Here is a 107,199-nt window from a genome sequence, read left to right on the forward strand (position 1 = left end):
ACCACAGAGCACACTGCCTTTTTTTTTCTTATATATTGTGCCTACATGACCACGTGGTAATAACCAAACTATTCTGAAGCAACATTTGCACTGTTTTGTGTTTTTTGTATCTCACACTCTAATAAACATTTATCGTAAGAGCATCCCTTATCTATGATGGAGCGTTTGATCAGAAGAAAATATAAAGCTGGTTTTAGATTAAAAGTAATTGAAGTGGCAAAAGAAATTGGTAACTGCGCTGCTGCAACAAAATTCGATGTGTCTGAGAAACTGGTGCAAGATTGCAGGAAGAAAGATTTTATGATCGATTTTTATACTTGAGTATATATGGTGGTCATGTTGAATTTCCAAAAGACAGCTATATTTGCTGTACCAATTGTTACAAATACTACTATAGCAAAATGCCATTTATTAAAATTTGCTTAATGGTAAGTCCATCTATTTTGATTCTGTCATACATTTGCAATCCTCTGTTCACTGGAAATTCCTTACATCCAACTTTTTTGTACATCTTATGGTCTTTGTTCATTGGACATTCTAGCCCTTTCATCCCTCATTCTTTATGCTTCTTGTTGCCTTACATCATCAGATATTCCAGCCTTGTTGTGGACTGGACAACGTGACATACAGAAGTATGCGTGACAGTTTACTGTTTTACGCTGGCCAGTTGCCTTTGTTCAGTGGATATTTTCGTTCTCTTGTGGATGCCAAACAATGTTGCACCTGGGCATAGACACTGGATGGACTCGCTTTATATATATACTGTGTGCTGCCAAACATACCCAGACTGAGACATTCAGAGTCGCCAGTTATGCAAGCTCCACGCGCCCAATGACAAGGTCACGATATGAACATGGACTCCTGGAGCTGTCCAGAGTACACTCTAAGGGGCTGAATCAGAAACCATATTGTTTAAACTGGATTCCTCATCCAGGTATCCACATTCCTTACTAAAGCTTGAAATTATCATCCTGAAGAATTTTTGGAGAATATTTGTCAACCTTATTGCATTTTGAAACTTAGATTTTCCCATTAAAAAGATTATATCTTTCAGGAGATTTCTAGAAGGAATGTGGGGGTGTGTAACTTGTTAGAGAATGTATCTGTAAGTAGAATCTTGGTGTAAGCACTAATAAACATGCTATGCTCCAGACGTGTCAAGTAACATAGCAGATCTTGAATACCTAATCATAAACTACTTTGCCTTGAAGTCATTTGATTTGATGCACATTGAAGTTGAGTTTTCTTCATTAAATCCAGCATTTGTATTGGCATAATTTACCCAAAACGTTTTGGTTGTCTTTGCCTCCTAAAAGAGAAAAATATATATGTGAATATATTATACAGTAACTTTCAATAATTTGGCATGTGTCTGGTAAATCATGAATAAGCTAACCTATACAAGGAATAAATGCTGTTCCTCAACATTTTAACAGCAACTGTAAAACTAAATATTTTAAAGAGGATAACTACTTAAAGGCTTTATTAAAAAAAAAAAAAAGAATTTTTACAAAACATGATGAATGTAAATAAACTGTTTACATTTTTAAAATAAAAAGATGCAATGATAAATAATCCAAAAGCAGAAAATCATGAGGTAGCTGGCAAAGCCTGAATATAAAATACTTTGCATAGGTCCATATGGCACATGTCTTAAATAACTAAAAACAATAAAAAATACATATGAATTTAGAATATCATCGTAGAAATGACTGTAACAATCTATCAATTTATATTTAAAAGGCAAGACAACCACAATATATGGTATTATGTACCGGCAAAATAAATGAACCCACAATCTCCGAAAAACATAACGGTTTGGTGGGTTGCTCTCTTAGTAATGACATAAGGCTTGCTGACAGTCTTTTTATAGCCAAAGTGACTGTGGCCAAGGCAGTGCAAAGGATTAAAATTGCAAAATGAATAAGGAGTTTTGCTGAGATTTAATGGTCAGGTCTTGGCTAATCTGGTGATAAAACTTGTTAAGAGAAAAGCAAAGATAATCATGTTATGTGTTGTGGAAGAAACAAGAATACCAACCAGAACTGGATAAGTCCTGCATATGTCTTCCATTGTTAAGGGTACAGCAGGATTACACGATGATAAACTGGTTATAATGGAGATGTCATTACCAATAAAAACAAAAACAGAAAAAAAATCACCATATATATAATAATCATATCACATGAATAGAGTACACTGCAAAGCAAAATTCAAGAATAACTACACAGTTGCAATTTACTTTTACTAGGAGGCATGAAATCTGGGAAAATCGTATATATAAACAAAGGCAATATAAAATAGTTCACACTCATAAAAATCCAAGGGTATGAATATGGATGCTCTGCTGCAGGACTGCGCCATTGTTGAACAATGTGCTATATTGAGATTTCTTTGAGTAGAGGGAGTGAAAACTGCCGAAATTCACTGCTTCATTATTAATATCCATCATCTAACCCACTACATCCCAACCACAGGGACACAAGGCAGGAAACAAACTCCGGGCAGGGCGCCAGCCCACTGCAGGGCGAGCACACACACACCACACACCAAGCACACACTAGGGACAATTTAGAATCGGCAATGCACCTAACCTGCATGTCTTTGGACTGTGGGAGGAAACTGGAGTACCCAGAGGAAACCCATGGGGAGAACATGCAAACTTCAGGCAGGGTGGACCCAGGAAATGAACCAGGGTCTCCTAACTGCAAGGTGGCAGTGCTACCCACTGTGCCACCGAGCTGCCCCAATTATTAATATGCCTTCATTTATAAAAATGTTTCAGTATTCTGCTGCTGTTGCTGAATTAAGCTCACTAATCTCAACACACTTTCTATCAGCTTCCCTTGGCAGCAGTGATGACTTAAAAATTTGAGAAACAAATGCTGCAATTGAGATTTCTTCAGTGTGACATTAACACCTGGCTGTGGCAGATAGGTGGTCATTTCCAGTGGGTGGGACAGAACTGCGTGCCTGCTTGGGGTGGATCCCGAGCCGTTTCATTGTGTGGTGGGTGCAGCAACGTTCTGTACCAATGCATGCTCCCCAACCTGACCTGACTTGGCCCAATTCATCTTATCCTAGAAAACAGCAATATGTGCACTCGGTGCTCCAGGGAAAGTACGGCACAGGTGATTTTGGAGTTATTAACTCAACTGTATTATCCCATGTAGGCAAATTGATTTGGTTTGTTCATCAGCAATGAGCTCAAGATATAGTATTTAAATATAAAAAGATAAAGAAGGAAATGTTAAATATAAATACATGCATATACTAAAAAAAACTTCATGTCATTCTACACAGTGGTGCTCATGAATCTGCCTTGTCAGTGATGAATGTACTGTACATTCCAGTTACCTGTTCTCATTAAATAGACTAACTGCTGAGGGTACAAATAATCTCTTATATCTGGAAGGTTTTATTCGACATTGTAAGGATCTGTTTAGTGCCACAGAGCTGAAATTAAATTTGCAGTGTAGTAGGCGTGTGGGAGCATTGAGGATTTGACGGAGATATACAAGAGCATTTTGAACTAGCATGATAACGTGCCAAACAGAAGGACACTTAGAAACGCTTAACAGAAAATCATTCTGTAGCTGTTCAAAGCAGTACATCATATTATAATACTTAGAAATCAATATGAATGTTTCATTTAAGCAATGACTACTTGCAAAATGTTTTTCAAAGAATCACAATTTTTCTGCACACTCTTATCTAAACGCACCTTTTTGAGGGGACTGTTTCTTTGGAACTGTCACATTTTAAGATTGTATTCCTATTAGGCGTGACATCTTCAGTACTGTCTTGGGGCGACAGCATGCTGAAAGTCTCATTTCCAGAATGATCCCTCCTGAATTTTGAAAGTTTACTTTCTACTGGTGAAAAACATGGGATCTAAAACCAAAAAACCAATAAAAGTGCTAATGGTAAATGTTGGAATATACAGTGTAAGCAAGAAAAAAAAAATTAAAGTGATTTAAGATTCAACTATGGAAAATAGGTTCAAGTGGCTATTTTATTTACATTTGGGCATTTAACCTCATCTTAAAAATCATCTGAATAATATTTTCTACCTCCGGAATTCTACTATTTTTGATTGTTAAAAAAATTTCAAAAGCTTAGCATTGTTAATCTTTGGGGGGAAATAAATTGAGATAGACCCCTTTAGCCAGGGTTTATTACTAACAGCATATGCAAAAGTCAGTGAATGGGAGCTGAGAACCAAAACAGTCTTGCAATCAAAGTCTAAGGCAGCAGAAGACAAAAAAAAAATCAAATTTAGGCAACATCAGTATCAGCCATCAGTGTGAACACGCTACCAGTTTACTACTTGGTATAAAAGTGGAGAATCATAGATTTATGTTAGTGCAGTGAGCTAAAAGTCTTAGTAATTAAGATTCTAACCAGAGGAAGGAACAACAAGTGAAGGCATGAGTTGTTTAAATTTAATTTTGTAAACAGAGAATCCCCTTTAGGCAGTTCCTACAATTAGTTTTCATTTAAAACAGTACTTTTAAACGAAAACAATCTCTGTCCACACAAGCATTTTCATATCATTTACGAAAGTATCTCTGACTCCCACTAAAATGACCAAAATACATATGATGTACCTGTTTGCCTGCACAGGGCATGGACACATCAGCGGAAACAGAAAAAGGAAGTGTTCTCCATGCTAGACACTCACTTGTAGCTTGTGTTTAACACACAGAGAACAGCAATGGTGCATACGAAAAACCATAAAAAAGGAATGGAATTATGCACGAGTGTAAGGTGAGCAAAGCAGCTGCAAAAATGCAATGAAAAGCTTCCAGTCAGGGAAGGGTCAGATACAAAGTACAAACCAATCAGAACACGATTAGAATCTGTGTTTTCAAACGTTTTCATTTTCACCAATCCACACTGCAACATTGAGCCAGCGTATTCAGACATATACGGCTCTGGAGAGCGTCTTCAAAAATCTCTGCTTTTAGGGGTTAAAAATGCAGGGGTAGTGTGGACAAAGGCGAAAAAAAAATAATGTCTGCTTTTTTAAAAGAAAACGTAGTAGTGTGGATGTACTATGTGGATGTACGTTTTAGACTACTTCATGATCACTGATTATGAATATGCCATTTTTGATCTTTTACTATCAATCTAGCTCTCTATGGACTTCCAACAGAGGGGGAAACAATGACAAATTTCTATTACAATTGAGAAGTACATGTTTTAATATTTCAAATATGTGGTGAAACTATTTTTGTTTACTATTTACTTGATTACCTGATAAAGTTATCCATTACATTTATTATGAACACCCTTTATGAATCAATTAATTAATAACAAATGTACATTTATTTGCATTCGTCTTCAATAAGGAATGCATAATATCTAGTAATTTGTGATGGAGAATGGAGGTTGTATTGAAAAGAGACCATCTTTCTGTGATTGTAATTTCATCCATTTGCCAGTTACCATGTATATCATGTCAGTCCTAGGACACAAACACCCATGTGCCATGAAATTAAAGGGAGGGATGTTCCAAGGGTAGAAAAAAAAGAAAGGCTAGGTCAAGTGTGATAAGAGGTCCGTGGCGAAGTGTGATTTTAAATAAATAATCGGGTCCCGGGGTGTGTAGGCTCCAAACGGGTGTGGGTGTGCACATGCAGGCACTTACTCTAAAGCTGATTGGGGAGCTTGTCTGATTGTGTGTTCATGTTAAAATGCAAGTGGATCAGTCAGGCGCCTAATTCACATCTCGAAGTAGGCAGCGGACCACACGTGTACCCAATCAGGCCACATACAAAAACAACAAAAAAGAACAAGAGGATTAAAGAGTAGAGAGAGGACAGAGGATACAGAAAAAGAGAGAGGCAAGGGGGCGAGGAGCCCATGTTGTCTGGAAAGCAGGCAGCTGGTCAGGATTATGCCCTTAGGGAGTGAGCAGCAGAGATGTGCTCGAGTGAGGGGCTGGTAAAGGAGCACTCCTTAGAGCAACAGAAAAGAGCAGGAGCAGCCCTGTAGTGCAGCATCTCCCAGGTGATGCCAACTGATTAGCTAAGGGAGATGTGCATGGGGTTAGGAGGAGAGTCCTACCAGTGCTGACGGTCTGGCAGTAGGACCCCAAACTCAGGATAAATGGATGACTGCAACTGTCGGCAACTATCTCCTCATGCTGCAAGACCCTGATGGGATAAGCTGAGGAGATGCAAGATTTTACAGAGAGACATTGGAGCTTGTGGTTGTTTTTAAAGAAAGAACCTGCCGATGATTTTAACCTCATCTTTATTGGGTATATTTATTGAATATTTTAACCTCCACTTTTGGCTTGTTATTTTAAGGACTATTTATTTATTGTGAAGACTTTGAAAACTTTGGTTTGGATTTTAAATAAAAACACCGAGCACTTTTGCACCAACCCCTTGCTGAATGTGTGTGTCTTCATTTGCCCAATTCATCTCGGTTCATAACTATCAAAGGTTACAAGTTCAAGAGGCTCCCGGTAGCAACTGGGGAGCATAGAGCCAACCATAGGATAATCACATCAGAAAACTGAAGATTTAGAAATGACTATACAGTACGCAAATTTATGAAACTCTAAAAAAATGCTGAGATTGTAATCTTTTAAATACCTGTAGTTTAGTCTGTGGAAAAGGTATAAAACACAGACGCTTTAGAACTACAAAAAGACATCTACAACACTAATGAGAATCTGTTTTTTGTTTTTTTTTTTTGCTAAGGGTATGTGTGATTTGGAAACACATACCTACACATAAACACATGCTTATATACAAACACATGCTCATACATATTCTCATTAGTGCAGTGATACTATTTTTGTTGTTCTGAAGCATCTTTAATATTTTTTTTCACAGACTAAGCTACAAGTACTTTATACACACACACACACACAAAATATACATAGTACACAAGCACATGCGTCCATAATTCAGAATAACAATGTCCTTAAATGTTAATGACATTTGTATTAGTATATAAAAATAATCACTGAGAAAAGCTTCACAGAAAAAAAAAACCAAAACTACGAACCAGACTTCTCACGCTGCACTCATCTTCAAAGGATGTAAACTGGCCATTTCTGTCCAGTAGTCTGTGCAAGTTAACAGCAAACACAGAAAAGCAAATTAAGAGGAAATACTATTTACCCCTCACTGAAACTAAAGAGTAGCTATTTATGAAAACAGTAAATATGCTTTTCTGAAAATGAATAGTTTCAATGACATTTCTAACAATGAAAATCAGAATTATTTTTAAGATATACAAAACAATATTACACAAAGCTATTTCGCCTAAAATAAACTAAGATGTTATATAACACTTTTTGACAATCAAAAAACAAAATTATGCAAGCAAGTATCATCATTACATCTCATTTCAAAAAAAGCTGAAAGATTATCAGGCATCTTATTTCAAGTGTAGCTCCTTTGTACAGTTGTTAATTAAAATGTGAGAAAATAAGATGAAATAACTAAATTATCAGTTATGAACTGAAGGCAGTACAGTGGTACAGCATATAGCTTTACTGCCTCATAACACTTGGGTCCAGGTGTTTGTATTGACTTTCTCTTGGGATTCTTGTTTGCTCCCATAGATCACAAACACTGCTAAACTGAACTGCATGAATTAGAATGGATGTACTGTATGCATGACTGCACACTGTGACATTTCATCTGTGGTATCTTCCTGCCTGGAACCCAATACTGTGGTCTCCTGTGACAGTTTAGTGGATAAAGCACAGTCACAGAATGGATGGATTGAAGAAAGTAATTGCAATTGATACAATGGTTCTACTAATGAAATGCAGCTACAGTTTCAACATCCAAAAATTGTTTCTAAACTTTTTTTGATGTGGAATTAACTTTCCTTGTTAATTTGTCTAATGTAATAACTAGATACAGAGTAATTATAATAGTTATTATTATTATTATTATTAATAATAATAATAAAAGAATAAGAATAATAAGAATTATTAGTAATTATAATAGTTATTAATCATAATAACTATTCATGGTGGCTCTAAAATTCGTACTGACTCCTACTCTGTCTTCTGTTTCTTTTTCCGGTTTCTTTGTGGTGGCGGCCTGCGCCACCACCACCTACTCAAAGCATCATGATGCTCCAACAATGATGGATGGATCAAAAGCCAGAAGTCTACGTTACCATCATCATCAAGTCCTTCCGTGAGAACCCTAAATACAAAAAGGACTGTTTCATTTATATTAGGTAGAATGGGGACTGGGCAGTCTAATGGTCTGGAATCCCTACAGATTTTATTTTTTTCTCCAGCCGTCTGGAGTTTTTTTTTGTTTTTTCTGTCCACCCTGGCCATTGGACCTTACTCTTATTCTATTTTAATTAATGTTGACTTATTTTATTTTTCTTACTGTGTCTTTTATTTTTCTATTCTTCATTATGTAAAGCACTTTGAGCTACTTTTTGTATGAAAATAAGATATATAAATAAATGTTGTTGTTGTTGTAATTATTATGGCACACAATCCCAACATTCTTTTCTATTGTTATTATTGTTTTTTTAATGATGTACCTTCCTATTCAAGTTTTTATCCAACATTCCGAAGACATGTATAAGGTAAACTGGTGACTCTTAATTGGTCCAGTATGGGTATGTGCATGTGTGTGTCTTGCAATGAACTGGCGCCCTGTTCAGACTTGATGTGTAATTTACGCCTGAAGGGTAGGCTCCAGCTCCCATAACACTAAAATTAATTTAGCAGTTTCAGAAATGGATGAATATATGGATGAACTTGTTTATTCCTGTTCAGAGTCACAGAGTAATCCAGAGCTAGATCCAGATCTTGAGTAAAAACAGTATATAATTCTTATTTATGATACAAAGGATAGGGACAGGTAAAACTGGTCAGGTAAAACTGGTACAGCTGTAAAATAATTGAAAATACTTCCATTATTTTAAAAAAAGTTCTTATAATGCAACATTTGATTGATTTTACTGTTCATGCTCTATACAAACACATTAATTTCATTTTCTTCCAATCCAGTCTGTGAGAACGGTACTTTAAACACTATCTAAAGAATAACAAAAAACTCCAGTGTGAATACCTACATGTGCTGTACCTACATAACTTTCACAGATGGTACTGACATTAAACCTAGTGCTGCTGGGAGACACTCGGTGACTCCCTACATTCAAGCAGACAAGCAGGCTTAAAAGTGGGTATATGAATAAAGGTTACCTTTTGGATGATGCCATATTGGTAAAAGAAACATTGTACATATGGTGCAGTTTCCTTTGACTTTCTTCTCGCTCAGTAGATGTACAAGTATGTAATGATTTAGAAACCAAACCCTACAGGTTTAAAAAAAGAAGAGTTATTTTCCTTAAAGCAATGTGCATGATACTCAACCTTTTATCTAAGTAAAATTGAAAATATTAGGCTCCTGGTTACTGACATCAATCCATTCTACTCCTGAATATAACATGAACTCCTTACCTTGATTGGCACTATTTTGTATTTGAAGTCCAACTAATAACTTGCACTTCAGCCTCATTCTTCTCTAAACTGGAACCTCCATCTGTCTGGCTATATAGCATCCACCATATACGACTTTTTGCTTTGCACCTAACTCTGATATCACGGCATATATTTCAGTATGAATATTATCATATATTCAACATGTACACTATATTGAATAAAAGGACCATAATTGTAGAAATAATATAACATTTTCAAATTTATTTCAATAATTTATTAAAGAAACTATTTAATACCTAAAGACATACGTTAACCTGGTTTGTTTGAGACCAATATTAAGAGTTTACATGACATTTTATAAACCAGGTTTCTGTGAATAACTGGATTATTAAAATGCATATAAAAACACTAATTGTAGACTACCTCACATAACCCACAAATGAAAGAAGCAACAAAATCTGTTGTCTTTATCTCCCTCATATTCTCTGTTCTAACCTGCTGCTACTACCAAGAAGATCAGCTGGTTCCAGACATTGTAATTTACTCACACTGATGATACATATAATGTAATCTGCTACTTTATTACCTTGAATTTAGGATGACCTTTTTTACATTGTTGCATCTCTGAAATCAGGTCCTGTTTACATTATATAGGGGTTTGGCATTAACGTAAAAATTATACACTATAATCTATGATATCCTAGCATTCCACTTGCTCCTCACAGACTCAATAGTTTTACACTAATATATGTGAGGGCAATATTAAATATGAGCATCTAAAGTCAAGACGATTTACTGTTTCAGAGTTGATATTACTTTTATTTATTGTGGAAGACTACCTACTTCTAAACCTAAAAATAATAATGAAGCACAGGCGACTATTAATCCATCTGATCAGCTTATTCAATTAGGGTTGCGGGAATCCGGCTGCTGTTTTCCTCTGCAACATTGGCTTGGATAGGCCCTTGCCACTATGGCCCTAAACTGGATTAAGCAGATTGGATAATAGATGGATTGAAAAAATAATGCACAGATTGTAAGCAATCAGACTTAAACAGTGTAAACTGAGAATATCTACTGACATGTCAAATAAATAAGGACTTGATTCCAAGAACTCTAGGAACTAATTCTCTGAACTTAATTTTTGTCATTTTAAAGTATGCTGTGCACTGTTCAATATATGTAAACAGAATACAAAAAAAAAGTATTTGGATTTAATTTGAATGCATAGTACAATATGCTTGAATCCTAGCTTGTTAGAAAAGTAAAGGCGATGCTTGCCACTTTGTCACACCTGCATGTCACAGCTGGGTGCAATGACTCTGTAGGATGAGACAGAACTACAAAGGCAGTGAGTACAAAGTCAAGGAGGTTGGTCTAATGTGCAAGTGGTATTAACATGTAATTTATTACTTTCATATCTTCATTGCTACCATTTTATTGTCTTATCTGCTAATAATTAGAGCCACCACCCTAATGCTCTCGTGCCTATTGGATTTGACTGTCACGCTTTCTTTTCTTCTACACTGTCAATCAAAGATAACTTTTGAAAACAAATATTGTTTGCATGCATATTTTGCTGTTACCCATGAAGAAAAATGCATCCTGTTAAATCTATTTTAGATAAGCTTAATGTTAATACGCACCACATCTGGAGTTCTGTACTGCTTCTTTAAGTCTTCTTGAAAACAAAAAAACTTGGGGATCTGTAACTTAAAAAAATAATGAAAAAAGTAATTAAATATCAGTTTGGACATGCTGTATTATTGCAAGAACACCACAAATAAACAAAACTCTTCTCACCTTTTTTCAAAGTATTGTTTGTTCAACTTACACTTCATTGAGGTTGCACTGTTCAAGTTTTGATTTTGAATTTCTATTTCTGATTTTTTCTTAATTTTAATACATTTTTATAGTTGTAATTTACATTTAGTTTTTTCTTCATTTGATACCAAGTCTGGAACTTATTTTAAACAGGGCATCACCCTGTTGTAGAACACATAAAACATATCCATACAACATCAGCAATTTTGTGTCACTGAACAACCAGAGAGCATATGTTTGCACTTGAGCAGGAAACCCACATATGCATACAAGAGAAATGAAATACTTTTAAATAAAATGTGACAATGATAGATTTCTTAAACCTTCATCCCTTTTATTATGACACAAGAAGAAGGGCTGTGATGTGACTATTTGCTTTCAGAATCACAGAATTACTTCAACAGCATTCACCCATGCCATGTGCAAGACAGGGCTGCATCACTTACCTCAAAGGCTTTTCTGCCTATGAGTTAACGTATAATGAATGTTCAGCACTGCATTAATGTGTAGCTTTAATGAGATGTATTGGCACGTTATTGCCTAACAAAAATGGTTGACTTTATGATGACTTTATATAAAACATGTATTGGAAATAGGATTAATTTGATTCTTATTAATTAATTCATTAATTAAATGTATATAGTATTTTTCAAACCTACTCAAAATGCTTTACATAGACAGTGGGGAGCCACTTTAACCACCACCGATGTATGGTATCCACCTGGATGATGCAACAAAAGCCATTTGTGCCGGTAAGCTCACCAAACATTGGCTAATAGGTGGTGAAGGGTGAGAGAGACAGTTAGCTAATAAGGGACAGGTAATGATTAGGGGACCAGAATGCCCAGGCTGTTGTGGGTAAATTAGCCAGGAAACACTTCACTCTATTCGAAAGATGCCTAAGAATATTTTATGACCACATAGAGTCAGGATAGTTTTACACCTTATTCAAAGGACAGAACCAATTTCTACAGCACAGTGTCTCTGCCATTGCACTGGGATACACACACTGACCATAGGGTAACCCCACCCGCACCATAACCCAAGCTTTTCCTGGATTGACTTCCATCCAAATATTAGTAAGGCCCAAACATGCTTAGCTTCAGGAAGATTATGTTTTGAAGTGAAGTTGGAATGGCTACTGAACACTTCTGTGTCACAATCATTGCAATGTGATGCATAAAAATAATAATAATAAAGAAAAATTGACAAGCCTAGATCAGAGTGCCCTGGTAATCAATTATGGGAATGTGCTTCCCTGTCTCAAGAGGATTTTTACTGCTTGATTCACTTGTATTATCATCCTAAGATCTAAGAATAGCACCGATTATCTGTTCTGAACGGAAAAGAAATATCACACAAATAACATCAATGCATGGATTCATTCAGGAGGGTAGAAAAAAATAATAAGAGTAAATAAAAAACTGAAGATAAGAAGGCACTGAGAAAATACTCAAAAATAGAAAGGCAGAACAATATGAGTCCTGAATCTACAAATAAACTCATGTAAGTATTTTGTAGGCTTTGGGGGACAGCACTGTAATTGCTAAGTAATAGTAAATATGATTGAACAAAAGAGGTGTAGCATAGAACATGAATAGAAATGAGAGGAAAATGTGTTTCTCATGATTCCCTGTTAAATCCCTTGGGAAGCCTCACAGTGCCAGATTGTGGCCATAGAAATAGGCATTCAGTCAGCAGTAAAAGAATGGTTAGAATTGCAACAAAATGGCAAGAAAAAAATCAACAAGTTTACAGGAGGCTATTCAAAGGCTTTAATAAAGGTAGGAATATTCAAGTAAACAACATCAATTAATCTTACTCTTTTACTTTCACTTTCCACATACATCATAATACTGGCATTTGAATCATAGTATTCTATCGCCTAGATTGGAAGAAACATTATACGTTAAATTGTGGTTTACCATTTGTGATGCTCTACAACCAAGTGGATGGGTCTTTTCCATGCATTTGATGTACTCTTTCTTCTAAAACAAGTTCTGAATCTCATATCTGTTGTTTTACCATAGAAGCCACTGAAAGACTAACTAAAAACTGTAATGCTATTAATTTTAGCCTACATCTATACAACCTCATAAAGACTGAGTGGTTTTCCAAGAAAGAATGGGCAGGATACAGATGTGCAAAGCTTCTACAAATAACTTATGGCTGTAATATTTGCAAATGGTGATGGTAACAAATATTTACTTACGGTAGGGGGTCTTAGGAAGGTAGTGAGTATAATGAATCATTTCCTACTTTTTTATTTATAATTAATTTAAAAGGATTTAAAGTTAAAATTAATGATGTTAAAAATTCTAAAGAAATACATTAAGATTCCAAATTGTATTTTAGTAAAATGTAAAAAAAGCAAAAAGAAATACTTTAATTGGTTTATGTTGCTGCATATTTTAAATATCAACTGCTTAAACTGCCTCAATGAAATGGTATTATTATACAAAATATACCTACAAGTAGCCGTAGTCATGCTAAAAGTCGGGGCCAATATTATACCATTCAATTAGTTTTACACAAGTCCTGGTTTGAGTTAATCCATTATATCGAATGTTCAACCCAGGCTGGTGAAGCAGTAAACTCAATTAATCACATGGCCTTAGAAGGCCCATAGCATAATTGTTTTAAGCTTCACATTACTGTGTATAACCTTTTTTAATAAATCAAGATACAATTACTGGTAGCACAACATGTGATGACTTACTTGAAAGTACATGGGGAAACAACTGGTAATTCTTCATTTTAAAATATAATGGCTATGCAAATTATTAAAAAACATTTTTCTATCTTATACATCTTTTTGATTATGCAGACTTTGTGATAAGAATATCTTATTTTAGTAGCAGAACCAGAGCACTTCAATAGAATGTTTCAAGAAACTGAGCACCCAGATTTGAATCTGAGTTGAAAATAGTAGGTAACTGCCAGATGTGGAAAAAAGCCTAAAGGAGGCTAATGTTGCATTTATTGTATAAACTTCTGTAACAGCTGAAAGTCTACAGTGCTGTCCTTACACTTTATCTGTCTTTTTTTCAGAGTTTGGATGCAGCTGAGAAACCAAGTTTAATTTTTTCTTCTGTAAACATGACAAAAACATAGAAAACCTTAAACCTTAAATTTCAATGCTCCTCTATTTTAATTGTAATTTAATGTTGGGGATGACTGCTTCATCAGAACACTATGCATTCATTTCTTACTGCAAATTTTTCATATTCAGATTTTCATTCTGTCACCGTTGTACATTTTCTGTTTTGGCCAATTTTTACTGCCTGGTCTTTCTATTGCTAGCTCTGCTGAACTGTCTACATTTGTTTTTCTTCAATTTACATTGAATGCATTGAATGAATCATTTTCTAAATTGTATTGTTAACTGTGGGCAGCATGGTGGTGCAGTGGTTACCGATTAGTGTTGTTGCCTCACAAATGCAGAGACGAGAATTTGATTTTAAAGCTGTCCTTGTGAAGTTTACAAATTCACCCCACATCCCAAAAGCATGTCGACTCTAATTAGCTAATATGAGTGAAAGTAGATGCATGTGGGGATTCTGTAATGAAATTGCTATAGTGTGCCTTAGTGCCCAATACTTGTTTACCATGGTGACAGATTGCATGATGGTACAACATACTAACAACAGTTTCACTGTACTCTGTACACGTGACAATACTTCTGTTACAGCTACTGAGAGAGGCTTGACAAATCTGTGTCTGATAAACCGAATTCACAATATATATGGATGGATGTCAATATTTTTTAATTGTTTTGTAAAAAACACTTGGTAATAACATTAAAGATAAGAAATTATTTAAAAAAATATATTATTAATATGTTATGGCATAGATTACAGTGTAACAAATACCAAAATACAAAATTAAGTGACACCAGAAAAATCTATAAAGGTGTATAAATATCTGTCCTAATAACACAAGTAAAATTAAAAAATCAAGGTAGTCCTATAAATCTAATACTCCATTACATAAAACTATCTAGTAAATAATTAGAGACAACAGCTAATATGAAGCGGAGGAAGAACAGGAAAATTAAGGATATTTCAAACTTCAAAGATGGTTTCTGTGTTCCTGGTTCAGCTTCCTCCTTGTATTATTCTCCACAGTTGTCAGTCTCACCACTGTTTTATGGTGCCAAACTTGACTGCTTACACTTCATAAAATTACAGTGAGCAATCAAGCAAAGGTGTGGATAAGTGAGGTGAGGATGTCAGCCGTATCAAGTTTTTCACCACCCCTGGTGAGATCTAAACAATAGATTTTAAATGTGAGCTTTTCAGATAATCTTGTGCTAAAAGGCTGGGGTAAAACAACTGACACAAAACTGTTTTTTTTTTCTAAATATTATACAGACAACAGTCAAAAGCAGTTTCATATTACCAGATATATTAGTTTAATTCCAACTGCAAAAAAAAAACAAGGGTAAGTTAAACACGAAATTACACTGGTCTACACAAAATCCTTGTGCACAAACAAATCGATATATTTTAAAGATTTAATTGTTCTGAATCCATTTCTCAAATTGTAATTTCTCGTCTACAAATAGTTTCTGCAAAATATCAGGTTCAGTGAAAAAAGCCACTTTGAAAAAAAATGGTATATTTTTAAAAAATAAGTTATGTTTGTTTTATGATATACATATTTTTGCAGCTGAAAAATGTCAGTCTTTCTCGTACTTAATGTTAATTAAGATGGAAACAACATTTTTTGTTCTCAAACAGTATTTTTTCTCTCTTTTTATTCCTTTAAAACAGCCAGGAATGTGTATTAAGTAGGCTAGAAAGATGCCCCTTTTATTGTCTTGAAGAAACAAAGTTGCTGTTTAAATATTTTTACAGAGATATGTGAGTTCAGGTTTTTCCATCCATTGTCTTGACCGGTAACAGGTAAGCAAATGGTAAAAGAACACACAGTCATCCTTTACAGAAAAAAAGAAAGCATGTGTAACAATTTTCTTGGAAATAAATATTTTCTTGTAAATAAATATTTTTGGTAGAAAACTATGAGGATCTGGCTGATGAGCTTCTCTCTTTCTAGCTAGCACTTGGGTGCAACATGTCTTTAGAAATCCATTTCCTACACTCTCATTTAGAATTTCCCCACTCCCGAGGACATGGGAGCAGTCGCTAATGAACATGGGTAGAGTTCCACCAAAACATCGCGCAGATGGAGAGATATTATAGTGGAAACTAAAATAAGTCAAAGTTAGCAGACACCTGTTGGTCATTCCACACCTTCAGAGGATTATAAGTAGGGGAAAAAACTACCAAGTGACTACTTTTTATAAATACTAATTATATTTAAAAACAATTATATGTGTAATTATTACTATTTTCAGGTTTAAGTAATAAAAAATATTTTTAGTTTTTATGTCTAAAATAGTGGGTTTTTTTTCATTTAAGCCTTCATCTCCCAAAAACTGAATGCGATTGAACAATTCTGTTGTCAGACTGGGATTCAACACTCCAAAATCAACAAGGAGCAAAAGAAAAAGTGTTATCTGACCCCTTTCGAAATGAAAAATGGCAAAAGTGGGCAAGAGATTGATTTTATTGAATTTAAATTAAAAACCGTGTTTTACTTCAATTTAATGGTTTATGACTTGAGAGTTAATATAAATATATAAAAACAGGTAAAAAATTACTTTTATCTTAGTGCAGTGCTGCTATATATTTATTTGATTCCTCTCCTTGATTACATCTTGCTTGAAGAAGGGGCCTGAGTTGCCTCGAAAGCTTGCATATTGTAATCTTTTTAGTTAGCCAATAAAATGTGTCATTTTGCTTGGCTTTTCTTTTGATTCCTTTGAAACAAATCTTTAAGTTCATCTGTAAATACCTTCATGTTTAAAACTATCACTTTAAAGTAATTTACATGATAGTTCACAAAGCTATGGAAAATAAAAAAGTTGAATTTGGTCCTACAGTATGAAAAAATACTCTACTTGCTGATCATACACTGTAATTAGTTAATGAATGGTTATATATTTAAGAAATACTTATATACATTACACACACGTTTGTATGTTTGTGTGTATATATACATATCTTAATTTAATGCTTACTTTAATATAAATTTGATTAACATTAGTCACATCATGACTGACAATTTTAAATGGGTTCTCATACTTCCCACAGCTGTACAATGGCTGTCTTTCAGAAAAGGCCATAACAGCTTGAAAGTAGTGGTTTGTCACTTTCACTGCTCTCCACTTTATTTTCTAGGGAAGCCTCCCTGGAGCTGTCAGAGGAAGAAGGTGATAATATGCCAGTGAGTAATGCTTTCGCCCTCCTTCACAATCTGCAGTCTTGTGAGTGTTTATCTATGTCACAGTTCTCTCTCATGTTCCCTGCCTCTGTTTGCCTGGGTTAACTTTGACAGTGGAGTGTGAGAAAATGAACCTCCCTAAATCCTAAAATGCTGTTCAGGACTTTTCCACTACAAACAAACTGTTTGGGTACAGTGCTACTTTTAATATAATGTTTGACTTTCAATTTAGTCTGCTGAAAAATAAACATCTTCTCTCACTGGAATTCATCAGCATTGGCTCACTTTGCATCTCACTACGGTTTCACTGCTTTTTAAGGAACAAAGAAACAATTAAGGGTCCTGGATCTTAAAAAGTAACAGAATTAATATTAAGGCAAAAGAAAAATATTCCAGTAGCAGCAGTAACTGTCTATAAATTTATTATAAATTATGAAAAAGGGGCACAAACAAAAATCTGTAAGCACTGCAGCCTTTCAGGAGGAGAGTTTAATATATCTTCCTTATATTCATTAATAAATTTCTTCTAGCACTCACTCAGGATGAAAAGTTTGTTAGTGGAAAGTTACAAAAACACATCAGTTTTCATGTATTAACATAAAAACGGACCACATTAGCTATCAATAGTCATAGAATAGGTAGAGAAACCACTTCATTAGATTACTTTGATTCACCAAGTGCTGGCAGAAGGTAGGACATAAAAGGCAATTCAGAATTCAGATTCTGTTGTTCATATGTAAGGCTGTCTAGGAAAGCAGGAGGCAGTAGCATAAGAAGGAACCTGGTAAGTAAAGATATATATTTGGTCTTGAAAAGCTGAGTACTGGCTACAAACTGCAGAAGATAACTTTTTTAATCAAAGTGAGTTGTTCACAGCCTCGCAAAGAATTGTTATGTAAACAAGGAGCCCAACTGTAAGGTATAAATGATATAATAGGAAATTACTGTAGACTTTATTCCCATGTTTTCATTTAAAAAACTGTTTTTCAGCCACCAATTATCTCCCATCGAAATTTGACACATAATTCAAAAGTCTTTTTAAAAGAAATCAATGTGAAAAGTAATATGACAGCAGTGGCATGTAAAGATGATTTACCAACAGGCTGCTAGACAGGTTTTCCACTTTGATGATATACAGGTGAACATGAATATGCCATTTTGCTCTGTAGACAGGTAAGTCACACGTGGATGAGAAGGTGGATAGTACTTCTTTTTTGCTCAAAAGATGAGTGTTTGGTAAATGATAACACATTGTCACAGTATACACAAAATGGGGTGTCCACACAAGCAGGCAGTTTTGCCTTAGCACTATACTTACTGCAGCACTGGAAGCTTGGGTGTTGCTCTCACAGACTGTTTCTTAGTCTCAGGGTTACATTGCAGAGTACATTAGTGTTGCTGAAAGAAGTGGGCAGACACTAACATGTTCTCTGTGATCTTTTAATGGTTAGAACATTAAAAGCTACATGCAAATTATATAAATCCAAGCTACACTTGAAAAGCAAGCAAAATGTGGATACTTTATATAAAACGGTTTGAGGACCAATAGCCTTCCACTAGCTCTCCATTGCTCCAATCCCCAATTACTTTGACCCACATTCACCACTGAGATAAAGAGCTCACTCTACTAGGATATACAAGTTTGGTATCTTAAATGTAGAATTTGGTAAAACTCTCAAAGATATCAATAACGTTTATCTAGCAGGAGTTTAGTAGCAAACAGAGATATATGCATTTTGGAAAATCTGGTGAAGTGAATTCAAGAGGTAAAAGTAAGAAGTATTTCTTCACTTAGTAAAATCTACAAAACACTGTAGTACTTATGCTGTTCCACAGCTTATATATGAATTTTTATGAACTGCAGTTGAACAGGTTTTTACTATTTTACTAACTAGACAAGACACATTATCTACTGTAAATGGTCTCTTCCGGTCTGACTACATCAAGACTCTAAGGTAGTACAAGTAAAACATATTTTAAAAATATACTCATCCTTGAAAGCTATACAAATAATTGAATTATTTGTATCATATATTCGCATCCTTCATTGCTTTAAAATACAGTGCTGTGCTATCCACAAAATTAAGATAATGTTGGAGATTGTGAAGTTTGTTGAATATTAAATATTTATAGAACTATTAGGATTTTTGTCTGAAAATATTTTAAAACTACAAAAGTGAAGGTAACCTTCCAAAGAACTGGAATCCTTTTTGAGGTGGACTCCTGCTTTGCACCCAGTACTACTGGAATTGGCTTATGCAGACTAGGAGGTGGATGGTTGCAAAATGAAGATTTGAATTTTCAACACTGTATCAGCTCTGTGAGTATTATTATGTGTCACAGTGCTTTAATGTATAAATTAACATCTACAGTACTTTCTGCTTTAAATCTTTTGGAAAACAAGTACACTGAAAACGATTTACATAATAATACTGACTTTATTATATGTGATCAAAAACATTCTATTGATTGTTTTTGTCCTCGGAGCTACAGTAATATTACGTAAAACTGTGTTAATAATGTGTTTTCTGTAATCTTTTTTCCCCATTCCCAGCAGATATATAATTCTAACAGATTGGAAATGTTAAAATAAGCCATTACTAAATTGTGTATGAATGTACAAAGTACATATCTACTGTGTTATAGTGCTGTAAAGCATGAAGTTACAACATTTTAGTTTACTGTTCTATTCATACACCATTATGGTTTTATTAATAGTAAAGCAGATACCAATGTAAAGCTTTGAGTAACTGATAAAATATCATTAACTGCAGCCAATGGTAAGAACAAAACTGAGTAAGTATGTTTTGTCTGCATTACTTTATCAAATATGTATTATTAAATAAACAATGAAAAATAAACTGTTTTTTTCATTGTAATCATCACAAACTATCTTGTAAAATAAAAAAAAACTCATTTTGTTTCTTTGTTTGAATCTTACAAGCAAGCAAATAAACAGCAATGACAGAGAGATAAATACTATTTTTAAGAGTATGGAAAGGACATCTAATGTTGAGAAGCTCATTTGAATGAGGGTCTGCACAGGCTGTGGTTTGACATCTACCTTAGGAAACATTTGCTCAATTCTGTCTTGTTCCCTCTGGTGTTTGCTCGAAAGATGAGCTATGTGCTCACAAGCTGGATCTTCTGAAAGGCTATTCTGTGTAGAGGTCAGAGGGAAAAAAAAGACAGTAAACAAAGGTGTTAAGAAAGGGTAATATACAACCTACCGTTTTCCGTGTCACTTTGCTTTCTTGACATTATTTGGTAACATTTTTACAAACATCATAATTTATATAAAATGATTACATTAACAACTCACTAAAGTACTATAGCACAAAAGTGAATGTTGCACTACTTGAATGATTTTTGTTACCGTATCATTACATGGATTTTTTTCTATTTATGAATATTTACATTTACATTTATTCACTTAGCAGATGCTTTTATCCAAAAACACTTACCAAAGATGGCTTATATTTCCGCTGTTCTCTGAACTGAAAACAAAAACAAGAAGTAATTTGAAATAGTTTGTAATATTAATTTTCCTTTTTTACACATAAGGTACGCATTACAAAAAGCAGGATGCATTCTTCATGTATTGCCCTCTAAATTTTAATATTCTGTGCTGGTTACCAAACACCCTGTGTGCTTTAAATTAAAGGAACTATCTAAAGTACATTGAAGAACTGACTTTATACTATTTACATATTTTAGGTATGGCTCCTCTGAAAACTACTCAGTGTAAATATACTATATATGGATTCAATCTGAGCAGAATCAAATTATAACAAGCATTGTATCCATGGTTAATGTACAGTGACTTAAGTAGCAGCATCATTTTAATTCATTTGGTTTGCTCAAATCTACAAGCATAGGTAACTTTTTGGTGTTCAGAAGCACTACTTAATATTTCTATTGTTGATACTGTACATAGTATAATTCCCTTCACCTGACAGAATAGGCCATCACTTTTAGTTAAGGAATTAAACAGCTATGCCTGCTCAAATCTATATGGTTTCAAGAACCACCATATATTTTAGTATAGCAGTAGCAGTTTTTTCATATCTCCACTTCTCTGATCTGATTTCACATGGGAACTGAATATTTTGAACCTTCCTGAATTAACATTTTTAATTTTAAGAACACTGTCTAAAATTAGCTTTCAGGTGCTTCTGCAAATTAATTTATAAATATATAAAGTATTCCAGTATTCTACATTAATTTTCATTGAGAAATAGTTTTACAGATTGAATATTTTTTCACCTATTTTTATGGTTTCCCTTCTATTTGGCATCTCTTTACGTGTTAACCTATTATAACAGCTTTTACACCATTAATATGAAGGTAGTGATTTCTAATACAAAACCAAGAAACAAATTTCAACTAAAAAAGTATCCTAGTTCAGTTTCATACAGTATTATACTGTAAATGTTAATGGTGTATAGTTTTTGCATTATTCCCTAAACCGTTTTATTCAGGACCTCTTTCAGTCTACACAAATTACATCATATCATATGGGTATTTGAAAGATAACTATCATCTTGTCCAGGACAGGTTCCCTCACTCACCACAACCCTGCAATTGGATTAAGCATTTTAAGTGAACAAGTGAATGGATAATCTTTGTTGTTTTAGCTGGTTTCATGCCTGTGATACTTTAGAGGCTTCTGAAAGAAAGTATCGTTTTGAAAACCTTGTCTTATAGATGGAAGGGGACCGATGTGGGTATACTGATATATCATGAGGGAACAAAAACATCCATACAACCTCCACAAAGTCAGTGTCACTGTTCATCTCCTAAAGAAAGAATGTGATTTGGCATGTTACCATTAGAAAAGTACAACAAAATGAACATTGGAAAGTCAGAGAATTTAAAAATAGTTTTCACAACTCTATATAAAATCAGCAAACTCCATTCACCATTATATAATATTTGCTAAATAAACAATTGAAATGTTCCTCATTAATGTTTCTATTATTGGTGCTCAAAGCATACAATATTGTACGTTACTATTGCTTGATAATATAATTATTATCAGTTTTTCCTTTGACAAGGTTATTTTCTTTTCACGAATAACCCTAAAATGAAACAATTATCAGGATCAGCAACCCTCTTCTACTGTTAATGCTGTAAAAATGACAAGCCAACTCTTTCATTTTAGCAGTAGTACACTAATATATTTAAGTCTATATTTAGTCTCCATGCATATTATCAAAATTATCAAAACTAAGCTCAATTTTATATTAAAAAAATCTAAATAATATCACAGTACCAAGCTTGAACTGGAAGTGGCTTGGCCGAAGCACATTTAGTTGTTAATATATTGCTAATGATGTGCGACTTCTTAAGGGCAACCTGCGACTGCTATGGCCAACACCCGATAACACAACTCACCCCAGTGCTGGCACACTTTGGCTACTGGGTGCAAAATCTCTTCTGAAAGAGATCCTAAGTAGAGTCGTTTACTCACAGCACTATGTAGCAGGTAACACAAGAATACAAACCTCACAAGAGCAAGTTTGCAGTAAAACCAGAACAAAATTCTCATAATGGATTGAGATTTTGATAAAATCATGAAGAACAGTAACACTCACTAACAAAACAAAAAAAAATCACTTGTGTTCACAGTAGAGCCTAAGGCAAAAAATACAATTTTAATAAATTGTTTTTGTTTTATGTTTTAATATATCTACAGCTTATTACTTAGAAAGCCAGAGAAGCTTATCAGAATACCATTTTTCTAAAGAATATCTCTTACATTTTAAATGATTCTCTATCGAAATATAAACAGTAACTGAATTCCTTCTTTTCTGACAAAATAAAAAAGACCCTAATAGACAACAAGCTAAAATTGGCTATTTAAATGCATAACTTGTACTGGTACATAATTAACTAATGCTAAGAATCAGAGGTCATCTGAGACTTTCATAAAGTTTTCCCAAAGACATGTGGAATTCAGTCTGGTATGGATGCTGCATAGTGTTATCAACATGTGTTTGTCAGGGTAGCAGTGAGAATTCACACTAATGAAATACTTGTAGGCACATGTCCCTGTTACTCTTCTTACTACCTTCCTAATTTCTAGTGCACAGGTACTTGCACAAGTTGCATTACCCTACTAACATTATACATACTCTTACTAAACAGAGTTAGAGACTCATTGCCAACAATAAGAGCAATGTATTGTATTATACTGTATGTCTCACTTGAACAAATAAATAAACAGTACAGGGGTTACATGAAAATAAAAAATATAAATATTCTATTGTACAAGGAATAGAATTTTTCCTTAAATAGTCCAAATACAAGGGATATTTTTAAGTTCAAGTAATCGTATTTTTGATCCCTTTTTAAATACAGTTTAATCAATTGTTCTTTTGATTTGTTTTAAATGACAGAAATATTAAGACAAGCCCATGGTTATTTGCCTTTTTTTAAATACATGAATTAACCCTGACCAGGATGCAGGACACATTCAAGTATTCTATTACCTAGAGACCAATTCAGAGCTAACAAGTATGTCAGGAATGATCTATTTTTTAATGTGGAAAGAATAGAAAACTGTTTGAATATGGGCAGCACATGCAAATTCCACATAACCAAGGTGGGGGTTGAACACAGATGTGTGGAGCTAAGGCAGTAGAGCTAAACATGGTACTGCCCACATTGCTTTCAACAATAGGAAAATTGTATTTTTTTTCTTTACTCCCTGTAATGATTTTCCCACTTTCTTTTACATGTTTTATTCAGTCCCATACAAATTTATTAAAGATATGCCTTCATCTCTAATTAGGATAAAATAAGTTGTAAAATAATGTATTTACTCTTAGATATAATACAGATTAGCTCTGTAGACTTCTCAGAATTTTGCAAAACACTGTCATATGCTTTCACTGCCTATAAAACAATGTAAAATGCAGTTAAAAAGCATTGAACGTTATTGACTTTATTTTCTTATATTTATTTTCTATTTTGCTTTATCATTGTTTTGCTTTTGTTTCCCTTAAATTGTGAATTGTTTGAAGAACACAGTATAAAAATTACCTCAAACATTATTATTTATTACTATTATTATTTTACATTACCTTACTGGATTCCCTAACAAATGCTGATGAACTTTGACTTGATAAATCCAAACCAGGCTTTAAGGTTTATGAGATGCAGATACAAACCCTGGTATATTATATTTAATTCACATTAGGTTTTACAAAAGCATATAGGCAAAAAAAGCTTATTTACAAACAATAGAAGTTCTTGATTAAGCAATATAAACACCCTATGCTGGGGTCCAATAGACAAGAAAACACATTAATGGTGTGGGCTAAGATTTCAAAATGGCCTTTTACTGACTGTTGGCAATTGATTCTTAACAGGTGTTTAGCTCAGGTACTGCTAACAGCTGTTATTTAATGAAGAGAAGCTATATGTGGATGGTAAACATTTACAAAATACGGCTTTTTTAAATATAATAATTTGTAATTTGTTTTTGAAATACTTAATAAAGTTTAAAAAAGTACAGAAACTTTTTGAATGTCACTTCGTATATTATTATCATTAGATTTTCATTTGTTTACATTGTTCACTCGAGCATTTCTGTTCATGGTTTTCGTCAGTTGTATGTGGTCCCACTTTAACTTCTGCAAATGAGAATACATATGTAAAGTCTCTTGGAGAGAGGGCCTCTATTCAAAGTAAGTAGCCACACGAAAACATAAATGATTATGGAGGTTGTTTGGGTACCGCCCCTCCTCCAGTCATCCATCCACCCTATTGGTCAGTGCTGCTCAAGTGTTTCTGCTGTGTTGTTTCTTAGCAACAAAGCCCCATCTTAGCACAGCATGGTTCTTGTGCATTAGATTAAAATTAATAGATATTGACAAAATAAAAAAAAAAACGGTGTATGTTAATTTTGTTTTTTTCTACAACTCATCCTAATGTGAATCAAAAATCAGACAAAGTATTTTTTTTTGAGATTTTGGGGTATTTAATTTTTCTGTTGTAAAAGGGTGGTTTACCCGTAAACATTGATATATCAAAATGCTGTTTCTTAGGGGATACCTAATGACATAGATATGTAATTCTGCCAAATTATGTTTTTTTAACTAAATGGGAAAAGGTGTGTTTTGTTGATGAGTGAGTGAGTGATTGAATGAATGAGTCAGTCAGCTAGCTTTACATTATAATATATATATATATATATAGATGTGAAAATCAACACAGATTTTACTTTGGTTTTTCAAAGAAATGTATTGTGATTACTTAATGATTTATATGAAAACTCTGGTTATTTAATTGAAGACCACATATACCACTACATCTTGCAGCTTATTTTTATGTTATTTATGAAAGTCTGATGATGATTAAAAAATACATATTATGACCTATTATTATATATATATAATTATATTTTGACCTATACATTTCTTCTACTAAAAAGAAACATGAACAATGGCACAGGGTGAGAGTTGACTATTTAAAAGGCACAGCAGATCCTGTATTGGTTCTGTGTGAGTGATATGATTAAGTTAAATAACTTGTTTAGGCAAGGGTCAAGACCTAAAAAGTATGCATATATGAAGGAAGTAACACTAGACTTACCCAATGAGATATGCTACAAAATGGCAGGGATAGGTCTGTACAGGCCAAAATTCTTACATTTGAGGGGATAGGCTGCTTGGGGTGAGCTGTACAAGTCTGTTTTTTTTTTTTCTGAGGTCTGCACATATTTTGAGCCTTATCTATGACAGGATCCACAACAAATCCAAAACAGAAGTTAAAACTCAAATTCTATACTAATAACCTTTTGAATTGCCTTCAAATAAATCAAAGACAAAACACAAAGTTCAAAAGAGATTGGGGCTTAACTACACAAAAGACTAAAAACGGTGATCCTAGGAGTGAGACATAGATGAAATCCTGACAGATAACAACCTCATACACACTGCAAACATAATAAAGAAATACTTGGAACAAAGTATGCTGACGGCCTCAGAGCTCCAACCTATGTGGGATAACTTGGACAGGAAAATAACAAAAAACACGCAAAGCCAAAAAGAGTTAAGGCAAATCCTGTAAGAAACATGGGAGAATTTGTTACTGGACTACATCGATCTAGTGAAACAAGTAATTTCTGTTTAACATTCTGAGAAATGCCTTAGAAAAAAGTGAAATTGCTGTTATAAAGCCTTTATCTTCTTCTTTATTTAATTTCAAGTCTATCTTGCTTATAGGAGTAATAAGGTATGAGGAAACAAAGCCATATCGGTTACTTTCAGCTTTTTGTTTTTAAACTAATTTCCACTTGAATATTTCCTTCCCTGTTTTTCTAACAAAAATGCTAACAAGTGAAGTATAGTGCTGAGAACTATTTTCATTATTTTTCTTTAATTGTCATATTCACAAATTCTAAACAGAGCAATAATTACTAATTTTTATGATAATCTTGCTTTTATAATTTTACTATAATCACATATAAGGTATATAGTATATATTATTGAAGGATTAATATTGCAAAATTCTTAAGAGATACATAGCTTTAATTCTAAGAAAATATTTATAAGAGCAACCATGAAGTTTGATACTTTTTCCAAATTTGAACATTTAATATTTCCTTTTTCTTTTTAAAAATCCAGGCAGCTTTAAAAGTTCTTTTCTGCCAAATTCCAAATTCTCACCAGATTTCCTATGCCTTCTGCAAATAAAACAAATACAGTAAACCAAGGGACCACATAAATGTTGATACCACATAAATGTGTCAGTTGGCATTTTCATATCTACTTTAAGGAACAAGAATGAAAATGGGCAACATAGGTTTTCTTTTGGTGACCTAAGTGAAAATGTTTGTGTTACATAAACTTTGATGCAACAGACATTGATTAATTTTTTGTACATCATAAATTTCATTAACTGCTTCAGGGCAGCAAAAGACTAATCCTGGAAAAGCTGGAAAAAAACCCAATTGATTACCCATATTAGAAGCCACTTTGTCAATCGTTATAAAATATTATACAGAAATATCATGGTTCAAAGTTTAGTGAAACTGAAATTAACTAATTACTGGCATGAGCTTATCTGACTGTACCCAAAAAAAAGCATACAAACCATATATATATAACATTCTTTAAGTCTATCATGAAAAGCGTAAGAAAAAAGTCAGTCAAAGACCAGTACAAATAATTGTTAATGTGCTAAAATGAAAATTCTTGTTTGAGGCTAAATTTCAGAAAACACCAGACTGAATACCTTTTAGCTCAATATATTAAAAATGAACAGAACAATTAAAATATTAATAAATAAACAAATAAAAAAGTAGTAAAACATGACCAGTTTGCTTGCTGGGGTGCTTTGTCCATTCCTTATCTGGCAGATCATACAGATCTAAGTTGTTTTAAGCTCAGCTAGTTTAAACAGTGTTGTTGTATGTCCCAATTGAAATTGTACTGAAAGAAGCCCTTCTTCTTGTCCCTTCCTTTGTCCATTTGCTTTTTTCTTTTGAAAGAACATTGTGGTTGCCCTCTGCATTTCATTACCATTCACTCCTCACTGTTAAAATAAACCAGTGCAATCTTCTAAAGATGGCATCCTACAGTGCAATGCTGTGTAATGTACAGTATCATCCAGGAGGCAGTGTCTTATCCATGACCAACACAGAAGAACAATGGAAGCAGTTTCACAAATCTGGCCAAAAAATTTGTATTTTTACTCATTTGCTCAGACATGTGATGCTGAATATTCAGTGAATCGCTAGGAACAACTTAAACTTATTTGACAATGCTTATTTTGAAGTTTTAATAAATCACAACCTGAGGTGCTTCACTTTTCCTAAACAATTAAAACATGTTCTTAAATTTGCAAAGGTTATCTGTCTTTACAAGTGAATTCAAACATGTTTCATACATTTTTAATAATGTAACATAAATGTTTGTAATTGAATAGTTCTCCAATTAACACAAAGCAGTAGCAAATCATTTTTATAATATATATCAAAGTAACACAGCTACATCTAACATTGCACTATTAAACAACTAAAAACAAAAATAACAGATCACAGCCAAATATGTTTAATATTATTAGTTACTTACATGAGTGGACTGTAGACCATTTTTCTGAGTAACACTAATGGTATTTTGTAGGCTTCTCACTGTATCATTGGTTTGCAAATTTTGAAACATCAGTGTAGTCTTACAGCCGTTCACTGTCAAAAGTACACAACAAATTAAGATTTAAAAATCTTTGCAATGAAGATTAATTTTTTTTTTTCTGATTTTCAGGAAATTTGCCAACATATCTTAATTTTTATTATAACTAAGGAAAGCTCGTTTTTGCAAAAAACACAGAATTTTGTTATGAAGCTATATAATAAAATTAAATTAGCCCATTTACATTTCACTTTTACTGTACTGTATGTGACAAATGTTGTTTACATACTCCCAAAATTTTAAAAAATGAACAGTACAGCACAGTAAAAAGTGATTTATAACTTTTCATAATAGTAAATAGTAAAGTGCTTACTATTATTTAAATTAATGTTCTTCTGATGAACAAATGATTGTGCAGTAGGCAAAGTGATAAATGACAGAAATTCAGCATATTTTATTACTGTGCATTATATATAAAAACAAACAAAATACTCAACTCATTAATTTCATTTCTTGCAGTCTCTCTTTTAAATGTGAGGAATGCTGAAACTGACTAATCAAATGCCAAAATTCTTCAAAATCTCTTCTGGTCTTCAAATATCCACATCTAGTCAGCTGATTCTGCACTTCTACAATCTAGTTACATGAACATATAACGTGTTAAAATAATACAGACTAAACGGAAAAACATATTGTACCACTTGTTTTTTAACCAAATTGGTTTATAATGTGTGCAAACTAAATAAGAAATTGAAGTAATTTTAAGTGTAGCTGAACAGTAAAATACAAGTTTGGCAAACGTATAACAGAGAGTTGTGAAATACGAAAAGTTAAAAACCAGATAAAGGCTCAACTGAATGGCACAGTGGCACAGTGATAGTGCTGTTATCTCACAGTAAGTAAACCAGGTTTTGTGTTCTGGGTCATCCTTGTGTGGAAGTTGCATGTTCTCCCCATACTTGCATGGGTTTACTCACACTGCACAAAGACATGCTGGGTAGGAGAACTGGCAACACTAACTTGGCCTGTGTGTGTGTTTACCCTGTGATGAACTTGTGCCCAGTCCCAGGGTTTGTTCTTGCCTTGTGCTCTAAAATGATATGACAAAAATTCAAATGAAACAACATGGCTTGTTCATTTTTAACATGTAATAAAGTTGCATTTATTATTTTGTTTTCCAGATGGAGAAGGATTTAAACCTCACCTACTATAACTCTTCAAGTTAAGAATGCAGTGAAGAAAAATCTATAATAATTCCATTTTAAGACAATATAATAACACTGAATAAGTCATCTCCCAATCCGCTACATCCTAACACAGGGACACAGGGGTCTGCTGGAGCCAATCCCAGCCAACACAGGGAGCAAGGCAGGAACAAATCCCGGTCAGGTCGCCAGCCCACTGCAGGGCACACACACACACACACACACACACACACACACCAAGCACAATTTAGCATTGCCAATTCACCTAACCTGCATGTCTTTGGACTGTGGGAGGAAACCCGAGCACCTGGAGGAAACCCACGCGGACACAGGGAGAACCCGGGAAGCGAACCCAGGTCTTCTTACTGCGAGGCAGCAGCGCTATCATTGTGCCACTGTGCCGCCCCTGAATAAGTCTGTTATTCATTTTTGTAGTCCTTAGCTTTCAGACAAATCAGGACATTCATTCATTTGTAAATGACCCATAAACTATATTTTGAATAAACTATAAATAATGTTGAATAAAATTCAGTGGTCAGTCCTGGTATCTCACAGCTCCACCAAACTAGGTTTAATTTTGCAGTTCAATGTGCACTTTAATATCTGAAGTGTGTTTTTTTCCCAGGTACTCTGTATCTCCTTACATATTCAGTAAGTTCTTACTATGTGCCTGCGATGAGTGAGTATGACAAAGTTCCTGAAACAGACCTGACTCTTGGTAATTCTTAAATTGGATTAAGGAGACTGAGAAAATGGATAGATGAACTGTGAAAAACTACATTTTCTGTGAAAGATTACATTTTTCCACTAAATAAAAAGTAAACCAGCTAAATAAAGGAGCTACAACATATTTCTTTATTTCTTAAATAATTTTGTGTGATGTGTGATTGAATCCATTATCTGAACCAACTTTCTCCTCTAAAGGTTAGTAAACTGTCTGAGCCCATGCTCAAAACGCTGGATGAAAGGTAAGAACCCACACAAGATGGAACATCAATCCATCACATGGAACATTAACACATTTCTATGCAGTCACTTGTCCCTACCAATTATAGGTCAATCTAACATGCTTATCTTTGGAATGATAAATTAAATCAAATTACACAATAGACAACACATTCAGATACAAGCAGAACATGCAAATTCCTTACAACAGTAAATAGGAAAGAAATCTATCCAAATTCCCTGGAGTTGTCAAACAGCTGCTTTAAGCAGTATGCCACCAACCTTCCCTGTTTTACACACATTTTGAATTAACTATGTATTTTTGAACTTTATTTTTCAGAATAAACATCCCTTTTAGAAAGCACTAGCAATAAACCAAAAAAACACATACCAGATAGTATCCAGACTTAGGAAGTGACTGAAGGTATCTATCATCATGTGATATCTTGTTGTAAGGAAGTTTATGTACAGGACTCATCTGAGAAATATGGAAAGAAAATATGGTGGCTTTTAGTAGCAAAGAAACAATGAATAAGATAAATGACACGTAAACAGTCAGCCACAGGAAGCCATTAATAACACTGGACATCAATTAGGACCCAGCAGGTTGCTCCTGCATTGCCTGCTGCTGTAACTCCACCTCTGCAACTTGAACACAACTCCTGTCACCGAGTGAGGAAACAACAGGTTATTTCATTTGCCCAGCAATTTGTACTAAAGGATCCCTGTTGTTAAGCCCATAAAGCTGTTTGTAGTTTTATTCCTTGAAGTCAATTTCATTATACAAAGCAATTACTGGCAACTGAAAAGTCAGCAAACGTTAAATACCATACCATACCATCTTCTAAGCCTGCTTAATCCTGAGCAGGGTCATTGACAAACATTAAATAATAAAGCTCTAATGTTTAATAGAATACTTGACTGAGAGTATATACAGTAGTTATAAATGTACTTCCAGAGTCAATGGATTACATTAAAGGTACTATTCACTGTTATCAACAGGATGCCTAAATTACAGAAATGGGAAGTATCCATTAGAAAATTTTGAAGCATAAAAACTGGGTAACAGAAACACACGTGGAAGACCATTTTTAAATGTCCAAGAATACAGTGAGGAGGTGTTAAGAATCATTAGCTGTGATTTAACAATCTGCCTGTTTACAATTGTGCATATTAACAGATTACAGAGCAACCTGGTAACCAACTAATCCATGCTTAAAACAATGCTTTTACTGCTAATGTTTACAAATGATTTAGAAACTTACCAGTATATTTGTTATAATACAAATAAAACAAATCGCTTAAATATATGACTACACAATTTTTCTGTAAATTCTGTATGTTTTTCTAAAATTCGCAACTAAAGCATTGACCCAAAAAATAGTTATTCAGTGAAGATTATAAGTTTAGATTTGGAGACATTTATTTATATGTAACTCATGTAACAACTGTCAATTTTATTGCTATTTCACTATCAGACACTCATATATATACAGCTCAACCCAGTCGGGACGTCCCAGATATAGAAGGGGAGGGGAAGGCAGCTTTTTTAGGGCACTACCTACTCCAAGATGCTAGAGGGCAGCTTCCCAGGGCACCATGGAATTTAGGGTTCTGTATCTCAGCCCTGTTGGGTGCTATGGGTGCCACCAGGGGGTGTTGTGGATGAACCAGGACATATACATTATCCACCTGACCCGGAAGAGCTGGCAGCCCATGTGGGCAGAAGAGCTGAAGCACTTCCAGGTTGGACAGCATATAAATGAATATAAGGAATATATATATATATATATATATATATATATATATATATATATATATAAGGAACCTAGCCAGCAAGACTGAGTTGGAAGGAGGTGGACAACGCTTGCTGGGACATGTGGAGGAGAAAAGAAAAAGAAAATGAGACATTTGTGTGTTTTGCAGTGCTTTATTGCCAGTTTTCTTGTGACTGTGGTGGGTGGAGAGCACTGTGAAGAATTTAAAATAAATAAACAAATTATTGCTGCTTTTAACTCGTATCCTCAGTGTCTGTCTGTTGGGTTAGAGGAGCGACAGTGCCATCTAGTGGTCACAATATATATAAGGTTTAAGATAATTAAGTTGAATCGATACTGTGAAATGAAGAGTCAAAGTATTTTTTTCAGTGGAGGATGATCCAAATCATTAATTACACCTTTCAAATAAAATGGTGAAAGTTTTACAGTAAACAAAATAATATTAGAATTCAAATTTAAGCTTTGATTTATTTCTTATGTAAACCCAAAAAATCTGGTATTGTATTTAAATTCAGCCTAAATTCAAAGATACAGTAATCATAGAGTTTTAGAGTTCAGCTTCTTTACTATGTATAGCATATACCATTCAAATATGTATTTTCTTCAACTTGTCATATTCAGTTCAAAGTTATATGATGCTAGGCACGTGGCACTATTAAAATCAGCTATATCCACGCTCATAAGGATTCATTTAAAACACTACTATATCATTGGATTGAAAACTGGAGATCCCCACAGAAAATTAAGAAACATGCAAATACCATATCCCTAGCATCCAAGTCTGGAACAAGGGCTTAGGACAGCAAAAATTATAAAATGCAAAATATTATTTACAAATTCCCAAATGAACAATTCTGTAAATGTCAAACAACAGCAGTATCAAAATGTAATTCTACAGACAAAAAACTAAAGCTTCACCTTCAATAGAGCACAAAAAGGATAAAACGGTACTGTATTTCATACAATGTTAAATTAACTGATTATTTTAACTTCTTAAAAGGAGTGTTGCATTGCTTTTGCACTCCCACGTGGAAAGATCAAGTATTGCAATTTTATTTTTCCTAATTAACTTCAAAAAACTCCCAGTGCAGATACCTTTGCTGACTTGAACAGTATATGGACATGTAGTTACTAATTGTCTTGATTTAAATCCTAAAACATAACAAAAGAAAAAATAAATCCCAGTAAATATACAATGTATAACATTAATACATTATATACTGTAATATTTCATAAAAATTATATTAATAATACCCAACAATAAGAAAATATATAATGCATAATCAATGCAATAACTCATTACACTCATATCCCATATCATACTCAATTCATAAAATTAAAGTTACTTTAATTTCTCTTAGTGTCAGCCTAGGAAATATACTGTAGAATCGCATTCGCTTTACAAACAGTACAAGAAATAAACTAAAACTTTAGTTTGTAAAACACACAAACCATCCTTTGAGTAAGAGATTAGCTGCAGTGGAAAGCCCAATATGCCCCTCTGGAACCAGAATGTAACACTCATGCTTCCAATTTTGTTGCATATATAGTTATGTATAGTTGAGGAAACAAATGTTAAAGGTTATTTTCAGAATGAAAAGGAGAGAAGGTTAAGGACACAATACTTCTGCTCCATAGCCTTCATCATGCATAGTTAATACAGTTTAACTGACTTGCTAAAATTTTCTATGAATTAAACATTTTTAATAAATATACGTTTAATATTTTTAGCACTTCAATATCTGTTTTCTTAGATATTGAATAGTGATCAAGATTAGTCTTTTCACCTGGTGCACAATAAACCGATGCTGCATTGTTAATGTATACAAAGACATTTCACTTATTTCCTGCTGATCGTTCTAGAATTTTCTGAAATTTGAAATATTCAGTGAGAAATTATTTTCTCATTTCATCAAGGTCACTAATGCCACTTTCATAACAATTATCACCTACTCCCAAAATCACCACAACAAACCTGACAAATGAGGCTAAGCAATGTCGTCCAAAATTGGTGTTCCCGGTTTATAATAAGTATTCAGCTTGGCCATTTAACCACTGAAGAATTATAATGCTCCCATCAAAACATTCACTGAGAGAAGTAAGGATTACATTTTACAACTAAAGTGTTAAAATTTGGACAAACCAAATGTTAAGTTAGTGAAACAAACAGCATCACCTCCCTTTAGACCTTCTTATAGTGTTATGTTTTTGTATCCATCATGACAAAGTACATTTGCATTTGCTTATTTGACTGATTCCAAAGAGACTTACAATATTTGAGATACAATTGGTTACATTTCATTTGGTTATCCAAATTGAGCACAAGCAGGTCGAGTGACTCACTCATGGTCACATAGTGTCAGTAGCGGGATTTAAACCCACAATCTCAGGGTTTAAGTCCAACGTCTTAACCACTGCGCCACACTGCCAGCATAGTATATGGTTAATATGCATATAATGCAGCAATTTAATTCCTTTCAGCATTCTTGTTATTCATATATGACAGCAATGCATTACTGGCACTGTTATGAGTCAGAATGTCTGTCAAATAAGCCCTTATTTAAGCAAGTAAAAACTGTTGGTGCATTACAGAAAAAGACTACAGCCATTAACAATATGCTAAGAGAAATTGTCTTGAAGAAGCAAACTTCAAAACTATGTCCAGACTGAATTGTTTATAGTAAGTTGTGACTATCCTGGTAGCAAACAATTGAGAAAAGGAAAAAAGGAAAACAAACAAACAAAAAAAAATTGTCCAAAAGCACTGCCACTATGGTCGTGAAGGGGATAGCAAGCGCTGGTCTCACAGAACACCTGAGCCACATTTACACAGTTTTCTGATAGATGACAACTATTAATAATATTCAGGCTTTTGCAGACAGTGGGTTAATTGTTTTAAAGATTGACACCTAATACTGTAACTTCATAGTTTCAAGTGGAAGACTTAAAACATTTAACAGGGATGAGGGGAATGTAGAAAAAATGTCATGGATCATGACTATGAGGAATATTCTGCTAGATCTACCTCAGAGAAGTGAATTGGTAATAACATTCATGTGCTTTTATGGATTCTCTATGATACCATGTTTTAAAATAAGGTTGCTAATGAATACAGTTGCTATCATTTTAGTTAATGCCAAAAGACAAATTTCAGCATTGTATTCGTCTTATCTGATTTAAGGCTAGATGTTCCTGATACTCAGGTAAAGAGAGGCAACAAGCTGTTAGCTTATCATCACATTTTCACACGTTGGCTCAGATGGGAGACATGGGGGACACAAATAAGTTGTGAACTCACAGAGAGAATGCCTACAGTATGCCTCATGTATGATAAATTCATCTCTCACCTTTAAATGTGTTTTCAAACATCCCAGGAAGGTTGAGGGCATGAAATGTGAATGGAAGCTATTCAAGACTTTAGCACTGAAGGCAGCTACAAGAAGTGACACCAGAAAGGCTGTCAGTGACTATTATAGCATGGACCTTAGGACCTACTCTTGGACAGCTACAGGGAAAGATGATGAAATGTTAAAGAAAAAGACTATCCATGCAGTATTAGCAAGTAGATCCTGACTGGGAAGTAGTAAAAAGAATACAGAGGCAGCAGTATTGTTTTAAACTATGAGGAAGTTAAGGCCAGTGGAGGAAAAACCATGACACAACTCAGGAAGAATTGATGGAATGATGCCTGAGAGCTTCTTGTGAATTTAGAGATACATTCATTTAAAATGAGAATTTTAATGATAGGTGGAAGGAACATTCTGAGTAACTAGGCATCTAAAGGCATACAATTGGATTTTATCTGTCACAGAGTACAGTCACACACACATAAGCATTCACATCAGACTAATTTAAAATACTAAATAACCTAATCGACACAAAAACAAAGGAAGAGCATGTAAACTTCAGTGGCTGGACTGAGAACCTGTGAGTCAGTAGAAGATAGATCAGGAACAAAGAAAAGGGTAAAACAAAAATAATCAGGAAACAAACCAATAGTGCAGCCTACTTATTTTTCTTATTTCTTTATTGTCACTTTTTGAGGTGCTAAACAATTAAATTCTCTTGTTCGGTCTTTCCTTTATTTAAATAAAGTACAGATGCTGGGTGATGCGTAGTTCAAGTTCAAATAACTGGCTATCATAACATTACACATTGCAAGGCATGCGACTGACAAGTCTAGCATCACAAAACAGCAAAAAAAACAAAAAAAAAACAGTGACAACCATTAGACAATGGAGGAAAAACAGAATAAAAACAAAAATAACACACTACCTCCCAAAACCTGATAAATCTCACTCAATTACAAAACTGATGTCCTCTCTCAAGTCAAAATGACATACAAAAGACTAATTTCAATTCTCTTTTCACAGATATAGCATTTGAAAATAACTAAAGAAGTGTTGCTATAGAGTTAATGTTTTGTCCTGTTCTGTCCATAAAGTAAATTAACTATTTGCAGTTAAAGGAACTGGGAAACCTTAGAATGTCTGAAGTTGAAGACTGGTGATCATTCAAATGCTTTTGATATTTGCTGAAAATAATCTACTAGTTAATCACCTAACTGACACTAGACTGACTGATTTAAACTAGTATTTACCTATCAGTGCTAGTGAGGTTACCTTTGAGCTGTATTTGGTTCAGACAGATTTGAAGGTGGTGAAGAAAAAGAAGGCCTTACTGCCAGAGTGAAAATCCTGTTAGATTTGACCCAAGATACAGTAGGAGATGGGGTGTTAATGTTTGTGCCAGGCATGAGTTTGTGATATTACTAACTTTACATCTATTCCAAAAGTTTTTCCACATGTGCAGGCTGCACCTTGGGTGAGACCATCTCAGGTTTCCTTTAACTCAACACCTTATTGCCATATCCCTTGGATGTGCCAGTACCATAAAAAGTTCGCACAACTTCAGGCAAGAATATTCTCACCTCTTCTGCCAATAGTTTTCAGATGCCCAGTTTCTTCATCACCTTCTCCATCCTATTTTCCTTCCACTGGGACATGACTCAAATGCTATTGTTATTGGTGTATCTATTATTCATCATGTGAAAGTTCATTGCTTTCCCAATGCTTGAGTTTTGGTTATTGTTGCTCACATTCTTGCCATCTTAAACAATGTGGGTACTAAAATAGTTGTCTTGCATGTCAATCTAAATGATATTGAATTTCATCAGTTGGAAATTTTAAAGAAAGATTTCCCTAGTTTGGTGGACACTATGTGGTGAACTTAAGTAGGTGCCAAAATTACAACTTTGGGTCCACTTCTTATTCTTAGAAGAGATAACAAATTTTATTATAGACTTTTAGACTTGAACTAGGGGGCTTACTCCCCGCTCACTTTGCTCGCCAACCGCCCCTTGCCTGCATTATGTGCCAGCCACTTCGCACCTCTGCCACTCTTGTTGTGAAGAGGGGGGCTGAACGCACCCTAAGGAGATGTGGTCGCTCCTCCGAAACCCCCTCTTAAACAGCAATAAAATGGGAAACAAATACAGTTTATGTTTACCTTTTTTACCTCTTTGCTCGATCAGCTGCTGGTTTGCTGCTGCTGCCGTGCCTATCACACGCTTTGAACATTTAAAAGCCTGTACAGCAGCTGTCTTTATCATCTACTCTTTGACTTTTATTTCCGGCATGGTTAAATCTGTTGGCACAAAGTCTCATTTCGTGGGACGCGAGGTCTTGATATTTGTTAGTTTATAATTTAAAAACGGAATAAGAATCTGAAAATCTAACAATATCACATTAAAGTTCGATAAACTATGAAAAGAATGATACCAAACATATATATGTAGGTTTTAAAATAAGCCCGATTTAAAGCGTGACAAAAAATGTGACATAAAAAGTTACTTAAAATCGTTGCACTTTTAGGCTTAGGATTTTATATATATACAGAGTAGATATTAGCTTGGTTTCTTGGATTGCTGAGCACAGTCTAAGGTTTATTGATAACTGACAACTGTTTTGGAAGAGACTATGATTGTACTGGAGAGATAAAATACAGATGTAGGTCTACACTCAAACAAAATCATAATTTTATCAAATAATTTTAAGAGTTGTTTGAATGATTTATGACTGGTCTCTGGATAACTTGATTTAGACTCTAACCATATTTCCCTTTAGCATGTAAATTCTTTAAATAATGTTTTTACTGAACGTCAGTTTTTTTTAGTTATCCTGAGTCCAGTATTCCTGTTATCATTGGCAACAGACCTCTGTAAATGTAAATTTCAAGATTCAGAATCATTCTGATTTTGATTCACACATTGACCACTGCTTCTACTATTATGTATTGTAGGAGTAAAGTTGGACAGTTTAACATCTGTGGCAGAGCGACGGGCATTAAGCAAACTCCTGTCAATCATGAATAATCCACTGCATCCACTGAACAGTGTCATCTCCAGGCAGAGGAGTAGCTTCAGTGACAGACTTTTGTCACCGTCCTGCTCCACTGACAGACTGAGGAGATTGTTCCTCCCCCACACTATGCGACTCTTCAATTCCACCAAGGGGAGTAAATGCTAATATTAATTTTATTTTTATTTTTTTCATTTTTATTACTATTTAATTTAATATTGTTTCTTTGTATCAGTATACTGCTGCTGGATTATGTGAATTTCCCCTTGGGATTAATAAAGTATCTATCTATCTATCTATCTACTAAACCAAACATAATGAGGAGCAATTTTCCTCCTACTCTTAAATGTCAGTCAGTCACTTTCCAACCCGCTATATCCTAACACAGGGTCACGGGGGTCTGCTGGAGTTAGTCCCAGCAAGCATAGGGCACAAGGCAGGAACAAACCCTGGGCAGGGCGCCAGCCCACCGCAGGGCACACACACCAAGCACAACTAGGGACAATTTAGGACCGCCAATGCACCTAACCTGCATGTCTTTGGACTGTAGGAGGAAACTCTTAAATGTGCCTTTGTTAAATGTTCATTAATCAGTAAGTGGTTAACTTTCTAAACAAAATAAATAAACCAATGTTTTTTTATTTTTCACTGAAACTTGATTGGAGAGTGATAATAATACAATACTCTGTGATGCAGCGCATCCTAATTTTGCCTTTTTTTAATGTACCTAGACTGAGTAAAAAGGGTGATGGCATTGGATTTCTGTTTCACAGTTCTTTCTGTTGCATGTTTTCATTTATTTTTTAGCAGGTGTTCCTAACATCATTAGTTAGTCACTTCTAGGATCCATCTTAAGTATCTTAAAGTTACTATTGTTAAACTAGTATTGAGAAAATGCACACACATATTGCAAATAATATCTGAACTTGGGACCCAAGCACTGCATTGCCCTAATGCTGTCCACCATAAATAATAAAGGTAACTCTACTTTTAATAAGGCATTGTAATTTTATTTGTTCTTTCAAATACCTGATGACTGTACAATGTGGTCAATGGTACAATTTAAAATTATGACTCATTTATTGGGTGAACTAATTCATCTTGTAGTCCTCTATGAAACATCATGCCATGTTAGTTTCCTGCAACAAAGAAATAAATCTTTGTAAAAAAGAGTGCTGTACCACACAGTTACTCTGGGGGGTATGAATAAGAAAGATGAGATGCAAAATAAAGACTTCTGGCTTATGTTTGAGAGGTTAAATTAGTAATTTACTGTGAAATCCATCTTTTAGGAGTTGTCAACAATATTAACAAACAATGCAAAAAGAAAAACATTTTAAAAAAATCTTAAACATGAAAAAAATTGGAATGACCTAATTCACATAATCTGGACATAATAACCTTCCTAAAGAATCAATCTAAATAGTGTAACAGCACTCATTTAGCACTTCAGTGACCTTGTCTCATAGTGCAGATGGTGAAAATTGTAAGAGATTAAAATTGTAGCCTGTACAGAATGTTCTGAATAGAACATTAGAACACTCTAGACGAGAACAGGCCATTCAGCCCAACAAAGCTCGCCAGTCCTATCCCCTTTCCTCCAAGAAAACATCAAGTTGAGTTTTGAAAGTCCCTAATGTCTTACTGTCTGCCACACTACTTGGTAGCTTATTCCAAGTGTCTATCGTTCTTTGTGTAAAGAAAAACTTCCTAATGTTTGTGTGAAATTTACCCTTAACAAGTTTCCAACTATGTCCCCGTGTTCTTGATGAACTCATTTTAAAATACAAGTCTCGATCCACTGTACTAATTTTAAACACTTCAATCATGTCACCTCTTAATCTTCTTTTGATTAAACTGTAAAGGCATACAGTAAAGTTACTTAGTAAAGACAGAGATCTTTTATTTTTTACTAATGCAGAAAACTTAAATGAAATGGTCATCTCTACTGAAGTGAATTTAACAGATTGTATTACTCTGATTCCCAATTTATTAAATAATATTTTTCTGTAATGAAGTGTTCAGCTAGGAATTAAACCATAATGCACAGAAGACTGTCTCGGACTTTGGAAATCAGAGTTTTGTAAAGTAACAAAACAGACAATTACTACTACTTAAAAAGCGAAAACGATATTTTAATTTTGAGTGCTTCTCTGTCATGAGGTTTCAGCCATTCTTTCACCTGAAAAAGAGACACCTTAAGAATCAAGCTTACATTTTCCAAACCTGCTTATTTATAATAAAACACTGAGATTGCCTGGAGCCTATCCTGACATTATGAAACATAAGGCAGGAAACAACACTGGATAAGGTGACTGACCTATGGAAGACAAATTTGCTCATGCTTACTTTTACAGTACCATTTTAAAATTGCATATCATGGACTTTTTAAAAATTTAAAGGTAAAAAAATGAACACTTCCCAGTTGTATTCATTTTTAATATACAGAAATAATAATATTTCACTACATTCTGTGTTAGTTAAGTTTGGGGATTGTCAATTATCTAACAATAACTCAAAAATATACGAAAATAATCAGAACTATATTCGAGTACAATATGAATGGTGCATGGCTGACAATGACAGAAATGTACAAAACAGGAGAAGAGAACATGTGGCAATGACTCAAATTAAGATACCAAAGACACAAAGGTTTTCAGTTCAACATAAAGACAACTGGAGTTTGAATCGTCCGAAAATGTGCCTGATTGAAGCAAAATTTACTTTCAAAATTAGTTTATGTTAAATTTGTACACTGGGTTAATATTAAGCAGCTAAATCAAGGATGAATATACTGTATATAACATTTTCAGACTAAAAATAAAAGGTTTCAGAAAGAGAAAATTATATGTATCTATGTTATGTATCCTACAACAAAATATTACTTCATTAATACCCTTTATTTTGCCTTGGCATGGAAAAAATGTTTTCCATTAGTTGTATGTCACTAAGATATTGCAATGTTACTATTCCTAAAGTCCCTACTTAAAGGTAAAGTATGTATGAAGTTCAAACCAGGCAAATCTGGACAGTTTTTAACATTACACTTAAAGTGGATAGCTCTGTCAGTGGTTTTAGTAAAATATGCAGTAAGCACAAGCCTATAACGTCCAATGATAAAAAATTAAAACAAAAAAAATTAATCCAAACAAAATTAATCCAGACAAAAGCTTTTTTTATCCAAGTACAATTTAGGCTAAAATGTTCCTTGTGGTATGTCATGGTCCTACTGAATCTCTGCCCCGCTCCATCTTTTCTTCCGTTTTTGGTATTTTCCCTTTTTAAGTAATAATTATGTTGCTTTTTACTTTCTTGTATACGAAGTATATAATCGTGCAAAGATTTGATATTAAGAGTTTGACCTCCTTGACTTTCTCATATACGAAGTACAGTATAGAGGAGAAAGTATTGGAATCCTCGAAAAATTCCATCTAGAGATTTTGATGAATCTCAATGTTTTAGATAGATAGATAGATAGATAGATAGATAGATAGATAGATAGATAGATAGATTTATTAATTCCCCAAGGGGAAATTCACATACTCCAGCAGCAGCATACTGATAAAAACAATATTAATTGAAGAGTGATAAAAATGCAGTGCAAGTTAAAAAATGCAGGTATAACAGACAATAACTTTGTATAATGTTAACGTTTAGCCCCTCTGGTAGAATTGAAGAGTCGCATAGTATGGGGGAGGACACGATCTCCTCAGTCTGTCAGTCAAGCAGGACAGTGACACCAGTCTGTCGCTGAAGCTGCTTCTCTATTTGGAGAAGATTCTGTTCAGTGGATGCAGTGGATTCTCCATGATTGACAGGAGACTGCTCAGCACCCGTCGCTCTGCCAAAGATGTCAAACTGTCCAGCTCCATGCCTACAATAGAGCCTGTCTTCCTCACCAGTTTGTCCAAGCATGAGGCATCCCTCTTTTTATGCTGCCTCCCCAGCACACCACCGTGTAGAAGAGGGCGCTCACCACAACCGTCTGGTAGAACATCTGCAGCATCTTACTGCAGATGTTGAAGGACGCCAGCCTTCTAAGGAAGTATAGTCGGCTCTGACCTTTCTTACACAGAGCATCAGTATTGGCAGTCCAGTCCAATTTATCATCCAGCTGCACTCCCAGGTATATATAGGTCTGCACCCTCTGATCATCACGGGGTCCATGAGGGGCCTGGTCCTTCTAAAATCCACCACCAGCTCCTTGATTTTACTGTTGTTCACTTGTAGGTGGTTTGAGTCGCACCATTTAACAAAGTCCTTGATTAGATTCCTATGCTCTTCCTTCTTCCCACTCCTGATGCAGCCCACGATAGCACTGTCGTCAGTGAACTTTTGCATGTGTCAGGACTCCGAGTTGTATTGGAAGTCCGATGTATATAGGATGAACAGGACCGGAGAAAGTACAGTCCCCTGCGGCACTCCTGTGTTGCTGACCACAATCAGACCTGCAGTTCCCTGAGTCTGAAAATATAATTATTGGAATTAAGTCTGTGTGTGTGTTTGTGTGTGTGTGTGTGTGTGTGGGCGTGCGTGTGTGTGTGTAAACATGATAAGTTGAGTACGCATTCACTTGGGTCAACCAAATTTTGCATACAATATTAGGTACAAAACAGATTTCTAGCAAGTTTTTGGCTATTTTTGTTAACCTAAAGTGGTACTTTACCTTTTATTCATGTAGCTGAAGAGTCAGATTTATTCAACTTTACTTTTATAATAATTGTTCGATATATTATTAATTTGATTTTATTTATTGCTCATGGTTCTTTATAGTACATAATATAAAAATATAATCATTGTCTTGCAGTCTACTCCTCAAATATCCATCCCCATATCTAAGTATACGAGAAAGTCTAGTACTTGGGAAAGGTTTCCTGCTTCTAATTAAGATTAAAGTTAAAGAATAGGGGCCTCCAGGTTAGCACAGTCACCTAAGGGAAATTACAACACAAAGAATTAGGCTCAGTTATTTGTCAAGGAATTGCCCTGTTATCTTTCCAAGATTTACAATGTATTTTATGTTTGGTATTTCTAATTTGATTCTGTCTTATTTTTTTCTAGTTCTTAAGAATTATAGACCATGAATACAAACAAAGTTTAGTTCTCTTTATTTCTTATCCACTAGTTTTTTTTGTTATCAAATAATTTGTTTTTACTAAATTATTCATTATTATTCGCAGGTGAGATTAATTTGGAAATATAAGGTTTTTGGAGTTGGCTCTTTGTGTACTTGCATTTGGTAAATGGTTCTTAGCAAAATCCTTACGCAGCAGTGGTACACAAGAATGTTTAGGGCTCTGTGCTTAAGCTATATCGAGAAATAAAATCAGTTTCCTTTACTTATCAGTCAATGACTCACTGACTGTTACTGTAATTAAAAGCACAGAATCAACCTAAGTAGTGTCATTTGAGCTTGATTTTTATCTTCACTGCATGCCACTGTGATTGAATATTTGTTAAGGCATTCAGGCCTACGTGATTTCAGAAACACACTTGGTGTCTTCTTTCAGGAATACTTTACTTGTTAGTCATCAAGATGTGTGATTAAGAAAAATAAGCTAATGACAGTATCAGCAGAAATTATTGTATCAGTAATATACTGTATTGTACATGTATTTGTACATGTATTTAATTATTTTAACATAGTTTTGGCTATTATAATAGTGTTATGTGTTTGTATTTTAGAAGGTTAAACAAATACAAATGAAAATATTCACACCTATTTACTAATTTTCTGAAGTTAGTTATTCATTCTAATTACAGAATGCAACTGGCTGGAGCAGCATCAGGTCCAAGGGGGAATCAATGATGGATGGTGCAGGGGTACACCAAAGGCCATATTCACTGATATTACCATGCACACTCTTACCCACACTCATACTGGCTGAACAGGTAAAACACTGCCAGCCAAACTAACATGCATGACTTTAGGATATTGGTTGAGACTGGTGTACTCGAAGAAAATCCACAGCGCCCAGGGAAGTAATTTAAAACTAGGTATTTGAAACTATTACAAAGCAGTTCTAACTACTACATTACCATGTCACTCAAATTTTTTTTCAGAATTAATTTGGTTAGTGTAACATTTTATAATGGTGTGTGTGATTTAGTTTAATCAACATTGATAGTAAAGTCCAATGGAAGCTATAGCCACCCAAGTATAATTTTCTTGTAAGAGACATACTGTGCTTTGAGTATCTGTTCAGAGGACCATCAGAAATCTCACTACAGATTTGCGTGCATTTCGCTTCTTATTGGCTACTGTTCTCATCTAAAAAACTTGTCTAACATGATAAAAACTAAATAAACTGACATAAAAGCACAATTTAGTTATGTTTCTTTATTTAATTGATTTTATTAAAATCAAATAACATTCCATACAAATAACTCAAGTTATACAAAAAAAGGTTTGAAACAAATCAACCCCCACCCCTGACAAAGAGAGCTAGGCCAGCAGAATAAAACTTTAAGCTAGTAAAAATAAGTAAATAGATAAATTAATTAATGAATAAAGATAAATGAAGTAAAAAAGGGGACAGAACCCGCTTCCTCAATTTAAATGCTAATTCTAAAATGTTACTGATTAGATCCTGCCAAGTTTTGAAAAAGTTATGTACAGATCCTCTAAGTGCGAATTTGATTTTTTCTAGTTTCAAATACTATATAACATCAGTTACCCACTGACTTAGAACAGGAGAGTTAGGATTCTTCCAGTTGAGCAAGATAAGTCTATGTGCCAATAGTGTAGTAAAGGCAATTACAGCTGTTAGTGGATTAGAAGAGACTGTGACACCAAGGCTGTCTGAAAGGCATTTAAAGATTTTGGTCCAGAATGATGTTAATTTGGTGCAGGCCCAAATCATGTGACCCAGTGAGGCCAGAACTTGATTGCAGCGTTCGCGAGAGATGTGCTCAATATATAATTTTGAGTTGAATAATTCTATGCCTTGCTCATATGGAGCTTGAGTGAATTCTGTGCATTGTTACCTTCCACTACTTTTCTTAGATGTTGAGCGAGATATCCTTTTCCCACTGTACTCTTGGATTTTTGAAAGGAAGGGACTGTAAAATGATTTTATATATTAATAATAATAATAATTCTTTGCATTTAAATAGCGCTTTTTCTCATTACTCAAAGCGCTCAGCAATTGCAGGTTAAGGGCCTTGCTCAAGGGCCCAACAGAGCAGAATCCCTTTTGGCATTTACGGGATTCGAACCGGCAACCTTCCGATTGCCAGTGCAGATCTCTAGCCTCAGAGCCATCACTCTGCCTTGCAGAGAAGCTGTCTGAGTCCTCAAGACAAGATCAAGACTGATCAATATTTTTTCTGGCATAGAGGTAGGTGGGAGATGAGGAAAATTGGGCAGGTTCTGTTTAAAGTACAGTTTAATTAATCATGACCTGCTTTCATTTCATATAACATACCAGATAAAATATAGACATTCTGTGTTTTTTTTTTAATCCCATCTCAAATTCTAAACACAAAATACATTCTTATAAATATTTACAAACATAAATGAACAGACCACATATAATTAATTGATGATTGAATTTGTGTAAATGTACATAATTTTCTGCTGCTAATTCTTCTCATTAATGAACCCACCTTAAAATAGTATATTAATAACTTCTTACCTGCTTTTTAGGTCTTTCAGTTTGTTTGTGCATCTCATTACTTCTCTGTTTAATTTGGTACCTCTGTTTGTGTATTTTTTGTTTCAATAAGTCCATATAGTGTAAATACAGTGCATCTCTGAGACGGTACATATTCCTGTACACCTCAAGATGGTGCTAGAAAGCAGCAGAAAGTGAAAGTGCTAAATACAACTTTCCAATAAATTAAATTACAAATTGCATTAATTATTAGAATATTTGTAATAAATAAAACTAAATCGAATAAAAGTCACAGCTTAATTTAGTTTGTCAACAATAAAGTCAATAACTATCTAGTAATATGATTTTTCTAAAATAAAAAAGTTTCCACTTGATTACATTTAACAGCCATGCAAATACAATAAAGAAACAATTATAGAAGCAGCAGTGTTTTAACAGCCATGCAAATACAATAAAGAAACAATTATAGAAGCAGCAGTGTTTTACAACAAAGAAAGAAAATATATGTCATCAACGACTTAAGCAAAAAAAACCTAAATCAATGTAATATCTTGTAGTATTTGTTTATGGATATAAAAATGGAAAAAAGTAATAGTTTATTTTAATTAAGAGAAAGTCCCATCTGTCGTTTAAACATTCTAAATCAGGAAATGTATTTAAATTTTTACACATAGATTGTGCAAATTTTTATTTATTGTGAAGGACAGCCGGGTCCCATGCCCAGCAGGGACGCCCCTGCTGCTTATGTTGCAGCGAAGCCATCATGGGCAGTCCAGTACCTCCCTCGGGACGCTTGATGGCAGCCTCCCTGGCTGACAGTGATTCCCCAACCACCTGTAGGGCTTCATGGGAGATGGAGTCCTCCACATCCTGGTTGGGGTCTCAGATGGCCGCTAGGGGGAGCTGCATGGACTCAGCAGCCTGGCTGGATGAATCTTTAGCCCCACCCGGAGGTGCAATTAGGACTAGGTAGTCAAGCGCCTAGAACACTTCTGGGTGGGTTATAAAAAGGGCAAGCCACCACCACTCAGGGAGCCAGAGTTGGGAGGAAAGAGACAAAGCTTGAGGAGGAGTGGTGGTAGAGGAAGAAAAGTGTGTTGTGGTTTCAGTGTGTGTATTTGGGGCTGTGTATTGCCTGTGGGTCACGGGGAAGACGTGCTCCCACGGGTGAAGAAAAATAAAAACTGTGTGCATTTTATACGTGCCTCTGTGTCCTTCTGTGTCAGGTCAGGCGCCTATATAGCACCTTTGTTACAGTATTAATAAAAAGTGACAAAAGAAAAAATTTTTACTATGTTGCTTTTTAAGCTGGTAAACTATAAAGTGTACTTAATTGTTTTTACACATGGCACATGCATGACAGGTTCAAAGAGGCTGCATTTATTATCTCACAACATCATATTAGGTCTTTTTTACAAGAGTGTACATTCATTATTTGAACCCTCTTTTTCCAACAGAGTCACAGACAGTTACATTCTGTTTCACCAGCAACAGGCACAAGGCAGGAAACAGAACATTCATATACATATATTTATATATATGAATGAATGTATAATTTTCAACAGATCAAGTAGAATGGCTTTAGATTGTAAAAGAAAGGATGTTACAGGCTCAAAAAAACATAAAAAAAATTAAATTAATTTTAACATTATAACAATTTAGTGCAATCATTTTGCATAGTACCTGATCCAAAAGCGATTGCTTTATCATTCTCCTTTCCTCTTCATCTTCATCATAGATCTTAGTAATTTTAGTAAGTTTTGTTTCCTTCCTTTCCTCATTTCTTTTCTGAATTTCTAATTTATTCTGTTATAAAAACATGAAATAAAGACAACAGTTAAAAAGCGTGCAGAAAAATGTAACTTTATCAAACATAATTTAACACAGTGAAATCACAGGCATCTAGATCCATGTTCCACGACACACTGCATATAAGCAGGACTTCTGATTGGTTAGGGTTAGGGCTTGAGAAAATACAGGTCATTGACTGTAATTTACTGTACATTTACTTTGTCATGTCAGCATTTTCAGCATGGTGATGGCCTTACTTCGCTTAAAATATTTCTCTTATATTTTTCCCTAGATAAAATCTATTAAACAAAGGAATTCTGTCAAATGTCTTACAGGTGCTTTCTTTTCCCCACAGACTGTAAGAACAATATTATTAAAATATTGTTTTTACAAGGAATACAGTAAATTCTTTAGCACACACAAAGTGGAATACAATACTGGTTAAACAGCGTCTCACCATGGCAGATTATCAAAACAAGTTACAGGGCAGATCTTTGGTCAACAAAAGAAATAAGCAACTGTTGCCTTCTGTATTCCACAGCTTAGATCACAAGGATATATCAGTACACATCAACATTTTGTGTAATTTAGTGAAAAATCACCTGTCACAATCATTTGAGGTGGGGAAACACAGGACAGTTACTTTGACATAGTTATTACATTCATCAAACATATGCTAATTACATAAGGCTTGTAAAAGGCATCTGAAGCAGAAGCATGTCGCTGTCACTGTAAAATGTGACATGCTCCTTTTCATTATTGTACATTATTATACTATGCTGAAAAAAATATATATAATGAACTCCTTTTGCTGGGGGTGGCACGGTGATGCAGTGGTAGCGCTGCTGCCTCACAGTAAGGAGACCCTGGTTTCGCTTCCCGGTTCCTCCCTCCGTGGAGTTTGCATGGTCTCCCCGTGTCTGCGTGGGTTTCCTCTGGGTGCTCTGGTTTCCTCCCACAGTCCAAAGACATGCAGGTTAGGTGGACTGGCGATTCTAAATTGTCCCTAGTGTGTGCTTGGTCTGTGGGTGTGCCAGTGTGTGTGTACTGCAGTGGGTTAGTGCCCTGCCTGGGATTGATTCCTGCCTTGCTCCCTGTGTTGGCTGGGATTGGCTCCAGCAGACCCCGTGACCCTAATAATAAATTTTATTTATATTGCACTTCATATTTTAGAAATCTCAAAGTGCTACAGATTAAAAATAAAAATAATAAAACAAGGAAATCTATTTATACTTTAACAAAATATCTTAAAAGATGAGTTTTTATCTTCCGTTTAAAAACATCAGTTGACTGTGGGGCTCTCAGGTAGTCAGGGAGGGCGTTCCACATTCTCGGTGCCACAGATGAAAAAGCCCTATCACCCATACTACGAAGCTTGGTTCTAGGGACTTGGAGAGTGTTAGTGTGTACAGACCGGAGAGTGCGTGAGGATGTATGAGGGGTAAGGAGTTCCTGTAAGTAAAGGGGGGCATGTCCATAGATGCACTGATGGGTGAGGAGAACAACCTAGTACTCAATTCTGAGTGGGACAGGGAGCCAGTGAAGGGTTTTCAGGATTGGGGTGATATGGTCATGCTTTCGCACCCTCATCAGGATCCTGGCAGTGCAATTCTGAATATACTGGAGTCTCTGAATACTCTTGCCAGGAATCCCGATGAGGAGCGCATTACAGTAATTCAGCCTGGAGGAGATAAAGGCATGGACAAGCTTCTCTGCATCTTCCAGGGTGAGAGTTGGTCGGAGTTTAGCGATATTCTTGAGGTGGTAGAAAGAAGACTTACAGAGGTGTTTGATGTGGGTGTCAAAGGTGAGTTGAGGGTCCATTTTAACACCCAAATTGGTGACAGATGTGGAAAGGGGAATGTTTTTTGTATTTGATAATAATAATAATAATAATAATTCATTTTATTTATAAGGCACTTTACATTTGTAGTAAACCTGTGCTACATAAAAAAAAATGTAAACAAAGACACAACAAGATAAAAACAAAGATAAAACAATAACTAGAGGCAATTTTGTTAATATGCTTTCCTAAACAGAAAAGTATTTAAACTGTTTTTTAAAACAGCCCACAATCTGCTGTGTTCTGAAGTTCTTTGGTAGGGCATTCCAGAGCCATGGAGCAGCAATGCTGTTTTTAACTGCATGTCTCAAGTTGTATATCTAATTCTTTATTTCAGCTTTATTTGCTCCAGAAAAGCATCTTATATTGGTGAATGTTACTGACTGATTAAAGTAAAAAAGCTTACAGAGTATATCCTCCAAGGCTTTTGTAGAAATTAATTTAAAATGAAATAACAGGGACAAATATGCAGACTATTCTCTCTCACATACAAATATTTATCCTTTCAGTCAAAAATGATTTTACAAGTTTGACCTTTGCACAAACTATTCTTTTAATTCCAACATATACTGCATTACCCTCCACTACTGTTGCTTGTCTCCCAAGAAAGGTACACTTTATCTCTACCTGCAGTAACTACAAAAACCTAATTATGGAAAATCATTAAAAAAGTAATTCATATATTATATATAGTAGCAGTTTTGCATGCATGTGTACGTGCATTAGTCACAACTCCATCTGTACTCCTGCTGCTACCCCTAAAGTTAACACAACTGATCTCATTCATACACAGTTGGTTACAAACCAAAATGAGACACTTGCACACATTCTTCACATATTTTAAAAGCTTTGATGTTATCCTTCAGGTTTAATTTCTACTCATAAAGAGATTTAGGTTTCCCTAGCAAAACAGAAACTGATTAACTTTAGCATTACTCCCATTTTAGGATCATCATTCAAAGAAGAAACTTTTATTTTTTTGCAAAGTTTACTCTTTATCAGCACTAAACAAAAATGAGGCTAGTTGGAAGAGGTTGGTGAGGTAGACTCCAGTATTACAGATAGCTAAACAAAGGTTGTAGGTAAGATAAGGCCAAAAAACAAAAGAAAAATTTCCACCACCAGTTCTCTAGGGGGTAGTAGCTCTGATGTGTAAAATTCAGTGCATGGTCAAACATTTGTGGACACCTGACAATCACAGCTACAGTATATGAGCTTATTGAACTTGTTGAACATGCCATTGCAAAACATTGTGCATTAATATGGAGTTGGGTCTCTCTTTTGGGGTAACAACAGCCTCCACTCTTCTCTGAAGGCTTTCCACAAGATTCTGGAGAGTGTGTATGAAAATATGTGTCAATTACTAGCCAAAAGAACACTTCAAAGATCAGGGACTGATGTTGGACGAAAAGACCTGACTCACTTCGGCATACCAATTCATCCCAAAGATGTTTAGTAGAGTTGAGTTCAAGACTCTATGCAGGCCACTCATGTTCTTCCATGCCAAACTGGCCAAACCATGTCTTGTATGCACCTGGCATTGTGGACCGGGGCACAGTCTAGCTGGAACAGAAGCAGACCTTCCCCAAACTGCTGTTACAAAGTTCAAAGCGCATAATTGTCTAAAATGTCTTTGTGTGCTTTAGCTTCACTGGAACCAGAAAAGGACTAGCCCAAACCCTGAAAAATAACCCCAGGCCATTATCTCACCTGCATCAAACTTTACAGTAGGCACATATGCAGACAAGAAGAAAGCATTCTCCAAGCATCCATCAAACCTAGATTCCACCATCACAGTTATTGAAGCATGATTCATCACACCAGATAACATTTCTACTGCTCTACACTCCAATGATGGTATGTTTTATAGCAGTCCAGCCGATGCTTGGCATTGTACATAGTGATCTAGTGATCATTGTACATAGTGATCTTAGGCTGGTATGCAGCTGCTCAGCCACATGGAAAAAAATTCATGAAGCTCTTAACACACTGTCCTTGTGTGGATGCTGCTTCCAGAAACTTTATTATGAGTGAATTTTATTCTGAACTTTATTATGAGTGATTCCACAGAAGACAAGTGATTTTTACTTGTTATGCACTTCAGTACCTGGTGGCCCTGCACTGTGAATTTGTGTGATCTACCACTTCATGGATGAGCTCTTGTTTCTCCTTCATGCTTCCACTTCACAATAATAGCAATTGTTCAATTGATCACGGCATTTCTAGCAACAGAGAAATTTCACATACTGACTTGTAGCAAAGGTGGCATCCTATGATAGGTCCAGGTTTAAAGTCACTGAACTCTTCAGTATAACCCATTCTACTACCAGTGGAGACTGAATGGCTATATGCTTGATTTTATGCACCTGTTAAAAATGGGTGTTGTTGAAACTCCTGAGTTCAGTAATTTGGTGGGGTATCCACATACTTTTGGGCATATTGCGTACTATTGATTCCCTAAGCATAGCAATAGATAGGGCTTTAGATCAGAGGAGTTACACTTATATGGAGACAGTCTTGTTTTTTTCTTCTTTTGAGTTTAAGCAAAAATCAGTGGTGGTATGTACTGGATTCCAGCCAGAAAATGAAAACTGCTTATGAAGGAGGGGACTGGCTTGATGCCTAGACAACCAGGCAAGAACAAACTATTACATGGTGACTACAGAGGTGACTACTATAGCACTGACCTGGAGGTGAGCTCTGGAATGTGGCAAGGTATAAATGTCATCTACCTGTCAGACCTTATTGAGTTCAGAGGTGGAGGAAGACGACAGTTCAGTGAGTGGAGGGAAGACAGAGAAGTGTAACCAGACAATTAAAATAAGATTTATAGTGGTGATAAGAGGGAGTGTGGGACGATATTGGTCCCCCTGGGGGAAGTTAGGATAATTGCTGAATGTTGTGGGCAATGAAATCGTTGATGCAAGCCACTGGATTTCTAATGTCTTTTACTACAGAAAACTATTTGTAAGTAGTATGTGCAGCTTAAGCATCTTTGTTAAGTATGTAGCATAGATTTCATAAAAGTTGATTAAGGCATCATACTTGAATTCCCTTTAAGGTGATTTTTTCCAAATTTCTACTACTTTCAGAATAAGGTTACTAACCACAGCAAAATAGTCTGGGATTTAGTGGATAAAGAAAATGGATGGTTAACCTTATAGGTGCTGCATTCCATTATACTGTGTATTTATGATACAGAAAACAATTTCTCTTTAGATTCAGTTTTTACTTTGCTATCAGTTCGACTATTTATGAAGTTTCTATGCTCCTGACCTTACTCGTGTGCAGGTCTGTCTAGCAAGTGCTCCATCTATCTGTGCTAGCTCACTACCAAATGTTTATCAGTTTACCAGTTGACAACTTAGCACCTCTCTTTACAAAAATGTCCAAAACATACAGCTTCAGATCAGGTGACATGGCCACAATATTGATCATTGGCATTGGGCCATAAAACTCTTACACCAGTTATACTTATTAACAACCTTGTATTCAAACTTTGTATTTAAACATGGTTTTTGCAACAATTTCCCACTTGTGTTCTGCTCCAGTAGGCTGTTCATCCCAAACAGACTGCTTTACCTATTTCAGTTATGCGCACTGAAATGCCCCCTGTATGACACAAGTCTCTAGACAGTATCCTTTTCAGCCCCAAACATAACATCTCTAAAAATATAGAATACTCTATAATTGTTCAGTACATACAAGCACACAACAAATAACCCCTTTCCGCAGCTCAAAGTCCAACTGAGGAATTCTCTCATCTCCTGGAAAAAGCTCCCGAGTCTATGGCACACAGACAAGCGCTTGCGAGAATGTAAACACCTTCCCACAGCATCTTGTATGAGGAAACTCTGAAGAAGGAGAGACAAAAGACTGGGTCAAGAGCCAATACTAACAGCAGAATTGAGTCCAGCTAAACATCTATCTGTCTATCTATCTATCTATCTATCTATCGCTTTTCAAACTAATGCACAATTTCTGGCTCTATAACCATCTGAGAATGCTACATTGTATTGTACAATTGCTAGTTTCCACTGCCAAAGTCTAGTATGCTTGAATCCAACACATGCTTTTTTGATACCCAATTTGTACCGCAACTGATTATCATACTTTGCCTTGTAGGCGGTGGGCCCACATGCCAACTCCACAAACCTTCTTTGAGCTGTGTTACAGTATGTGGGCCATCTAGCCACAAGCAAATTCCATTCCCAAGGTTTACTCCAGAAGTGGGTTCTGATATTCTTGTTCCAGGTGAAATTCTCTTCAGTTTAATTAGGACATTCATTAGAGTCAAATACGGATTGTTGTTTGATCCTGGGTGAGGAATCTGTTTTGGGTAAATATAACAGTAGCACAAAAATTCACTCACCTCCAGACATCAGAGCTCTAAGGATTATTGAGGCACTTAAGTGCCCACAACCACACCAAGATTACAAAACTTGGAGTGGTTGACAGTAAGTGTACATGGGGCAAAAGATAAAAAAACAGCTTTGTAGTCATCACTTCTGATGTTCTAAACAAAAAAGGAAGAAAGGTGTTGCACTAATAAAAGATCAACATGAGGTTGTGAGGTGCCTGAGACTGAACAACATCTAATTCATCTCAAGACAATAAGTCTGAGTGGACCCTGTTCAAGATGTAAGTATGTGTTTCAGTCATAAGGAGATGTGCCCAAAAGATTTATTATACCTGTCGTTGTAGGAACTCTAGGACACTGTAGTTGACTTTGATGTTAATGGATGTTGTCGAGTTAAATAAATAAGTTTTCATAATTTTAGCCAGAGTGCCTCCAGGTTTAACTGACATGCATCTACAAGCCAAAAAATGTATCCTACTGAGATGGTGGCCACGATGAAGGCCTGTGTGTGGGTAGAGCTTGGTGAAACCATGGAGAATTATTTTTGGATAGCTTCAGACCATCTGGCAACTTAGGAAAGATAGGGTGGCTCTGCCCCAGATTTGTTTTCAGAGTGGGGAGACAATTTTTTAATATTTTACTTCTTTTACTGAAAGGTTAAGTGCACACACTTCTAAACAAACTGTACTATTTCACTGTCTTCAGCCTTCGAAACACCAAAAAATATATAACCGATATGGATGAAGTAGATTGGAGTAGGTTACAAATATTACAGAAATTTAAATTTAAACTTGAAAAATCCCAGATAAAAGCTAAGGCCGGTAATGAATGTTTAATTCTGCAAGAAAACCCCATTCCAGTAAGCATCCATTTTATTAAATCACTTATTCATGACAGGATTAAAAGAAAGCTAGAGTTAGTTAACTAAAATAATTTTAACATCAACCATAAATTGAAATAGTGAAAAGAAATGTACAAAAGAGATACCTCGTTGATATACTAATAAACAGGCCAATTGTTTCACGGCCAATGTCTTTCTGTCAGCCAAGAGGCAATACTGCATCCATTCAATAGTTAAGAATTCTATGTTAGGTTTTAAACCTAACATCACAAAATTCTTAATTATTGGTGCATAGAAAATAACATTTTTTTGCAGTTTATGTACGCCAAACATTAGATAAACTAAAAGTATATTGCATATGCTTGTAAGATCACCCTACCTATATACATACTTTTCACACTGAAATGACCAATATTTTCCAATAAAACTGATTAAATAAGACAAAATTACTTAAAGACCAGAATATTTCTTACCATATATTGTTCTTCCAATACATAAAGTTAAATATATGTATATTTGCCCAGGATTTAAATTCACAGTGCTAAACTTACCTTTGCCAAATTTCCCAAACATTCCACACTTGTACAGGGAAAGACAATAGGTCACATTTTTGTTCTAAACGTTTTGCTCTGGGGAACTTTTTTAATGACTGCACTTGTGCTTTATTAGAGAAATGCCCCTAGGATGATTTTTGGAGCTTTGCACAGTTACACAAAGTTGCTCCCTATTATGAGTTTAGTCAGTGAAATGTTAGCTTGGTCAGTGAAATGTTAGCTTGGAGCCACAATCTTTTCTCCTAGAGAATTCATTTAGTGACTGCACCTGCACTTTATGCCACCCTGGGCAGTGCTGGATACCCCTGCCAGTAATTTTCATAAGTAATTACATCTCTGTTATAATAACATCTGTCAGAAGTATCTAGGGCTTAATTCACATAAATCAAATGAAAAAGGGCAGTATAATATCTCCTAAAACAATTTAACAGAAGAACTCTTCAATATTTGGTCTTTGCTTCCTATATGTATGATCAACTTATTAATTCTATGTAGAGAGGAGACAATATGTCTTTTGTGTAATCACAGCTCACTGTTAATTGTAATATTGTAAAGTGAGAGTATGTATGTACATTTCAATGCCACATGACATCACTATAAACATAGTAACAGAGAGCCAGAGCCTACTGTAGCAGCAACAAGTGCAAGCAGGAAATTGGATGGATAACAGTTGAACACAAGAAATACTTACATACTATCCATAATCTAATCATCCATACTGGGTCAGTTTTGAGATATTAGTTTAACTAATAAAAATATCTTGGGTGTGTCTTAGAAAAATGTAAAACTAAGTGAAAATCTACAAGAATGATTATGTGTAAATACCATACAGACAAAGTGGTGGGGATTGTGAGCCCACTAACTACACTGCCAATCTGGAATGATTACTGTATGATACAAATATAATGTAATAAAAAGGTGTGACGGCATAGCATTCAGATTGTAAATGTAAAGAGCACTATGAAAATTAATTGAATTTAAATGTCCTTATCAACAAGAACAAGGTATTACATAATACATTCATTTTAACCTAAAAATATTTATAATGTACATATTTTAAAAATATTTTAAATTAAATAAGAAGACAGGCAAAATACAGACAACAAAAATGTTTTTTTTCTTCATTTTTGAAAGAAACATCTTTAAACAGTGACCTCATTTGATTCATTATAATGTGGACCTGCAGACAGCAGTAAAGACAATGAATAAAGCATATCTTTATATAGTTCTTGTCTTGTTATTCTTCTATTATTGAAAAAATGGTTTTAATATAGGAGTATGTACCTTAACTATTAAACAAAACATTTGCATTATCCATGCCCTAAGAAGAGTGATATTATGTGAACATTTATAGTGCTACAGTAATCTAAGATTGATTCTGAATAACTTATCTCTAGGACAACAGAACTGATTTCCAGCATTTAAATACTTAAAATCACACATATAAATAGCTAATAGAATTTTCCAAATATATCTGGGTTAATATTTACCAAAACTACTGCAATCTAAAGCAAATGCTATAGTGTATATTGTTTCTCCTGAGTGGGTCTTTGCGAGAAAGGAACAATATGATGGACATTGTTTAGACTCATCTGATGAAGCCTCTCGTGTGTTCAATTCAAGTCAAGTCAAGTTGGGGAACATGCACTGGTACAGTGCATTGTCGCACCCACTACACAATGAAACAACTCGGGATCCTGGTTTGCAACCCCCCAGGCAGCCACACGGTCCAGTTCCACCCTCCGGAAATGACCCTCCATCTGTCTCAGCCAGGTGTTACGTGAGCGACCCCTTGGCCTGGTCCAGCCACTCGGGTCCCCAACAATGAAGATCTTACAAGTCGGATCACCCTCGGGGAAACACGCCACATGGCCATAGTGCCGTAACTGACGCTCCCTCACAATGCAGGTGATGTGCCTCATTTGGGACTCCATGAGCAACCGCTCATTCAACACAAACTCAAACCAACGGTACCGAATGATTTTCCGGAGAGACACAGTACCAAAGGAATCCAGTCTTCATCTCAGGTCACTGGATAGCGTCAACGTCTTACAACCATATAGCAAGACAGGAAGCACCAGGACTCTAAAGACTTGGACCTTCGTCATTTTGCATAGATATCGGGAGTGCCACACACCCCTTTCCAGTGACCTCATGACCCCCCATGCTCTCCCAAACCATCTACTGACTTCATAGGAAGAGTCACCAGAGACATGAATGTCACTGCAAAGGTAAGTAAACCTCTCAACAAGGTCAACACTCTCTCTGCAAACAGACACACTGCTGATGGCTTTGCCCAAGAGGTCATTATAGGCCTAAATCTTGGTTTTTATCCAGGACACTCACAAGCCCAGACACTCAGACTCCTCGCTCAGTCTTTCAAGCGCCCCGATCAGAGCCTCCATTGACTATGCGAAGATCACAGCATCGTTAGCAAAGTCAAGATCCATGAACTTTTCTTCACCAACAGATGCCCCACAGCCGCTGGACCCCATGACCTTGCCCAACACCCAGTCCATACAAGCATTGAACAGAGTAGGAGCAGAACACACACCTGATGAACCCCAGAATCAACTGGGAAAAACGCGGAGGTTCTTCCTCCATTCTGCACAGCACTCCCAGTACCAGTGTACAGGCCAGCCATGATATCCAGCAACCTCGAGGGAATCCTGCGAATCCTCAGGATGTCCCACAGGGCAGCTCAATCAACTGAGTCGAACACTTTGCAAAAATCGACAAAGGCTGCAAAGAAACTCTGCCGATATTCGCGTTTGCGCTCCATGAGAACCCTCAGTGCCAGGATGTGGTCAATGGTAGACTTCTTAGGTGTAAAACCAGACTGTTCCGGTCGCTGGTAAGTGAGCAAGTGATCAAGGATCCTATTCAGGAGGACCCTAACAAGGAACTTAACCAGCACTGAGAGCAGTGTTATCCCCCTGTAGTTGCTGCAATCCAGGCAATCACCCTACCCTTTCCAGATAGGGACGACAAGTCCCATTTTCCAGTTAGTTTGGATGATGCCAGTCTCCCAAATGGAAGCAAAGAGAACAGCCTTACCACCAGCCTGGAGAAGTTCACCCCAGATACCACAGATCCCTGCAGCCTATCCTCCCCTCAGTTAGTTCACCACCTGTGCAATCTCAGTGAGATTGGGCGGTTCACAGCTAAATGGACGATCAGCCTCAAGAACCGTGGACCCAGAGATATCCAACGTCTATGCCGGAGGATCAGCTTTGAACAACTGCTCAAAGTAGCCAGCCCAGCGGGTCACAACTGCAGTGTCATCCACTCTTTGCATAGATAACGGGTGTCGAACTCCAGTCCTGAAGGGCCGCAGTGGCTGCAGGTTTTCATTCTGACCATCTTCTTCATTAGTGACCAGTTTTCGCTGCTAATTAACTTCTTTTCCCCCAGTTTTAATTAATTTGGCACAGACCCCTTAGTTGTCTCTTTTCTTTAATTAGCAGCCAAACAATAATGAGACACAAAACGAGCCACCACATGATCACCTCACCTGCACCCTTCACACATTATCTAATAATAAAGAAAGGTGACGGTCTTGGTAAGGTTGATTGCTCAGGTCACCAAAATATCTTGACGATGTTCTTAGAAAAAACTGAAAAAATCAACAGTTTTGGAAATGTCTGCTGTGGCAGAATGAGAATAGCAACAAGCCATTGAATTAAATAACTGGTTTAATTAACAGCAAGAATAGGCTTCTCAGTAAGAAAGTGATTGGAGTGAAATTGTTTTAGCTGGTCATCTGTTGGCTCATTTCACATTTTATTTTATTTCAGCTGCCATTTAATGAAGAAAGGAATCAATTCAGGGGACTGAATCCTTAAAATCACGGCTATTAAAATGAAGGGAAAAGAAGTTAATTAGCAGTGAAAACTGGTCATTGATTAGGAAAAGTGTCAGAATGAAAACCTGCAGTCACTGCGGCCCTCCAGGCCCGGAGTTTGACACCCCTGGCATAGATTAATGTAATTTAATATAGAACTAAATGTTCCATCTGTGTCACATTTCTGGTTCTGTGGTGGTTTTCCTATTGATTAATGTTCTGATCTCACTATTACAATGTAACAGATATTTAGGCAGCTAAACTCCTCCCTTTATCAATATAATGACTTGGAGACTGGCTTGACACAAGGTGTACAAATCTCCAGTTTATTAACAAAGAGCAGGTGTGAAACTACAAGTAAAGAAAAACATAATATTCAGCACACAAATAATAAAATAGTTTCGTAACAGCTTTAAAACTATAAGCAGCAGTACAGAATGGTAAAGTTTTACATATATAAACTTACTGGCTATGCTACCATAGGCTTAAACAAGAGGGATGAAGTTCGCTGCAGTATTTGTGGCAGATACAATACTTATACTGGGAACACCCCACTGTAAGGCAGCTCAGGAAGGACAAATATCAGGAAGTAAGCATATTTGAACATAGCAACACTTTGCAAAAACTGAAATGATTACAATTTAAGCATTTGCCCATCTTAACAAACACGACAATTAAACATAATGCATCAGCTCACTCCAGCACTATGGCAAAAATTAAGTACAGTATAACAAAATGATTGTGAGTGGACTAAGTAGTTAAATATTAAAAAGAGGAATGTAGGCCCAGTATGCTAGTGGTGGTACTGTGCATGGCACAATAATTGGCTCAGTTCAGTGCATGCTTTCAGTCTTCTTCCAAGGTCCCATTAAAACACTGCACAGTATCATCTTTAATTTAAAAAAAATTGCAATGACAAAAAGAAATAACTCAATTATTATTTAAGTCACAAAAATATGGCAAACATGTTCTGACATGCAGAGAACTGCAGAATAAAGTATGAATAATTACATGTAAACTTCCTGGGATTAATAAAAGACACAAGGTGAAAGATATGACAAAAACATTGACAGAATTGATGGAGTAACACACATTTTAGTGTTAAGTATTTTTGGTATTTAAAAATAGAAATGTATTTTAAAACATTAACCGACCAATAGAAAAGCTATATGGACCAGCACTACTTCATGTGTAATTTCATGGATGACTATTGTTAGCTAAATAATCTGCCACAAATGGACTAGCATCTACATAAACAACTTTAATTAAAAGATTCCAAATACAAAATTGTAGCATTTCAACTACTTATCTTTATTCATGTGTGGTTTCACATTTTTCAAACTGTTAGCTGAGATGACATCTATGAATCAACTATTAAATTCCCGTATAGACATTGACCAAGAAAAAACATCCTTCAAAAAGATTTTATTTCAACAATTGCAGCACACGAGCACGTTTAAGACAGCATGTCCCAACTTTAAAAGACACAGCATAGTCTTGTACATTTTGTTCTCTCTGTGTTCTCCCTTGAACATAAAATGCTTTTCCAAGAAGATTATAATTTGACTCTTACAAAAGTAATGAATATTATCTCTCTAGTGCAATCTGCCTCTCAGCAGGCACATCAGGCACTTCAAACACAAATGACCTCTTCAAGTGCACCAAGTGCAATTCAAGTGCTGCAGAAGCCACTGAGCACTGGGTGTATTTGTCCATGTAACAGTAAGTCTCAGTGCATCTACTGAAACTGCAGACAGCACATTCTCACCTAATATGTGGCAATTGTGGAATTACCTGGCATTCTTCATGGGAATTCAACAGCATGTATTAACCCCATGTCAACTACTGATCAAATTTACAAGACACATTGACAGCAATCATTCACAATCCAATTAAACTTCTCTCCTGTGTTGTAAATTTTGGGTGACATAATGTGCCTTCAACCCCTTCACTTTTTACAAATTTTTGTTATGTTGCAGCCTTACACTAATATCCCAGAATAACAAAGTTAAAATAGGATTTTAGGAATTTCTGCACATTTACTAAAAATAAAACTCACACTGACAGATGCACTGAGACCCTTCACTTAATCTGTGTTGAGGGACTTTTGCCAGTGATTACAGCCTGAAGCCTCCTTGAGATTGGCAAGGTAAAGATCTGCACACCTAGATTTGGGGATTTTCTGTCATTCATCTGTGCAGATCTTCTCAAGCTCTGTCAAGATAGTTGGAGACCTTCAGCAGACAGCTATTTTAGGTCTCTCCAGAGATGTTCAATTTGGTTAAAGTCTGGGCTCTGTCTGGGCCATTCAGAACATTCCCAGAGTTGTCCTAATGCCACTCCTATGTTGTCGTTGCACAGTCTGAGATCCAGACTGTTCTGAGCAGGTTTTCATTAAGGATATCTCTGTACTTTGCTCCATTCAGCTCTCCCTAAACCCTGTCTAGTCTTCCAGTCCTTGGCGCTAAAAAGCAGTCTCACATCTTGATGCTCTCACCATCATGCTTCACTGTTGGAGTTTTATTGTGCAGATGATAGATAAGTAGTGTCTGGTCTCCTACAGGAACTGAGGCCAAACAGTTTAATCATGGTTTCACGAGACCAGAGAAACATGTTTCTCACAGTTTTCAAGGTGGTTTTTGGAAACTACAAGCACACTTTAATTTGTCATTTGGCCACTCTGCCATAAAATTTTGTAGTGGTGGTTGTCCTTCTGGAGGTTTCTGCCATCTCCACACAGGTTATTTGAAGCTCAGCCTCTTTTACCATGGTCCTTCTCCCAAGATTACTCAGTTTTATTGTGCAACCGACGTGAGACATGAAAGACTTGTGTTTTTTTTCAAACGTATTCAATTCAAAAGTTATGGCGGCATCTGTGCTCTTGGGAACGTTCAATGCTGCAGAAAATTTTGTAGCCTTCCTCTAAAATCTGCAGGCAATTCCTTTGACCTTATGACTTGGTTTTTGTGATCATGCACATTGCCAACTGTGGGATCTTCTGCAGACAAATGTGTGAATTTCTTAATTATGTGCAATCTATTACATTGTCCACATGTGAACTCCAAAAAAGCTGTAAAAACATCACAATGATGTTCAATAGAATGGAATGCACCTAAGCCAAATTTCAAGTGTCACAGCAAGACATGTAGACATGAACAAAAGTTGTCATTTTTGGGATTATACATTATCCTGTGACATATTGCACACCAGCATAATACATGAGGTCCTTGACACAAGATTCGTTTATCACATTTGGTTATCAGCCTGTGGAAAGGCCCTCTATAAACTTAAACATGCCTTCCCTTTTCTGGGCCTATTTTCCCCAATGAATAGTTCAACAGTGCTCACCTATGACACATCTACTTAGCAGTGGAAGCTTTCTTTCCTTTTACAGAATCAGAATAAAAGTGAGAAACCTTTAATTTATATACCAAATGACAAGCTGTGTTGGCTGACTAGTCTGTTCTTGTCAAACCATTTACAATATGTTCTCATGCTGTTAAATGTGGCTTCAACATTTTGAATCTTTTTAAATAATTTAACAGCATACTTTCTTTCAGGCTCAAATTTATTTCCTTTAACTTACAAGTGCCATTACCATTATGAATATTTGAAGTAAGCTATAAAAAAATGCATACTTTTCAAAAATGAATTTTATTACAACTAGCAGACAAACACTGTAATCCTCAGAAAATATTGAGAATTCAAGTGTGTGACATTGTCTGTATGACAGAAGATTGACTAGCTATCTGTATAATTTTCATGGAATCATAAACCACTAAGTTAAGACTGTTTTAGTGGGGAAAAACATTCTATTATAGGTAAATATGACATCACATTTGAAGTTTCCTAGAACTAAGATTAAACTGTATGTTAAGTTTCTTCAGGATCTTTTTTTTTAATTTTTCTCAAAATTACTTTGTAAAGTTCTTAAACAAACACATCCAATGACAAATAACATTTTTACAGAATGAACAAACATCTGATAGAACAAAACAGGGTGCACAGAAGACTTGAAGGTAAAACATATTTTAATATCATCCTCTACATTTTAGTTAATGTGTTATATTTGTTGAATTTGTATATTTAGTGGCAGCATTAATAACAGTCACTTTATTTAAACACATTATAGTATCACAATTCAGTATCTGTACAATGTTTTTTACTTTGTAATTATTTCCCATTATTATTAGTATTACAGTCGCTACGTCTGTTTTTTACAACCTGGAAAACTCATGGTTAATTCAATTGAGACCTTAAAACCTTACAGCTGCTTGATATTTAGCAAAGGACAATGAATTTGACAACATACATTTTATTAATTGTAATTATTTAACCATCAGTGTTGTAAGAAAGGCCTGTTAAATACAGGGCGTCTTTCACATAGTTTCCAAATAATACTTTTACTTTCATTAATAGTCATATTTAGCAATAGGCTTAGCTTTCTAAAAACAAAACACAAGCTATAGGGAAATGAAACCAAATTAAACATTGATTACTTTCTCTCTGTTGAATTAGCACATAATACACGTTACAATTTAAACATTAAATAGTGCTATACGGTAAGTAAATCAAACATTAATTGTCTGTGATTTAGGCAGACACTGCATCTCATTTCAGAAAGGTCCATCTTTCTAATGGTAAAGTGGCAGGCAAATGCCAAGATTCTTCTTTTAAGAATCTTGCCTATTAAGGAAGTACTAGCTTTGTTTATCAGTACAATAGCTCATACAAAAAAGAAGTTTTTAAAACTTCTGTTGCCACAGTAATGCAATGTTTAAAGGGGCCAGCCCAACAGCAATTATCTTGTCTCTTCTAAAGATTGCAGTGAACTATTGTACATAGTAAACATAAATTACTTCTATAAAGTTTGGCTACCATTTAAACACAAGCATTTTTTCAACTTTTTTATGTAAAGACCAATGTCGGGTGGTGTTAAGTTTAAAATTCAAAAGAACATTCTGCTCGCTTGCACTGATGCACATTTATCATCTTCTTTGAGTGCAACGCACGCAGTTGCAGTTTTTGTTTGGTCCTTCTGCTTCAGAAGAGAAAAGCAAAAAAAGGGAAAAAGAAATGTGTTGCCAGTTGTAACCAAGACAACCGTCTTAATCATTTGGTGTGCTTTTTGATCGACAAGCTTGACTCATAATGGTCAGATCATACAGTATTCAAGAAAACAGTGTGTGGAAAGAGGATTTCAATACATCTCTTTATTTCTGACACTAAAAAATGAAAGTAAATTACTAAATGTGTAAATTGTCTCATTTAAGTGAACAATTAAAACAGTGCTAATGCAATTATTTTTTTGTTTACTGTATTCATTTTTCATTTTGTACATGAGATAGATAGATAGATAGATAGATAGATAGATAGATAGATAGATAGATAGATAGATAACATTATTAATAATGATCTGGGTGCAAACAACAGTTACAGTTCAGTTACATCCAGCTGGGTCTGACTCTTTGCACAAAACATTTTTTTAAACCCTATGTATGAAATTTGCAGGTTCTTACTGCTTTAAAAGTGTTCATTTGAATGTTTTTAATTATTTTTCTTCAGTTTTCAAATTGTAACTCAGCACTGGACAATGAAATGGAAATATTTTTAAAAGTGCGTCAAGCAAGAAATTGTGTTATATTTTTCCTTCATTGGTATTTTTCAGGGTGTGAATAGCTACCCCAGGTGCACCACCTATCAAAAAGTCAAATAACATTAAAAAGAAACCCTTAATCCAGCTGAGGTTTGCTTTTTCCCCTGTCCTCTCCAAACAACAACCATTAATCAAGAAATTATGCTTAGATAAGGAGGCTATAATTATGGCAGATGCTAATTAAATTAATATAAACTGGGAAAACCAAACTTCCTAAATGTAATCCATAATTACTTGTTGACCCACTATGTTAAATTGCCAAAATGAGGAGAAACCTACCTAGATTTCATATTCTTTAATAATCAAGGGAACATTCAGAGCGTAGAGGTATTTGAAAACTTAACATCTAGATATCAGAATATAGTAAGTTTCAGTGTTTTGGCAGAACATACAGACAAAAAATAACATTGATAAGTTTAATTTTAGCAAAGCAAAATTTGAGCACATGTGGCAAATTTTTACAAGACAGGAAAACATACAGTGCAGGACAACTAATTCCTGTGCTTACTATAAAGCTTATGATCACATAAAAGCAACAGTTAAAAGGGAAATTGGAAATGCCAAAATGCAGTCACAGCAGAATGTGACTGAAAAGGGTCATTAGGAATGAACAAGCTATATTGGACTGAATGTTCTTATACTCTTATTACTTAATGGGTTTTATTGCAGATTCTACTTTATCAAAAGATACAACCGCCAAAACGAATCAAAAATAAAGTCACATAAGCTCTGATTAACTTTAAACAGAAAATAAATTGTGCTTTAAGAAAAGTACCAGCAAAATAATAATTAAAGCATAACCCAAAAGATTCCCACTTTGGCGCCATTAAAAATGATCAATTGATTCACAGATCACAACTCTGCACATTGGTCTTTTTTAAATATATTATTATTAATTGATAAGATCATTTACCTTTGGTGATGAAAATGGAACATTACAATAATAATACTGGGGGATGTAAAATACTACACATAGATAAATTATGCACTAAAATTATATACTCTTTAAACAAAATAGAAAATTTGTTTCCCTAATATTCTGATTGTGCAATTCAACTATAGCTTTCGCAACAATCTAGAGAATGAAACACAAGGAAGTTAAAAGGGATTATTTAGGGACATTTAACATAAGGAAGTGACAGATAAATCTTCAGAAAACAAGATTTGAATACCATACATTGTCTGCCAGGTTTTTTTTTTTCAGAAAAAAAAAACAGAAAAATGACATGTTACAAATCAACCTTAAGTGAAATATTAAGAAAATCTAACTAACTCATTTGCAGTGATGGTGCTCCTCCAAGATAAAAAACATACCTGTCCTTTATAACTTAAAGGTAAGTAAGTATCCAAAATTGAAGGCAAAGAACTCTTCTGATGGATTTCATTAATGCTAGCCATGTCGTTTTAAGGTGATCATGCACAGAACTCCTGTAAGACAATGATAGCATTTTTCTGTATTTAATACTCAGTACAAGATTCTACAGACATAAGAATAATGACACATTTTTACAGCAAACCAAAAGACAGTGTTGTGTTGCATTTGACTTTTATTATAGTCTAATTTAAATCTGAAATATACCAGCTCTCCTATAAGAAAATAAAACAAATGAAAATAATCAAGATAATAGTAGTCTCTGAGAAATGCATGCAATTTTAATATGCACAAGTGAATTCCAAGCACACCCCACCTCTGCCGTCATAAAAATACTTTTCTTCAGGAGAAAGGTGATTGGCTTTGAATACACCCATATGACAGAGTGAAGCTATTCTGGTGTATTTATTTATCCAACATCCCAAAGTTGGTTTGACAATGGGTGTGTGCTTTGGTTGCTGTTGACCACTGGTTCCCAAACTCGTTCCCGGGGCTCCCCTCCAGCTTCAGGTTTTTATTCCAACCAGATTTACAAAGAGTGATAATAATTGATTTCATTCAGTTAGCTGCTCTTTTTTTTCTTGCATTCAGAAAGGCACAGAAGTATTATTTTTTAACATTATAAGAAACTAACAAAATAGTTCTATTTTTTGTTTTAGCTTTAAATGCTTAACTTTTTTTCTACTTATTCTGTGTAGTCTGCTCCCTTTATTGTATCCTAATAGTGATAATTAAAAACAAGCAAAGTAGACACCTGGTTGAACAACACTAAATGACAAAAGGCTGCAACTGCTTCATCGTCAGACCCACTAATTAGTCAATAATGGAAAAGGCAAAATTGAAATCAGGATAAGCATAAATAAAAAGTTTTTAAAAATCCACATATAACTGCTTAATTTTTTTATTAACATGTATTAACACACTTACTTTTGTAATTTCTTCATGGACCCCAAAACACAGGGGCTGGGAAATTACAGCTCGATTGGCTCCAGCAGACCCCCCGTGACCCTGTGTTAGGATATAGCAGGTTGGTGACTGACTGACTAATTAGGCTTGGAGTCCAATTAAAACCAGAAGCCGGCTGGAACAAAAACTTGCATCCCTGGAGTTCCCCGGGACCGCGTTTGGGTACGCACCACTGCTATAGACTGCCAAATCGGGCGCATGTTGGTTCCGGCTTGCCCTAAAACTAACTGATTTGGATTAACCAGGTTTAGGAAGTCCAGTAATGCTATTAGTTTTAATGGCTAGCTGCAGGATGCGCAATGTATTTCACAATGCAAAAAGTCAACGAAAAAAATAATTTACCTTTGGTGATGAAAAGAGAACATTACAATAATAATATAGAGGCATGTAACATACTATATATACATAGATAAATTATGCACTAAAATTATATTCCTTTAAACAAAACAGATAATTTGTTTCCTAATGTTCTGCTTGTGCAATTCAACTACACCTTTTGCAACAATCTCGAGAATGAAACACAAGGAAGTTAAAAGGGATTATTTAGGGACATTTAACATGCGGAAGTGTTAGGATATAGCGGGTTGGAGAATGACCGACTGACTGACTGACTAATTAAAACCAGAAGCCGGCTGGAACAAAAACTTGCAGCCCCCTGGGGGTCCCCGGGACCGCGTTTGGGTACCACTGCTGTAGACGGTGCCAAATCAGGTGCCCTAAAACTAACTGATTTGGATTAACCGGGCTTAGGAGACCCAGTAAAGCTATTAGTTTTAATGGCTAGCTGCAGGAAGTGCAATGTATTTCACAATGCAAAAAGTCAACGAAAAAAATATGAGTGAAAGTTAAAAATGGTTTACGTGAACGTTCGTCCATTTTCTAAACCCCGAAAAAAACTCTTGCAACACTCTTAAAACACCCCATCCATGCTTTTAAACAATACGCCACTACTAGGCACAAATGTTAAATAAAATGAAAAATAGAAAAAAAAGCACGAACGTTCATTACATATTATAGAGAGGAAAGTCAATTTGGGATAATGCACAATTTCTTACTATATAAATTAATTACACAAATAAAACATCTATAATTTAACGGATTTGAACTTTAAGTCATGCATGGCAACGTAAAATGTACCAGACACAGGAATGGCACACATATTTTCCCCCTCGGGCAATGAAATTATATGAAATAAAATACCAGTATTATACACCTGCCATTCGTCTGGTTCTATCTATTCGAAAACGTTCTCAGAACTTCATGCAAGATTAATATTTTATACAAATAACCGCGTACGTGCTGTTATTATCCGCAAACAATTGTTTACTTTATTTACGCAAGGTTTTTACTCACTTACCTCACACGCAATAACTACATTAATCTTAAGCGTTAAATCAAACAATTTCGACGTCTGGCGTTTCAATGCGCATGCTCCCACGCGGTTGTCCTGTTGTCATAACAAGCCAGCCTGCCGTCGTTCCCAAGATGCACTAGACGCCTAGTCGTTGCCTGATCTATCGAGCGGTTGTCAGTCATCACTTTAAGCGTTCGCGTCACGTCTGTACTTGCACGGACTTTTTTTTTCGTTTTCATTGTTTAAACGTCTAGACCCCTCACCTCGCTCGTTTGCATTGACGTCATCTTTTGATTCATAGAACAGGTTAGAGGAGAGCTTTGCAGAGTGGAACATTAAACAGACCCGTCATTACGTTGGATTCTTCTTGGCATACTTCACCCTACATTAACCTCGGGAATTCATTTGACGAGAAGTTTTCTAACATGATAAAGTGTTTCAGCGGAGAGACGTTAGTTGGCAGTAGCTGGAATGTGTGGTGTACAATATATACAGGAACCTTTTGTCTGTTGGGCTTTTTACTATATGTAATGCTATTAACAGCATGAACCAGCACAAAACACTTTACAAAATAAATAAAGTAGCAAAAGAGAATCATAATGAAATAATCTTGAGAACAAAAAAGCATAAAACTATCTGGTTATTTTTAAGAGAAGTTTCCTTCAGTCTAAGGGTACACTGAGTTGCAAAATTAGTGACGGCAAAACTGACCAATCTTGGCAGACCAATACTCAGCCATTTACCTTTTAAGAGAGTTGAATAAACTTGTATTTCCTCACTAAACTATCCAGAGGGATTGGATGGGCTTTCATCTTTTATAAACTTTAGATTCCTCAGTGTTCATTGCAGTGTTTTGAGACAATACATTGATTCAGGCCTATAACTTTAACTGATGCCTAAATTTGGCTGACTATCAGACTAAAGATGCCTTTTAAGTCTTAAAAAACCTTCTGTGATATTTTCTTGTCCTAAAAAGAATTTTGTGATTTCTGCTCAGCATAGGCGCCAACCCCTCCAGTTTAAAAATGGATGGATGAATAGATAAGTGTTTATTATTAAATGTTAACTGTATCTCAAAGAATATAATCTCTTTCATTGCCAACAGATATCAGATTTTAATTTAAACAGAAAAAAAACAGTTAAACACATCCATGTGTTTAGTAGTTTTTATTGGTCCATTCATTTTTAAATTTACTTACCCAGTACAAGGTGAGGAGTAACAGAAAGAAAACATAAGGCAATCCTAAACAGGCTTTCATCATACTGACATGTTAGCATGTATGTCTTTGGATTATGAATGGAAATCCATGTAAACACGGGGAGATATGCAAACTCTACACATAGGGCACTCTAGCCACAGGTTTTCAGTTCCAATTTATTTTTGCACTGCGTTCTTTACTGAATAGTTCAATGCAGTAACATTAGAACATTGCTAAACCATACAACATTTTCATCCATGAACACCAAACTGTGTTAAACATACAGTACAACAGAGCAGCCTACGGACAGAGCTCTAGACAGTTTAAGGAAACAAAGGAAGTCAAGGCCCAGGCTGACCTGCATATCCTTCTCTTCTGCTACTTATCAGCGCTAAGGTAATTTAATTTTCTTTCAAAATAGGATCAGAAACACTTCTGATACTTGTAGCTTGTCCTCAGCTTTCACCTGTCTCCTTAGCCCTCTACCACCTCCACTCCTAGCCTCCTTCACTGTTGATCACATTGCAGGTTTTTTAAGGAAAATTGGCTGTCAATATCAGCGGGCAGTTTTCATCACCCCTGCTGGCCAGTCTTCTCCCTCCTGAACACACTATAACATTGCCTCTTTCCCTCACTCTCTCCTCTCTTTACCACTATTCTTTAGTCACCCCACAACTTCTCCACTTGATTCCATCCCTTCATATCTCCTCCAGGCTATCTCTCCCTCCCTCATATCTGCAGTTACAGACCTCACTAACACCCCAATCAGCACAGGTACCTTCCTTACTGTGCTCAAACAGGCCCTAATAAGCCCTCTTCTCAAGAAGCCCATACCCAACCCATCTCAAGAAGGTAATTACAATCCTGTATCTCTCCTTTCCTTGCTATCCAAAACATGTGAATGTGCTGTCTCTAACCAAGTCCCTTCCTTTCTTCTACAGAACAGACTACTTGATTCTAATCAGTCAGGCACCAAAAGGGGGCATTCCACCGAAATAGCTCTACTCATTGTTCTCAACAAGTTTCAGCTGCCTAGAGCTACCAGCATGTCATCTGTCCACATCCTTCTAGATCTTTCCTCTGCCTTCAACACAGACAACCATATCAAATCCTCCTCACCACTCTCTCTGACCTTGGCATCACTGTGACTGCCCTCAAGGTGATTGGAGTCCTATCTGTTGGGCAGATCCCACCATGTGTTCTGGCAAGGAGAAATGTCAAGGGTGCTTGAGACAAGTATGGGGATACCGCAAGGATCAGTGCTGGATCCTCTCCTGCTGTCCCTATAAACCTCCATATCCCTGTCCTATGGTTTCTTTCTTATTTTAGTGCTATGCCAATGATATGCAGCTGTACCTGCCATACCCTGCAGAAGACCACAAAGTATCAGCTAGAAATTCTCCACATGTCTCACTGATAATGCAACCTGGATGAAGGAACACCATGTTCAGCAAAGACAGTGAAAGACAAACCTTCTTGTAACCCCATCTCTTTTCAGCTCAGCTCAGTATCACTAGCACATGCAAAGTCTAAACAGAGCCTTGGGGTGTTGATCGATAACCAGTTGTCCTTCACATGTTACAATGTTTTTTGGGCATGCAGACTCATTGTACACAACATCCACAAGATCAAACCACATCTGGTGGAGTATGCTTCACAACTCCTGGTCCAGGCTTTGGTCTTGTCACATCTGGACTACTGCAAACTTCTGCTGGCAGAAAATCCAACATGGGTCGCCAGGCCACTGCACATGTTTCAGAATGCGGTGGCATGTCTGGTGTTCAACCAGCTGAGGTGGGTGCATTTCACTCCTTTTCAGACCATTACATATACTCCCTATAGCAGCGAAAATTAAGTTCAAATCCTTAATGCTTGCCTACAAAGTAGTCAACGGGTCCGCACCTACATATATGGAGACACTAGTCAGATCCTGTGCTTAATCTGGTCTACTCGAGTCTGCTGATGAATGGCTTCTGGTGATGCTACCTCTACGTGGCACTAAATATAACAATCCAGACTTTTTCCGTGTGTAGTGTCAAGCTGGTGGAACGGGCTGCCCACCTTCTTTCAAAATTTTGACTCCCTCCGTGTCTATAAGAAGCATCGAATGACTCTCTTGTTTTGTGAATTTTTGTGTAACTTTTTGTGTATGAATTGTAACTCGCTTGTATTTTGTTCTGAGCTCTTCAGTTGTGATAATCAGTTTTGTACCCTTGTCCTGTAACACTTGTTTTCAAACAGTCCCACAGGCTGATGTTTACTCGAGTATGTTGATGTTTTTTGTATATCACTTTGGATAAAACCATCTGCTAAGCAAATACATGTAAAAGTAAATAAATAAATTACAACAGTATAAAATCCTTTACCATTATAAATGACATGTAACCATTTGACAAGGGAGGAAAGTAAAACAAAAAACCCAGTGAACAACTGCAGAAAAAAAAAAATTAAAAACTTCTAGTAATCAATTGTTAGTTATAATAAAGAAAGATAAAGTCAGAGAAAGTCACAGTTTTGATAATTTTGGCCACATCCTTCTGGAAAATCTGTTTAAATTTTAAATACATTGCAGGCAGCTTAAAAAAAGAATATATCTGTTTCCCATTTAATCCCAAGGTTCCCAATATCTCTGACAACACTTTTCATGGACAGGAGTAGTTGCTTGGCAATGTAGTAATGGCATCAGGGACCACATCAGGATACCAAGAAAACAAACAAAAAAGAAGAGGGTCAGTAATAGTTCATTATTACTGTCAAGCTTATTGTTAAGTGAAGACTGAGTGCTAGAACTGTGTGCTGGCAAAAAGACTCATAATTCTTCTGGGGTTTTTTTTTTTTCCAATGAGTATAACCGTGCTGTTTTCTGTAGCCACTCTGTTCAGTCCAGAGCTCTGGGTGCCTGAGCCTAACCAGTCCACAATGGGTGCAAGCCAGTATAGTACATGTAAACAAATTATTGCATCGCATGCCCATACTCAGACTCACTCATGTCAAACAAATTTAAAATCATCAGTCAATGAAGCATTTATGTCTTTGCGTCTCAAAGGAAAGAATCAATATGTCACTGAGAAATGTGAAAAATATATGGAGACCTTGACCGTGCCAAGATTAAAATCCAGTGCTAACCACTGTGCCCACATATTCTGTTAGAAATAAATTCAATTTGTTTTAGTTTTGGTTGAGTGAAATGAAATCTTTGAAATGCAGTTTAGTACAGTTTGTATTGTTACGTGCACAGAGTCAAGTGAAATTCATACTTGCATTGTTTGGCCCTTTGTTAAACTTCATTTTATTGAATGGAAGACACAAATCAGATTACCTGTAGTTCAGTTGTGCTCTCAGATCACAAAGTCTTGTGGAGGATGTCTATTAGGTAAAGTTACATGCTTAGCAGTGTGGTTAAATCCCAGTCCTTCATGCAGTCTGCACATTCTCTTCCTGTTTACATGAATTTTCTTTGCATGAGTGTGCCTTGCAATAGACAGATATCCCATCTAGGTATAATTCTTGCCTTGGGTCTGCTGCTGCCAGAGTTGACTCTGACTCTCTATACCTGAATTATTGTAAACTGGATCTGAAATTGAACAAATAAAGAAAACCTCTGCAGGTATGAAAAATCCAAAGAATGTAATTCTGAAACCTCTAGGCCAGCTCTTCACTTGATCGCTGTCTAGTTGAAATGGTTGAGTAAAAAAGCATTGTCTATCAAGATTTGAGATTCAGTAAGTTCTTTATAAACAGGCTTCAATTGTCTATCCATTTCTTTACCAGTGTGTTTTTCAGTGTGATCGGAGTCTGAAGGGAATCAGGGCCATACACAGATGAAGGCAGAACACTTAGGCCTAATGCATTTTGGGATTACCGCCCTTTTTTCATAAAGCTGGAAAACCAATGCATCTAACAACATTACTGTATATCAAATCATGTAGACAACATACAGTATACTAATCACCATTGCCATCTTCATACAAATATGAGACATTATGTCTCAGAGATTCTAAAAAGATTGTTGAGGAAGGTTCTTTCATGCAAAATAAAATGTATATTGATGTTTTTATTGAAGAAACATGGAAAGAAGCTTGACAGTTAATCAAAGAGTTTATGAATAAGCAAATAATTAAGGGTATGTTACCCACCAGAATTCAACATTAGTATCATTTGTAGACTACATACTGGGTATGTGTCAGCGATATAAACAAGCGACTAGCCCCTTCATCATTTGCTTAAATGTAGGACCCTGGAGGATTCTTCTTGTTGGTTTCCTAGTTGTCCTATAAAATACCAATGTTAGCTACTGCAATTGTATTTTTCTCCAATTTTGGTCCCACTTTTTGCTTTTAGTTCTCATGCCACTTTTCATTTCTTGGGATATCCAAAGCTTCTTTGTTTACAATATTCTGGTGCAAAGATCTCAAAACTATGGACTTGGTACCTTGACACACAATCAGGGAAATGCTTGATTAAAGAAAAAAAATTAAGTGTAATGTGCAGGAGGGCGGCACGGTGGCGCAGTGGTAGCGCTGCTGCCTCGCAGTTAGGAGACCTGGGTTCGCTTCCCGGGTCCTCCCTGCGGAGTTTGCATGTTCTCCCGTGTCTGCGTGGGTTTCCTCCGGGCACTCCGGTTTCCTCCCACAATCCAAAGACATGCAGGTTAGGTGGATTGGCGATTCTGAATTGGCCCTAGTGTGTGCTTGGTGTGTGGGTGTGTTTGTGTGTGTCCTGCGGTGGGTTGGCACCCTGCCCAGGATTGGTTCCTGCCTTGTGCCCTGTGTTGGCTGGGATTGGCTCCGGCAGACCCTGTATTCAGGTTCAGCGGGTTAGAAAATGGATGGATGGGTAATGTGCAGGAATTGAATCCAGATATCTTGACTTGACATATGTGCTAACCATCATATCACCATCATCATCATTACCACCTGCATGGTGCTGTTACTCTATTGATAGATCACACTGTAGTATTTCTTGTCACTTCCTCTGACCCCTGGTCTGAAAGCTGCATGATTAAAGCCTGAGGAGTACCTGTGTGACAAATTTTATGTGTCTGGATTGGAAAACAAATCTGTGTATAAACAACAAACACACAAACAAACAGAGATTGTGCTTTGTAGATGCAGAGATATCAGCATGTATGCCATACTTGGAATATTCAAAAGAACACAAGCATGTAACAAATCAAAGGAGAGGAGATCATTCAGCCCGTAAAGCCTATTTGTTTAGGTAATAGTTTAAACTGTCCCAATATCTCATTCAGAACTTTCTTAAAGGTTGTCAAGGTTTCTGCTTCATATACATGTCTCAGTAGTTTGTTCCAGAATCCCACAACTCTTTGTGTAAAGAAGTACTTCCTGGCCTCAGTCCTAAATGCAACTTAATTTCCACTGATGTCCTCGAGTATGTGAGAATTTTGCTGGATCTACTTTATCATTGCCGTTGAGGATTTTAAATACCTGGATTATAGTCTCCTCTGTGACTAAACAGGTTTAATTCTCTGGGTCTGTCAGAGTAGGACATGTCCTTAAGTCCTGGGATGCACTTTGTTGCTCTCCTCTGCACAGCTTCAAGTCTGCTATGTCTTTCTTGTGCTGTGGTGACTAGAACTGCACATAATACTCCAGACGTGGTCTTACTAGTGCATCATATAGTTTGAGTATAATGTCCCTTGACATAGATTCAATAGTTTTTATGATATAACCTAACATTTTATTTGCCGTTTTAATTGCTTCTGTGTATTATTTAGTCGGTGAAAATGTTGCGTGAACATATACACCTAAATCCAGTAGTGTAGTCCAGGGTATATGCAGGTATATGGCGTTTACCCACTTCTTATTAGGTCGTCACAGCGTATACCCTGAACAATTCGGCAATCACGAACCCGTTGGTGGACACCAGCGGTGAGGGATGCCGTCAAGCTGAAGAAGGAGTCCTATAGGAACTTTTTGTATTGTGGGTCTCTGGAGGCAGCTGATAGGTACCGGCAGGCCAAGTGGAATGCGGCGGTGGTTGCTGAGGCAAAACTCGGGCATGGGAGGAGTTTGGGAGGCCATGGAGAACGACTTTCGGACGGCTTCGAGGAGATTCTGGTCCACCGTCCGGCGTCTCAGGAGGGGGAAGCAGTGCAGTGTCAACACCGTATATGGTGAGGATGGTGCGCTGCTGACCTCAACTCGGGACGTTGTGGGTCGGTGGGGGGAGTACTTTGAAGACCTCCTCAATCCCACTAACATGCCTTCCAATGAGGAAGCAGAGCCTGGGGACTCTGAGGTGGGCTCTCCCATCTCTGGGACTAAGGTCACCGAGGTGGTCAAAAAACTCCTTGGTGGCAGGGCCCGGGGTGGATGAGATCGCCCGAGTTCCTCAAGGCTCTGGATGTTGTAGGACTGTCTTGGTTGACACGTCTCTACAACATCGCATGGACATCGGGGACAGTGCCTCTGGATTGGCAGACCAGGGTGGTGGTCCCCCTCTTTAAAAAGGGGGACTGGAGGGTGTGTTCCAACTACAGAGGGATCACACTCCTCAGCCTCCCTGGAAAAGTCTATTCGGGGGTTCTGGAGAGGAGGGTCCGTCGGATAGTCGAACCTCGGATTCAGGAGGAACAGTGTGGTTTTTGTCCTGGTCGCGGAACAGTGGACCAGCTCTACACCCTTAGCAGGGTCCTGGAGGGTGCATGGGAGTTTGCCAACCAGTCTACATGTGTTTTGTGGACTTGGAAAAGGCATTCGACCATGTCCCTCGGGGAATCCTGTGTGGGGTGTTGCGGGAGTATGGGGTACCGGACCCCCTGATAAGAGCTGTTCAGTCCCTGTACAACCAGTGTCAGAGCTTGGTCCACAATGCCGGCAGTAAGTCGAGCCCATTTCCAGTAAGAGTTGGACTCTGCCAGGGCTGCTTTGTCACCAATTCTGTTCATAACTTTTATGGACAGAATTTCTAGGCGTAGCCAGGGTGTTGAAGGGGTCCGGTTTGGTGGACTCAGGATTGGGTCACTTTTTGCAGATGATGTTGTCCTGTTTGCTTCATCAGGCCGTGATCTTCAGCTCTCTGGATCGGTTCGCAGCTGAGTGTGAAGTGGCTGGGATGAGAATCAGCACCTCCAAATCCGAGGCATGGTCCTCAGCCGGAAAAGGGTGGAGTGCCCTCTCAGGGTTGGGGGAGAGATCCTGCCCCAAGTGGAGGAGTTCAGGTATCTCGGGGTCTTGTTCACGAGTGAGGGAAGAATGGAGCGTGAGATCGACAGATGAATCGGTGCGGCATCCGCAGTGATGCGGGCTCTGCATCGGTCAGTCGTGGTGAAAAAAGAGCTGAGCTGTAAGGCAAAGCTCTCAATTTACCAGTCGATCTACGTTCCTACTCTCACCTATGGTCATGAACTACGGGTAGTGACCGAAAGAATGAGATCGCGAATACAAGCGGCTGAAATGAGTTTCCTCAGCAGGGTGTGTGGGCTTTCCCTTAAAGATAGGGTGAGAAGCTCAGTCATGCGGGAGGGGCTCAGAGTAGAGCCGATACTATTCTGCATCGAGAAGAGTCAGATGAGGTGGCTCAGGCATCTGATCAGGATGCCTCCTGGACGCCTCCCTGGTGAGGTGTTCTGGGCACGTCCAACTGGGAGGAGGCCCCCTAGGAAGACCCAGGACACGCTGGAGGGACTATGTCTCCCGGCTGGCCTGGGAACGCCTTGGGATTTTCCCAGAAGAGCTAGAAGAAGTGGCCAGGGAGGGGGAAGTCTGGGCCTGTCTGCTCAAGCTGCTGCCCCCACGACCCCGGATAAGCAGAAGAGGATGGATGGATGGATGGAGCGTATACCCACTTCTAAATCCCCCTGTTATGGGTATATGCTGCAGTGTAATACAGGGTATACGTGGGTATACGGTGCTTTTCAGTCCACACACTGTGACAGTCTACATCCACACTTAATAAAGTCGCAGTCGTGTTCGGCAGATGTGTCTTGTTTGCCGAAGGCTCCAGCGTCGCGCCGATCCTCCGTCTGACGCGGCGTCTCTCATGACGCGACTGCCTTCCCCCTCAGCTGCTCCAAGCGGATCACAAGATCACCCAGCCTAAAGGCGACTCGGCGGGCCGAAGGGACTCCTCCGGCTCGCGCCGAGCTGGCGGAAACAGAGAGGCAGACGGCAGTGGGCTTACCTGTCGATTAGCCCCACTCGTCTGCCTCCTGTGGGCCACTCCCTCTGGCCCAATCGGGTCTCTCCTAGGCACGAGACTGGCATTCCTTGGTCCCGCCTCCATCCAATCATTGGCGGGCACACAAGACACACCGGCCAATCCTGTGCCTGTCAGCAGACGGGACATCCGGCCCGCGGCCATCTTGTCTCCCCTGCTCTGGGTGTGGTGATGTGCCTCCTCGCAGCTTCGCAGCTGCAGCGATTCTTCGAGCTGCAGCGGCTCCGATTTCGCAGCCTCCTCTGCTGCCACCGTCGCGCTGCCGACAGCCCGCGGCCCGGCGTGCACCTACCATGGATGCGGATCCGGATCGTCCCTCCCTGTAGGAAACAAGGTACATGCGACCCCGAAGGGCCAATTACTGCAGGGCAGGGCACTCACCTCCCGGATCCCGTCAATCCGAGGCCCCTGCCTCGGTGTGGCCTTCTGCGTCGCAACGCCGGCCTGGCTGTCCTTCCCGACAACGCAACCCTCGGAGCCCGCTGCGCTCTGGCGACGCCCGTTCTTCTTCCTCCGCACCCGGGGATGGCCATTCTGCGGTCCGGCGGCGGTCTCTAGGGCTAACTGCTCCGCGGGGTTGTGCACAAGCCGCTTCTGCGGCGAGTGTGTGGGGTCCGCTGCTGCGCCGGGTCATCCACAGACATTTGTTTGAATGCAGGTCCCTGCCTTGTACCAGGCGGAGCATCCTGCCGACTACGCCACTGTGAACTGGGACCCGGACACAGGCAGACGGACAACATAGTTCACCCAACACACGTTTATTTTCACAATATTTACACTGCACGAACCCCAGTGCCTCTTGCACCGATTCCCCAAAGTCAAGGCCTCTCCGTCACTGTGCCTTTCTCTTGGCCGCCTCCCGTCCTCTCTCCAGCTCTGTCCTCTTCCACCCGACATCCACTGCTGTCTGGAGGGAGACGGCCCCTTAAATGGGAAGCCGGATGGGCTCCAGCTGCTTCCGGGCACTCTCCTTTGGGCACACCCCTGTGTGGCGGAAGTGCCGGCTGTGCACCCGGAAGCCGTCCGGGTGTCTCCTGTTCTCTTCCCCCCATTACTTCCTGGTGTGGCGGAAGTGCTGGGCTCCAGGGTTCCTCAGGCACCTGGGCGCCACCTGGCGGTGGCCACGGGCCCCTCCAGGGTTGGGCTTCCAAGCCCTGTACCCGAGGCCCCCAACATAACCAGGACGGACGCCCTCTCGCGGTATGGAGGAGGCACAAGCCCTCCTCTGGTCCTCCTGGCGCCCCGCCGGGACCACACGGGATATTCGGCACGGGCGCCGCCTGGCGGTGGCCACGGGTCCCTACAGGGCTGGGCTTCCAAGCCCTGTACCCGAGGCCCCCAACATAACCAGGACGGACGCCCCCTCGCGGTATGGAGGAGGCACAAGCCCAACCGGCCGGGGACCACAATACATATGAATTACTCGAATAGCACACTGAGGGCAGATTATAACAATAAACATGGCAAGTTTCAGTGAGGAAATATTTTAACTTTAATTGAATCATTACTTATGTTTATTTACAGGGAAGCCAGGCATTCAACACTAGAAGTCAAAAGTAGAAGAAAAGATACAACCTTCACAATTCAAATAAGTGCTCAAAACATAAATCTTTGCTTCAGTATAGCTGGGAGAAACATATACGTGTAATTTAATCCAATTAAGACAGTCCTTAAAAAGATGTGTCATAATCAAGCAGGTTTGGTTCACTTGCACTTTCACTTGTAGCTGACCCTGCACTTTTATCCTTAAACAGAATGTCATTTTCAGTGCGTCTTCATAACTCACCTTTTCATATCAAGCACTGTTGCTGTGTTACATTTGAGCTGGAAAGTTGGAATTTTCAGCTGGAATGCCCCCACAAGTCGGATTTCCTGGGTTGGTCTGTGAAATCCAAGTTTGTCTGACTTCAGATTATGACGTCAATCCTAAATGGCAACATGCTCTGCAAACTTTAGTGAAAGCTGTAGTATTATACCGTTTATTAGCCCTTTTGTCTTTTTGTGTTCTATTAAATCTGTTCTACACACAGTGCTGTCCAGACTCTATCTGTGGACATATTACTATGCTGTGTGGATGCACAAAATACTGCCTAATGCATTGGTCAATAGTTGTTTGTATTCAGAAAGAACAAACACAACAAAGGTTTTCCTGAAAGTGTTCATATTATTTTTCAGAATGTTTTACTGGAATGCAGTAAGCTCAGGTCTGACATCTGACTTCTGAGGGAAATGAAATATAACAAGTATTCTCATATTAGAAACCGGCGTTATTCCACCATTTTGAAAGCAGGCTTGTTGTCAGGCCTACGTGTGTCTCTGTCCAGAGATGAATATACGTCTGTATCTTGCCAATAGGTGGTTTGTTTATGTCCTTACTTGGCTAATGGTTATGACTGACATTAGGCATAAAGTGTACAATTGGTCTTAACTTTCTGTCAACCATAATTTACTTTAGGCTAATTACAAGGTACAAGTTAAATAACAAAGTCCCCAAAAGCCCCCATTTCACATTTTCTTAGAGGCATATACACACTGGTTAGTTTATCTGAGATTAAAAATAACAGGCAACACTTGTTCCTAACATTTTCTGTATGCTTGGATATTTCTCCCAGAGGTCTCTGAATTAGCATGTCTATTTGCATGCCAAAATTCAATGCTGTGTTAAAATACCTTTTTATTCCCTTCAGTTTGTTTAGCTGATAGTTCAAAAGAATAACAGATGTAGTGGATCCCTTTATCTCATACTTGGCCCATGTCATCTTCTGAAACTGTTACCTTTCTCACTAACCCCTCATATACTTGTCTTTATTCACATGACAGTATGATGTCATCCTTCAGCTAAATTACGGCCTATAAGCACTTCTTGCCCTCTACCTGTATTTAACTTTCTCCATACCTTTTTTTCTCTCCTGGTTAAAAACACACCATTAAATGCTATGCTAGCTATCCGTACATGCCCTATAGTACAGCTATAGCCTTGGTCACACAATATCTTCACTTAAAAGCCATTTCTTGTGTAAATTAAAACACAGAAATTAAATATTATGAGTCTTATTTAATAAACTAAAATACACAAATTTTTAAACCCTGTTATGCTTTACATGAAGTTTCATTCAAAATAGTTGTTTAGGGTAAAGACATGTAGTTACAATTTATTCTCCATTTGACTTTGCATCACAAACTGGTTTTATTTGCCTGCCTTTTGGATTATTTTTTCTGTCCCGAGCCTCACCTGTTTACTTAACTCTCTTTCTGAAATATTTAAAGAACTTCATCTCCCAGATCCTAACTAATTATCAATTTTTGGACTTAACCCCTGGATCATACAACATATCTATCTTTGTAATAAAACAAAGTCAACAAGTGGAGATAGTGAAATTGGTGACAGCCTTGTGGTATGCAGTCCAACACGATAGCCGCTAAACCCCAATGCCAGTGTAGAGCTGTCAATGTGTGCCCACCACAGTGCAGCTCACACATCCAAAACAATCGTTAAACTTAGCTAACAGCCCTCCTACTATATGTCAAGTGTGTGTAGAGATACATGCTAAAAGCGTGTCTGACAAAGAAGGAATCTACTCGTTTCACACTACTCGGAAACTAGTAAACATATATTAGGCTGCATAATATCAAGAGCTGCTTCTGTCTCTTTTGCTTCTTTCGCAAAAGTGTTTCAAATTGACATTCAATTTTAAGGATTACTAAGCACGTATCCCTGTCTGTTAAACAGTGTTTGTGGGTACAGGAAAATGACAAGAAGTTCACCTAAACAAATGTAAGCAGCTCTTCCTGTTCTAACTATGCTGTTCTAGTTATCGTCTCCTTGCGTCTCTTGTCTATTGATCTTATGATACTTGCTTTAAGCTAAGGAATTCAGTTACGCCACTTAGTTAGCAGTTTCTTTATAGTTAAAAATTACATTGTCCCACCTGCCATCAATGACGCACATCAACTGTTTACTCTGCCCTCTTACTTCATTTGGGAATACAGCAGCTTGATTGATATTTATAATGCAAGATGGATGGCCTTCCTCTCACATAAAACACTAGGGGAGTGACACTTCTTTCCATTTTGATTTATCTTTATAATGTTTGCTGTTATTTTGTGTTACTGTGAATTGTACTCTTGTGTGTTTTGTGAAACTTCCTATGACGGTGCTTAGTGTGCAAAGTTATACATAACATAAATCTTGTATGGCTCAGTGACATTCTTAGTGCACCGTTGTAATATACTGAAACATGTCAATGGCCAAATATTTTAATTTTAAACAGTCAAAAAGCGGAAGTTAAAATCTGAACATGAAGCACACATTTACGAGTGTTTATTTAATAGGAGGAATATTCCCTATGTTATTTTCTACTGCTTAAAGTTAAATCAGAATTTTGATGTCATTGTGGAGTAAGGCTTAAGACACTTTTTGCCTTTCAGAGCTGAAATTGATATCCTTACCAAAGAGCAGTCAGTGTGAGCTGAGCCCTCCTTGACTTACCAGATAAGAGCACTTTAGCCTTGCGTGCAAATACAGATAATGCAATTAGAAGTTTAAAGCTGTGAACACTGTTTATGGTAAGTGTCACTAAACTGACTTTCCTGTAAGCTACAGAGTTAGAATAAAAAAAAGTGATGAGGGACTGCTGGGGTCATGGTCATTGACCTGATAAATCTGATACATAAAAAAGATTGAAATCAACAGCTCATACAAACTTCAGTCTATCTAATTGTATATTGCCTTTGATATCTATCTATCTATCTATCTATCTATCTATCTATCTATCTATCTATCTATCTATCTATCTATCTATCTATCTATCTATCTATCTATCTACTCCATGTGAATCACAGTTCATCCAGTCATGTTTGTCTTTAAATTTCTTGAAATACTATTTTGTTAAATCTCTCCCTCAAAGACAATTAATTTAATTCACTAGAGGTAGAAATGACCTCAATGTCAATGACTTAAAAGCTCAAAAATATTCAAATGAATTATTACTTTTTGACATACAGTAATCACTTGATTTTAAACAGATCGCTGACTGTTGACATGCAACGTGCATTTCTATATCCTAAAGGATGCAGAAGTAAATAGAGCAGATTAGGATGACTCCAGGCACCAAGAAGGCTTAACTCATAATGTCCTCTTAAAAAGTCTTAGAAGGTCATATTCGTTTAAGACAAAGGGCAATTTTAGTAATTGTTTATTGAAAACTTTGTTATAAATAAAAAAGTGTGTATTTTGCATGTGGACTCATTGTTTCCTATGAATTAGGGAGAATCACCTCTTGACTGACTCTAATGCCTTTGTTTAGACTATGAAACCTGATTGGATTTAGAAACGCTATGATACACCACAGATTAAAGATGACAGGCTTAGAGTCGTACAGTATATATGAGGTTAGGTTTCATAAACAGTCCTTATTATGATGAACATTCTGATTTAATAGGTAAATAGTTTATTGCATGTGGCCTCCTCAGCTTTTTAGCATTTACTGTTTGAATTTAAAAACTAAGATACACATCATCATCAAAAAATGAAATGTGTTAATTGTTGAAGACAGTAATATTCAAAGCTGTATTTACTGCAAACTAATAGAAAAAACTCTATTTAAGCAACTTTGACAGTAACTTTGGCCATTACTATTATATAGATAGATAGATAGATAGATAGATAGATAGATAGATAGATAGATAGATAGATAGATAGATAGATAGATATTAGCCACTTTGTATAATTTATTCTTTTTGGGTCATTACAAAGAAGTCATTAATGACAAGACACAATAAGTTCCAGGAGCCTCATTTTTCTACCCCTCTATGATATTAATTTCAAGAAAGATAATTTTCTCTTTTTTTCTTTTTAGAATAATACAGCATGTCTAACATGGACACATTTAAATACCAAAGGTGTTTCCTGAAACCTCTTTCTGAACCAAAATGGTGATAGTGAAATATCATTATTAACCAGACATGTTTCTGCTTTTATGAATTTTGGGGGTCATAGTGCCACACCACATTGAAGCACTTTATTCACATCATAAATTCTTAGGAAAAAACATTAATTATTAATTAGTTTATTGAGGTTAAATGTGGATTATTTTACAAATTATACAAGTATTTCTGAATTTTATAAAAATGACTGCAATATGAAAAATATTGCTCTGAACCATACACGAAAGACATAATAATAAAAGCTATTTTCAGTTCTCATTAATCAAGGCTCTTTTCTAGCTAATATTGTCAAAATTGTGTATTTTATTGTAATGTGAAATATGTTTGGTTTACAAAAGAAAAATTAATTCTGCAATACAGCACAGTATCAGGCTTTGTTAGTTTGTGTCCTCCAAAGCCTTGTGTTGCTACCAAGCAAAGTATAACCTGCCTCAAATGTCTAAAAATAAAATAGACCAACACATGCCATAATTTTATAAATATTTCTGAACAACAGCCCTCCTGCTATTAGGGACCTCAAGCCGCTAACACATGCTCCTATACATTAATCCCACTCTGTCAGAGATAATTCCAATAAAATTAAATATGAAATAAAAAAATGCATTATGTAGTAATTGAATGTGTACCTTCATGAAAGTGGAGATCTGGTGTTTTTTGTAGCTGGGAAACTAGCCAAGGCAAACACAAAGAATTAATTGTCTATAGTAACTCCCTTTATTCAACCGTGCCAGAATGTGAACTGAGGTAAAGCACCATAGCCATGCAGAATTGCAGTATTAATTTCACTAGTGCCGTTTTTAAACAGATAAATTTATCCTCAACAGTATTAGTGCACAGGGTAGTTGTGCCTGGAAAGCATATGTGTTTATGAATGCTATCTAAAATATATATATATTTTTAGATAGCATACATAAACAAAACTATATATATATATATATACACATACATATACACACAGGCCCATAAATATTTTGGACAGAGACAACTTTTTCTAATTTTGGTTCTGTACATTCCCACAATGAATTTTAAATGAAACAACTCAGATGCAGTTGAAGTGCAGACTTTCAGCTTTAATTCAGTGGGTCGAACAAAAAGATTGCATAAAAATGTGAGGCAACTAAAGCATTTTGTTTAACACAATCCCTTTATTTCAGTGGCTCAAAAGTAATTGGACAATCGCATTGTGGTTTATTAGCCATTCCTGTGCAACTTTGGCTTCAGGTTAAGGTTTGTTGTCATGCTGGAAAAGAAGATCATCTCCCAACGTGCAGGTTTCTTGTGGACTGCATTGGAATTTGGACGAGGACTTCCATCTACCTTCACAAGCCTTTCAGGCCCTGCTGCAGTTAAACATCCCAACAGTATGATGCTGCCACCACCATGCTTGACAGTGGGGATATTGTGTTTTTAGTCTCAGTAGACCATGTGACCTTCTTCCAGCTGACTCAGAAGTCCCTCAATATGAGTTTTCTTAACTGTGACTTCCTCTTTGCCAGTGTCCCACAAAGCTAAGTGGTGACTGGTGAAGTACCCAGTCACTGTCAACTGTTATCTGCACAGTCCAGCTCACCTGCTGTGGCTGCGAAGTCCTTCAGAGTCCTCACAGGTCTCTTTGTTATCCCTTCTCACCCCATTCTTACATGGCTTATTGAGAGCCTGCACCAATCACATTTACACTTCTGCTACACTCCATTTTTAATGACTAATTTACAGTAAGTGGACTGAGGGCCATTTTACCAGCATCATAGGCCCCCGGGCAGAGTAGTACAGTGAGGCTCCTGCTTTGCAAGCAAAACAGAAATGTACATAGGCATCAGAAACATCATAGGTCCCTATATTCCTGGGGTCCTGGGTCAGTGCCCATTGTGCCCATACATTAAGACGGCACTGAGTGGACTCCAAGGGATATTCAGTGACTTGGATATTTTCTTGTCTCCATCCTGTGACTTGTGCTTTTCAATCACGTTTTCATGGAGTTTCTCAGAGTGTTCTTTTGTCTTCAATGTGTAAGTTAGGCCACCATAGTGGCTCACCATAAATTGAATTTTCCAGAAGATCAAGTGAAACCCCGGACAGGTGATCTCAATTAAACTAATTATGTGACTTTTAAAACTAATTGGCTGCACCAGGGATGGCTGAAGTGTGTCATATTAAATTGATCAAATACTTGATTTTCTGTTTATATTTGTAACTAATTTAGATCATTATGCAGAGGTCTGTCTTTAATTTGACATTAAAGAGGCTGTGTTTGTTGATTAGTATCAAAAAAGGCAAAATAAATGCATTGTAATTAAATCAATCAATCAATCAACATTTATTTATATAGCACATATTCATACAAAAAAAAATGTAGCTCAAAGTGCTTTACAAAATGAATAGAAAAATAGAAAACACAATAAAAAATAAACATAATAAAAAATCTCTAACCTGCCCTTCTTAAGTAAAATTCTAGAGAAGGCAGTCATTTTGCAGTTAAATGACCACCTCAATAAACATGCTATTCTTCATAAATTTCAGTCGGGCTTCAGAACAAATCACAGCACAGAAACTGCACTTGTTAAAGTAGTAAATGACTTGCGGGTAAATGCAGACAGAGGCCATTTATCTGTTCTCATCCTCTTAGATCTGAGTGCTGCATTTGACACCATTGATCATAATATTCTTAGAAATCGCCTTAGTCAATGGGTGGGCCTCTCTGGCAGTGTCTTAAATTGGTTTGAATCCTACCTGGCAGGTAGAAAATTCTTTGTGAGTTGTGGGAATTACAACTCGAAGACACATGATATCCAATATGGTGTTCCACAAGGCTCTATCCTGGGTCCGCTGCTCTTCTCAATCTACATGCTTCCATTAGGTCAGATTATCTCAGGTTACAACGTGAGCTACCAAATGCTATGCTGATGACACACAGCTGTACTTATCAATAGCACCTGATGACTCCGACTCTCTCGATTCACTAACACAATGTCTTACTGGTATTTCTGAATGGATGAATAGCAATTTTCTCAAACTAAATAAAGAGAAAACTGAAATCTTAGTAATTGGCAATAATGGATTCAATGAGGTTATCAGAAATAAACTTGATGCATTAGGATTAAAAGTTAAGACGTAAGTAAAAAACTTAGGGGTAACTGTTGACTGTAATCTGAATTTTAAATCGCATATTAATCAGATCATTAGGACAGCATTTTTTCACTTAAGAAACATAAGTAAAGTTAGACCGCTTATATCACTGAAAGATGCTGAGAAATTAATTCACGCTTTTGTTTTCAGTCGACTAGATTACTGTAACGCACTCCTCTCAGGACTACCCAAAAAAGACATAAATCACTTGCAACAAGTGCAGAATGCAGCTGCTAGAATCCTAACTAGGAAAAGAAAATCCGAACACATTTCTCCAGTTTTGATGTCACTACACTGGTTGCCTGTGTCATTCAGGATTGACTTTAAAATTCTGCTTATGGTTTATAAAGCCTTAAATAATCTCGCTCCATCTTATATATCGGAATGCCTGACACCTTATATTCCAAATCGTAACCTTAGATCCTCAAACGAGTGTCTCCTTAGAATTCCAAAAGCTAAACTTAAAAGAAGTGGTGAGGCGGCCTTCTGCTGCTATGCACCTCAAATCTGGAATAGCCTGCCAATAGGAATTCGCCAGGCTAATACAGTAGAGCACTTTAAAACACTGCTGAAAACACATTACTTTAACATGGCCTTTTTATAACTTCACTTTAACTTAATCCTGATACTCTGTATGTTCAATTCATCATAATAACTATTCATGGTGGCTCCAAAATCCATACTGACCCCTACTCTCTCTTCTGTTTCTTTTTCCGGTTTCTTCGTTTTGGCGGCCTGTGCCACCACCACCTACTCAAAGCATCATGATGCACCAACATTGATGGACTGAAAGCCAGAAGTCTACGTGACCATCATCATCAGGTCCTTCCATGAAAACCCTAAATACAAAGAGGACTGTTTGACTTATGTTAGGTAGATTGCCCAGAGGGGACATGGCGGTCTCGTGGTCCCTACAGATTTTATTTTTTTTCTCCAGCCTTTGGAGGTTTTTTTTTTGTTTTTTCTGTCCATCCTGGCCATCGGACCTTACTTATTCTATGTTAATTAATGTTGACTTATCTTTATTTTTTATTGTGTCTTCTATTTTTCTATTCTTCATTTTGTAAAGCACTTTGAGCTACATTTTTTTTATGAAAACGTGCTATATAAATAAATGTTGATTGATTGATTGAAAAATAAAATGTAAAAACTCATATATATGGCACAGGACTCCCAATGTCCTGAACACACATCTTTACTTTGTTTTTCTTCTTTACAGCACACACACAGTGCCCAAATCCCCAACAATGCTCACTGTCCTTTTCTTTTCTTCTCCTTCTCTTTCTCTTCTGCCGCCTCCATTCCTCTCCCACAAGCTCTGTCTTCTACCTCCAGCTCTCTGAATGGAGTGAGGCGGCCCCTTTAATACTTCTCCTTCTCCTGCTCCTGGTGCTCCCTGATGACCTTCCTGCAGTACTTCCTGGTGTGGCAGAGATGCTGCAGTCAGTCCAAGGCTTTATAATCATTCAGATGGCCCCTGGCAGTGGCTTTGGGCCCCAACAGGGTTGAGCTTCTAAGCTCCGATCCCGTGGCTCCAATGCAAACCAGGGCGGCTGCCCTCTCGTGTCCTGGGGGAGATATTGACTCCCTTCTGGTCCTTCCGTTCTCCAAGCGTCCCAGCCAGGCAAGTGTCCCACAATATGGCTGTACCTTTGCATTATGTTCAGAATGCGTTCATATATATTCAATTTATTAAGTAAAGTTATACATACATGCATATCATATTCAGTCAGTTCTGGAGGGTCTTCTTGCAGGCCCTCATTCTATTGCACTTGTGGGCTACGGAAGGCATTCAGAGGGCCAGGCATTACCTATGACGTTGCCCACCCTCCTGTGTTTATAGTAGGGTTCTAGACTGTTTTTTACCAGATGCAAAACTGCTATGTAGATGCCTTTATCAATAATGCAGGACTCCTGCCACTTTCTTGTAGTACTTTTCTAACTATGATGTGTGCTGACAAATCTCCTGCTGGTGCTTTCTCTGTAAGCTAAAAGAGGTGGCCTTTTTACCCACATTGGCATTTTAAGGGATTCACTTTTCACTTCTCATGGCTCCTCATACATATTTTGCTTATTGTGTTCTAATCTATATTTGTGTCCCCTTTATCCTTGGCAACCCTTTGCCAGCTGGACAGTCTGTCACAGAGTACAGTATATATTATTTATTGACAATAATTGCTTCAGTAATTATGTTGCCAACTGGCAATCATTAGTGATAATACAATGCATCCAAGAAACTGGACACAGCTGGGCAGTTACAATTCAGCAGATCTGAAAGAGATGAAAATAAAAGACAAGCAGTGATGCCAGTTTACTAGAGGGCTCAGCTTGAATTATCAACCTACCTACCATGAAAAGCAAAAGCAGTCTTAGTTTCATTGTGAACTTCAGAACTGTGCTTACCTTGTAGAATGAAAGCATAAAATCTGCAGATAATGCAATGGAGAGGGTATGAATGGGTTTATTAACTGGTGAGATCAAAGAGAAAAGCAAGATATGTGCTCAGGTTGTGTCCTGTGGCTCTGTAGAATCCCACAGTGTTATGAACTGACAGCCATGGTTACTGTATACTATGTAACATTGTGGCTGAGCTCCATAATTTAGAAGCGAATTGTGGCTTCAGGAGAGTTGCCGTGGTCTGTTCGTGTTCAGGCCTCTGGTGGCTTAATATCTATTTGCTAGTCTCTGAGTCCGGTCACTATTCAAGGAGTGGATGTAGTGGTGGTCCACTCCTACAAGTAATTGATGGTCCATATCAATGACAGTTTGGACTGGTCTTGTATCATAGAGGAAAAATAGAAAAAAGGACAGAGCAGGCTCTTTTTCCTTAGGAGACTGTGTTCCTTTAATGTGGGTTGTGACATCCGTCTATTACTCTGTGACATCCAGTGTGATTTAGTATACTGTGGTGTGCTTGGCATAACATCACGTAAAGAGAGGCCCACCAAATCAACATGCTATTTAAAAGGGCAGGCTGAATTATGGGACACAATCAGGACCCCTGGAGCTCATAGTGAAGGAGAGAATTAAAGCAAAACCGAGTGCTATTATGAACAATGCTGCACATCCTCTGCCTGACACACCAACACTGAGGACTTTCAGTCAATGAATCATTCAACATAAGTGGGTCAAGGAACACTACAGGAGCTCATTTATACCAACAACAATATGCCTGTTTAATGCCTCTCTGGGACTGTGACAGCCAAGTTAGAACTTTTCTGTTATTTCTTTTTCATTTTCTTGCTTTTATATTCATTCTGGTGTGTGTTCAGACCAAAGTGTGTGTTCTTCACTCGCCAACCCACATGGCATGCACTACGCGCCAGCCACTTCGCATCTCTGCCACTTTCACCAAACAACAAATCTTTTAATTCTCACGGATACGCTTCTTCATTGGGAAGAAACATTACATTTCCCTGATGGCAACACGAATTAAAAGATTTACAAGTCTGCAACTTAAAATTGAAATCCGAACAATATATTCAATCTCTTTTTGCTGTTCCGTTATTTCACCGAGTAATAATTTCCATTTGTATGCGCTAATGTAATGTTTACTATCAAATTTTAGTACTTTCATTATCTCTAACCTGCTCTGCATGTGTATTGTGCCAATGATTTTGAACCTCTTTATGATGTTCTACTTTGTCATCTACTCTTTGTCTTTTATTTCCAGCCCTGGACATGGTTAAATCTCTTGGCACAAAGTCTCGTCTTGCGGGATGTGAAAGTATCTCTCTGAAAAAGTCACGTCTCATCCCAGGCTAAAAAATCTTGTCTATTCCCAGGATTTTTTTATTATAATAGAGAGATTTAATTACCTATGTGTTATTTATTTATTCAAAGATGTTATATTTAAAATCCTTATTTGCTGCTTGGGACAAATAAAGTTCTTTCTGAAATGATAAGTAGAGTTATTTAGTATAAAAGCATTCACAGCGATCACAAGTACTGTATAGTGTGAAATGGGGTCACAAATCCTTGAAGGACCCTCTTGTGTTTCTGTAATCGTTGAAAAGATTGATTTAACATTACGCCTTTCACTGCCACCATGTTCATAATGCACCGCGTGTCTGTAAGAGTCAATGTCAGGTTACATTGTATAAGGAAAACTGAGCAGAGTGGCGTTGAGCCATTTCAGCCATTTCAACCATATCCGCTTATTTAATAAAGCATATATACATTTAGGGCATGTTGGAGTCAAAAGGCATCTTGTGAAACTTGACAGAAAGTATCTGCTTTTTGTCATCAATTGATTCAATATATCAACTTGAGGGTTCACAATCATAAAATGCGTAACAGATGCATGAAAGCAGAAATTAAGTTTACAGAGATGGTGGCAATTGAAACAGAAACTTGTCTGGAAAACAGAGCACCATCTCAATCACAGAAGTAAATGGACAGCTATGCATCTATTCTATAGTGCCTTTCACTCTATCTATCTATCTATCTATCTATCTATCTATCTATCTATCTATCTATCTATCTATCTATCTATCTATCTATCTATCTATCTATCTAATTAGGCCACTTAAAATTCTCCAGAAAGCTATAGATGACGGGTGTCGAACTCCAGTCCTGGAGGGCCGCAGTAGCTGGAGGTTTTCATTCTAACCATCTTCTTCATTAGTGACCCATTTCAGCTGCTAATAGACTTCTTTTTGCCTTAATTTGAATCAACTTGACTCAGGCCTCTTAGTTGTCTCTTTTTCCTTAATTAGCAGCCAAATAAAAATTGGACTTGTACTCCACACATCAAGGTGCTATATAATTTAACACTCTGTTAGCCTTCTTAATGGCTTCTAAACACTGTCAGGAAGTTGATCGCTTAGAGTCCACTTCTTCTTCTTCTTCTTTCAGCTGCTCCCATTAGCGGTTGCCACAGTGGATCATCTTCTTCCATGTCTTTCTGTCCTCTGCATCTTGTTCTGTTACACCCATCACCTGCATGTCCTCTCTCACTACATCCATAAACCTTCTCTTAGTCCTTCCTCTTCTCCTCTTACCTGACAGCTCTATCCTTAGCATCCTTTTCCCAATATACCCAGCATCTCTCCTCTGCACATGTCCAAACCAACGCAATCTTGCCTCTCTGACTTTGTTTCTCAACCATCCAACTTGAGCTGACCCTCTAATGTACTCATTTCTAATCCTATCCATCCTTTCTGGTCAGTGCCGCCGTCTCCAACCCATATAACATAGCTGGTCTCACTACCATCCTGTAGACCTTCCCTTTCACTCTTGCTGATACCCGTCTGTCACAAATTACTCCTGACACTCATCCCCACCCATTCCACCCTGCCAGGACTCTCTTCTTCACCTCTCTTCCACAATCCCCATTACTCTGTACTATTGATCCCAAGTATTTAAACTCATCCACTTTCGCCAACTCTACTCTCTGCATCCTCACCATTCCACTGACCTCCCACTCATTTACACACATGTATTCTGTCTTGTTCCTACTGACCTTCATTCCTCTCCTCTCCAGAGTATATCTCCACCTCTCCAGGGTCTCCTCAACCTGCTCCCTACTATTGCTACAGATCACAATGTCATCAGCAAACATCATAGTCCACGGGGACTCCTGTCTAATCTCGTCTGTCAACCTGTCCATCACCATTTCAAATAAGAAAGGGCTCAGAGCCGATCCCTGATGTAATCCCACCTCCAACTTGAATGCATCTGTCACTCCTACTGCAGACCTCACCACTGTCACACTTTCCTTGTAAATATCCTGTACAACTCTTACGTACTTCTCTGCCACTCCCGACTTCCTCATACAATACCACAGCTCCTCTCGAGGTACCCTGTCATATGCTTTCTCCAGCTCCACAAAGACGCACTGCAGCTCCTTCTGGCCTCCTCTATACTTCTCCATCAACATCCTCAGAGCAAACATTGCATCTGTGGTGCTCTTTCTTGGCATGAAACCATACTGCTGCTCACTAATCATCACCTCACTTCTTAACCTAGCTTCACTACTCTTTCCCATAACTTCATGCTGTGGCTCATCAATTTTATTCCCCTGTAGTTACTGCAGTCCTGCACATCCCCCTTATTCTTAAATATCAGCACCAGTACACTTCTTCTCCACTCCTCAGGCATCCTCTCACTTTCCAAGATTCCATTAAACAATCTGGTTAAAAACTCCACTGCCATCTCTCCTAAACACCTCCATGCTTCCATAGGTATGTCATCTGGACCAACGGCCTTTCCATTTTTCATCCTCTTCATAGCGGTCCTTACTTCCTCCTTGCTAATCCGTTGCACTTCCTGATTCACTATCTCCACATCATCCAACCTCTTCTCTCTCGTTCTCTTCATTCATCAGCCTCTCAAAGTACTCTTTCCATCTGCTCAACACACTCTCCTCGCTTGTGAGTACGTTTCCATCTTTATCCTTTATCATCCTAACCTGCTGCACATCTTTCCCAGCTTGGTCCCTGTGTCTAGCCAATCGGTACAGATCGTTTTCTCCCTACTTAGTGTCCAACCTCTTATACAACTCATCATACACCTTTTCTTTAGCCTTCACCACCTCTCTCTTCACCTTGTGTCACCTTGTTATCTCCTTGTACTCTTGTCTACTTTCTGCATCTCTCTGACTATCTCACTTCTTCTTTGCCATCCTCTTCCTCTGTATACTCTCCTGTACTTCCTCATTCCACCACCAGGTTTCCTTTTCCTCCTTCCTCTGTCCAGATGTCACACCAAGCACCCTTCTTGCTGTCACCCTTACTACATCTGCTATAGTTTTCCAGCTGTCTGGTAACTCTTCACTGCCACCCAGTGCCTGTCTCACCTCCTCCCTAAACTCAACCTTGCAGTCTTCATTTTTCAACTTCCATCATTTGATCCTTGGCTCTGCCCTCACTCTCTTCCTCTCCTTGATCTCCAACATCATTCTACTGACCACCATCCTATGCTGCTTAACTACACTTTTCCCTGCGACCACTTTGCAGGCTTCAATCTCCTTCAGATCAATTCTCCTGCATAGGATGTAATCAACCTGTGTGCATCTTCCTCCACTCTTGTACGTAACCCTATGTTCCTCCCTCTTCTTAAAATATATATTCATCACAGCCATGTCCATCCTTTTGGTAAAACCCACTATAATCTAACCTTCTTCATTCTTCTCCTTGACACCATACCTACCCATCACGTCCTCGTATCCTCTGTTCCCTTCACCAACATGCCCATTGAAATCCTCTCCAATCACCACTTTCTGTCCCTTGGGTTCACTGTTCATCACTTCATTCAACTCACTCCAAAAATCTTCTTTCTCGCCCATTGCACACCCAACTTGCGGGGCACATGCACTAACAACATTCATCATCACACCTTCAATTTCCAGTTTCATAATCTTTACTCTGCCTGACACTCTTTTCACCTCCAAAACACTCTTGACATACTGTTCCTTCAGAATAACTCCTACTCCATTTCTCCTCCCATCCACACCATGATAGAACAATTTGAATCCACCTCCAATCCACCTGGCCTTACTCCCCTTCCATTTAGTCTTTTGCACACACAATATATCAACCTTTCTTCTCTCCATCATATCTGCTAACTCTCTCCCCTTACCAGTCATACTGCCAACATTCAAAGTTCCTACCCTCAGTTCCGCTCTCTTTACTTTCCTCCTCTCCTCCTGCCTCCGGACACGTCTCCCCGATCTTCTTCTTCTCCTTCTTCTTCTTCGGCCAATTTCTACCAGCACCCTGTTGGCTACCAGTACTGGTGGCGATCGCTCTTAACCCGGGGCTCGACTGATCCGGTATGAAAATTTGTATTGTTGTCCATATATTGATTTGGCAAAATTTTACACCGTATGCCCTTCCTGACATAATCCTCCCCATTTATCCGGGCTTGGGACCGGCATGAAGAAACTAGAGTCCACTATGAGTCCTAAATCCTTCTCAGCCACCCCATTTAATCGCACACACTCCACATTTTTTAAGACTTACCAACAGTTATGATGCATTTACTTTAATTGAGTATTCACACTTAAAAAATATTTTTTTTTTATCATGTACCATATTGGTGTGAGGCTAAATGATAAAACACAGAACAGAACACCACTGAACCTTTGGCAGTTAATAAATGCGGACACACTGTGCATACATCTTTGATGGTACTTTCTTTGATGAGAAATGGAAGTTAAAATTTGATTGCAGTCTGTACAGATGACAATAAACTTCCACTTGCAGAGTGTTAATTTGTAAATCCTGCTTTAACATATTTTTTAAACGTTTACCTTAATGTATTGTCCTGATAGCTTTATGTTGACGTATCAGTAAACACACATACTGTACACAAATAAGCCACCCTATGGCCAGACATATGTGGACACCCCTCCAAATGATTGAGTTCTGTTTCTGTAGGCCCATCTCCATTGTTAAGAGGTGCATTAAATTGAGCACAAAGCCATGCAAACTCCATTGACAAACAGTGGAAGTAGAGAGCTCAGTGACTTGAAACATGGCACTGCCACAGGATGCCACCTTTGCCACAAATCAGTACTTGAAATTTCTGCTCTGCTAGATCTGCCCCAGTCAGCTATAAATGCTGTTTTTAGCAATTTGAAACATCTAAGCACAGCAACAGCTCTGTCATGAAGTGGTAGACCACGCAAACTCACAGAGCGGGGCTGAGTGTTAAAAATCACCTATCCTCACAACAGAGCTCCAAACTGCCTCTGGAAGCAACATCAGCACAAGTGCTGTGCATCGGGACCTTCATTATGTAGGTTTTCGTGGCCAAGCAGCTGCACACAAACCTGAGATCACTAACAGCAAAGCCAAGCGTCGGCTGCAGTGGTGCACAGCACGCCACGATTGGATTCTGGAGCGATGGGAACGTGTTCTTTGGAGTGATGAATCATGCTTCACTATCTAGCAGTCTGATGGGTGAATGCGGGTTTGGTGGATGTCAAGAGAACACTACCTTCTGAGCTGTATAGTGCTTATTGTAAAGTTTGGTACGGGGGCTGTTTTTCATGGTTTGGGGTAGGCCTCTCACTCCAGTGATGGGTGCTGTTAATGCTACAGCATCCAAAGATCTTTGAGACAGTTGTGCACTTCCAACCTTCTGACAGGCCCTTCTTCTGTACCAGCATGTATGTGCCCCCGTGTAAAAAGCCAGCTCCATAAAGACATGGAGGAACTCAAGCGGCCTACACAGAGCCCGGACCTTAACCCTACTAAACCCTTTTGGGATGAATTAGGAACACCGATCTTCTCGTCCAACATCTGCACATGACCTCACAAATACTCTTTGGGTTGATTGGCTACAAATTCCCCCAGACTTACTCCAAACTCTTCTGGAAAGGCTCCCCAAAAGACTGGAAGCTGTTATAGCTGGAAAGGGCAGGACACCTCCATTGTAATACCCCCTAGTTTTGAAATGGGATGTGTAACCAGCTCATATAAGTGTGAGTGCCAGGTGTCCATAAACTGTTGGCCGTAAAGCATACATTGTCATAGAAGGCAAGGTCAGGCTGGCATTGTGACTGGAATGGATGTTGTTTCCTTACCCGGCTAGGAGGACATCATATCAGTTGAAAAGACTGGGAAGCAGCATCCCCCTCATTTGAAAACCCAGCGGGCTGCATGGGAGCTGCAGTTCAACTAAGCAGCCCTGCTGGGGTCCTTGGGTGCTCCCCTTTTCTCAAGAGGTTCTGTCTGACCTGGAAGTGCTTCTTTGGAGGCAATGCTGTTACACCAGAAATACGGTACTGAGGTCTGGACTAAAAGAAGCTCCTCTGCCTCAGCTGGAAGGGTCAGAGACGGGATGGGGATGGACAAAGCCCACCTTGAGATTTAGTTTAGGAGCCATTGGGGTTATACTGAAGGAGATAAAGGTGGGATATTGTGTGGAGAGGACGCCTGTAAAAGGTAGCTGTGTACAGATAATAAAAATGTCTTCTTGGACAGAACCTCATGCAAGTGGCAGTTGTCTTCAGAGTTTTGGGGTTCAAGATGCCCCCACAGGTCACAAAATAGACTTTATGTATGGATTACTGCCAATGCTGTGGTAAGAAAGCATGGTAAGGTGGAAAGGTAAATGTTATTAACAAATAATATTTTCCAAACTTGATAACCAATAAACATTTTGCATTTAGTGTGTAATTATTGTTAGTATGGAAAAGCTACTCTGTGTACAGCATTCTTCAGTTTTCCCGTTGCAAATAATTACTATAAATAAGTTCAGAGATAATACGGTCCAATTCAGAGCACCACAGGACATGGCAAAAGTAGTCAGGGAAATGTCTGAATAAAGTAAAAGTTAAAAATAATGGAAGGCAGTCAAACTCAGATTTCTTGGTTTAAAGGTAAGTGGGCTGACCTTCACATCTTGCACAATGTTGTTTCCTCATTGATAGATCACGTTGTCGGTACCCTGTCTGCCCTAAGCTGCCCCTACCTCTGCACTTGGCGTGGTCAAAAGTTACACAAGAAAAACCGCACTTAAGGTGAGAAGAGCCTGAAAAGGAGATCTGTACATGAAGAACAAAGAAACCAAAAGAAAAGAAGTACACGTAGTAGGAGTACTGTGAAAAAACAAAAAAACTCATGTCACATTTGGGGTTCTGGGGTGTGGGGCACCCGCTACGGGTCACAATAAATACTCTTTATACAAGAATAGAAATGGAACATATTACAAACATAAGACGATCACCATGAAAGGTGCTTAATGAACTGATTGCAGAAACATCTACAGAATGAATCCAATTTTCGTGATCGCTGTTTTCTGTAGTTGTAGTGCTTAACATTGTAACCTTAACCTGAACTGAGATTGTTTTGGAGGCCATCACATTACATCCATGCATTATGTACATGCTTAATTCAGCGCAGGCCGACAGGAGCTTCTGTGTTAAACAAACAAAACTTGTTTACAGAGACGTCCTTTGAGTTATCCTGATAACTTATGATCTGTTTCAATTATTTGTCCTTCTTTACACTCAGCAAACAACAACCTGAACTGCTACTGATATGATCACATATAAGGAAGCTGACGTATAGGCCAGAGCCATAAACTGGTTCCAGGAGCATCTGTTAGGTCATTGTGGACAGTGGACATGACCCCCATAAACTTACGTTCTACTTTTATGGTCACTGGACACACTGTCATTTCTAGGACTGTGATTATTCTGACACATGCCATATTTATTGAAATAATAGTAGATATGACACTTGAGTTTTCATGATCCCTATTTATCTTATTGTGGAAAACTAACTGTGGCCCTTCAGGGTGGGCCATTCTGGTGACTTGACTTCTTCCTAGTGTATTGTAAATGTAACAGCTAAATGAAATTCAGATAGATAGACAGATAGAAAGGCACTATATGATAGATAGATAGATAGATAGAAATGCTCTATATAATAGATAGATACAGGAAAAGGCACTATATAAAAGACAAAGACAGAGATAGAGTAAAAGGCACTATATGATAGATAGAGAAAAAGGCACCATATAATACTGATAGATAGAAAGGCACTATATGATACAAATACATAGATAGATAGACACTATATGATAGATAGATAGATAGATAGATAGATAGATAGATAGATAGATAGATAGATAGATAGATAGATAGATAGATAGATAGATAGATAGATAGAAAGAAAGGCACTATATGATATATAATTGTCCCTTTACTATTATTTTACGTCTTCTTTTATTAAATAGGCTGTGGTGATGGCTGAAACGGCTCAGCGCCACTCCGCTCAGTTTTCTTTGCCCAATGTAATCTGACGTCGACTCTCACAAACACGCAGTGCATTATGATTATGGTGGCGGTGAAAGGCGTAATATCAAATCAATCTTTTCAACGGTTACAGAAACACAAGAGAGTCCAGCATAGATTCGTGACCCCATTTCACTTCACGTCTATTCCTATACACATTAACACGCTGTGCCTCTGATTACTATGAAAGCTATTATACTAAATAAGTCTACCAAACGTTTCAGAAAGACGATTATCATGGGTGGTAATCGCAGGAAGTGTTCGCGACCACCGCCCCCCTCTTCTGACAGGGTGCTCCAGGCCGCCTTCACGAGCTGCGCAGACCCCGTCTGGCTGCGCGTTCACGCCAAGTCGCCGTGCCAGCTGCAGATTCGCTCAGGCGCGGACGCGAGGAGAGCCGGATTGAGCTTTTTGTCTCCCTTTGAATAAGACCTCACACACTTGCTAGAGAATGGATTGTTCTCTTCTTTTATTCCGTATAAATACACTTTACAAACTGCATTTTTTAAAAAAAAGCCATATAAACATAACGAAGTAATAAGCAAATTGTAATAAATACTGTACACGGACGTAAGAAGTCCTCCACCTGTGGAATTTTACAGCCGAATGCAGGCACGATTTCCCAGCATCAAAGCAGTCCAGCTTTTCTTTTTTATCCGAAGGTCAGCCAATCCGATTCGATTTATCTCTCTTTTTCAGTCTTTTGTTCTTGTGCAACAAAGGCGCTCTGTTGATCTGTTGCGGAAAAGTGTCCTCCTATTGTAAATTTCCAGGAAACCGCGACAATGCGTTTCGTTTTTTATTCAAGGCAGGTGGCACCTCAGTTTCCCTCCATTACGACAGCTCGTCAGCTACAGCACACGTATGGCAATGACTTTCTTCATATGAAGAAACGAACGAAAAATGAACAAAATAACACTGTTCTTCTCATTGAAAAGGCTCAGCTACAGATCGTTGTGACAATCTGGTTGTAACAGAATATGTGTCGCAGAAATAAATTAAATACAGGGATGAGAAAGGGAACACAAGATTTTTTTTTTAATCAGCAGTCATTTCGACGGGATTTAAAAGGACGATCGTCGGGTTCTTCGGGCAGCAGCACGCCTTTTAAAAGTCTTTCGCCATCTGGATTAGAAAAGACGCCGTTTTGTTCGTTGCGTCTCATTTCGTCAGGTGTTGAGATGCGGCAAGGTGGCCAGCTTGCTGGCTTTGCCGAAGGCGGCCGCGCTCTCCACTCCTTCCAGCCACTCTTTGCACTTTCTCATCACCGTCTCGTCCACGTCGTAGTCGTCTTCCTCGTACTCCACATCGTCGTATTTGTACTGGTCATTCAGCAGCGATATCTTGACGATCGCGCGGATGTCGTCCAGGTTATCCGACACGCACAGTGCCGCGCTGCCTTTGGACCCCTGTGCCCTCTTGCCGGGGAAGACGCGCCGGTGCCTCTGGTCTGACGAGACGGACGGGAACGCTCCCTTCTGCTGCTTTGCCATCAGCTGCTTCTCCAGGTTGCGTTTCTGAATGACCAGGATGGCTTCAGGGGTAAGGCTGAGGGTGAAGCGAATCTCCCTCTCCTGCTGCTCCTCCTCGGCGTCCTCTTTTGTCAGCGAGCTGCGGGATGAGTTCTTGCTACTTTTCCGCGTGCCCGACCCCCCGGACGCCGAGATACTGTCGCATGAGTTCGCTAGCGGCGCAGGAAACTTGAACCGAGGGCTCTTGTGCGCTTCTGCCCCCGCATTCGCGGCACCTTTGTGTGGCTGCGGCTGGCTTCTCGGCTGCGTCCTCCGCCCGAGATGCGTAAAATTCGCGGCGGGCCATGAGCTGGAAAACCTTTCTTTCTCGTTGTCTTTCTCATCTTGATCTTTGCCGGCGAAGACTTGCGGAGGGATTGCGCTGGGCTTCTTTTTCCTAAAGAGATCCTTGCCTGGAGAACTAATGCGCTGGTGAAGGGAGATCGGTGGGAAGGGCATTTTTTTGTGTGCCCTGGATGAGCCCAAGCGCAGCTTTCACAGACGATTTGCTTGAAGTAACTGCGAGCTGAGACGTACTGGCAGACAATAAGAGGCGGTCAGTTTAGCACCATCCCATCCGTGGCAGCTTGCGATCAGCACCCCGCCCTGCCTCCCCTGGACGTGACTGAGCGCACTGAAGGAATCCAGACTTGCCGCCGGCTTTATATAAGATACGCGGAGCCTCGGGGCGGGCTCCTCGGCGAAAGCATCAAGTAGTCGGGGAAAAAAACGGCAGCATTCATAGAGCAGTCACTCAAAAAAAAAAAACAACAACAACAGAAAATGCATTAAATATGAAGAAATGAAACGGGACTGGGGGTGGGGCGACGTGACGGTAAGGACAACAAAAACAAAACAAGCGGCCGTCCAGACAAACAAGTCGCCAGCAACAGTGACGTGACCGAAAACCAGTTATGGGATTAGGTTGTTTTTTAACGGAGATCTAAAAAATAATCAGTTAGCTTTGTAAATCTGGACGCAGAACAAAGCTATTAAATAGCGACAATCCGATTACCGCAATATAGAATATGTTCCCAGACGTATTTGTCGATATCCGTTATTTACCAGCTTTGTTTTTTCAAAGGCGAGTAGCAGGGAACTGTGTTTTTGTTTTGACCAAATCCTAGCGCTATTTTGATTTTAAAAAGGCACTGTATTCCATTTATATTCAAATAATTTTTATAATGATTATTACAATATGTACTCTTTCCCATTAGTGTCTAATTTGAAACAATTGAAAGAATTGTTTATTAAAATAATTTAACCACATCTATCTATCTATCTATCTATCTATCTATCTATCTATCTATCATCCCCTAAATCGTTTTTTAAGCTCACTATTATTTTGTCCTTCTGCAACGTCACATAACTGAGTTGTGTGGTTCCTCGGACCATTGCTTGCATGTATAGCAGATATAAGTATGCAATTTTCATTACGCTATAACTTATTAAGTTTATTACATTGAAAATCACCCGGAAAATCCCGGACCATCGAGAAGTGTGCGAACTGACAACATGAAGAATCGTCTTCGGGCCGAACTGGAATCGTCCCCGCATAAATCAAAGTCATCCAGACGATCTGGATCTGCATAATTAGATCTGGACCACCCTGTTGAATTGGATCTCGTTGCTTTGAAAAGGTTCCCAATATGTGAAGAACACAGAAATCTTTAGTGCACAGCAGGTAAAAAGATCAAGAAAATCTGAATTTAGCCCGTGTTCTTGTATATGCAGCAGTGGTCCTTTTTTAAATCAGGAACCCTCTGGTATTTCATTATCATCTATTCATGGCTGTTAATGGAACCTAAATCTAAATAAATGACGTTTTTTTCTGGAACCTTCACGTAAACGATTCTTTTGAGAACCAAACATGATTGTCCCGTGGAGCCAGTTTGGCACCTTTATTTTTAATTGTACGGTGACAGTGAATGGAGCTATAGAACATAAACCTAAATAACGGGCAAATAGCAGGAGGTGTCAATATAGTTTGATTAATTTCTTCTTCTTAATTTAATCCTTATATTTTAATGTATTCGAACTCAAAGTGAAAACTAAATACTCGACTTCTGGGGGCCCCGCTCTTTGATTGTCCGCTCATAGTCGCAATTCCGTATCTCAGTCTCATTATAAATGGAAACCGAATGTTGCTTTGTCTTGTGTTGCTCCAAAACGACGCGTTCTTGTGTCCAGTGTTAATTTTCGTTCATTCGGCGATGAGTCCACATTTCAACTCTGTCCACCAATAACTTGTATGAATGACCATTTTGCATACTAACAGCCGCAACCCCAACCCGGTCTTGAGTAAACCACATTAAAAGATTAACCCACACAACAAGCAGTGGTATCGCTGCAGCCTCGCAGTAAGGAGACCTGGGTTCGCTTCCCGGGTCCTCCCTGCATGAAGTTTGCATGTCCACCCCGTGTCTGCGTGGGTTAACTCCCACGGTCCAAAGACATGCAGGTTAGGTGCATTGGCGATCCTAAATTGTCCCTAGTGTGTGTGTGTGTGTGTGTGTTTGTGTGCCCTGCGGTGGGCTAGCACCCTGCCCCGGGTTTGTTCCTGCTTTGCGCCCTGTGCTGGCTGGGATTGTCTCCAGCAGACCCCCGTGACCCTGTAGTTAGGATATAGCGGGTTGGACAATGATCTGTTTCCAAATTAAATAAACACGAAACACAAAGCTCTCGTGTTTCATCTGGTTGGTTTGTAATATCGACGGAATACGACAATCGAGAAATATGGGGGTAGATAATAACAGACAACAGCTATTGGTGGCCGTTGGTGCTCGTCCCGGGTGCTACTTGCGTGCAGTTCGCATGTTCTCCTCGCCTGCGTTTCCCTCAGGTGCTCTGATTTCCTCTCACATTCCAAAGACAGGATGCAGGTTAGGTGAGTGGGTGTTGCTAAACTGGCCCGTCAGTGTGTGTGTGTGTGTGTGTGTGTATGTTCACCCCACGATTCCTGTTTTGTGCCCAATGATTGCTGGGATTGGCTCCGATTGCCCAGCGACCCTGACCTGGACAAGCGGGTAAGGAAAATGGATGAATGGGAAGCTATAGGTGCTTGACACGTTTTAGATAAATAGATGAGGCACTATGTTATATACATAAAAGGCGCTCTATTAGATAGATAGATAGATAGATAGATAGATAGATAGATAGATAGATAGATAGATAGATAGATAGATAGATAGATCTCAAAGCATCTCTTAATGACGTGGAACGGAATGTATGCAAACACTTTCTGTACCCTCTTACTCAGGCGCTCCCCTACAGGAACTGCTCCTGCCTTGTTAGGATGGGCTCCAGCTGTACCACGACTTTACCTTGAACAAGCGGGTTAAAATGATGGATGAAAAATATAATATAATCCAATCAGGCTGGTGCAGTCTTGAGCGTACCCGGGAAGCACATCCTTTTGGCGTGTTGAGGGAGCCGATTATCCAACCTCCTGTTTGCAGGCTTTGGGCGAAAGTACAAACTGTGTGGTCGGCGTGACAAATTCTGCGAAACTGCCGCCGCTATCCACGTTGGTTGATTAAAAAAAAAAAAAAACTTCAAAAGGTTAATGTACATTACAGTATAAATAAGCAGGCTTAGAAAATTGTATGGTATAGCATTGCCCACAGATAATATAATACTGAGGTAAAAATACGAATTTGGGGCTTAACGTTTTATGTGTGGATCGAATTTCGGCGTACCCAACAAAGTCCCTCGAGGTTTCAGGATAGCTCCCATCACACCATGTCCCTGTCAGCCCCTCCACCCGACCCCCCGCAGACGTCGCTTTCGTTCCGATGTCCTCCTCCGTCCATTCCTTCACGTCAGTCTTTGGTGCCCATCTTGAGCTGCGGCCCCGCACGCCCATTATGAACAGTCTAGTTGTTGTTTGCATATTGAAGTAATCTGGCGGCTCTTCCGGCTGAATAGTAAAACGTGTCTGGCTGGCCACCTTGGGGGATTCGCACCAAACAAACATAACCCACATTGACCGCAGCTTGCCGTTTATCACGGGCGCTCAGCTCCTGAAGGGCGCCTTACAAAACGCTTTCCTCTTTAATAAAGTCGCGTTCCTCTGGCCGTCTGTGGATGTGCTATTGTTACCATGTTGTACTGAGATGACCCTGCTTTTTTATTTAGACCTACACACCAATACTGCAATCGTTGCCCATAGCAACAACGCTATTTTGAGAAGTGGGCTTCCATCAAATGAACGCAGTTCTTCAAACGTGTGCTTGTACAGATCATTTATTATTTTATTTATTATTATCATCATCAATAATAATAATAAACCACTTGAAATCAGTCCATCATGTTTGGTTTCTGTTCTGTGCCTATCCTTCCACGGTGTGCACTCACAATAAGGGTGAACGCAATTAACCAGATGTTATTTCTTCACTTGATTACGTTCGAGTCACAAGGCTGGATGTGTGAAAGTTTCTTTGATATCGCGGGGTGCATATTAAAATAACGGGGACATTTTACAAAAGCCATTCACTCGGTCAGCACGCTTCTGTAGAATGCAATCAAGAGGTGCGGGCGCAAACTCCATTTCTGTGCCCCGCAGCACGGAGACAAACACGGATCTGCCCAAATGCTGGAATGTGGGAATGATAGCAGCTGTGCCTGCCCAGTTAAGCCTGCGCATCCATCCCTATGTCGTCTTGCTGATTTAATGCAAGTCAAGGGGAGAAAGAAGATGCAACTGATATCTCTGGGGCGGGGGAATGTCTGGACGTGGTCTAATAGGGTACACATGCGGGCAACGTGAAGACATCAGCTGGCTTGAAGGCACATCTGGAGTCCTGAGGGAGGGCAAACCTCACAGAGAGTGGAGTCAAGATCTGTGAGGCGATGGCACCAGATTAGCAAAATTAATGAAAGCCTTGAAAACAAAATGAATAGGGAGTAACTACAGTAAAAACAAACAAAAAAAAAATACATCATGAATAGCATAAGCAGCTTTATGTTGCAAAATTCCAGAGGATCTAGAAAGGATGAGCACGAAAAACGGAATATTTTTTAATGACATGGGACACAACACTTCAAAATAAATGAGGTGAAAATAAAAACTACACAAAAGATTAACAACCATAAGCCATACGAGTGCATTCTGTGCACAGGAGAGCCCAGGGATCCATCAGAGATATATCTCAGATGCTTTGAGCAGGGTCACATCTGACATATACAGGAGGCAGTCAGACAGCCTACAGTCAACATGCATAATATGGCTTACTATGGGCAGTCCAGTGTATCCATGGCACAATTGGCAAAGCAGGTGAAGCACACAAGTTGTTGAAGTGAGACTGATATTGAGCAGGACAGGAACAACATCACAAGAGAAAAACACTAGGAGACTGCTGTCACTTGGACAGAATGCAGCTCTGGACACTGGGGGATAAGATCAGCATTCTTTAATGTAATTCAACTGGAGGTTCGGTGGGATGGTGAGGTCGGCAGGATCAATAGCATTCATGACATGACGTAGAAGTAAAGATGGCCAATCAGGATGTATGATTAGAATAACCATCTGGTTTAAACCCCAATAAAAATGAAACCTTACTCACTTTTCACCTGCTCATTTATCTTGGCTCTAGCAATTAACCAGCAGCAACGGGTAGCAGGTTGAAGTTAATCCTTTATAGGCTTGCCAGTGTATTCAGTAGAGTGTAACTGAAGTCTGTGAGACTTATAACACTTCAACTCATTAACTCGCTCAATGGCGTCATTCTTGACAGGCCAATTCCAAGTTATCACTTAAATGACATCCACGTCTTCTTGTTTTTTCAGCTGCTCCCATTAAGGGTCACCACAGCAGATCATCTTTTTCCATATCCTCCAGTCCTCTGCATCTTGTTCTGTTACACCCATCACCTGCATGTCCTCTTTCACCACATCCATAAACCTTCTCTTAGTCCTTCCTCTTTTCCTCTCTCCTGGCAGCTCTATCCTTAGCATCTCTCCTCTGCACGTGTTCAAACCAACGCAATCTCGCCTCTCTGACTTTGTCTCCCAACCATCCAACTTGAGCTGACCCTCTAATGTACTCATTTCTAATCCTTTTCATCCTCGTCACGACCAATGAAGATCTTAACATTTTTACCTCTGCCGCCTCCAGCTCTGTCCTCCAACCCATATACCAAAGCTACTTAAACGACATCCACTGTAAGCTTGAAATAACTTACGGATGTCAATATTCCAAGCTCACTGGTATCTTAATTTCTAACTCTTTCTCTAGCTCTGTTGTGTTTTTTTTCTTTCTTTCTTGAGTCTTACTTGTCATGCTGACCAGGATTTATGAAGAGGTA

At 37.9% G+C, this 107,199-nt stretch overlaps 2 protein-coding genes across 6 annotated transcripts; both read right to left on the reverse strand.

Moving 5' to 3' along the window:
* Positions 1 to 238: 238 nt before the first annotated feature.
* Positions 239 to 69,289, reverse strand: si:ch211-130h14.4. Of its 5 annotated transcripts, XM_039738358.1 has the most exons (16): positions 69,189 to 69,285; positions 67,793 to 67,873; positions 66,808 to 66,921; positions 48,288 to 48,410; positions 46,626 to 46,781; positions 31,243 to 31,329; positions 29,199 to 29,337; positions 28,645 to 28,757; positions 21,025 to 21,057; positions 20,625 to 20,720; positions 11,095 to 11,160; positions 9,209 to 9,321; positions 7,027 to 7,087; positions 3,725 to 3,894; positions 2,041 to 2,107; positions 239 to 1,309 (listed from the first exon to the last, which is right to left on the reverse strand). In XM_039738358.1, exons 3-16 carry the CDS (start codon positions 66,889 to 66,891, stop codon positions 1,196 to 1,198), a joined length of 1,422 nt encoding a protein of 473 aa, XP_039594292.1. In that variant the 5' UTR covers positions 66,892 to 66,921; positions 67,793 to 67,873; positions 69,189 to 69,285; the 3' UTR covers positions 239 to 1,195. The 5 variants fall into 5 exon arrangements, 4 of the variants coding, with proteins under 4 accessions (XP_039594292.1, XP_039594290.1, XP_039594293.1 ...); XM_039738356.1 differs by lacking the exon at positions 67,793 to 67,873 and having other exon boundaries at positions 69,189 to 69,284; XR_005630865.1 differs by lacking the exons at positions 3,725 to 3,894; positions 67,793 to 67,873 and having other exon boundaries at positions 1,223 to 1,309; positions 69,189 to 69,288.
* Positions 69,290 to 100,499: 31,210 nt separating this feature from the next.
* On the reverse strand, positions 100,500 to 101,856 carry prr18 (proline rich 18). Its single transcript, XM_039738735.1, has one exon. It carries the CDS (start codon positions 101,351 to 101,353, stop codon positions 100,553 to 100,555), a length of 801 nt encoding a protein of 266 aa, XP_039594669.1. The 5' UTR covers positions 101,354 to 101,856; the 3' UTR covers positions 100,500 to 100,552.
* Between the last annotated feature and the right edge of the window lie 5,343 nt (positions 101,857 to 107,199).

The sequence above is a fragment of the Polypterus senegalus genome, chromosome 16, assembly GCF_016835505.1.
Source record: "Polypterus senegalus isolate Bchr_013 chromosome 16, ASM1683550v1, whole genome shotgun sequence".
NCBI classification, from domain to species: domain Eukaryota; kingdom Metazoa; phylum Chordata; class Cladistia; order Polypteriformes; family Polypteridae; genus Polypterus; species Polypterus senegalus.

Bases quoted from the DNA above. Each gene is read 5' to 3' on its own strand.
- si:ch211-130h14.4 (XM_039738358.1), bottom strand. From the start codon at position 66,891: ATGGCTAGCATTAATGAAATCCATCAGAAGAGTTCTTTGCCTTCAATT. The intron at 29,338-31,242 runs GTATGTGTTTTT...TCATGTAACTAG, and splicing joins CTAAGTCTGGATACTATCTG to ATTGTAGAAGTGCAGAATCA. The intron at 9,322-11,094 runs GTGCGTATTAAC...TTAAACCTGTAG, and splicing joins AGTACAGAACTCCAGATGTG to GGTTTGGTTTCTAAATCATT.
- prr18 (XM_039738735.1), bottom strand. From the start codon at position 101,353: ATGCCCTTCCCACCGATCTCCCTTCACCAGCGCATTAGTTCTCCAGGC.